General features: G+C 30.4%; 2 protein-coding genes across 2 annotated transcripts; one reads left to right on the top strand and one right to left on the bottom strand.

Annotated features, from left to right (window-relative positions):
• Nucleotides 1–58,206: 58,206 nt before the first annotated feature.
• Nucleotides 58,207–103,065, top strand: LOC107438511 (WD repeat-containing protein 11). The gene is made up of 26 exons (XM_016050819.5): nucleotides 58,207–58,695; nucleotides 60,339–60,408; nucleotides 61,364–61,405; nucleotides 63,566–63,719; nucleotides 63,857–64,030; nucleotides 68,776–68,968; nucleotides 72,642–72,759; nucleotides 76,002–76,164; nucleotides 77,283–77,479; nucleotides 79,419–79,740; nucleotides 80,625–80,709; nucleotides 82,726–82,908; nucleotides 83,658–83,766; nucleotides 84,379–84,488; nucleotides 85,520–85,640; nucleotides 87,288–87,394; nucleotides 88,390–88,504; nucleotides 90,614–90,782; nucleotides 91,067–91,292; nucleotides 92,093–92,174; nucleotides 93,144–93,242; nucleotides 94,246–94,412; nucleotides 96,232–96,424; nucleotides 97,949–98,029; nucleotides 99,782–99,926; nucleotides 101,799–103,065. The coding sequence occupies exons 1-26, from the start codon at nucleotides 58,574–58,576 to the stop codon at nucleotides 101,945–101,947; spliced, it is 3,696 nt and encodes a 1,231-aa protein (XP_015906305.1). The 5' UTR covers nucleotides 58,207–58,573; the 3' UTR covers nucleotides 101,948–103,065.
• A 6,197-nt stretch (nucleotides 103,066–109,262) lies between these two features.
• On the bottom strand, nucleotides 109,263–110,222 carry Tcs5 (TP53 regulating kinase). Its single transcript, XM_016050820.4, has one exon. It carries the CDS (start codon nucleotides 110,041–110,043, stop codon nucleotides 109,303–109,305), a length of 741 nt encoding a protein of 246 aa, XP_015906306.1. The 5' UTR covers nucleotides 110,044–110,222; the 3' UTR covers nucleotides 109,263–109,302.
• Nucleotides 110,223–144,179: the final 33,957 nt, after the last annotated feature.

The raw sequence follows: 144,179 nt of genomic DNA, 5'->3' as shown, positions 1-144,179 counted from the left end.
TAGATAGACCCTAAAATATTGGGTAGTTGCAATCTGGGAAATATACATTTTTTTCAACGGATTTCGATAGACCCTAAAATATTAGGTAGTCGCAATCTGGGAAATATCCATAGCTTGGTCAAGAGAGCGGTAGAAATTTTGAACCTCCCTAACTCATTTTCGGCCAAAGGTACGTAAACGTACCATTTTAATACATAATTCTTTATGAACACTGTGTCGAATATTTTTCAATTCCTTCATTTTACTGCTGTTTTTAAGGGTTCTGAAGACGTCTATGAAATATTAATAATTCAATTGGTGTAAATAATTTCTGTTTTCTCAGAGTGAACGAGCTTATGGACCTGATCTAGCCCTGCTGGTCATGGGAATGAGAACAACGGTTTTTGTAGAGAAATTTTCAAAACACGCTAGTTTTTGAACATAAAACCGTTATTGAAAAAGTCAATTATTTTAAGCTGTATAATTATTTACTTTGAGGTTTATTATATGTTTCAATAATTTGTTAAAGTTGTAAGTTCTGAAAATATATCAAAATAAAAGCAAATATCACAAAAAAATTAAAATTTTTAAATTCAAATTTAATGGTGCGTTAATGCCCCATTGGCCATGCACATGAGAAATAGGCAAGTTTTGAAAATTCACTTCTCATGCAAGGGTTCAGAGTTTTATTGAAGTTTTATTACATATTTAGAGTTTTATTAGTCTTATTGTTAAGCTTTATTGCCATCAGAGTTTTATTGTACTGAGGCTAACAGTGATCAGCAAAATATGCCATTCGAAACAAGCGTTGCTCTGAAGTTATTTAGCTTTGTTTCAAGACCTAAGATGCACAAAATTTAATTCCGTTTAATTCATAATTCGCAATGTTTCGAGAACTTTTTGAGCGAATTCGAAACTTTTGGCAAACAATTATAAAATTCACTTATACAAAGATAATTCCATGCAAAACATAACTTTAAGTAAATATTAAGTTTCATTTTATTGAGTAATAGTCAAAAAACCTTTGAATTGTAAGATTTTGGATGTTAGATATTTTAAGAATAGAGTTTTTTCTTTTATCATTTTGAGGAATGCAATTTTAAAAGGCAACGATTTTTTTTTCACTTAAAGAGTAAGATCCAATCATTTGATCTAAAGTAATTGAGTGGCGTCCATTTGTTTTGGCCCACTGCACATTCACCGATTAATTAGTGTTAATTCCAAGCTCGATTTTCAGCAAGTAGTTAGTATTTTAATCAAGTGAAAAAAAAAAAAACGACGCACAAATATTTTTCTCTTCTTGCGTTGCACAATATTCGTAGCACAATAGTAGCTTTTAGCGAATTGTTTTTAAAAGTATTTTGCGAAGTTCCAAGTATTAAAATATTATCTAAATATATAATTCCTTTATTGAAATGAGCTTTAAACATTAAAATATAAGTTTATATAAGTGATAAAAATAAAATATTTAAACATTTTTGTTGCGTTTGTCATTAAAATGAATGTGAAAATAAACTCCTGTTTGTGAAAATTGCAACACCATGAAGGAATCGTCATAATTGAATGAAATTTAATACACAGTTGAGTGGTAGTGGTACAAACAAATGATTAAACTTTAAAAGTAAACAAACAATAACAAGAGATCGAAATCAGTATTTTGTGTAGCCACCACGCTCCGCAATTAGTGCTGCCACGCGACGTGGCATGGAGTCAAGCAAACTTTGAATGTGTGTCTGAGGAAGAGAATTCTATACTGTTTGTATGCGTACCCAAAGTTCGTCTGTAGAAGCAACAGAACGAGGATTACGAGCAAGACGCCGACCAACGAAATCCCACACATATTCAAGCAGCGACAAATCCGGGGAATACGCCGGCCAAGGAGGAAGTTGTACCTGTCGCGATGCAAGGAAGGATTGAACAGTCCTAGCAATATGAGGGCGGGCATTGTCCTGTTGAAATACAGCACCTGGCAAGGCTTGAAGGAAGGGAACAGCTTGGGGCTGTAATACTTCAATGATGTACCGGTTGCTGTTCAGATTACCCACAATTCGTAACAATTGAGATCGTCCATGATATGCTATAGCACCCCAGACCAAAACTCCGGGTGTTCGTCCACTGTGGCGTTCGATAACGCACTCCGGAAGATGGCGTTCACCGGCATAGCGTCTGACACGAATGCGGCCATCATGGTACCACAAATTGAAGCGAGATTCGTCAGAAAACACGACACGCTGCCAATCAGCATGCCAGTCCATATACTGATTGGCCCATTGCAGCCGCAGGCGGCGAAGGTTCAGCGTGAGGGGGATTCTGTATAAAGGAGGCCTTGCGCGCTGTTCACGCTGCAGCAGACGTCTACGAATTGATAAAGCACACAATGAAACACCTGTAGCTATTGACCACCGTGCTGCGAGTTGTCTAGAAGGAGCAGTACGGTCCGTTAGCGCAACGCCGAATAGGTGTCTGTCATCGCGAGCTGACATGACATTTCGGGGTCCACTTTTGGATTTCCGAGTTGTCCGACACTCGTCCATCCACTGGTTTCAAACACGCATCACTGTGCTGCTGTTACGCTGCACACGAGCGGCTACTGCACGATAAGATAATCCAGCTTCACGAAGACCGATGATTCTCCCCCGTTTAAACTGTGTAAGTTGTTGAAATCTCGCTCTCTTTTGTCGAATAGGCTTAAGTAATGACTAAACTAACGTTTACCACTAGCAGATAACCACCGATAACAATACTCGCTTGGCTACAGCCGTCTATTTATTCGGATCCATCCGCCGAACAGAGGGCGCTGAGTCAGCATACGCATGCGCTACGGGTCTGAAATTCTAATCATTTGCATATCATGCTCTACTTTGCATTTCCTGAAAATTTCAGATCACTCACGTACGTCCTTCATGGTGTTGCAATTTTCACAAACATGAGTTTATATTATGATTGGATTTTATTTCCGAAAAAGAAAATATCTCTAATTCATTAGAGCTATAAAATAGACAGTTACAAGAATGCTTAATCACGCTCAAATTAAAATAAAAGTTATGCCGAACTAATTATGAAACAGTAAATCGTTACAGTTCACACAGTAAATTTCTATTTGTTTTTATAAGCATTTATGAAAGCGTTCAATCTGTTTATAATGAAAGAATATTCCATTTCGAAGTCAAAAATTTGTTTTGTCAATTTCCTTTTTATTCCTTTACCGGTATGCATTTATCTATAATTTTTTCTGAAATTAGAAATTCTTTTTTTTCCCGCCTATATTTGTTTTTATTTGAAATTAAAAACAGCTATAATAAATATTTGTCAATTAGATATTAAATTTATTGGAAAGAATTTATCAAATTAATGTACTCCTTTATGTGTAAAGAATTTTCTATGAAGTCTTAAGCAATTATGCAATAAATCCAAGCTAAAAACTTAAACAAACAAAACTGCTATGAATTTTTATATGGAAAGGATAATTAAAGCGGTGAACATAACATAGACAGAGAGACACACAGTATATTTGAAACAGCAAAAGAAATATATATATAATATCAGAATGATTTAATGGAAATTCAGAACTTTATGGACGCTACTTGAAATTCTTAACCCTTTGAAGCAGAAATATTATTATTATCAGAATTTTCTTTTCCTATTTTTTGCAGTATTTTGCATTAATTTCGATTAAAATAAGTAAAAAATATTATATTTAGATTTTCAGTAATTTATAGCATATGAAATACAGCATTTGTAGCATAAGAAATACAACATGACATACCAGTGGCTATTTTTACGTTAAATAAAAAAATCTCCTTTACATGGCACATAATTTTGCTTCAATTTGCATTTATTTGCAGTTGTTTAGATCAAAGAGAAGCAGAAGAGAAATTTCTTTAATTTTCAAAATCATTCGAATCAATTTTATTCCTCCTTTGGTCTCATGGACCATTAGTATGATTATTTTTTTTTTTGCAGTCGACCCTTCTTTTCTGACCCTTTATGAGTATAGTTTTTGACTTCATTTTCTTTTACAAAAGGATTCAGAAATATCTATTACTTTTAAAAGTATAATATTAAGATACACACAAAACTAAGCTTTTCAATCTATGTGAGCTTCAAACTTACCTCCAGTTGAGGAGATTTTCTGAGGTTCAGTTTCTGGTCGTCCGATTATTGTGTTAAAGGTCCAACAGCCTTCAATGGCATCAGTTCTGCTTGGACAGCGCACATGCTGATGATAAAAGCTGAAATATTAATTCAGAATATGCATTAAACAAATTCTGTTCAGAATTGAACCATTCCATGTACCATACCAGAATTTGAAATGAATGTAGAGGAAATATGACGATTTGAAATTACTTTTTAAAATTGAAAACTGTAAGCACCATTTAGTTATGGATGCGGAAAGAGTTTATAACAAGGAAACATGCCAATGATAACATATTTGGCTCCTCTCAAGAACTTGATGGCAGAAATTTACCTTCATACGAAGATGTTACGAAATATTTTCTTCTTGTTTAAAAAAATCTCTTCTCGGTAGCTTTAGTTTTAGTTTCATTTTGTAAAAATAGCATTCGCTGTTACAGAAATATTCAGATATGAAAAGAAACTGCAACAATCAATCGAGTTTTATCAGAAAAGCAAATTGTTAAGTTTTTAAAATGCTATTTTTTAAAAAACGAGAATAATACTTCCACAAAATCTACTAAAGAAAAGTACATGCTGAGACGCTTTATCGGACATCTATTAATGTAAGTGCAAGAATTTTTAAACGTGTAATTGTGGAACATTTTCTGTAGAAAATGCTTATTGGTAACGTGAATTTGCTTTAAACTCGAAAATTTATAAGATGGCAAAGCAGATTGCCAAGTAAAGAATCGCGGTGCATTGAAAATGTCCAAACGCTTCTTCAGCGAAAAAAATGAATATTCAAAAATTACCAAATTTCTAATTCAAATGTTACTTTTCCAGAAATCAATTTAATGTGAGCACCACGTAGATGTCACAACACAACAAGAGATAGCAACAACAAATCGATAATTAACTGAATGCCCGAAGCGAGATTTGAACCCCGGATCTTCTTCGTACGAGACCAACTCTCTTACCACCATACTAGTTGGTTTGCTTAACCCCTTCCTTCTCGCTCCCGTGAAAATGAGAGGATGAGGTTTCGCCCTCTATTTCTCGCTCCCGTGATATTGACGGGCTGGAGTGTTCAGCAGTAAAGCGCCAATAAGAATAAACCTAATACATTTCTTTTGCCCCGAAAACATTTTTTTTTCTCATTTTACACACCAGATGGCAGTAGCAGGATATTTTTAAGGTAATTGTAGATAGTTAGTTTATTTTAAACTAGATGCCAACAGTAATACAAATACAAAAGCCAAAAAATAAGCACTTTTATGACCGCTTTCTTGAAAATTAACCGATCGTTACGGGGTTAAATCATTACTTTTTTATCGTCCAGGTTTTCGATGTTTTCTCCCACAATGAACTTACGATGAGGTTTCTAGGAGAGGAAACGCTTTCGTCGTATATATCAGAGTCACGTTTCGCCACTAATTACGCGGTTTCGTGACGAAATGATTCTGAAAATTAACGAAATACTGCTCAAGGATTTTTAAATCGTCAAAAGTAATAGTTTGTATTTCTCTGGGTGCTGAGAAAATTTATAAAATTGAAATCTGTGAAATGGATGTGCACTGCAAGGTATTTAAGGACAGAAGCAAGCGTGACAAATAGGATGACATATTTCGATTGCTTTCTCAACGCAGAGATCGGAAATACTTGTGCTGCCGAATTGCTTGAGACTTAATAAAAGAGCCTCAAAGAACAGGAGTCTCTTTGCAATTTACTGCTTTGAATATCAACTTCTGCTTTTACAGATTGTGGTTTAAGGACAGGGAATGATGTGACAATAGATACTGATCATATTAAATGCGATAGAGAAGCAACAAAATTCAGTAAAACTGTAAAGCAAGCTCCAGATAAATTATAAATCTACTATAAAGATTTATTTTGACACCTGAAACGATTCATCACTAAGTACGAAGAAATGTAAAAAAAAAAAAAAAAAGTTGATCTGCTTCAAATCTTCAGAAACTTGAAAAGGTCCAGCTCAGCGCTGCTCGTATCATCACTGGTCTCAGAAATACTTGTTCCAGGGATATAGTGCCTTTCGAGGCTGACCTGCAATCCCTTAACCTTAGGAGATGTGCATGCCTAACAAAATATCACAGCAAACTCAGTGGACTGGGTTCTCAAAATCATACTTCTACCTACTTCAAGGACTGGTGTAATAATCAGAGACTCAGGAGAAACAGTCCCTTCAGTCTTTTAATGGCCACCCCTCACCTTTTTGGAAATCTTCACACACAAAAACAAGACCACTTGGGATGTCCCCCCAAAACACACCCATGGTAACAGTGTTCTCGACCTGGAGGCTCCCTGGCCCAAGGTTTTAATAGACAGGAACAAACTATTCTTGCCCGCTTTCGAAGTGGTCACCTTAAATCAATTAAATTTTCGGAGGGATCCAAGAACTTTGAAATTTGTACCAACTGTTCTTCAGAACAAACTTCGCCTCACCACATCCTCGCGTGCCTGGGGCTCACCAAACAGGACTTAGCAGATGATCCATTGACGGTGTTGTCTTTTTTGAGGGTGTATAACGTCATGGACCTGGTCTAGCATTGCTGGACAATGGGGGCGTGCAACAACAACAACAACTAAAAAAGTTGAACAGAAAAACTGTAATGAGATAGCATTAAATATTATTAACCGAACCTTAAAAAAGAGAATTTCTGCAAGTGTATAAGTAAATTTATTATTACTACACTGTTAGAATTTTCGTTCTGAAATTACGCTAAAATAACCGGCAGCAGTTTGCTCATCCGATTAATCATTAAGTTTATGGTTAGGACCATTTCTACATCTTTACGGTTTTGAAACAGTTTACAACTGATACAGCTAAAAACCCGTGAATACGAAACTATATGGTTTTGCAACTATTTACAATTAACAGAGTTTAACCGTAAAAATAAGGTGGGCATTGGAGGTCTGTGAATGCTGCGTTATTTAAGTGTGAATGATAGTTTCGTATTCTAACAGTCTAGGGTCACCAATTGAAGAGTGTAGAACACTAAAAACTCAACACGTATTGAAGGAATGGAAGAAATATAGTGGTATCAACGCTGGTATTCGAACCACTCTTCAGCCGGTCATGAGATTGACAGATTTACTCTCTCAGCTACAATCACGCTCAATACAGTGAGCAAAAAAGAAAAAGGATATCACCGTGATTAACTTAATGATCTTAATGATCAGATTTTCACGTACTAAGTGTCAATCATAATGGTTACGGGGGGTGACCTTAAATATGCTGATTATGTAGTGCTAAAGTATTAATTATATTATGAAATCGGACGCAAGAACGTACTTTCTCTGAATTAAACACCTATGTTTTTTATATATATATATATATATATATATATATATATATATATATATATATATATATATATATTTATATATATATATATATATATATATATATATATATATATATATATATATATATATATATATATATATATATATATATATATATATATATATATATATATATATATATATATATATATATATATATATATATATATATATATATATATATATATATATATATACATATATATATATATATATATATATATATACATATGTATATATACATATATATATATATATATATATATATATCTATATCTATATCTATATCTATATCTATATCTATATCTATCTATCTATCTATCTATCTATCTATCTATCTATCTATCTATCTATCTATATATATATATATATATATATATATATATATATATATATATATATATATATATATATATATATATATATATATATATATATATATATATATATATATATATATATATATATATATATATATATATATATATATATATATATATATATATATATATATATATATATATATATATATATATATATATATATTTGATCACATTACGCAGCTTCAAGGAACAAAATGCCTTCATAAAGTGGGCCTAGTTTGCGCGGATAGAATTCTGGTTGATAAACAGTATAAGGTAAAGACTATCAATTTTTTCTCTCACCTAATAGTTTGAATATAACATTCTATATGGTTATTTGTCTTAATTGGTTGAATATGGTGAAATAACAATTAAATTAACTGTTATTTAGCCATTTTTACCGAGAAAGCAGTGTATTTTATAACAGGTATTTTGTAACCTCTTTTAGCAGTGTATTTTAAACTTTTGATACGTGGAATCATGAATTTGTAGAAAAAACTAGAAGCCTTTAGAAATATTTAAAAAAATATTTAATATGATATGATGTTATAGAAAAAAGGGTTTCGTTTCTAAAATAATTGAAAACCTCATTTTTCTGAGTGCTCTTGGGAGAGTGTTAAGCTCTTACTCGCACTCTGAGAGCGTTTCCAAGTCATCCTCAATAGCACACACACTTATTAACTCGTACGGTCTTTGCATCAGCATTTTATAATCTTCGAATTCCAATCTCTTAATATCCTCGTATACTTCCTGTTCAGGAACCTAAACGGAAAAAAATACAGGGATGATTAAATGATTAAATGATTTTTAAATGAATTAAATGATTTTTAACAAGTAGGATCTACTGAAATTTAGCTTGAAAAGCTGAAAATAAATCTAACTAGTGGGCTGCGCAGCCTGCTCGCTAACGCTCGCCAACCCCCGAAAATTGCTACGCAATCTTATATAGTTTGCTTCGCAAACCAAGCTCGCTTCGCTCGCTACTAACTTAGGTACATTGCAAATGCACAAAATTCTAAGAATTCAAAGCTATCATTCAAATCCATATAACAACTTTAAAAAAAAAATTCCATCTTTTTAGTAAATACTAAGTCATTAAAATAAATTTCAATTCAAATAAATGACATGTAATTCGTTAAACCTATTAGAAATGTGCTATAGTATAAAATCTTACGAAAAAATTTCTAACACTGATATCTCTTTAAAAAGGTTAAAATTTTGGCTATAATTAAGCCTATTAAAAATTGAAATAAGTGAATTGCAATGGAAAAACCTGCATAAACAAATAAATTCTAGTAAAACAAATAAATTCGTGATATAAATCAAAAATCGTCAAATAAATTCGCAATATATAAATTCGTGAAAAAAAGCGCTTTTGACAAAATACTAAAATAGAGATCTATCGACAAAGACTACTCACTTCTGCCTAGCTTATGCTCTCTCTGGTTATTTCAGTTTCCGTTTTTACACGTTCGTTACACAAACGTTCGTTGCGTTCGTTACACAAACAGAGCACTCTTTCGCGCAGACGCAAAGAAATTTAAATGTAAAAACAATATAAAAAAAATTATAATCTTGAAAATAAAATTTAAAAATTAGAGAGTTTCAAGGGTGTTAAAAAGGGGAGTGAGGATTTTATTGATTTGATATGTCAAAATTTGAACTATATTTTTCGCTTTTTTTTCACTTAAAAAAAGCAGTTTCCTAAGGTCAAAATTAAAATACTTAATTAAAATTAAAATTATAAAATTTTAAATTTAACCCTATCTTTTTGAGGTTTGTATCTGTCAATTTATGTTAAAATTGGTCAAATATTTGTAACGTGTTAAATTTGTCTCGAGGATATATTCATCTTGTGAAGGTTAAAAACTATTTTAACTTAAGATGTCATCCATCTTAGAACATCAGTTAAAAGTTTAAAATTATCTTTGACAGTTTGAATTTCAATTAATTAAAAATTCTGCTTACATCGGTTAGAAAACAATTAAAGCATGTATTTTCACTTAGCACAGAAGTCAAATTAAAGTTAGTGTGCTCTTTTTAAAAAGTATTCAAAATATTAATTGATAATTAATTTTTTTTGAAGATGGAATTACGATAAGTAATGCTTGTAATGGCCAGGAAACCATTAAACCGTGTACTGCTATACAGCCTAGAGCTCCAGCTGAAATTGGAGACGATAATATACTATTTATAGCATCTGAATTAAACGAAAATATTTTTAAAAATATGGATAATTCTACAGAATTAAAATATATCCTTTCAAAATAAAATTTATTCGGACCAGTAAGGTTTTTTAAAGTGAAAGTATTCTAAATAATAGAGTGTATTTTAAATTGGAAAAAAATTCCAAAAATGCGTGAATATTCACATGTTAGTTCTATCTAAGATTTAGATTTTCTTCTTCTTTAAAAAGCTTTTGTGACTTCAATAATGAGTAAACACTTTTATGTTATAATAATATGAAAATTTATGAGAAACCTTTAAATGTGTCTTTTATTTATTTCTCTACAACAATATTTAAACTACATTATAAATTTTTTGTTTAGTAAGATAGAAGGCTGATAATAAAATTCTATACCGAATATAGTAATTAAGGCAGCAAAGAGAAAATTCTTAAGAAATCTGAGGAATTTGAATCAAAAATAAATTTACATATTCAGTTAATAAGAAACATAATTATTCTTTTATTTTGATGTTCTGTTGGTGTGTAAATAAGAACAATAATGAGAATAAAATAAAAGAAATAAAAAAATTGATCAAATAAATACTTTTAGTACTTGCAAGGTAATTGAAACTTCCCAATTTATGAAAAAAATGCTACTTTTTTCTGGCTGTTAAAATGCTAAATAAACGGTCACATACGTTTTATAACGCTCTTTTGTATTGCCCAAGTAATTTAATAGCCAAAAACAAACTAAATTATGATAAAACTAGCATGTGAATTCAATCATTACATTTGCATTAAATTATGATTGGAATTTACATTGTTTAAGTGCAATAATGTTGAACACTATAATACGTCGCACAAAATATTTGAATGCTTAAAACATATTCGAAAAAGTGCTTGTCTTTGTATATGAATTCATTGTTTGTTAAAGAAGTCGATGACATATCTCATATTTATTTTGTGTCCATAAACCTTAGAAAAAGCTGTGATCACGAACTGAGATGCTGAACTACTCATACTCAACATTGTAAGTTAATTTATAAACAGTTTTCTCAGCTCATATTTATATTATGGTACCCATAAACCTTAGAGAAAGCTTCAATCTGGAACTTCAACGCCGAACTATACGGAATATTATCAATTAAATTTTAATTAATTTTCTGACCTCAATGAAGAAACCAAATAGGTATTGACTTAATAAGTCATTAAGCTTTATTATAGCATTCAGTTATGCATCTAATGTGCGATATTATTGCAATTGAGCCTGAAATGTGGATATTCTCAGAATATGAAGAAAACATTTTCATGCAGAATGCCCTTAAAATATTAAGGTGAGAGACCTTATTCTAGAAACGTTTATCCCCACATGCTCAGCTGGTGTATTTAAAGTTTACATTATTCCAGTTTTTGCTTTGGGTTATTATAAAACTGCTTCGACTTACAATATATCATTTTTATATATAGCAGTTACTTGTACTATAGCACTTTCTTACTTATTCTATAGTTATGTGTAGCACTTATATAAAGATATAGTTTCAAACTCTGTTCGGGGTTATGATCTATCCTGGATATAATGGCAGTCCACATTTAGAACATATTTTTTTATTTATTTCCAATGGCAGAAATTGACAAACTCTTAACAAGAAGAATAAACACAGATAAGAGAAGAAAGTCAATGACTCAATAGCAGATGCCTAGCACTCCAATATCTGTTCACTTCGGAGTCTCCGTGTACAGCCGAACATCCCAACAAGGGCTTCCTATCCATTACTTCGAATTTCCTACAGAGTGGGCAATTCGGACTCGTAAAAATACCGATGCGGTGGAGGTGGTGCGCAGGACAGTCATGACCCACCGCAAGTCATAGCATAATTTAGAACATATAAAAAATTTCAATCACGATACATGGATAAGAAGTTATTGCAAAATAGAAAATGCATTGTTTTTTAAACATAAGGGAAGTTTCGATCAAAAAATAATTATGTTTCTTGTGCCTAATAAATTTAATTATAATTTCTCTAATTCTTAAAATTTAATAGAGATCAAAAGATGATTTCATATTTTAAGAAATATTTTCATAAAAACTACAGTATTTAATATTTTTTCCTTTCTGAAATATGGAGAACTTTTTAATCCTGTGATAATTTCTATACTAGCGCAAAATAATGTTTTTACTGAGCAATTTTTACTAGTTATAGCTTCGACTGAAAAAAAACTAATACAAAATCAGAACAGTTTATCAGAAAAAAAAATCTAATAATGCTTCAGATAAACGTAAATTTATTAATTTAAAAATAGTAGTAGTGGTGTGAAAGTGAGTAAATACTTCATTACAAAACTTCTTACATCTTCATTTATGCCGACAAAGGTATTAGATATTTGGTATAAAGATTTTAAATCAGTGCTTTTACCATGAGAATTAACATTGCCTTAACTCACTTTGAAATTCACAAATCAAGCTAAAATCTCATTTTCTTGAAACTTTTTTCCCCTCTTGATCTAAACGAATTCCAGGACCGGATCATACTTGCTCTTTGCATCTTGAAGAGCGCATGCGCAAATAGGTCAAAAAATGTTAATCCTGCGCAAGGTTTCCATGCGAGTGGTAAATGCGTGATTGTTCTCAACTTGCTTATCGAAGTTTCACATTTGTTTCGTATTGTATAGATAAACATTATATAAGAAAAAAAGCTGAATACATGAATATCCGGAAGAGTTTAATTTTAACACCATCTTTCAAAGAAAAAAAAACATATAACGAGGTAAAAAAAATTTTAAAAAATTCCTTTTTTTCATACTTAAACTGAACTGAAATATTTTTCATTGATATAAATTTTAATAAAAAAACTGTGATCGCCGAAAGGCTGTCACAGTTTACTCATTGGCTAAATGGTTATTGTCTACTTTTTTTGTTCAGCCTCGATAAGTTTAGGCCTTCACATCGTTTTTTTTTCTTACTTCAACTCCAACAGTTTTGACAGTGTCTATCAGTTCTGGACCTTCTTTATTTGTGATATTCACCTGGATTAGTACTGAAAACAATCCGGTTTGAACTGTAGGTTAGAATTTCTGATCCTTAATTAAAACAATAAAGACAAAAATATCGTTCAAACGATGAAATTCTCTTTTATTCAGAACTCAAGATGTATTTATGGGATATCCCTGGTCCCATATCACAAAAATAAACTCAACTTAATACATAACAAAATTAAAATTGAAAAAAAGAATTCTAAAACAAGTATCAAACAGCAGCGGCCGCCATAGCAACGCATGAAATCACGACGCATGCGCACTGTTTACTATTACTCTTGAACACAGTTGAAAAATGTGATGACGTCCAAATAAGGTGCGCACGCCATCAAACCCAAAACGAGACCCATTTTGACAATGAGTAAAAGGAAAAAAAGAACTGCGTACCTGAATATCTTGCAGAGTGCCATTTTCACACCATCTTTCTTTGAAACATAGACACCGAAGTTGATCTTCTATTGCTGAACATCTTGACTGGAATCTAGGGTCTGCGCAAATTCGAGTTCTATATATTCTGAGTAAGTAAACACAAAATAGAATTTGTAAAAAGTTATTTGAAATTTGTCAAAGTAATATTTTAAATTCGCAAAAGTCGTATTTTAAATTCTTAAAAGTTATTTATAATTTGTCTCAAACAACCTATAGAAAATAAATGTTCTACGCAGTGAAAAACAGTCAGTTGGAAAGAGGTAATAAAAATTGCGTGATCTCACAGAGCACGGTTTGGTAAGAATAACTGAGGGGTAAAGGGGAAACTTAAATAATGGTGCAAACCCTACTTTAAAGAACTTAAAAAATCTTGCAGGATTAATAAAATAAACTCCGGAGCAATAGTCGAAAGGAATTCACAGGTTCGAAGCTACGATGGTTAAACAAAGTAGATACTGTATGACAAACTGTAATTTGAGATAGTCCTCGACTAATAATGATTGCCATCTTAGCTTGAGTTCGTTTACAGTTTTGTTAGCATGCATTTTCACATCAGTCTTCACATTTCTCAGCTTTCATTGCATTCCTTACAATCAGTACTTTTGAATAGGGCCGTCACAGTAATCGTGGAAGGCTTTCGTGGTTTTCATCTCCATACAACACAAATGCGAGTTAGTTCCATCATAAAGTCCTCCATGAAGGCGAATTTCTCCCAATACTTGATCTAGGAGTTCCCTTGCCTTCTGGATTGGGTTCAAAATTAGGAGGCTATGGAGGTAAACATAAGGAGTCATGAACCTTTAATTGGATCGGCTGTTCAACGACAGTAATAATGTAAAATTGACTGCAGTTATAATATTAGTATTGTGGACATAAGTGTCTTACGGCCCCTTGAAAAGGATATGTACAGGAGAGAATTATTTGAGAGTGGTAATGTAATGGCCGAAAGCAATATTTTTATAACAAGTGATACTAAATACTGTTAACTTGTATTCTGATTAGACGAACTATGAAAAACGTGTTTAGCTTGATATAATAACGTATAGACAACCAGAAAGGGCAAATAAAAAGTGGAATTATTTTAGCTTTATAAATTGAAAAGATTAGTGGAAAAACCATGTAAGGGACATTTTCAGAGAGGCTATATTCAGGGTAAGAAAAAAGGGTCTCCAAACTATTTTACGACTGATTTTTTACCTTGCGGAAATAATAATTATCTTTCTTATTTTAATTACCGCATCTCCCAATTGAAATAAGAATCATGGAAATATACTAAAACCGTATGTAAGATTAGAGTGAACACAAAATCAAATCTGTGACATTTAGCGTACCCATATTGATGCAACCACTTCTGATCAAAATATCCTTTTCACTGATCGAAAATATCCCTAAAAATGTCTCTTACTTGGAACTTTAACTAAGCTCTTCAATTGTGTCAGTATATGACTTTTAGTTTTGTTCATTATGTCGTAGAGTTGTTTTGATGAATAATAGATTTTTTTTATTCGTCCCAAACGAAAGACAGGCATTCATCTAGATATCAATAAAAATAAATCTGCATTATGCATGTTAGATCACAGTCACATATTTCCAAACTGATGCTTTATAAACAACAAAAATTACAAAGTTTTAGCCTCTACTTGATATTATTTGTATTTGTACAGCTTAGAACTTGATAATGTTTATGCCAGTTATTTTTAGGATCAGTCTGATAAAAGTTGATTATACAGGGTTATTCATAATTCCCTCCGGGATTTCGAAGCGTTATAGTAAAAAAAACGAAGACGAATATGGCAAAAAAGAACATATGAAATTGTTCCGAAAGCATTCAAGTTTTAATTCAAGCAGTTGAGGTAGATGGCAGTAACATGTACCAGTGAAGCCAGTTGTAGTAAAGAAAAATGGCGTTTACAGGCGGAGGAATTATGAATAACCCTGTATTTCAACGTAAATTCAGTTTTCAAGAAAAATGTGTCATTAATTTTAAATTTAAGGTGACTAAAGCAGTAAATGTGGCCTCTACGAAGCGCTGACCATATTACTGCAATTATGTCGAAAATGTAGCAAGCTGCTCTTCTAGAAATTCAGTTTAGAAAAAGATTCCGTTCGTTTACTAAGGTGACTCCTTTGCAATTTTATGGATCGAGTTCTTTCAGTTAAAACAGATTTTTATGCATATCTGGTGTTATTTTTAGAACAGTGTCCCTATTTCTTTAAGGCAGTGTTTCTCAACCTTTCAGTATTCGCGGCCCAGTTTTCAATCATAATTTTCCTCACGCCCCACACTTACAGTAAAATGCATACAACAATAATGTATATTGAGTATTTTGAATTCCGTCTTTAAATTATTTTTAACTGACTGCCGAAACAAAAGTAAAGTAAAAGCCAGCAGCAATTGAGATTGTAAAAACTAAGTTTGGAGATAATTTTTCGAAACAATTGCAGTCCATACTTCTTTCAAATAATACTGTTGCTATGAGAATTGGTGATATAGCTGAAGATGTATAGTGTCAGCATTTCTCGAAGTTGCGTGACAAATTGTTTTCAATACAGCTTGATAACAGGCAGCAGATACAGCAACATATATTAATAATGTTGCTCATTTAATTGCCTAAGTTCTATTTTGTGATAATATGTCAGTAGTAGAACAACTCAAAACAACAGCGCTCGCATTATTTGCTATTTTAAATGATTTCATGAATGAGGCAAACATAGAATGCAAAAATTGCGTCGGAATATGAACCGGTAGTGCTCGTTCACTGTCCTGAAGATTCCAAAGTATACTAGCACTTGTAAAACAAAAATGGCCTCAATGTGTCTGGACACATTGCATGATCCACAGAGATGCTTTGGCTTCGAAATAAATGAGTCCTGGTTTAAATATTGTGTTAACTGCGGTTGTAACCGTAGTAAATTATTTAAGAATGAGACCCCTGAGACCGAGGACCTTTTCCGCATTTTGTAAAGACATGGGTTCAATACATTCAGTTTTACTATTTAATTGCGAGGCAAGATGATTATCACGTTAGAAATTTTTGCAACGTGTAATGAATTAGGAGAAGAAATGGCCATTTTCCTAGAAGACAACCGACCGGAAGCCGAGATTTTTCGCTATTGTTTATTTGTGATGAAATTGAGCTACTTGGTCGTCATATTCGAGAAACTAAATAACTTGAATCTTCAACTCCAAGGAACAAATACACATATGTTGTATACGAGTGATAAAGTTAATGCTTTTTGCATAAAATTGGAATTATGGGGCAGAAATTTAAAGCAAAAAAAAACCTAACAATGTTTGCAAATGTGGATGATTGTACGAAAACTTATAAGGCTAAAGAAGAACATATAAAAGCTGTTTTTGTAACCATTGAAAATCATTTAGCCATGCTGGCAAAGAATTTTAAAAAGTATTTTTTGCTGACGACCAGCTGATAGCAAGTTACGAGTGGGTTAGAGATTCATTTCATAAGACTTCCGAAGGACTCTCAATTGATGAGGAAGAAAAATTCATAGATTTCACGACAACTGGCGAAACCATAAGACAATTTAGTAATATATCACTGTTTGAATTTTGGGCAGAAGTTAAGGATGATTTTTCTGCACTAAAAACAAGGGCATCTCGTATTCTATTACCATTTTCAACATCCTAGATTTTCTGCTGTAAATTCTTTGAAGACAAAATATAGATCTTGGCTAAATATAGAAACAGAACTGAGAGTGGCAATTTCTAATATTAAGCCTTACCTCGAAAAGTTTTGCTCTGCAAGACTCGCTTAAGGAAGTCACTAATAATTATTAAATTTGTTTTTAATTTAGTATATTTTGATAAAGTAAGGTGGGTGAGCCTAAGGTGGCCAGTGCTCCTAACGTAGCCCTACCCCCAAAAATAGAATTATTTTTATTTTGAATCACAAGATGGCCCTGCTGCATTGTAAATCTTGTATCTGATGTGCACGTGACTGAATTGGAAGATATTTCCTTCAATAGCTTCCATTGAATGAAACGATTTAATTTTTTGCAGTTGTCATTCTAATTTCCGGGTAAGAAGATATTGTAATTTATATGCGTTTAAGTTCTTAGAACTTTGAGTTATGATATGTTTTCTGAAAGTTTATTTTTTTTCTTTAACCACATTACTTTAATTTGAACTAATCTATCAGATTAATAGTCTTAAGTCGTGCAAATGGTGACCATATGCATGTTTCCAAGGTGGCCCGATACCTGTGCCACTTTGGAGACACGTGGGCCACCTTCGGAAGCAAACGTAAAATCTATAAAAGAATTAATTATAAATCAGAGCGAAGTATATTATTTCTCAAAAAGGAATGATTTAATTGAATACCAATTGACTTATTTCATTTTAAGCAAATGTGGAACTTAGGTATTTTTTTAAATTTTTATAATATTTTGTCGTTCTCTGCACTTTAGTAGAGTTTGCGATATTTTGTTTCAAGTTTTTTTATTTTGTTTGCCTTAAAGTAATTTTTCAGGTATTTTTCAGTATTTTCATGGTAGTTATAAGCGTTTTTGTGGCAAATTCTGGTATTTTCTTGCAAATTTGGGTATTTTTTGCATTAGTTATGGGTTAGTTAACTCTGGTATGTTTATTTAAATCTTACTTATTAGTTATGGTTAGTTAACCCTTTCGAACGAACTAACTCAGTATATCTTGTTTTATTCTAATGAGTTAACTCAAAAGAATCGCTAGTGACGTCACACAGGAACTATCAATGTAAATGATAGATAAATAAATAATGCACTCTAAAAACAAATACCTTTTTTACAGTCGAAAAACTTGGCCCTACTAGCGAGGCACTTAAGGTGTCTTTTTAAAAGACGTTTGCTAGTCCAAGTGCCCTTTCTTAAGACAATTTGAGTAAGTGAAAAAGTGATTTCAATTTATGGCCTACCTTTGGAACCTGTGGGAAACCATAGGCGCAGAAGCTACAATTTCGAAGTTATACTATAAAATAAATGGAATTTTATTTTACAATTAAAAGTATACGTGATATGTGTTAGAGATAAGGGTAAGATGTTACAACGAAAATTTCAGCCGCACAGACTTAACCAGAAAATTAGGAAAAATCCTCAAAGCAAAGCCACCTTTGATTCCCCACCTAAGTTTTGATTTAATATGTTTTTTTACTTTAAAAAGTTGTTAAATATGTCGAAATGTATTTTTTTTTCTAAGAGTATATGCGCTTTAATTTCATCCACTTAATAAATTTTTTTTAAATAATATTTTCTCTTGAACATTCTCGCGCCACCCCTCTAGTGTGCTCGCGCCCCCCTAGGGGGGCGCGCCCCACAGGTTGAGAATCACTGCTTTAAGGTCCTTTACGTCACAATAGTTATTTTATGGCCACTTATTTTACAGTCTGGTCCTATAGTTTCTACGATGTAATATTACGGATAATTCGTAAGTTAAGTTTTAAATATTTTTTTGCGAAACTTGTTGGGAATCTTTTACTGCCTGCCATTGTCTGTGATTTCGAGTGTAGTATTTGTTTTAATGCTGCATGCATTTTTCTTTAACACGTTTCTTTGTCTTCATATAAATATTTTAATGGTATAAAATACCTTACCCATTGAGATTACACAGTGTGATTGAAGGCAGGTCAGTTTCTTTTGATGTTTGCACTTTGACATCCGTTACGGTCTTGTATTGCCAATAAAGATACATAAAATTTGAAGATTGGTACATGAATCCCATCAGACAAATGATGAATACGAAAGCACGAATGAGTTTTTTAGGAGTGCTGGTAGCATCAACTATTTGTGGAACACCAGTAACGATTGAATTCCGCAATACATTTAATGCATAGCTACCAAAATATTCTTCTTGTACTATCACCATTTTTGACGAATTTGAATTCCTGTAAATGAAAAATTTTAACTTTTGAGTGCTTGATGCTTACTGATTTGTCCAGTAAGATTGTAAGATTTTAATAAAGAAAAATAATCAGTACGATAAGTAAAATGTTCAGAATTAAATATACATTTGTACAAAAAAATAATAGGTTAAGCTAGAAATTTTTTTTTTCAAATGGCAGGCACTGAACATTATTCTTCGCCTTAGAAGATGCCGGAATTGTTACTCATTTCACCTTACCCAGTGGGCACATGTGAACCAAAGTCACGGAGGCGAGCAATATTACCCACGCCACACTGACACAAACCCGTTTATAGGGTGGGCCACATTCACACATCACACACAACAGAGGACAACACAAGAGAGAGAAACTTCCACGCCCAGAGCGGGATTCGAACCCGCAGCCATTGACTTCGCAGTCAGGAGCGCTAACCGCTCGGCCACCTGGCCGGCAACTGGAAAAAGTTTAATTGAGGACTTTTCTAAGTATATAAACAAAAAAAAACTAAATAAAATTTTTATAAATTTCAAAAATTCTTAATTAATTCTAATAAATTATTCCACGCATTTATATGCTTCTTAGAGAGAGAAAATAATTTCTAGATTTATTTCCAGGCTAAGAGCTTAATATGCGGAGTTTAAATAAATTTTTGTTACTTTCTCCGGTGGTAAAAATTTAAAAAACATGCACTGTAAAGAAAAATTTAAAAAAATTTAACTGACAGCTGGGTTTGTTGCGGAAAACTGTAACATTTGCGAAGTAAATTCGTAGCATTGAAAGCTTTTCACCATGCAACTACATGTTTTTTCCTTAAAAATTACGAAAAAACCGTAATCGCCCTGGTTTAATCGTTAGGATTCGAACCTGGAACATCGTATTGGGAGGCGGGAGTTCTGCATCCCGAGTCCCTGCGGCTCAAGTGTGTTAATATGAAGAAATTGTTGCAGTGAGAATTGCGCTTTAATAGTGTATCAGTTTCACTATAAAGTCAAAATGCAGTGTTATTTATTCGATGTTCAAAACCGCATAGAATTTGTTTAAAAGTAAGAGCAACTCTAGAAAATAACCATAAAAATAATTGCAGAAAATGTGAAGATATATTACGGACAGCAAAAGTAAATTTAAAAAGACGGTTTCAGCCAGTTTCTAATTGGGGAAAAACGGAGACACTAATTATAGTCGAATAGTTCTTAAGAAATCGAAATTTAAGAATCTTTTTTTTTTTCAATTCAATTTCTCACGAACTATTCGATTGATTTGGCTCTAACTTTTTATTTTGCCTTATAAAATGACACTCTTTAGAATGATACAAAAAATTGCGTACCTTACAATTTAAAATATTTTTTTTCCATTCATAAATAAAATCATAAGAAATAATAAATGTTTATTATAAGTTATTTTCTGCATAGAATCTTTGGATAAATAAATTTTAGAATTTCGTGCACAAATTTTTCAATTCGCTTAAAAAATTCTCAATATGTAGCGAAGTACGCAAAAAGTAAAATTAACATTAAGAGGATCAAAGTTTGAATCGCTCTCCTGACCATATTTCCCGGATTTCGCCTGTTCTTTATACTTTGAAGATCAGAAATCCGAATCCGTTGAAAAAAGGGTATTTTTATTCAAGTACGTTACTTTGCCTGATCTCGTGACTTGAATTATCAAATTGGTCATCTCCTTGAGCCATTTAAATTGAGACCTAGTACCTAAAAATTCAATCATTGGATAAAAAGTTATTTAGGGAGGTCAGTTTTTTTGCGCACTTTTCGTTCAGACCTTTAGTGATTTTAAAAACAACCTGATACTTTTGAATAGATATCAGAAGCAAGAGATAGACCTTTTTCATCAAAATAAATAATGAATCACTCATTTATTATTTCAATTAATGTGGTTTTAGTGAACAATAGATTGATATACTCACTTTCATAAATTTTCTTCGAAAAAAAATCAAAGTATTCGGTTTCCTTGAGACTATGAAGCACAGCGTGCTGAACCAAATGAAACTGCGAACTATTTTTTTATAAATTCAATGTGTGCGTTTGTGTCGTACAATCGTTCAGTTAACATAGTCATAAAGGGAAAAAAGAGAACAAAAAAAAGAAAATCGGAGTACTCAATAATTTACTTCGTAACAACTAGTCAACAGAGTTTTTTTTATATATATATTTCCTTAAAACGCAATATAAATCGAACTAGAAGATTAAAAACGACAAATTGTAAACCAGAAAAAATGATCTGAAGTCATAGTAATCTTAATCAAATTTTAAGTTAAGCTATTTTGTATTAATTATTGGAATAATGTTGATATGTATTTTTGGTTTGCATGCGAATTATTTTATTTACACACGGAAATTATGCCCGTAATGTAGTTGTTATAAAAGAAGTAGATATTTGGGTACCATCAGATAGAGCTTGTTTCTTTTTCCGCCTTTTGATAATATTTTTTATTTTAATTTCAAAATTAAACTTGTTTTGTGCGATAAATAAACAGTTTCCACGTAAATGAGGTTTATAACTTTACAAATTGCCTCAATGTTTGTCAAAATTATTGAAGTGTCAAAACATTGTCCTTCTTAGACTACTAGAACGAAAAAAGAAATCAAAAAAAGAGGAATACATATAACTTTTTTTTCGCCGTGTGAGTGCTTTATGCCAGGTACAGTCCGAAAAGAAAAAAAAAAAAAAAAACGAATCACCCTGAATAACTTTCGTACTAATGATCGGATTTTCACGAACTAAGTGCCAATCTTAATGGTTCCTGGGGGTGACCTCAAATATGTTAATTAGTGCTAACTATTAATTAAGTTACGAAATCAGACACAAAAACGTACTTTCTCTGAATAAACATACATTTTTTTTTAACATATTTGGATTCTTAACCTTCAAAATGTAGGGGGTAGCCGCAATCTGGGAAATATGGTCCCCATAGTTTGGTCAGGAGAGCGATCCAAAGTTCGTACCCCTTAAAGTTAATTTCAATTTTTACGTTTTCAGTCATATTTTTAAAACTAACAAAGCATATCAAAGAAAATGCCCCCACTCATAAAACTCATTTACCCAAAGATAATTTCATGAAAAAAATAATTTTTAATAATTATTAATTATTTTTTATTATATTATTATTTTATTATATTATTATTTTATTATATATTATTTTTTATTAATTAAATTGAGGATAAAAAAGTTTTGAATTATGAGGTATGAATTTTTTTGAACCATATTAATCTACATATTTTTCAATTGAGAAATTTAAAGTTTCAACTGATTTATTTATTAGAAGCTGAGAAAAATTAAAATTAATTATTTTTTAAAAAATTATTTGGCTACAATAAAGAAATAATTAAATGGGGCGATTAATATTAAAATGTGATAAACTTGCGAGGAGCTTGACTTCGCGTGCTTAGCGTAAAATTTCATTCATATTTTTTCGCTAATAATCGTTTGCTAATATTTTTATTTTTATTTCTTTCAAACTATAAAATACGATGTTTCCTTTTCAGTCGCTTAATAATTTATTTGCAATTTAGTAAAGAAATTTGAATACAACATTTTGAATAAAAAAACACTTTATACAACTAATGTCTAGTTTTATAAAAGCGTGCTTCTGATAGAATATGATTATACACCAGATTGTGCTTATTTAATGTGATTATTTTTCATTTTTTGATTTTGTTTTTCAATAACTGATACAATTTCAATAATATACATACGTATGCATAGATTTGGAATAAAATATTCGTCAATTTCTTGAATATATATTTTATAAATATTAATAAAAATACGTAGTCAACATTTTTAAGCAGCTCTCACAACATCGCAAATTTCACAACATCTTATAGGGTAAACTAACCAGTGATGGAACACTTAAGCTTAGCTTGCCTTTAAAAAAAAATCTTAAAAATTTCAAAATTTGTCATTTTAGCTGAATGATGGTGTTGATATATTTGTTATTAAATGCAAATTACGTAAAAAAAACTTTGATAACTTACATAATATTGTTTTAAGCTTTTGGTGGTTTAAATAATAAGTAGTAAGATAACCAAGTGAAGGAACAGTTCTTACATTGAATAAACACTAAATTTTCCAGTGAATGAACACTTAATTTTTTCCATATTGAGAAAAGCACAGGCTATTGGATATTTGGGAGATTAAACTTTTCTGTCAATATTCCTTTAAAAATCTGCAACATAACTTGTGAGATTTCCTTCTCAAGCTTCTGAAGAAATAGTGCATCGTTACTCTCAAAGCATGTGTTTTGTTGATAAGCTGTCTTGCTCTTTAACTCTTGGTGTCTGTTTCGCATGCATTTGTTAAAATAAACGTTTTCTGCATCGAATGGGAAAATATCGCATTTCATAAAAGAATTTTAACTTCATCAGTTGATGCCTCAAAATCTTATTTAAAAATAGATGTAAAATTTTCTCGAGATATTGTCTTACAATTCTTTTGTTTTCAAGATCTAACGGGAGATTTCCATGAATTAGGTATGAAACTAAACCAGAAAATTTGTTTTGATGAACAAAACTTGCTCAGTTTCAAATTGATATGAGATTTATACCTATCCAGAAGAAGCAAAATAGGGAATTTGATGGCATTTTTAATTAGCCATGGGTAGAAACATTTGCAATATATTTGTAAAATGTTGCTGCGGTCATCGTTTCATTTCATGAATCGCTTTTTCCAATGAAATATACTAGCAGTGACTGACTCTGTAATATCTCGAAGAATTCTTCAGTGAGGAAAAACTACCAATGGATGTACTTTTTCTTTCCTAAGTACTTTAGAATATAAATCCTTATAATTTTTAGGGCCAAAGATTTTTACCGTTTAAGGGTAGTATTCAACTCTTGTTTCGTTCGCATTGTAAATGCAATCACTTTCTAAAAGGATGCCAGGGCTACTTCCCTCCTAAAGATTCTTTTTAAGTTCTTAAACCCAGTATTTCGAATATTATTCTCTAAGGGAAGTTTTGCCTTTTGAAATTATCTTCGCATTGCACTGAGTTATCGGTGGATGTCGCCTTAAAAAAAAACTTCACCCATTTTTCACCTGGATGATTGTCTTTAAGTGGATTTTTCCTACCATTTCCCGTCAGGACGTTAAAGACCGCAATTAGATAAAAATGTAGCTAATTACAGGCACAAAAGCCTGCAAAGAAATTTTCTATTCAAGCTTTTTTTATTGTATTTAATTGTTATATTTAGTCAGTAAACATAGTTCATTAAGGAGTCTAAGTTATGATGTAATAACTAATCACTACATTTGTAAAGATAAATAATAATTAAATTATTATTATAATTCTTTAAGTAAATTTAGCAATTAAATTTGCATTTTGAAATGAAATTGTTATAGGAACTATTCATACAACATTTAACTGAATTTTAGGTGTCCTCTTTACCGCAGAAATACTAATTATCCATGTAAAATCATATTTCACGCATACTGTTCATTCACTGGGAAATCTATTCCCAGTGAAGGAACATGCCTGTTCCTTCACTGGTTAGAAGTTGATTTTTGTATTTTTAACATAATTTTGATGCATAATATGACTAAAGGTACAAGAAAATTAAAATTGTTCTTTTATTTTCATTAACTTGAAAAAATTCAAGTAAAGGAACACTTGTTTATTCGTTAGTTTTTCATCGTTTGGTAGTCCAGTTAATAAACACACCCTAATCTCAGTACTTGCTTATGTTATGATGCTTGAAATAAATAAAACATAACTTCAATAACCATATTTTGAATTCTCTTTTTCACAATAAGAAAAAAAAGCATTATTATATTCAATTAATTGTATTTTAAACGTATGACAACAGTCACTGACCTTCTAATTTTGTCAAAGAAACAAGGCGTTGAACAGATACTAACAAATTCAAAACTTTTTCCAGAGAAGACTCTAAGACCAGGTAACTCAATGCATTGTTAGATGACTTCCTATTGTTAGGTAGTAAGCTATTGTTACCAATCAATCTAAATTAAAATGTTTAAAATCTTATTTTTAAAAAATATCTATGAAATGTTCCTTCACTGGTTGGTTTACCCTATGTCGTCTTAATCTTAAAAGAAATTTCCGGAAGTGTTTCGCAAGTGTTTTGCAGAACTATTTTACCAACTATTTAATTAAATTTTAACAATTTTAAAAATCTTATTCGTTACCCTTTTACGTTTATTATTTCTTCATTAATATACTAATTAATTTTTTTAGTACTTTAATTTAGGTTTTCTTTAAAGTAAGGTTCCTTTTTAAATTATAGTCAAGTTTTTTTTAAAAGCATTATTGTCTGCTAGCTAAGAATAAAACCTTGCTAAGAAATTAAAAACATTCCGCTGTTTAAAATTATTTAATGCAAAACAGCTGATTCGATACGAAGCATACTATTTTTATCGAAAAAAGAATATAAATCATTGATTGTCTTTTTTTTTTTTTTTGTTTTTTTTTTTTTTTTTTTTTTGTTTCTTGTGACTTGTGACAAGAAGGCTAACATACTTTTTACAGAAACTCTGTAAACCAATTTTTTCTATATTTCGTCAAAAGAGGATAAGAATGATATTGCTCCAAGGGACCTACTCAATAATTTCGCTATTTCAAGAATGAAATCTGTTTGATCGAAACATATTATTCCTTGAAAATTAAAGCGAGGAGAAAATTAACTTTTGTTATTTATCTAAGCTTATTACATTTATTTAATGATAGCGGTATTAAGGTTAAGGATATGCGATAAAGCCCCGTTTACTATTATATTATAAATGCATTAAATCATGAAGCTTGAATAATTTATTTTAAGCAAATTATTTAGTAATTTTAAGCAAATAAGGGTGTAAAAATAAACTCGATCGAAATACTCCGAAAGTATACCCTAAAATATATGTAGAATAAACTTTGGAATCGATATATAAAAAAATACCTTTTCAAACAACTTTCAGTAGAACGGAAACTATAACTTGCTTGAAATAGTTGTCCTTGTAACTATTTAATTTCGATTCCTGGTGCTAGGGGACATTCCATTTTCATATTCGACTTTTAAAATTTCAATTGTAAACGGAATTTTTTCGTGTCCTTAAATTAAAATGTTAAGGCTTGCAACAAAAAGAAATTGTACTACATTGATTTTTTTACAAAGTAGTGAATTTTCAATCTAAGAACCTGTGCCTATAACTTATGTAAAACTTATTTTAATATCGAGTGAAATAATTTAATATGTTGTGTAACTAAATGGATAATCCCAAGAAACTGAATCGAAAATGTAAAAACTTCATTGATTTACAAAAATAATAGATGATAATAAAAATAGACATGTTTTGAGCGTCCAATAATGAAAGTCACAAGTTATTCAAGCCTGACAAGTCTTGAGAATGGGCGATTATATTTGAACTCTCGAAACATGTCGACTTTTACTTCCCTCTTCATATGTTTTGAAGCCAATTGAGTTTGTATCGTCAATTACACTGTTTTACATTTGGGTCTTGATCATTATTTTGATATGGATTTTTCACTAGCTAAAGTAAACATATGCATTTTAATATTTTAAAAGGATTCACGTGGTCTTTAAAAACGTAAGAGCATCAATATTGCAAATGTTATATTTAACTTAAAAATTAAAATTTTGAGACCAGATATTTTGAGTTAATGAAATTAAATATTTTATCTTTTAAGTTTTTGTGCCCCCATTTCAGTATCTTAAGGATCTTACGAGCTCTGTTTAAAAAGAGAGTATCAGATATATATTAGAAAACAAAAATAATCATAGTAGCAGTATTTGGTGGTAAATGTAGCTTATCACAATTGAAGAATATGATGTGCGACATTTTATGGTGAATTTGCGAACTTAAGTTTCAGAATGTATCGAAACATGAGGATGCTATTTGCTAATCATCTTTATCCAAAGAAAACTATGTAACCTAAATATCTAGCATAATGAAGCGATTTTTTAAACAATGAATCATACAATATGCAACATATTATTTCAATATCATATTCTTAAACATAACATATTTCAATGTTTTTAAAATGCCACTAAACATTCAGCAATTCCTTGAGTTATAGAAAAAAGAAATATCGTAAATTATGGAAAACCTTGTGAATGTGCATTAGAATTACTATAGCCTAGAAGACTCGATAAAGCTGTAAAAATGATTATCCCTAAATTTTGGAATATAGCTATTATAAGTTCTGTTAATTTGATTTTAGTATGAAATCCTCGAATAAACATAGCAAAAATAACATAATCCAAATAATATCAGATACAAAGTTCATGTATTTAAATTCTAAAAACTTAGAAAGTCATAAATAATTTATAAATCGATTAAAATTTTCTCTTCAAAGGAAATTTAAAAAAAATGTTTTTTTTTTTTGCTTTTTGGACAGAAATTAACTTAAAAATTGTCTATTGCCTAGAAACTTCGAGATGTTTTCTATTCACAATTAATTTAACCTCTCTGAGCAATCACAAAACATTATTTCAATTTTTTTACAATTGGTTACCTAGCAACCTAGTAAAATTAAGCATTCCTCTTTTGAATTAGTCAATGGGTTATCTTAAAATATTCATTTGCGCAGGCGACTTTTTTTGGCGGTTTTCTGGACTATCGCCAAATATATAAACCTTTATTGCAACCCAATTTACGACCCAATTTTTTTAAGATTTCGTCTACCCCCCCCCCCCTCCTAATTCAAGTGTCTAGATTCCAAATATGTAAAAAAAAATATATGTTTAATCAGAGAAAGTACGTTTTTTTGTCTGATTTCGTAACTTAATTAATAGTTAGCACCAATTAATTAGTATATTTGAAATCTTAGTTCAAGAAAATCCGATCATTAGAACGAAAGTTATTCAGGGTGATATCTTTTTTTTTGCGGACTGTACAGTCCGCAAAAAAAAAAACGAATCACCCTGAATAACTTTCGTTCTACTGATCGGATTTTCACGAACTAAGTGTCAATCTTAATGGTTCCTGAGGGTGACCTTAAATATGCTAATTAATTAGTGCTAACTATTAATTAAGTTACGAAATCAGACACAAAAACGTACTTTCTCTGAATAAACATGCATTTTTTTTTACATATTTGGATTTCTTATCTTCAAAATATAGGGGGTAGCCGCAATCTGGGAAATGTGGTCCCCATAGTTTGGTCAGGAGAGCGATTCAAAGTTCGTACCCCTTAATGTTAATTTCGCTTTTTGCGTTTTCAGTCATATTTTCAAAACTAATGAAGCAATTAAAAAAAAATTGCACCCACTCATAAAACTCATTTACCCAAAGATAATTTCATGCAAAAAATAATTTTTAATAATTATTTATTATTTTTCATTATTTAATTAAAGTGAGGATGAAAAAATATTGAATTATAAGGTATGAATTTTTTTATACCATATTAATCTACATATTTTTCAATTGAAAAATCTAAAGTTTCAACTGTTTTTATTTATTAAAAGCTGAGAAAAATTAAATTAATTAATTTAAAAAAAATAATTTGGCGACAATAAAGAAATAACTAATTGGGGCGATTAATATAAACTTGGGAGGAACTTGACTTCGCGCGCGTAGCGTAAAATTTCATTCATATTTTTTTTCGCTAATAATCGTTTGCTAATCTTTTTATTTTTATTTCTTTCACACTATAAAATACGATGTTTCTTTTTCAGTCATTTAATAATTTATTTGCAATTTAGTAAAGAATTTTGAATAAAAAACACTTTATTCAACAAATGTCTAGTTTTAAAAAAGCGTGCTTCTGATAGAATACACCAGATTGTGCTTATTTAATGTGATTATTTTTTATTTTTTTTATTTTGTTTTTCAATAACTGATACAATTTCAATAATATACATGCGTATGCATAGATTTGGAATAATATATTTATCAATTTCTTGAATATATATTTTATAAATATTAATAAAAATACGTAGTCAACATTTTTAAACATCTCTCACAACATCGCAAATTTCTCAACATCTTATAGGGTAAACTAAACAATGAAGGAACACTTAAGCTTAGCTTGCCTTTAAAAAAAATTCATAAAAATTTCAAAATTTGTAATTTTAGCTAAATGATGGTGTCGACATATTTGTTATTAAATGCAAATTATGTAAAAAAAGTTAGATAACTTACATAATATTGTTTTAAGCTTTTGGTGGCTTAAATAATAAGTAGTAAGATAACCAAGTGAAGGAACAGTTCTTACCAGTGAATAAACACTAAATTTTCCAGTGAATGAACACTTAATTTTGAGAATGTTTAATGCTCGTTAGGAATCCATAGGCCACACAAATGCCTAAAAACAAGATTTTTTTTGGAATTATAACATTAACGTGGAAAATGTTACTTTTTTCAGGCATGGAATGGAAAGTAAAATATGTTTGAATACATAATTTTAAAAAAATGTTTTTCATTTTTTTCTCACAGTTTAATAGTCCGTTCTAAATTATGAATGTTTATCATTGTGTAATCTGATGATGCTTTTATTATTATTATAATTCGATAATTTTTTTGTTTAATCTTTTCCTGATATTTTTTAAGCTTTTTTTAAAATCTTTTTAAGTATTTTTTCTCTCTTCGTCATGAGTAATTTATTTCTTTTTCTTTTGATTTAACCTTCCTCTTTTTTCCAAATTTTTGGCCAATGTAAATGTATCTTTGAAATTTCTTTTGATTTTCCAGTTCCATTTCCAGAATTCCTCACTGGATAATAAATGAGAAAAAGGAGTTTCGAAGTTTGAGTAAAACCCATCTCTCATTGACTTATATCTAGTAGTTACTTATGAAACCAATCGTTTTTGCAACTAACAATGCCTCAAGAGGACTTATCTCAAAATCAGTTTTCAAGATACTTTCATTATTAATGTTAGTTGTCTCAGCTTCAGAGCCAAAATTTGATTATACAATTGTTCTTTTTGAAATAAATTCTTCAATATTGAGAAAAGCACAGGCTATTGGATATTTGGGAGATTAAACTTTTCTGATAATGTTCCTTTAAAAATTTGCAACATAACTTGTGAGATTTCCTTCTCAAGCTTCTGAAGAAATAGCGCATCGTTACTCTCGAAGCATGTGTTTTGTTGATAAGTTGTCTTGCTCATGAACTCTTGGTGTCTGTTTTGCATGCATTTGTTACAGTCAACGTTTTCTACATCGAATGAAAAAATATCGCATTTCATAAAAGCATTTTAACTTCATCAGTTGATGCCTCAAATCTTATTTAAAAATGGATGTAAAATTTTCTAGACATATTGTTTTACAATTCTTTTGTTTTCAAGATCTAACGAGATTTCCAAGAATTACGTAGAAAACTAAATCAGAAAATTTGTTTTGAGGAACAAAACTTGCTCAGTTTCAAATTGATATGAGATTTATACCTATCCAGAAGAAGTAAAATATGGAATTTGATTGCATTTTTAATTAGCCATGGGTAGAAACAATTGCAATATATTTGTAAAATGTTGCTGCGGTCATCGTTTCATTTCATGAATAGCTTTTTCCAATGAAATATGTAGCAGGGACTGATTCTGTAATATCTCAACGAATTCTTCTGTAAGGAAAAACTACCAATGGAGGTACTTTTTCTTTCCTAGGTACTTTAGAATATAAATCCTTATAATTTTTAAGGCCGCAGATTTTTCCCGTTTAAGGGCAGTATTCAACTCTTGTTTCATTCGCATTGTAAATGCAATCACTTTATAAAAGGATGCCAGGGCTACTTCCTTCCTAAAGATTCTCTGAAGTTCTTAAAACCAGTATTTCGAATATTATTCTCTAAGGGAAGTTTTGCCTTTTGAAATTATCTTCGCATTGCACTGAGTTATCGGTGGATGTCACCTTAAAAAAACTTCACCCATATTTCACCTAGATAATTGTCTTTAAATGGATTTTTTCTACCAGTTCCCGTTAGGACAAAAAGAGACGGCAATAGGATAATAATTTAGCTAATTATTGGCACAAAATCCTGCAAAGATTCCATTCAAGCTTTTATTATTATATTTAGTTATTATATTTGGTTAATAAACATAGTTTATTAAGGTGTCTAAGGTATGATGTAATAACTAATCACTACATTTATAAAAATAAATAATGAATTAATTATTATTATAATTCTTTAAATAAATTTAGCAATTAAATTTGCATATTTAAATGAAATTGTTATAGGAACTATTCATACAACATTTAACTGAATTTTAGGAGTCCTCTATGTCGCTGAACTACTAATTATCCATGTAAAATCATATTTCACACATACTATTCATTCACTGGGAAATCTATTCTCAGTGAAGGAACATGCCTGTTCCTTTACTGGTTAGAAGTTTTTTTTTTTTTTTTAAACATAATTTTGATTTATAATGTGACAAAAGGTACAAGAAAATTAAAATTTTTCTTTTATTTTCATTAACTTGAAAAAATCCCAGTAAAGGAACACTTGTTTATACATTGGTTTATACATTGGTTTTTCATCGTTCGGTAATCCAGTTAATAAACACCCCCTAATCTCAGTACTTGCTTCTGTTATGATGCTTAAAATAAATAAAACGTAACTTCAATGACCATATTTTGAATTCTTTTTTTCACAATGAAAAGAAAAAGCAGTATTATATGCAATTAATTGTAGTTTAAACGGATAACAACAAACACTGACCTTATAATTTTGTCAAAGAAACAAGGCATTGAACAGATACTAACAAATTCAAAACTTTTTCCAGAGAAGACTCAAAGACCAGATAACTAAATGCATTGTTAGAGGACTTCCTATTGTTAGGTAGTAAGCTACTCTTACCAATCAATCTAAATTGAAACGTTTAAAATCTTATTTCTAAGAAATATCTATGAAATGCTCCTTCATTTATTGGTTTACCCTTTATCATCCTAATCTTAAAAGAAATTTCCGGAAGTGTATCACAGAACTATTTTACCAACTATTTAATAAAATTTTAACATTTTAAAATTCTTATTCTTTTCCATTTTACGTTTATTATTCCTTCATTAATATACTAATAATTTTTTTTAGAACTTTAATTTAGATTTTCTTTAATTTAGGTTTCCTTTTCAAATTATAGTCAAGTTTTTTTAAAGAATTATTGTCTGCTAGCTAAGAATAAAACCTTGTTAAGAAATTAAAAACATTCAGCTGTTTAAAATTATTTAATGCAAAACAGCTGATTATTTACTTAGCATACTATTTTTTTTGAAAAAAGAATATAAATTATTGATTGTCTTTTTTTTTTGTTTCTTGTGACTTCAACTTAGATTATCTAAAATAGTGTTCATGTTTTATAAGTCACTACAAAGAGGATAAAGATACCGAACATGCCGAGCAACAGATACCGAGCTGTGGAATACGTAGCTAATTTTTTCAGTGTCTTAAAATATCTCAGTATCTTAAATGTCGTCCTACTATCTTAGTTGTGAAATTCAATTTTTAATTATCTGACCACGTGTGATTCACTAATTATTTCATTATATCTTTTACTCTTTATGATACCAAGTAGATTTTTTTTTCTGATAATATACTAAACTATTTAGTTTAATTTTTTACTTTAGCATGATTTCCAAGATATTATTGTAGTATAATTTGTTATCAGGAAAATGCCTTATTTTGTTAAGCAGGAAATACTAAAAATTGAAATTTGTAAGGATTCCGAAGCTGTGCCAATTTTAGAGTCATCTGATTTTTAAAAAAAATGCTATAAAAAATACACAATTTCCGACCTTATTTTAATAAAAAAATTTTAAAAAAAAAACGTGGCAAGTAGGCTAACATACTTTTTACAGAAACTGTGAAAACTAATTTTTCCTATATTTCGTCAAAAGAGGATAAGAATGATATTGCTCCAAGGGACCTACGCAATAATTTCACTATTTCCAGAATGAAATCTGTTTGATCGAAACATGTTATTCCTTGAAAATTAAGACGAGGGAAAAATTAACTTTTATTACTTATCTAAGCTTATTTCATTTATTTAATGATAGCGGTATTAAGGTTAAGGATATGCGTCGGAAGCTCCGTTTATTATTATACTATAAATGCATTAAATCATGTAGCTTGAATAATTTATTTTAAGTAAATTATTTAATAATTTTAAGCAAATAAGGGTGTAAAAATAAACTCGATCGAAATACTCCGAAAGTATACCCTGAAATATATGTCGAATAAACTTTGGAATCGCTATATAAAAAATACCTTTTAAATAAAATTAAAAAAAATTTTTTTTTTTTTACTGCATTAATTTTTTTACAAAGTAGTGAATTATTTTTTTTTTCAATCTAAGAACCTGTGCCTATAACATATGTAAAACTTATTTTAATATCGAGTGAAATAATTTAATATGTTGTGTAACTAAATGGATAATCCCAAGAAACTGAATCGAAAATATAAAAACTTCATTGATTTAAAAAAATAATAGATGATAATAAAAATAGACATGTTTTGAGCGTCCAATAATAAAAGTCACAAGTTATCCAAGCCTGACAAGTCTTGAGAATGGGCGATTATATTTGAAAACTCGAAACATGTCGACTTTTACTTCCCTCTTCATATGTTTTGAAGCCAGTTGAGTTTTTATCGTCAATTATACTGTTTTACATTTGGGTCTTGATTATTATTTTGATAAGGATTTTACACTAGTTAAAGTAAACATATGCATTTTAATATTTTATCAGGATTCATATGGTCTTTAAAAATGTAAGAACATCAATATTGCAAAAGTTATATTTAACTTAAAGATTAACATTTTGACACCAGATATTTTGAGTTAATGAAATTAAATATTTTATCTCTTAAGTTTTTGTGCCCCCATTTCAGTATCTTAAGGATCTTACGAGCTCTGTTTAAAAAGAGATCATCAGATATATATAAGAAAGCAAAAATAACCATAGTAGCAGTATTTGGTGGTAAATGTAGCTTATCGTAATTGAAGAATATGCGGTGCGACATTTTATGGTGAATTTGCGAACGTATAAGTTTCAGAATGTATCGAAACATGAGGATGCTATTTGCTAATCATCTTTATCCAAAGGAAACGATGTAACCTAAATATCTAGTAGAAGGAAGCGATTTTTTAAACAATGAATCCTACAATTTGCAACATATTATTTCAATATCTTATTCTTAAACATTACATATTTCAATCTTTTTAAAATGCCACTAAACATTCAGCAATTCCTTGAGTTATAGAAAAAAGAAATATCGTAAATTATAGAAAGCCTTGTGAATGTGCATTAGAATTATTATATAATCTACATTTTATTTTTCAAGCACTTTTTTTTCTTCAAACTTTCTTGCCTAGAAGACTCGATTAAAGCTGTAAAAATGATTATCCCTAAAATTTTGTATATAGCTATAATAAGTTACGCTCATTTTATTTTAGTATAAAATCCTCGAATAAATATAGTAAAAACAGTGTAATCTAAATAATATCAGATAAAATGTTCATGTATTTAAATTTTAAAAACTATCATAAATAATTTATAAATCGATTCAAATTTACTTTTCAAAGGAGATTAAAATAATATTTTTTTTGCTTTTTGGACAGAAATCCCCTAAAAAAATTGTTTATGGCCTGGAAACTTCGAGATATTTTCTATTAACAATAAATTAAGCCCCTCCGAGCAATCACTGAACATTATTTCAATTTTTTTACTATCAGAGATTGGTTGCGTAGCAACCTAGTAAAATTAAGCACTCCTCTTTTGAATTAGTCAATGGGTTATCTTAAAATATTTATTAGCGCAGGCGACTTTTTTTGGCGGTTTTCTGGACTATCGCCAAATATATAAACCTTTATTGCGGCCCAATTTACCACCCAATTTTTTTAAAATTTTGTCTACTCCCACTAATTCAAGGGTCTAGATTCCAAATATGTAAAAAAAAATATATGTTTATTCAGAGAAAGTACGTTTTTGTGTCTGATTTCGTAACTTAATTAATAGTTAGCACTAATTAATTAACATATTTGAGGTCACCCCCAGGAACCATTAAGATTGACACTTAGTTCGTGAAAATCCGATCATTAGAACGAAAGTTATTCTGGGTGATTCGTTTTTTTTTTTGCGGACTGTACATGAATGCGTAGAAGTACTTTTCAAACTTAAAACCTCTTGAAACTTTGTAATCATTGACTTGTGAGTATAGTCTCATTCTATTCATCATGGAAAAAATGGTAACAATACCTTACTTTTTTAGATAGCAATATCAGAAGCCGAAGTAAATACAAGCACAAATTTGTACTTTTTGTACATAAACCACTTATAAATTCTATACCGTAAACCGGGGCGAGTCTACCCATTTTAGGTTTATTTAATTTTCACTATTTTAAATTGCAAATAAAAAAAATTTTACCGACGGAGGACTTAGTTCAGACTCTAAGGAAGATGGCGCTGTAATAGTTTGATCCGTTTTTATTTATTTGGTGTCTTTTTAACCGACCTGTTCAAACGTCTTTTGAGAGATTTGTATTGAAAATCAGCAAACTTTTAGTTGGTGCTCCGTAAGTACATTATTATTATTATTATTTTCACTTTGGTTAAGTGATAAACTTATCTAAGACTAAGATTACATTAATTTTATATGAAAAAAAAATGAAAAAAATGTAGGGTAAACTAACCAGTGAAGGAACACTTAAACTTCGTTTGCCTTTTAAAAAATCATATTAATTTCAAAATTCGTAATTTTAATTAAATGGCACAGTCAACATATTTGTTACTTATTGCAAATTATGTAAAAAAATTTAGATAACTTACATAATATTGTTTTAAAGTTTTAGAGGTTCAAATAACACGTAGTAAGAAGACCAAGTGAAGGAACAGCTCTTACCACTGAAGGAACACAATATTGTCCAGTAAAGGAACACTTAATTTTGGTTATTTTTTAATGCTCTTTATGAATTTATTAGCCATACAAATATATAAAAGCAAGACTATTTGTGAAATTATAACATACAAGTACTTGTAAACTGCTAACCTTTTTTCTGTCATCATGAACTATAAATTAAAGTGATGTTAAATGCAAAATAAATATTAAAAAAATCATTCTTTCTTATAATTTGACAGTCAAATCTAAATCATTGTGTCATCCGATGCTGTTTATTATCATTATTATTTTATCACCTTTTTGTGTACTTTTTTTCCTCTTATTTCTTGAAGCTTTTTTTCTTTTTTAAGTATTTTTTCTTTCGTTTCTTCGCCATATTCTCTTGTTTTAACTTTTTTTTAGATTTTTCAGCCTCTTGAAATTTTCGCCATTCTCTGAAGTTAGTGCAAAAGGTAATTTAGTCATTTTTCTTCTTATTTGACCTTTCTTTTTATCATCAATATTTGGCCAATATAAATGGTTCTTCCAAACTTCCTCTGATTTTTCAGAAACATTTCTAGAATGCCTTTCTCGAAAATAGACGGGAAGGTGTCTTGAATTTTGAGGAAAATCCATCTCTTGTTGACTTATATCTAGAGGATCTTTAGAAGTACTGATTTTACTTATAGAATCATTTCTTTTTTCAACTAAGAGAGGATCAGCATGAGGATTCATTTCAAATTCGATATCTAAGATGCATTCATTATGAATACTAGCTTCAGTTCCTAAGTTTGACTTAACCAAGTGGTCTTCTTTTAACACGTACTTCTTCCATATTGAAAAAAGTATAGGCTCTTGGACATTTTCGATATTAGACTCTTCAGTCAATGCTGCGTTAAAAATTTGCAACATATCTTGAGGGATTTCCCTCTCAAGCTTCTGAAGAAATTGAGTATCGTTTCTGTTTAACTCTGATTTTTGTTGAGGAGCTTGCTTCTAAATTCTAACATAGTAAAGTAATTTTTATAAATTATATAATCACGTTGCTATCCTATAATGATAGCTTATTGGGAGTTCTTGGTGCAAAAGCCAGCGAAAAAATGTTCTATTTAAATTTTTATGATTATATTTAATTAGTTTTCGATTTGTAAACATGGTTTATTAAGTTGCCTAACATTTGATGTAACTACACACCCCATTAATAAATAAAAATTATAATTTCTTCATAAATTAAGCTATTAATTTAACATTTTTAACTGAAATTATTTCAGGAATTATTCATACAATTTTTAACAAAATTTCGGTTGTCCTCTATATAGCAGAATTACTTATCCTAGAGTCATGTAAAATCATATTTCACACATTACTGTTCATTCACTGGAAGTATTCCCAGTGAAGGAACATGCCTGTTTCTTCACTGGCTAGAAGTTGTTTTTTGTCTTTTAAACAGAATTTCGATGTATAATGTGACTAGAAGTACAAGAATATTAAAAAATTTCTTTTATTTTCATTAACTGAGAGAAAAACCAGTAAAGGAGCACTTGTTCCTTCACTGGTTTTTCATCGTTTGGTGATCCAGTGAATAAACACCCCTTATCTCAGTACTTTATTATGCTATGGTGCTTTAAAAAAAATAAAACGTAACTTCAATAACTATACTTTGAATTCTCTTTTTCACAGTGAGAAAAATAAGACTATTACATGCAATTAACTCCACTTCAAACATACAAGTACAAACACTCACCTTATAATTTTTTCAACGAAACAAGGTGTTGCAGAGATAATAACAAATTCAAAAATTTTTCCAGAGAAGTCTATATGACCAGGTAATCCAAAACATTGCTAGATGACTTCCTATTGTTTGACAGTAAGCTATTGTTACCAATCAATCTAAAGAAAAACTTTCAAAATTCTTATTTTTAATCAATATATATGAAATGTTCCTTCACTGGATAGTGTTCCTTCACTGGTTGGTTGTAGACAAAAAGCCAGAATTCGCGGGGCGAGTCTACCCATTCGTATTTAGTTTTAATAAAGCATAATAATATAATTTAGAACTTTGTTTATATTAAAATTAAGTCATTTTAAATGAATTTGAGTACATTATTTTAATTCTGCATTGATAAATTTATCATTAATAAGAAAATTTATAGGTTAAATATAAATGTAAATATAAAATATGTTTATTTTACCTATCTTTTCAATTTTTATATTACAAAATTAACTTTTTTTATTTAATGCAAGTTAAATAAATTATTATTTATAAATTATTATTACCTCCCAAAAGAATGGGAAAAGGATTTTTCATGATTCCCTATGTTTGAATTTCGATTTTGTTAATAATCTTTAATTATTATTATTTATTAATTATTCAATTGTAAATTTATATTAATTTTAATTTATTTTTATCAACAATAATCAGAAAAAAAATTTTTTTTATAATTTTAATGATTATAAAAACAAAACTGTAATCAAAATGTGATAATCGATCAAATACTCAATTTGTGTTATTTCATGATAAAAAAAATGGAATATATAATAAAGTTATGAATTTTACTTTATAAATATCCTATATAGTAACTAAAATAACAATTTAATAGTAAAATTTGATTACTTACAATGTTAACATTCATTTTAGTAGAATGGGTAGACTCGCCCCATACGAGAGATTTGTCAGCAGTTCTATAAAAATATACAGTAACAGCGTAACTGTTAATATTTTCTAAAATCGATTTCACAGCTTTAAAGAGGGATAAATAGCGATTCCTAAACACCTATTAAAAGCCTTTTTTCTTTAATATTTACAAAAGTTTGACCACTTGAAAGTTGACAAACTGAAAAAATGGGTAGACTCGCCCCGGTTTACGGTACTATAATGAGCGTTCTTCTCCTGACTTACTTCATTTAGTTCAGCATGTAAAAAATACATCAGAAACAAAGCCTCACTCACCTGTTTAGAAGAAATTCAATAATCCCCCATTAAGCCGTTGTGGCTCAGGGGATACAGCATTCGTTTTCCATTGAAGTGAACCGGATTCGAATTCCAGCGATGGCTGATTGATACGAATCCCACATCCGGCTAGCACCGATCACAGTGCTGCTGATCATGGGTTAGAGTCCCCTTACAGTCAGGCAATCTGTGGGAGGTTTTCGAGGTTTTTCCTCCATACAGCGCAAATACAGGTTAGTTACATCAAAAAGTTCTCCAAGAAGGCAACTTTCTCCCAATACTTGATCCATGAGCTCCCTTGTCTTCTGGATTGGGTTCAAAATTAAAAGGCTACGGAATTGAACATTAGTAGTTGTAAGCCCGAAATTGGATCGGCTGTTTAACGACGGTCACATAAAATTTCTAAAGTTGCGAGTGTAAGAAATTGAAATAAAGCGCAAAAGCATGGAGACTCGAAAGAGCTGGCTGACCAGTGCAAAAACATAGCCAAAGCGCCAATCCCTCCTCCTCGGAATTATTCATCGCCAAACTAAAACACCTCCTTCTTCTTTGTACATTCGCTTTTCTGAGAAGGTATTTATGAGTTAAATACATTTAAGCATGATAAAACTTCTAAAACATGCTTCGAGATATACATTTCTTATTTTACAACATTTATTTATATTTGCATAAACATCAAAGTGTAATTAATTCCGAAACAGGGTAGAGCTACTTTTCAAAGGCGTAGTACTACACTTCTTACCTTTCAATGCAGTGCCAACTTAAGGTGAAACGAAGTATAGAGCTGCACAATGGCCTATTGGCGACAGTCTAGGAAACATCCTTGAGGATGATCCGGAGACATGCCATCACAATTTTGATCCTCTTCAGAGGGGATGGCACCCACGCTTTGGTAGCCCGACGACTTGCACTCGAAGTCGAGCACTTCACTGTAGAACAGCTTAACGAGGACCAATACCGCACACCCTCTGTCCCTACGAAGACTGATCGAAGTGGTCGATCACCCACTCACACACTGACCGCAGCCAGTGATGCTTGACTTCGGTGATCAGTTGGGAACCGTGTCTAAATGATCAGTTCACTGCGGATCCTACCTTTCCCGGCAGTGCCAACTTAAGCGAAGCTTGACCCCCACCCCGCCTCCGTAATGAGGCATCCGGGAATTCTGAAAACCATCGTTGGTGAATCCTCGAATCGTCCGGTGGACCCAGCGGTGCATGGACACAAGTTTCCATGGCCCCGAGTCACGCCCGACATAAGCAACACTGTCGTTCGACGGACAGAGGAAGCCGAGGGGACAAGCCCGAGACGGGTGCGGCGGAGCCATGTTCGGCTGCAAACGACTCACTAGGAGTGTGGCACCGAGGGACAACCGCTACGCCACGACCCATCGAGGCATCCTCTGACTGGAAGATTCTGAAAACCATCTTGAACATTTATTAAAACATTACAAACAGAAAATGACCGACAGCCTGCCGGTCTCACATAGAAAATATAATAATAAAGTACAAAAGTTGAGCACCCGGGAAGGGGTGGTGGACGCCATGTCCGGCTCACAAAAAGTGGGGGTAAATATTACTTGTAAGAGATTTTTGATCTTCAAAGTCCTATTGCCCTTTGATTGGAGGGACACTTCCTTGCATGTGCCGCATGGTTGACGTTAAGCTTTAGGCTGTATTTTCTATTTGCAATGTCGCAATTAATGCACTTGCTTTTAGTCTTACAATTACTCATTCTGTGGCCCTCGTTACCGCAGTTGTCACAGGTTTCCTTATTATTGCAGTCTTTAGCCATATGTCCGAAACGGTTACATTGATAGCATCTCAGAGGCCTTAAATATTCTCTTATTTTGTATATGGACCAACCAATCTTTAGTCTTGGCTTTTGCATGATGCGCTTGAAAACACTAGGATCGATTACCCAGTGTTTTCCTTTCCTGCTTTTAATGGAAAAGCACACTTCAAATTTTCCCGTCTTTATCTCGCTATTTTGCTCATCTATTTTGGTTTGAAGCTCTTCTTTGCTTATATCCTCCTGAATGTCAAAAAGTATGACTCTTGGGGACTTTTTGAATGGTATAGTACAAATGTACTCTTTTTCAAGGTTCGATTTTTCAATTTCATCTTTAATCTTTCTCGCATCCGTTTTGGTTACTGTTCTGACCACAATGCCTCTGTCTTTGAGTTTTTAATGCCTTTTATTCCGACTTGAAGTTCAGCTGGGTCTACGTTTTGCTTTAATGCTCTTTTCGTCTCCTCTGTTGTGTGTGGTTTAATCGGACGTACGACTACTATGTGTTCTCGGACTACACGTTGGGTCTCTGTTTGAATATTTCCACTAACTATCTCAGCATAGGTTTTCTTTGGTCTTTTAGTATTTTTGCTAATTATTTGCTTTAAAGCGCTTTGAGCTTCATGCTGGAGACCCCTTGTGTATGCCAAGACTTCCCCTTGACTATTAAATAATTCAGCGTAGCCAAAGACAATTATATTAACCGCTAGGATTCTTGTTACGTCAAGCTTCTTGTTATAATTTCCATTTGTGAACTCTTGGTATGCAGTATTTAACTCTTTTATCTTTATTGACCATTGCCTCTGTGAAAGATCGAAAGACTCCTCAAAATCCTCAGGGAGGGAGTCCCCTTCCTCGCTGTCGCTCATGAACTCTGACTTAGAGTTCAAAATGGTTCAAATTTTGGACTTAAAGTTTTGCAGTTAAGCTCGAGAGTCAGCTCTTCTTCCTGACTCCGTCTCACAGAGTAAGCACTGTATATGGAAGAGCTCCCAAAAAAATAAGACTGACTCTGTACTAATGCCAACTTAAGGTGAAACGAAGTATAGAGCTGCACAATGGCATATTGGCGACAGTCTGGGAAACATCCCTGAGGATGATCCGAAAATATGCCATCGCAATTTTGACCCTCTGCAGAGGGAATGGCTCTCCTGCTTTGGTAGCCCTGCGTCCTGCGCAAGAAATTGAGCATTTTACGGTAGAACAGTTTAACGAGGGCCGATACCGCGCACCCACGTTCCCAACGCAGGCGTATCAAATTGGTCACCCAACCTGCTTACTGACCGCTGTTATTTCTGTTATTTGTAATTTTATATCTTAGTTTCATAACGTAAAACAGCATTAGCTTCAATATAATCATTATTCTCGCAAACTTTTAACACTCCGTCGGGCGCGTCTCGAAACTTACGGCATCGGGCGCGATGTATCTGTCAGATACATCTCTGTTTTGTGTGTTTTCTGTTAATATGTATTACTTTAAATCTCCTATTTTTACTCTTTTTAGGTCCAGGCTTTAACACCCGGACCTTTTATTAGTTTTTTATGTATATTTTTAATTTTTATTTAATTTTTATATATTTTTAATTTTTATATATTTTTTAATATTTTAAATAATAATTTTTATTTATTAATCCCAAACGCTATTACAAAAGTTAAATGCTGTAAAAAACATTTAATTAAACATGTTAAACTGTTGAAAAAGTATAAAAAGGACAGTTATGCACAAATAATACATAATATAAAAGTGACAAATCAATTATTATAATTGAATCCGATTCTAAATTTAAGTCAAATTTTTTCTTCCGATCTGATTTGCCCATTTAAGTATTATTGTCCTTTCCTACATAAAAATCATCATTATTAACATCATCATCGAGTTCTGAGTCATTATAAACACTTTTACAACTTCACGTGTTTCTAAAATATCTTCTTCGTAAGCATCACTTTCATCAAATTCTTCGGCATTTAATTCCTCATTTCCATCACTAAATAGAATACTATGAACTAGCTCTAGGTCTTTCTGATTTTTCAAATCTAAAAAGCGTTTAGCACTCATCGTAGGAAAAAGATATATCAAAAACGCTCAGGGAATCTCGATACTTCCATGTAGGTTCACGAGACAAACGTTATCGGGCGCGTGTATCTAACAGATACAAAATTTCAAACAAGCTTAGAAACAGGAAATACTCCTACACCGAACTGGTCACTACTGCATTCCAAAGTAGCAGGGGGCCAGATGGACAGATACTGATAAGGTCAAGGTCGTAAGAAAATGTTTTAGGGGACAAAAGCAGAGATATTGACACGCCTTAATCTGTCAGATCAACGCGCCCGATGGAGTGTTAATTATGGAAATAGGAACTAAAACAGTCCGTTTAATGAAAAGTTTGCGTGTCAAAAAGAAAAGAAAAAAAGGAGAAGACTTAAAACTAAAAAGCTGAAGCTGGAAAAAATTTATAGATAGAAGGGGAAAAAAACCTTTTTAAGCATCTCTAAGCAGAGTAGAAATACATATTTAACATTCGTTCCCAATTGACTGACCTAAAACTAAACTCAGCGGCGCGACAGCCCTTAAGGGCCAAGGCCTACTGTGCCCATCTCAGTTTTCTTGACCTTGGGCTCTGCTGTGCAGGAACAGATGTTCCGGTCAGTTGGTCAACCGAACGCGGAAGTGTTTAGTTACCAAGCATGCTTGGTACTCATTTATCGACCCACTGAAGGGACGAAATGCTGAGTCAGCCTTGCCCGGCCCGAGGATCGAACCAGGTACCTGTGGCACGACAGCACGAAGCTCTAACGCTCAGCCACCGGGCGTCAATTGACTGACCTAAGTATTTTTTAATTTATATAAAATGTGTTTTCACTTCAAAAGGAAAAAAAATCTGCTTTGAAGCCAACATGTACCTAAATCTTTATATATATATATATATATATATATATATATATATATATATATATATATATATATATATATATATATATATATATATATATATATATATATATATATATATATATATATATATATATATATATATATATATATATATATATATATATATATATATATATATATATATATATATATATATATATATATATATATATATATATATATGTACACACGTTGGAATTATGGAATAATAGCTCTTCGCTATAACATCAAGCTTGCTGGAATCTTCTATTAAATAGTTAAAGCCAAAACATTAAACAAAAATTTCATTTTAAATGCAAATTACATAAAAAAAACTTTTTAGACATATGTTTCATTTTTTTGTATTAACAATAAGCTGCTTCTGGAAATGAGCATATATTCACGATAAAGTATTTCTTTTACCTTTTTCTAAAAACTAATCTGAGTAGTAAAAAAAAGACTAGTAATTTGTTACAGCTATAATTACTGCCATTTGCTTAATACAATAACTTATAATCCTTATTGTCCCTTTCCCACACGAAATCAAACTCACTGCTTCGCGGATCTTCGCTTGTTCATGCAGATTTCGGCAGCATTGCTCTAAATCAGCGGTTTCCAACTGGCGGCCCGGGGGCTGCATCCGGCCCGCGAAGCCTTTTTTTGTGTGCCCGCGGACTAAAATATATTAGTTGTAATTTTTTTTTTGCGGACAATTTTCGTAAAAATTCTATATGGGTTTAAAATACTTTTCTCGTTCATAGAAAAACCTAATTTCTTCGTTTCTGTGAAATTTAACATACCAACGGTGCAAAAAAATTTATTTTCTCGAGTTTTGCATTTAAGAAAATATTTATTCAAATGCAAAAATTATCGTGTATGTTGCTCTTTTTTATTCATTTTTTGTATTTTGTGAATATAATTCAGCATGTGTGCATCAGAAATTTTCTCGAAGAAATTCTCCGATTTAGCTTTTTGAAACCACTCATTTTGGACGAAAATATTTACACACACATTTGTAAATTTTTAATTTAAGATGTAAATATCTATTCTCTGGTGGTTGTAGCAGACAAACCTCAATTTTCTCATTAAATATTTTGTGTGGTACTATGAAAGTTTTAATACCAACTTTTTTGAAGTTTTATATCTTAACAATTGGATATCTGTTGCACATTAATTGTTTAATACATAGGTGCACATTAAAGTTATTGTAGCCCGAATGTTTATCATTTATTTAACATTTTTTTAAATATTATTAGTAACAATTATGTATTTTTAAAAATCTTCTTCTTATTTTAATTTGTAGTTCAATACTTTTGTTTTGTACATCTTGGTAAAAATCTGACAGTAATATTTAATGTTCCTTCAAACATAAAGGAGTCCTACATAAAATTTTGATACAGTTGCGGCCCGCCATGTGATATGTGTTTTTAATTGTGGCCCCCTGTCTCATGTAAGTTGGAAACCCCTGCTCTAAATCATCGGCATTGGTTTTTTAAGCGCTGATCGGAGAGTCGGAAATCCTTCTCGGACTCGCCTACAATAGCTAGTTGGCTCACCCAATCATACTCACTGCTCAGTGGTTCCAGAAAGTCGTCCACTGTTTGACTTCACTTATTCGCGGTTTTGTGACACGGAAGCCGAAATCGGCAATGCTGCGCCAAACACATGATGGTAATTGGTGGGAACATGTTAATTATCATAGATGTCAAATAGTATAACTACCCCTATTTAACACGATAGTTTCAAATAACGAATTGAAGCTTTTTTAGTATTTTTCTTATCTCCTTAAAAGCACATGGTCAAAATTTGACACTTATCTTGGTAAAAACGTATTATTTAGCATTATTATCAATTTTGTGCTAGTTACCCTTTATTTACCCCGATAGTTACAAAATATCGAAATGGAAAGTTTATATTTGATTAGGAGCACATGGAATAATACTTTGCTACTTCCTTATTGCCAAAAACGTTTGAAAGTCTTACTATCTATTAAACAAATTACACCGATTATTAAAAGTAACTTGATAAAAAGAAAAGATCGAAATGAAAGTATTGTAGTTTTTCTATTTATTTCGGTAAGAACACGTGATCCAAATTTAAACTTCAAGCTTGCTAAAAAATTTTATTTATAGCTGTCAATTAAGCTAATATTTAACCAATAATTACAACATTTCGAAATGAAAATTTTTTAGTTTTTCTATTAATCTTATGAAAACACATGGTCCAAATTTCAGACTTCGATCTAGGAAAAAACGTGTTATCTAGCATTATTGTCAATTAGAATTACCCTGGTGATTACAAAATGTGAAAATTAAATTTTTTTTAAAGTTTTTTTGTTTTTCTCATGAAGAACGTATGTTCTAAGTTTTAGCTTTCTAACTTCTTGGGAAGTAAGAGAATTAGTAAAGAGTGAGTGAGAACTTTTTCCTTTTATATATCTGTCTTTTATATAACTGTCTTTTATATATCTGTCTTTTATGTATCTGTCCTTTATATTGTATCTGTCTTTTATATATCTGTCTCTTATATTTCAGCGAATCTGTATATATACAGCTTCTCTGAATCTATTTTTTAAAAACTTGCATTTGTATTTTTATAAAAGGAGATATTCTGAGCACATACGAAAATCAGAAATATCAAGAGAAAAAGCTAAAAAATCAGGGCAAAATTTATGATTTGAATTTTATGAAGAAAATCAGAACAACTACTACACCCTGTATTAAATATGTTCTTAAACCACGGAATATTCCCAGCTATATGTTGAACAATTTTGTTTTAATTTATGTAAGTTTAAACCTTATAAATTATCGTGAGAGTTTCTGATTTGCATTCAAGTTTTTCAAAAAAATAAACGTTTTTTTTTTCTTTAATTCCATTATTTTTATAATTTAAATATTTATTTTTTACGTTATGTATTATGTTTTTTTAATGAATTCTAATAGTTAGAAGAAATAATTTGCTGCCTTTTAGGGGTCAACCTAAAGATAAAAGTGCCCAGTGGTCCTTCAGTCACAAAGGTAGTGCAACCCTACTTTTAATCATACTAAAACAATGTTGCAATATTAACAATAATAGATTTTTCTTATAACTTCTTAACAATGCGACTCTTACTTCTTCGATACTTCTTAACAATAGCATCGCTAAAAGTAAAGACATTTTTAATTGTTAAGAAAATGTTGCTAAGTGAAATCATTGTTCTAAACGCAACAATGGCAGTATTAAAAGATATTTTTGCCATTCCAAAACTTGTATTTGGGGTGATAACTTGATTTTTATTCAAGAGTTTTCAAAAAGCGATTTTGATTCCATTATGGAATATTTTCAACGGATAAAGCGATTTTTCGCTAATTTGTGCTGCTGTGGCGGCGATGGTGAAGTTGATGATGGTGAGGATGATGATTTGGATTTTCAGGTAAATGGTAACAATCCCCATACAAATACCAACGTGTGTTATACCCTTTATTTGCATACTCATGCCTGTACAATATTAGTGTTTTAGCTATTGTAGCTTCATTGCCAGTTATTACATTCAGCAAAAATAAAATATAAAAAATTGCCGAGTATCTCTCATCAGCTGCAATCAAAATTTTGTTTTTGGCTTAGAAAATGGGTAGAAATGGATATCGATTAAGTCAATTGTCGCCAGTTTTTTATTACTTTATTTTTATTAAACTGAGTAAAAGGGCTCTAGTTCCTTTTTTTCGCATAATTTTTTTTAAATATTTTGTCCTTCCTCATACAGTAATTCAGTTTATATATTTTTGTATATTTAATGTAAATTGCATCTCATTTCTTTAATATGCATGGATATATTCTTATAGACTTATTTGCCAGATGTAAATTTAGGGATGAAATATTTCAAATGAAAGTTTTGTTTAATGTAGGGGACTTTACAAGGAAATTTTTTGTGATAGCAAAATTAGTAATTTTTAAAAAAAATTTTAACCATCAAAATTGGTTTCCAGCATTAAGTGCCATGTTACACCAAGTACAACTGATTGTTAGAGCGTAGAATTGGGTGTCCCTTCTATTAGTCACTGTATCTCGGAGTTTTTATTGTATATAAAACTACTATTATCTTTATTTCATATTAGAAAATCTCACCTTTAAATAACTTTTTTCTTGCCTTATGACAAAGCATTTTTAAAAAAATCACAAAAATGAGAAAGGCACTGAAATATAAATTTTCACACTACTGATTTCAAATACAAACAACTTTTCAAACCACTATTATTTGTCAAGAGCGACGTTAAATATTTTCATGTTGATGTAATCCTGATAAAAAAACTACTTAATTTCATATTTCTTTCAGCCAAAGATTGCTGAAACTTTGAGATGTGTGGAATCAATTGATTCTATTCATGATTTCTCATACAAAGATGGTAATCCTTTATTTCTCTATAAATTCCTGTTAATCTATGAAATCAGTTGATGATTATTCATATATATATATATATATATATATATATATATATATATATATATATATATATATATATATATATATATATATATATATATATATATATATATATATATATATATATATAATTACTATCACATTCTTTCTTGCTGCTTTGACATACTGCTTTAATTTGTTTGACAACACAGTGTTCCCTTGATAAAACTAAATTAACTGGTATCGAAAGAAATAATTAGTTTCTGTGTTTTGAGTGTATCCTTTACCAGGAAGAAAGTGATTAAGATGATAAGCAATAAAAATCTATTGCTTACAAATTAAAGTCTGTAGTTTACAAACCTAAAAGGAACATCTTCCACAGCATCAATACTGTCATTCGTCTGGAAAAACAATGATCTGCCCAAAAAGTTCTTGTGACAGGAATAGAAAAAATTCTCAATGAACTTCATTAAATTTAACTAAACTTCGTGTGTTTTCATATGCTCGTTAAACTTTTGTATTTTGGGTGAACTCTTTGCCAGACATAAAGTGATTAATGTGGCAATACAAATGAAATTCTATAGATAAGAAGTCAGTGAATAATCAGGATACGAGTACAAGGAGTGAATAAGGAGGACGAGGCAACACTTCAAAACAAAAAACATTGTCTGCATTATCTGTTGCGTGGAATGCGAGAGGGTATCGTCTTGCAGTTCAAGAGCTTTGTAGCTATTAGTCAAAGACAGTACAATCAGATGAATACCTAGCACTGTCAACATCTCGTAACATGTTTTCCAAAATTAGCTTCATATACAGAATATTCACTTAACAATGGTTCAACATTCATTTTTCAGATCCATATAGCATGTAGAAAGCATTATTAATCATTTCCTTTTGGTTAATTCACTGACAGTATTATTCTTGAGGACTGGAATTTATTTTGGAAAATGATTCCTACTCCGATTTTGCTAAAAGAAGGAGTTGAAAAATCACAATGCAATATCACCAATTTTTTTTTCCAAATGGAGGGGGGGAGGCTGCTATATACGCATCATCACTTTGCGTTGATATTGGACGTTTCATTTTCACCAATTCGATTAAATAAAGTAGGAAAGGAGAAACTACAGTGACGTACATTATTTAAAGTTCTCGATGGTAAGAAAATTTTAATTTTGAATAAAAATAAGATTATATTAAAAACATTAAGGTTCTTGGTAAACAATAATTATTAGTTTCATTTCGATGCTACCACTTGCACTTATTTAAAAAATTTCAATATTTTCTTTTTATTTTCTAAAAAGGCATCAGTGATGAGTTAAGTTCAATTGAAGGAACTGAAGCTAATGCAATTGAATGCGATGATGACCTGAAAGTTCCGACTGATGAGGAACTTTTTGACATGCTTGGGGTCAATGTGAGACTAATGTTGGTTGATGAAAAGGAATCATCAACTGTGGATAATTTTGTCAGCTTAGGAGAAGTGTTGACGGATGATGAGCTGCTTGATATGCTCCATGTCAACTTACAATCAATGTTGACTGATAAAACTGAGCTGGCAGCTGTGGAAAATTCAGTCGATTTCGGAGAAGTGTTGACTGATGCAGAATTACTCGGTATGCTTGATGCATTTAATGGGCCAGAGGTTACTTCAGCCGAGTCTCAAAATGAGCAGTCTTCCCCTGGCAAAGAAGTTTGCGTTGCAAACATTGGAAATGATCCTTTGGCTCAAATTACTGAAAACATAGGCTTCATCATGGAACATCTAACTGATGTATTCATTGCTGCTAAAAAGAGAGGAAGCCTGATAGTGGAAATCGATGATCCTAGGTTTGATCATGTGATAGAAAAGTTAGGGCTTACAAACCCTGTTCAAATCGCATTTTTGGATTTGATTTTTGATGTTTCAAAAGAAATTTTGATGGATATATATCGGTGAGTAAGGAACTTTCTTTAAAAGTTCTGATATAGAATTGAAGGGCTTGGAGATATGTTAATATAAGCCACATTTTTAAATTGTTCAAGAGAGTATTTTTAGTGTAAATTTTTGCAGTTTTCATGTAGGCAATAAAGCGTTTGCCTTCATTGAGTCCTTATTTAGTAGAAATATAGGAAACTTGTAAAATACTTATCTGAAAGAAATACTAAGATATAATCTCTGTAGGGAAAAGTATTGTTTACCACAAAATTTCCTCAATCATTCAACTAACTTTAAAGACATAATCTGTTAAAGTTAAAATTTTGCATCATAACACCACATTTAGAATTTTTTAACTATAAAATTCTTATAAAACAATTATTGCTTATTGCTTTTTTTGTTCCACAGTATTTTCTAAGATTAATGTTTAAAAATATACAGTTTTGTGGACCAATAGTTCTGGTTCAAAGAAACAAAATATTTATGTCCATATTGATCTTGTCTGGATTTCTTTTTCTTTGACAGCACTATATATTTTTAAAAACACTCCGAGAAACATTTATTTTGAATCATATTAGTGACAAAAATTTAAAAGAAAATTAAATTCTCCTTTAAAGAGAATAATAACTAATAACTCCATGAATCAATATTTTTTGTAATGAAAATGGAATAAAAGGTATTTTGTACATTTATGAACACAAAAAAATTAGGTTTCTGGAATCAAAAATAAAAATTAAAAATTCTTATGAGATTTTCTGTAAATTTAAGTTTTAATTTTTTTAATTTTTACAGTCATATTACGTTTATACACATTTGTCACACTGGTTCGAATTACTTTTTGTAAGATAAACATAGCATGCAGGGCAACGGGTAAAATAAAATTATTTCTTAAGAAGAGAAATAATGTTGTACATGAATCATACAGATTTCTAAAGCCCATCCTCTAAGATTATAATGACACAGAGCAGACATGCGACTGTAACGGCAAAAAAGCCTTCGTAGCTGGAGTAGACAAACAATAGCAACTGGTTAAATACAGAGCGAGTTTATTTTTTAATGAATTAGTTTTTTTATTCATGATGTTTTAATTTCTAACAATAATTAACCATAGTATAACTTGATTTTGTATTACAGTGTAAGAAAAAAAGTTTTTACGCTTAAATCTGCTTCAAACTTTTCAAAACAAAAAATTGCCAAACATGGTTAAACGTTTTTTTAACAATCTATAAGTTCTTTTTCTTCGCATTTTGCCTAAATTGGCTGAAAAAGCTTTTTATAATTTAAATATTTTTTTAAACATTTTATGGAGAAAAAAAATATTATAGTAATCTCTCACTGGTGAAAATTGGCTTTTGCAAATATTTTCTTTGGTGAATCTCTGAAAATGTTAAGTGGAAAATAACTAAATTTAATTAACTTTTCATCATCAATACATACGGATTTTAAACATAAGGTGAAAAAGAAATGATGTTTATCAAATATTCCAAACGCTCTTCAATATCATCAACAACGTCATGGTAACACATTATACAAATTTTATTTTATTTCTGGACTTAAACTGTGTCACATCTAGTTAAAATAATTTCCTAACATTTATTTAATATCTCTTTAGAGAAGCACAGGAAATGCCTCAACCATGGCTAAAGCCAAAGAGGTTAACTCCTAAGCCAACTTTCCCGTGTGACAAAGATAAAATATTACCCGTGCTTCAGAAAGAAGTGGAAAAGGCTTTAGGGCTCTTACCAAATCCTCAAACAAACGCATGGGAAAATAAGAGACCTCCATGGTCCATTATGAAACTAGGTAGCAAGGATAGAGACCTTGTGGATTACATTTTAATAAATGAGATCAAAGAGGAAGAACCTGATTGGGTCAATTATGATGAGGAGGAAGTAATGGTTAAGATGCAAATTGCCGATTCCATATTGGATTCATTGATAGATGATACCATTACTACTCTGAAAAAGATAGAGGAAAATCTGGATAGTCAAACATCTGGTTTTCCTTGATTGGAAGAGTGTGTTGTATTAAAATTACTTATCTGGATTTGATAAATGGACTGGAATTGGATTTGATAAGTGGACTGGAACTGGATTATAAAAATTGTGATCAAGATTAAGTAGCGGCCAAGTTCTAAACAGCCGATTTCTTACTTGATCTTTCGATAATTTCAAAAATGAAAAAAGTGAATTGTAATCAGACTGCAAGTTGGAGTAATGATCAAATTTGAAATACCCACTTGAAAAAGCATGTCGAAAATATAAACAGGTAAATATTTTGTTTTCATTGGTATGAACGGTGTGTTATATTTAATTACGATATTTATTTTTTTGCTATTCTAAATTACTATGGCTACATGATGTTGCAAATCTGCATCGCTGCATGGTGTTGTCATTGTTGTATAAACTTATTAAGCTCGATCCACATTCCGCTTACGGTTAGAAAGCCACGGCTAGCTTATTATTGCTTATCCTTTGAGGCGATATTTTCTGGCAAATGAGTTTTTGTTATAAAAAAAAATTATGGTTTCAACTCTAACTAAGTGATTGTAAAGTTTGTTATCTTCATTTGTTAATTTATTTAAATATATGATTAATTTTGCTACAGGATTATTTTAGCAGAATAAATTACTAAATTACGCATACACAAGAGTTGCGGACCATCATGTATTTTTCACAAGCAAATGGCTTCTTTTAACTTGTTACAACACAAAACATTGAAAAGTCCACAACAAATTATAAAGCGAGGATTTGGAGGAGCGCAACAGTTGAATGAAAAATAAATTAAACAAAAAATATTTTTGACAATTCTCTCCTCTTTAGCTTTTGAGAAATATTCTGAGAGACGTGTAATATAGATTAAAAACTTTATGTTGTTGCTTAATATCATTTCAATAAATAGGTGAATCTCTATTGTTTTTATCAAATAATGTATTAAAAGAAACTAATTCTATTTCTTTATTATCTCCTTTAGAATACAAAGATTCCCCAGCTACAGAAGAATCTTTCAATTTCTAAAAAAAAAAAAAAAAAATAAATAAAAAATAAAAAAATAAAAAAAATTTATATCATTAGAAGATAAAAATTACAAAGCTGCAGAAGATCAATTCAATTTCTAGAAAGGAAAATTCATAACAACGTGACTATTGTAAAAGAAATTATTTAAAAAATCATTATATTAATAAAATAATTATAAATAAAAAAAACACAAAAAAAAAATTCTGACTCTCTGTTTTTATTCCCTTGCTTTAAGTTTTCAAATAAGTGGATAATTTAGTACTTTTCCATTTCACCTGCCCAAGTGATTAAGTTCTACTGTTTTTCCAAGTGATTAAGTTCTATTGTTATTTCAGTTGACAGCTAATTTGAGAATCCGTATTTCTGTATCATGGTATACGACAGAATAATCGTCAAATTTCGGAAACATCCAGCAGCAACCTGCGAAAAAAGGGGGGAACGGGACTAATTCGAAGGGTTTAACTCCTAGCCAACCCTAGGTAAACCTTTAAATGCATTTTTTTTTAAAAAAGATTTAAAATCCATTTTGAGCGACAGATCACGATACGGAAATATCGCTATTTTTAACAATAAATATAAAAATAAATGCAATAGATGAATTTACTAGGACAGGTAAAATGGAAAAGAACCGTTATTTTATCATTCATAAGAAATTGTAAGCTTTGATAAATTATTAATTAAAAACTATAAGAAACTGCCTTATTTTGATGAAGTCAATTGTGGTGTTTTTACAACAGCCCGTTGTGGGCCAAGGCGGTCATGGAGGTTTAAACTTCAAATTTCGTATCCATCGGCATGATTGCGACAATATAGTCAGCATTGAACACAGGCTGGTACCCTCCTATCTGAAGATGGATGGGTTTTAATCTGCCACAGGAGATCGAACCCTAGTTTTCCATTATGACAGTTCAGTGCCTTAACCACTGAGCTATTGCGGCCCTAGCAAAATATTTTATTATTATTTTTTTCAATTAAAAAAGTAGGAAAGAGAAAAAGTTCTTTACTTCTTTATTTTTTTTAAAAAAAAGAGAAAGAAACCTTTATCACTAAAATTCATGAGTTTATTCTCAAAATATACCAAAAAGATAACTGATGAACAAAAGGAACACAAAGAGCTACGTAACAGAAATAACTTGTAAATTCTTAAGTAGTTATGATAGAAATAATAATGAAAATGCAGTTAAATGAAAGTAAAAGTATCCCTACATTAACAATTTAAAATGGGTGTGTGTCATTGTATTATTAAGTGGACACAACAAGCGAAACGGTGACCATATGGTGCCTTTTAACCTTGTAGCCGTTTTGCATGTTCTATCTGGGGGCATCAAATGAGCTTTTTTAGGTTCACTCCCGTTTCCGCAGCATGATAAACATCAAACGCATGACGTCAGATAAAACAAAAGCCATGAAAATCGTACATCGAAATATATGTAAACATTTTTTTCATCAATATACACTTATTTTTTGTAATAAGCTTTATATTTGTTAAAGTTTTAACACAGACTCTCAAAAATAAACAACTTTCTGAATAGCACGAACATTTAAATCGAGGAGGCAGTACATTTAAAATAATTTTATTCTAAAAACTCAAAAAAACACGACTTCGGTACCAAGACTACCAGCGCGCAATATCGAACCAGGGGTGAAAGCGAGACGGAAAAGAGGAAAGGCTGGTAGTAAAACCATTTCAGTTATAGCTAGTTTTGGGGAGGGGTTTACTTATTCTTTTTTTAAATTTTTCAACAATATCTACTTTATCTTGGAAAAGAAGCAATTTTATATGTATGCCAGAATTATAAAAGAAATCTTGATAGTTACAGATATTTCATTTTTTTCGAAAAAAATGCTGGAATGAAATGTTTTACGTACCAGGTTTTTCTCTTTTCCGTCTTGCTATATAAGGGCTTTCACCCATGTATCGAACACTTTACGTAGAGCAGTTTTACGAGCACCGATATTCCACACGCTCGGTCTCTTCGCATTCTGATCAATTTGGTCACAGATCTTATAAAACTTGGAGGGTAGATTATTATTCATATAATAACCGCGTTTTGCGACCAGATAGGTCACCTTTCAGAATAATAAGTTTAGCATTTATAATCCTATGGTAGTTAAGCCGAATGCCAAAAACACAGCTGTATTTATACATATTCCAATTCTTCAAACTTTCCTCTAATCTTAACACCTTTGTTTTAAAAACTAACTAGTGAGTAAGAATTGTTGCAACTTAATTATTATTTTGAGGTTAGTTATTTAATATATCGTTTACTAGTTTTGAAAATTACATGAAGCAAATTTTTTTACCATCTAGCTGTTGCCCGCGGCTTTGTTCGCCCACACGCAAGTATTTTGATTTCAATTTTGATGTTTTCGCGAGGTGTCCACGATATTGTCAATGTTCTTTATGTATTGAATTTTAGTAATAATTTAAAGTCTGTGAGGCAGTCCTTTAACCACACTAACCACCATAAGTATGAGCTTAGTAGGCAGCAGAAGTATTTAAATTATTTTCGTCTTTATCGTGCGATAAGATAGAAAATTCATTCCAATGCTCCCAATACACTACTTTTCCACGCACCTCTAAAGTCTTATTTTAAAAATACGATACGATACGACCGATTTCGCTCAAATTTCGTATTTTGCCATGCAAAATTGCATTTTTTAAAACGATGTGAAAAATTGTGTACCTAACTATTCAAACTCTTTTCGACTATATAATTAAATAAAATAATAAACTATTATAAATATTTGCTGAAAGTTATTTTTTGCATTAAATTATCTTTGGATAAACTAATTTTACAATTGTGTGCAAAAAATTTTCAATTACTTATTCTCGAGATACGGCGAAATACGTATAAAGTAAAATTAACTTTAATGAGTTCAACCCTTGCACCCAGACTGCTGGTGCAGAATTTTGGGTATTTCCTATATTTTGGGGGCCTGGCATCCGAATCGTCCAAAAAAAAGAGTATATGATATTACAGAGAAAGTACGTTTTTGTTTCTGATTTCGTAGCTTAAAATAACGTCTGCACTAATTAATTAGCATATTTGAGATTACCTCCTCGTGTCATGATTCCTTACTAATATTTCATTGAAAAAAATTCAGAAGAGATACTTTTTTTCCTGGTTAATTCATTAACAATTGTGCATCATTTGACTCTTATGTAGGTGTCGAAAAAGGCAAATAAAATTCTTATCGTCATGCAGATGGTTATTTTCACAACCATTTTTAAAGCAATGAAATCCATTTTATGAGCTAATGTGTCACTTTTATGCATACATAGAATGCACTCTTTAAAAAATTTTGGATCAAATTGTCGTAAAAATTATAGGCTCTCTGGTTCAACCTCTATAAATTCCATTTTCTAATAAAATCCATTTTTTAAGTAAAAAAATTTTTAACGTAATTTTTATAGTAATATATATTTAATTGCAGTGATTCAACAATTTCACAGTGAATATTACAGTACAAATTTCGGCTTGTCAGATTTTTTGTTCCGTAAAATATTGCAGTAAAAATGATTTTTATGGCAGAAAGTACTGGCACACTGAATGTCGGTATGAATTTTCTGCAGTGCACTTTTAGAGGACACTGTACCACGGTATTTTTTTCATCTCAAAATTTCTTTCCGCTACATATATATATATATATATATATATATATATATATATATATATATATATATATATATATATATATATATATATATATATATATATATATATATATATATATATATATATATATATATATACACATATATATATATATGAAGGGAAAGAAAATTTGCGTTATAAATATTACAAAAGTATGTATAAGAATAAATTAAAATGTATGTTTGAATAACTATGACTAGTGAGTTAGTAAGGTTGACGCTAATTGCTGAGAGTAAATAATAAATTCAAACTTTTTAACTGTCTAAGAATAATTATAGGTTCAGAAAAATGATTTTTATTTTCAAATGATCAAAAAAAAATTTTTTTAGTATTGCACCCTAGAAAAATTTATTTTTTGCAATAATTGATGTTGGTGAACTTAAATATTCAAATTATTTCATTAGCTAACACTTTTTTTATGAAAAATCATCACATTATTTAAGTTCAGTTCTTTTTAACAAAATAACGTAAAAATCTTTCCCTAATTATTAGTGTAGTTTAATGCTTAGTAAAGATTTTTAACCTGGATCCACTGGAAAACACTCGTTCTTTTTTCCGTTTTTTTTTTTATAGCATTCTTTTAATTTTTTTTAACATTTTTAGCAGTTTAAACTGACGCTCGGTGACTGAGCGGTAGCGCTTCGCACTGTCGTGCCACAGGTCCTTGGTTCGATCCTCGGGCCGGGCAAGGCCGACTTAGCCTTTCATCCCTTCAGTGGGACGGTAAATGAGTACCAAGCATGCTTGAGAACTAAACTCAGGGGGCTCCGTGCTCGGCTGACCACCTGACCGGAACATCTGCTCCTGCACCCCAGAGCCCAAAGTCAAGAAAACTGAATTGGGCACAGTAGGCCTTGGCGCCTTGGCCCTCTATGGGCTGTCGTGCCGCTGAGTTTAGTTTAGCAGTTTAAACTACATCAGTCCCGCAGTGGACTGATCGTTAAGACACGGTTCCCAGCAGATCACCGAAGTCAAGTATCACTGGCTGCGGTCATTGTGCTCGTGGGTGACCACTTGGATCCGTCTGCGTAGGGACCGAGGGTGTGCGGTATTGGTCCTCGTTAAACTGTGCTACCGTAAAGTGCTCGACTTCGCGCGCAGGTCGTTGGGCTACCGAAGCGGGGGTGCCATCCCCTCTGCAGAGGATCAAAATTGTGATGGCATGTCTTCGGATCATCCTCCGGGATGTTTTCCCAGACCGTCGCCAAAAACCTATTGTGCAGCTCTAGTGCGACGTAAATTAACAACAACAACAACATTACCGATATTTTATAATGAAACTATTAAACCAATTTTTTCTTTTAAATTGTCAGCCGATTGTTTTTTAAGTATAAATTGATAACTAAACAAATGAAAATTCATGAAATAAAAGGGTCAAACCATGGAACTGATCTTTCGAATATCAGATTCGTGAATTAAGAGAGTTAGGTCTAAGCATTATAAAATCATCACTAAAAACTGGCTTATGACAGCACTGTGAAAACGGAAACAAATGATATTTCAAGCCAAATAAATAAACATTACTACTTTTTGAAGTTAGGATATTTTTTCGGATATTTTCATTTTCAATGTTTTATTTATAACTTCTTACTAACTTGTTTTCTTCTAAATGTTTATGAACGTTAAACAGGGATTTACGTGGGCTGAGTCCAAGAAAGAATGTGATGTTATTTCGTTTTTGTACATTCATCTGCTAATTTTGTTGTCGTGAACTGTACATTTTTCTAGTTTTAGAAATTTCTTTGAAAGGAATTCAATGGTGGAGAAATTATTGAACGTTTCAAAACGAAATTGTCGAGAAACTGTGATTATTTATAATATAATTTGTTAAAATGTCTTTGAGTGTGGATTCACCAAAAAGTTCTGAGGAGAAGACTACACCAATTATCCAACGTGTCTCCCCTAGATGTATAACTGGAGTTCTATCTGGTGCAAATAAAGGAGCTTTAGATTGGTATGTGTTTATTAATTGTTGATTTCATGTTATCTTAAAGACTATTTTATTTAGACTGGAAATATGATTAAAATTTCTTTTATGCAGCTTAATTGAGATAGTTTGTAAATCGTGATCTGTCGCACCAACTACACTCTCCAAAATGTCAAATGGATATGAAATTTTCAAATTTAGAAAGAGAAAAAAAACGCCTGAATATTTGTACCCAGGGGTAATAAATTTTACCTTTTCTGTTTTTTTTTTTTTTTTTTTTTTTTTGAGTTTCTACTACCGCAGCTCGGAAGATGCTTGGTGATTATTTGGAGATATTTCAGTATCGTAATCTGCTTATTACAATCGCCATAAGTGTCAAGTAGATTTTAAACTTGTGAATTTTAAAAAAAAGACATGTAGACAATTGCCTTGGGAGGCTGTGAGGTATACCTTTAAAGTTGGTCTTTTTCTGTGACATCTTTTTTTTTATTTTCTCTCCGGCCATTGTCCGGAAATTGCCAAGACTTGACAATTATTCTGCCACAAAACAGGATACGGAAATCATCCTGCTTATTTTATTTTTAGGAACATTTCTGCATTGTCATCTACAGAAGAATAAGTGTCAAGTATTGGCAACTTCTGGACACCACACTGTGAGAAATAAGAAAGAAAAAAACAGTAGGGGACCAATTTGAAGGATAAAGCTTGTAACCACCTCCAGACAAATTTCTGCAGTTTTTCTTTTTGATTTTTTATAATAAAATTATGTGTTTAAATCTCTTTAGTGATTGCAGTTTGCTGGGACAGATCCCAATATGGAAATTTCTACATTTTCTATTGTTACAGGGGGAAGATTTCATTATTGGTGTCTATTCGTGCCCACCACTGCGCCAAAAGGATTAGTTTTCTAGCCACAACCCTGAAGTGGCAAAACTTGTTGTTCATTTTAATAGATACTGATAGGGGAATCTTTTCTTAAGGAAAAATAGGATTTACTACCTAATTAAAACTTTTCATAATATTGGGGAATATTTTAATAATAATTCAAGTAATGTGACAACTGGACTGAATCAGTAGTAACTAAAAAAGAACATCGCAGAATGGAAAACACTTAAAAGGTAAATCCCACTGTATCATTCCGGCAAACCAAAACATCACCACTGAGCTTTTATTCCATACACAGTTCAAAATGCATGTTTAATAAATTAGAAATAGCCTGAAATGAGTGTTTAAAACTGGCATAGATTAAAAGGAATATTTAAGAAAATTGACATAGCTCAAAACATGTTTTTAAGAAAATAAACACAACTCGAAACATGTTTTTAAGAAAATGGATGCAGCTCGAAAAGTCCGTTTAAGAAAAGTTATCTTATATATCCACAAAAAATTTTAATAATTATTGATATGAACTGTAATTAAAAAAAATAATAAGGACAGAAATTGAGTTCCTATGGGAAAATAAAAGTTGTTGATTATCATTGTTTGTTTATAGAAAATAGTAGATTAAGAAAAACTAAAACATGATCAGTTCCTTATTAATTTGATGCTAGGAATTACAATCTTATTCTATATAACCAGCACATTAAAGTTATAAAAAATTATATCTGTGTAAGATCTTAAATACTATGTAATTTTACTTATGATACACACACATATAATATTTGTTTCAGGGGCTGGCAGTCATTTTTTGCATATGGATGTCATAACCATATTGTAATTGTTGACACAGAAAATATTAAGGTAATTTTTTTAGTTATATTTAAGTATATAAACTTTTTATACATCAAAATCATAATTGATTTAATTTTATTTATTACCTAAAGATCATCAGGGCTTGAAATTAATGGTTGTCCTAAACTACGAAAATCTGACTTGAACATCAGTTAAATAATTATTGCTGGTCTCCTGAACAATAAGTGTCTATTGAGCATAAAGGGATTATGTTTTGATTTGGTTCTACTTTTATTTTGATTTTCAAAGTAGCATTATTAGTCATATTTAATTTAATTTTAATTGCTTTTTTTATTTTTAATATATATTATATTATATTTAATATATATTATATATATATGAAATTTATTTTGCATTTCTTAATTGGCTCATAAAAATTTAAATATTGTATTTGATAAATTTATTTTGTTTCATAAAACTTATAAGTATCTTTTTTTTCTTCATCTAAATGAGGAGTATGAACATGAACGTATATATAAACTAGTGTAATCTTAACTGGGACCAGGTACTGGGAAAAGATCTAGAGGAAATGCTTTTGTACTATCTTATTTGTCTTCCTGTAAATTAATTCATTGCCTAAGTTAATTAATTAGCAAATAATCTTTTCAAATTGTGAGTTTTTGCTCTAATTTTATATATTAAAGTGATAATTAAGTTAAAACCAATTAAGTTTTATGGTAATTTTTAAATCAATATAACTTTTATTATCTTATTTGTTTTAAATTTAACGAATAAGCAAAGTTAAATAGACAATTCTCATTTATCCTTTAAATAAAAAAATATTCTTTTTAAATATACTTATGTTAGAATAATCTTGTGTAATAACTGTTACTTGCTTTCATTATTTTCTCACATTTTTAAAATTACTTGAAACTTTCATTACAATAATAGATTCACCTTTTATGATTTTTTTTTTTTTCTTCAGTGTTTTAGTTTTAACCATTTTTCTTTTTTCTGTTTTTAGGCTTTTCAAACTTTGGAAAGGCATGCTACAGATGTCACTAAAGTAATATTATTTTGTCTTTTGAATTAATAAAATTAAACGGAAATTAAATTGCTGCATAAAATGTCATTTTACTAAATGAAAATTAAATCTCATTGTAATCTTCAATGTGTGACCAAAATATGAGAAAAGTCAGGATTTTTTTTCTGATTTCCCAGATTTATTGATGTGGACTTAAATGGTTGGAGACTGCTAATTCAATGGATTATTCTACAGACGTTTTGTTGTTTTCATGAAGTTTCCTTTTTTTTTAAATTCGAAAGAAAATTGAAAAAAATAATAATGTATTAGTAAATTATCTTAATTAATGTGATATAGTTAAAGTTTTATTAAGTGCGTGAGGTATGAACAACAGCGAAAGATCTATCCCACCTGCAACATATGTTTCTCCAGTGCAGTCAGCCCGGCCCACCTCCTTAGCTGTGTGGATTTTGAAAAGGAGGATTTTCTGCTCGACCTGATCTTGTTTTTTGATTTCCTGAGGGTTCCGCTTTTTAGCGGATTTCCGCTTTTTTTACTTTTGTGTCTCAAATATCCGCCTTTTTATCAAAAACTCCGATTATCTAAAAGTTTCTCTTTTTTAAAAAAAATTTTTTAAATAAAGATTTTGCTTTTTCGAAAAATTTAGCCGTTGAAATAAAAGAATTATATTTATTTCCGATTTTCAAAGATAAACAGAAAATTCAACCTACATATCTGTCAATCCTTCCACATATTTACATTTTAGCTATTTTCGCCGCTTTTACGCACAGAAGATACGATTTTCCTCATTTTTACCCGCCCGCCAGATAGTTCGTATTTTTGTACTTCAAGCTTTTTAAAAGTCTCAAGCCCGGAATTTGCTAACATTTCGATTCTTATTCACGCGATTTGAATATATTACAATATGATTCTTATTTACGAGATTTAAAAATCCAATGTCACTATTTGTATTTACTCATTTTTAAAAACCTATGTAATGATTTTTGTACTTCAAGCTTTTTAAAAGTCTCAAGCCCGGAATTTGCTAACATTTCGATTCTTATTCACGCGATTTGAATATATTACAATATGATTCTTATTTACGAGATTTAAAAATCCAATGTCACTATTTGTATTTACTCATTTTTAAAAACCTATGTAACGATTCGTATTCACACGAGTTTAAATCAATTATCGCGATTCTTGTAAGAAGTAGGTTTTTTAAAATTAGTTACTACAAATGTGACTGTTTTTCTATCAACAATTATTAGCATATATAGGCATATTCAAAACTTACATTCTGTGCTTGCGAAGAAGAATGTGACAAAGGCAGGTAAAGAAACAAAAAATAGGATGTGTGAAAAGATGTTTGAAGATGGGCTAACGACTAAATTAATCACCAATCTGTTTCCCCTCATTCACAAGCTGCATTATGATAAATTTTACCTTGTTAAAGGATTTTTTGCTGGTTTTGTAAAACATGAAGCGTTTGCAGGAAATTAAGCACAAAAAAAAGATGTTGCAAACAAAAGCAATCACTTAAAAAATTATTCAATTTTTTGTGGAAAAAGAGTTTTTTAACTCAGCACCGAAATTTAAGAAATAATGCTGCTGTTATTTATGATATAAAATGCGAAATTCTTATCATATGATAAATAATTATCCAAACAGTTGCTGATTATCATGTAATTTTTTCAAACTAAAATAGCAATTTTTGTTGTTTGTTATCTTAAATTGTCTGGAATTTATTATTAAACGATTGCACACAAGTAAAATTTACTCACATGGAAATTCAGCTTTTTTTGCCTTTTGGCCAATCTCATCCCTGACAACAACAGTAAAAGCTTTAATTTATTATCGTGTAATTATTTTACAAGCTTACATTTAATATTATCTAATAGTTTAATTAAACACTGCTTTTATCTTTTATTAAATTATAGTAATAATTAAGTAAAGTAAGTTACAATTAAATAAATAAACAATTTCCTTGATACGTATACAATTTTTCATAATGATTGTATATTTTTCACCCTATTATTACATTTAATATCTATATATTTATTTTTCTAATGTCTAGATATTTATCTTGATATTATGTCTAAATGTGTACTATAATATAATGTCTAAATGTTTACCATAATAAAAGGTCTGATATCTAAATATTTACTCTAATATTACATCTAATGTCAAGATATTTTGTAGGTAAAATGGGCTCGGGAAAATTACTACCATGATCTTCAGCATCCTTATTCATTGAAGTTAGCATCTTTAGATTCTGGTGGTTTAATAGTTATTTGGGATGTCAAAGAAGGAAAACCAATGACAACATTTTCTGAGCCCGGAAAAGCTGCAATTGGTAAGATTTTTTCACCCTCAACATGACTTTGCACAATATTAGGGATAAATAGGAATTATGTAGTAGATTTTTACGTGATTGATTTTTTGGTTTTATAAATGAAGTTCTTTTTTTACTAGTTGTTTTTTTATTTTCAGATATAGAATGGCTTCCAGGTGAAGATTTGTGCCAAAATCTACTCTTAGGTCTACATCCACCATATTCTATAGTATTGTGGAATACAGAAACTGGAGCTAAGTTATGGAAGAAATCCTATACAGAAACATTACTTTCTTTTGCTTTTGATCCATTTTCAATCAGAAATATTGCTTGTAAGCATATTTAATTAGTTCAAATGTATTGTTTTTAATATGATATTTTGATTAAACTTTATCCGGATGCTTGCCTTTGCAATATGAAGCTTAAACTCATAAAATATCTCATCATTTTTTTCTATTTTTTTAAATCATGTTTTTTTTATAATATTAGGGTTGTGTAAAATAAGGATATAATGCACCTGATTTTGGTTTCCATTTGATATTCAGTGCATTCAATTGAGTTGATAAACTGAATACACTATAACATGGTATTCAATTAGGTTTGACAGTCATAAAATACCGCTCATAACCTCTACATCAGGGGTTTCCAACTTAAATGAGGCCGGGGGCCACAATTAAAAACACAAATCAAATGGCGGGCCTCAACTTTATCAAAATTTTATGTAGGACTCTTTTATGTTTGAAGGAACATTAAATATTACTGTCAGCAAGGATGAGATTTTTCCGCTTTTTGGCGTATTTCCGTCTTTTTCTCTTTTGTCTCTTGAATTTCAGTCTTTTTATCAAAAACTTTGATTCTCTAAAAGTTAGGTTTTTTTTAATAAATATAAAAATTTTTCTGAAAATTCAACCGTTGAAATGAAATAAATACATTTATTTCCGATCTTCAAAGATAAACAGAAAATTCCAGCTACATAGCTGCCAATCCTTCCGCATTTTTAATTATTTTAGCTATTTTCTCCGCTTTTACAAGCAGAAAATAAGATTTTTCGCATTTTTACCTGTCTGCCAGATAGCTCGAATTTTCATAAAAGTTGTGCATTGCGATTCTTATTCATGCGATTTCAACATTGTACATTGCAATTCTCTCGATTGCTAGATTTAAAAATCCAATATCGCGATTTGTATTTACGCCTTTTTAAAATCCTATATAGCGATTCGTATTCGCTCAAACTTAAAATTAAATATGTGGTTGTAATATCAAACATCGATTTTCATAATTACACACGATTTAAAAATTAGGCTTTGGATTCGTATTCACGCGTTATAGAAATTATCAATTGTGATTCGATATTTTAACATTTTTAAAATCCTATATCGAGTTTCATATTCACGTGATTTCAAAGTCCAATATCGGGATCCATATTCACGCGATTTTGAAATCCAAGATCGCAATTCTTGTAAAAAAAGTTTTTTTTCTTGAATTAGTTACTATAAAGGTGGCAGTTCTATCGATGATTATTGGTATATATCGGGTGGCCAAGCTACTTGAGAGTCGAGCCATTTTTCAAAATTTGAAATTTTTGCTAGCCGCAATTAAATACATATTTAAAAGGTATTTAAGAAAAAAACTTTTTTACATAAATTATATTTATTGAGAACATAACAGTACAAAATATGTGTATTGAATTTAAATATTAAAAACTGAACACATTTATTTTACTTTTCTTGATAATTCTTTAAAATATGAAGAATAATTTGGGACAGCACTTCTCAGTAATTCTTTGAGATGCTGGTTAATTAATACTGATTGTTGTTTGGATTTCACGAATTTTAAAGTGGAATAAAATGATTCCCATAAGTATGTTGTTCCTAATATTGAAATAATTCTACAATCAGCCTTTTTTAATTCAGGATAATTCGATTCTGGTACAAATTTCCAAAATTCAGTAATCAACGTCGACTTATTGTAGAGCTTGATTTTCTTAGATCTCTATTAATTCTAATTCTCCAGATGCTTTTTAGGTCATAATTATATTGGAAATGGAAAACTCACCTTGAATTGGACAATGTTGCACTTAGTCTTTCATATTTGTTCTCAGTAATTGAAAAGACATTTTGAAACACATACGGAATGATAATAATTTTTTAAAAATATAATAGCACAAAAATGAAAAGGGAACTCGGGTACATTTATCAAGAGCCACAAATAATCCTTCAAAGAGCCGCAGGTTGGCCACCCCTGGTATGTATATTACAACATCAGCGAAACTGGATGAGAATATGTTGCTGATATTTTTACTATAAATCACGTAATAGTATTTATTAAAAAAAATTTAATATTAAAGTATGTTCTCAGAGTAGTTTAATGTGCTAAACTAGACATTCTCAAGTAATAATTGTCTCCTTTGTGACTGTAGAAAAATATAATTTCTAGCTTTATTTTTTTAATTTGTAATTTTACTTTTTACTAAATGTTAAGTGTCAATGTAATTCATATATTAATAAATTGGTACACAATTAATTTTAAATCAACTCATAGTTATTTATTATCTTAAATTGTCTGGAATTTATTATTAAATGATTGCACGCTCATAAGATTTACTTGCCTGAAAATTCAGCTTTTTTGCCTTTTGGCCAATCTCATTCCTGTGTCAGATTTTTACCAAGTTGTACAAAATGAAGTTATTGAACTACAAATTAAAATAAGAAGTAGATTTTTAAAAATATTTAATTGCATATTAAAAAATTCGGGCTACGATAACTTTAATGTGCACCCATGTTTTAAACAATAAATGTGCAACAGATATCTAATTGTTAATATATAAAACTTTAAAAAAGTTGGTATTAAAACTTACATAGTAGCACACAAAATGTTCAAGGACAAAATTGAGGTTTGTCTGCTGCAACCACCAGAGAATAAATATTTACATTTTAAATTTAAAATGTACAAATGTGTGTGTAAATATTTTCATCCAAAATGAGTGGTTTCAGAAAGTTAAATCGAAGAATTTCTTCGAGAAAATTTCTGATACACACATACTAAATTATATTCACAAAATACAAAAAAAAATGAAATAAAAAAGAGCAACATACACGATTATTTTTGTATTTGAATAAATATTTTCTTGGATGCAAAACCTGAGAAATAATTTTTTTTTGCACCGTTAGTGTGATAAATTTCACAGAAACGAAGAAATTAGGTTTTTATTAACGAGAACTATTTTAAACCCATATAGATTTTTTACGAAAATTGTCTGCAAAAAAATGACAACTAATATATTTTAGTTCAGGGGCCGCCAGTTGGAAACCACTGCTCTAGATTTTATTAAACTTCCAACAAAAATTTCATTTAAATATTTAGCAGTGATTGATACTGATCATTAATATCTCTTTGAATAAAACATTAAGAGAAAAAAAAGGATTTTTGAAATTATACCTAAGAAAAACTTTTCAAGGCTTTTATTCAGTTTTGGAACTTGTAGCTCTATTATTTATCTTCTACAGTCTAACCTTGAAACTCCAGAATCGAAAAATTAGTAAACTTTCAATATTCAGGGAAAAAAAATTATCGTGATGAGAAAAATAAGCACAATCAATTTTAAATTGGGTGCAGAAATTTGTGCGTCATGATAACATCGCATGAGAAAAATAATTGATTATAAATACTATGTGCCAATCTGTAGCATTAACTGCTGAAAAAGTGGTTCACAAAACCGTGGTTTTATGATGGTGCGTTCTGAAAGTAATGCGCATTTTTTGGGAAAAATAGATTTATTGATCCTATGGGTACAAATGGTTAAAATTCTTCAAAATAGTTCCCTTGTGCACCAATACACTTGCGGAGACGATTCTGCCACGTCTGGAAGGCATCCTGGAACTCCTCGACAGGAATGCCTCTCAGGAACCTTGTAACATGAGCTTGGATGTTCTCCACCGACTCCCAGTGCTTTCCCTTCAGCTCTCTTTTCAGTCGGGGGAGCAAAAAAAGGTCACACAGCGCCAAGTCAGGGCTATAGGGAGGCTGGGGCACCAACTCATCAATTCCAGCAATTCTTCATAGCGCAAAACTCAAACTTCCTTTTGCTCCTCCGTCAACTCCTTCGGCACAAGCTTCGTACAGACCTTTCGCATTTGCAAATCCTCCGTTACAATCCCATGTACCACACATTTTTATAAGTTTAGGGTGTCAGCGATTACCAGAATGCTTAACCGACTGTCTGACTTCAAAACTTCACGCACACGCTGAACGTTTTCATCGGGTCGGGCTGTTGTTGGGCGTTCAGAACAAGTCTCGCCGGGGACCTTCTCCCGCTCCTCCTTGGAGGCCTTGTGCCACCTTCCACACTGAGATCTTGAAATGCATTCCTGTCTTGAAGCATGTGATGCAGTTGTCTTGAAGCATGTGATGAGTTTCCTTTGCATTCTTCCCTAGTCGCACACAAAATTTTATCGCGTACCGCTGTTCCAGCGAACGAACACTCCACCACGCCGTGACTCGATCGAAAAAAGACTTTGCGCGAAGACACGGCCTACTGCTCGGAGCGACCTGAGACCAGGCTTGTTTGGAAGGACAAATCCCCCACCACATTTTTTGACCAATCTGAGTGCGCTGCGATCAATAGTCGCGTCACAATAAAATCATGCGCATTACTTTCAGAACGCACCCTGTATCATTGGGAAATGAATGAGTTTAAAAGAGATTGCTAAATTTTTATTGTCGTAGTACTACTTTCTAGCGTATAATAATATGGTATTGAAATATCAAGATTTTAAAAACCTTACACCACTTAGGTTTTGGATGGAATCAAATGTATTATTATGATTTTTTTTATAATTTTGGTCCTGTAGCTTCTATTCATTAGGTGGACACAGACGTTATGTTGGCTAACATAACGTCTGAATTCCGTAAGTTTCGAAAATACAGACCATCCGAACTCTGAGCTTTGAACTTTTTTAACAAATTTTGTGAAGCATACTAAATAGATGTATGGAAAGTTTATTAAAAATTTGATATTTGTTCATGTCATATGCTTTTAACAATTTATGTATTTTTTTTTTTTTTTTTTTAAATTTAGTTTTAGCATCAGATTGCATTTTATTTGTTGATGACTTCAACTTAGTTAAAACTCCATCCAGTAATGGCCGTAAATTCTGTATTTCCAATCCTTCATCCAGTACTTCTGCAGCTGAAGGAAAAGTGAAAGCTGTCACTAGAAATACTTTAACGAAAAGAATATGGCTTCTGTCTAAATCTGACTCAAAAACTAGGTAAAAAGAATTTTTCAAATTGATGTTACAAAATGTAATTTTTATTATCTTTAATATTAAACTAGAGGGTTATGCCAACACCTCCTAGAAAAGAGAAGGCCTTAGCACAGATCACTTAAGTAGTTTGAAGAAACAAACGTATACTGCTCAGTGGAAGCAGAATAAGAATGGAATGATGTCACAATCTTCTGACTTCTAAATTACGTAGTAGGGGTAATTAAGAAAGATGCCATAACGATCAGACTACTAAGGGATCGTATTTATTATCTAAGGTAGCCCTGTGCAAAAGCCTTCTCTTTTCTAGGAGGTGTTGGTTCTTCCCTTTGCTCACTTAGCTTCTTGATCATAACTGACTTCGTTTGTTTGCCAATTTTTAAGACTTGGTTTGTGAAAAAATTCTGGTAAGATTAATAATATGAACTTGTTTACTGTAGAAATATTTTATTTAATGAAGTTTTGATAAACTTTTTATAATAAATATTTAAAGCTTGTTGAAATAGCATAAATTGGTTTGTTTGTTTTATTTTACTTTGAAAATGTAATGTTGATCGTCTTTGTAGAGCAAATTCTATCTTTTGTGTTATTGAGTTTTACATTACATTCAATTCAGTTTTGCACTGGTGACTGAAAGGCTAGTTTCCATGTTTAATTTTAGCTTAATAGTTTGCAGCCAATGCTTGAATCTTCGAAAATAAAGTAGAGATATGAAGTAAATGTAGTTCTTTTTTTCATATGTCTGTTTTAGTTCCTTTTTTTCCTTAGTTTTTGTTTACAATAATTATTTTAAACATGGTTTTAATCATTTTAATAATTATTGAGAAATATCTTGTAATGTGTCTCTTTTTCTGAAATTTTATTATTTTTATTATCAAATGTTATAATTATTAAGTATTTTTTGTTTCCATTTTGTAAAGAATAATTTAAAAAATCTCTTCATAGAAAATAGAATATTTAAATAAATTGAAAATGTAAGAAATAATTTGCAGTGAAGAGTTTAACTCAATCCACCTTACATGCATTTTAAATTCACAGAATTAAATATTATTTTTTTTTTTTTAAGTAAATGCATGTCATACAGCTTTTAAAAAGTCACTTAAGTTATTATTTTGACTGGACTATTAAAAAGTATTCAATATTTGTTTATTGATATCCTGAATTTTCAATATCATGACATTTTTAGTGTCTCCCTTCAAGTTAAAAATTTTGAGGTTTGACTATAGTACAAAATAAAAGTATTAAATAATATATTTGTTGTAATTTTTTAAGGGACAAATAAATTTACTTAGAATGACATTTTTCTCCCCCATGATGCATGATTCCTTAATATAGGGCAGTCAACTTGCTCCGCTTTGTAGGCAAATTTTTTATGTTGTGACAAAAAAATTATTTATAATTTTTAGTTCATGGCAAGGACGCAAAAATTCTCAGAGCCAAATATTTCTGTTGTACACAGTTTTTTTTTTTTTTTTTTCTGGTTTGAAATTTTCCCTAAAATTACAGTACTTTTTTTCAGTTACAAAAACTTTTTCAAAATATTTTTAGAAAGTAAAATTTATGTATTGTTAAATTTTTTTAATAATAACTTTCTTAATGAAAAAAATAACTTATTTAATATTACACAATTCGGGGTTGTTTAAATATTACATAAGCATATTTTTGGCAATTTTAGACTTCCCTTCTCCCTTTTAAGCAAAAATAAGCAACTCACTAACATCCTTCCATGCTTATATACACAAGCTTCAACACTTACACAAGCTTCTTTTGTTTTTGCTATGCTTTTACTGCCGTAATCTAGTTTTAAGATTAAATTCAAATAAAAAGAAGTTTTAAGTTAAATTCAAATGGAAGAAACCTTGCATTAAACAAATTTTAGATTTTTATTCATTTTTTAAAAATGTGAATGGAAGTATTCTGCAATAATCTTTTGTGTTCAAACTGCTAACCTCTGAAACTCTCCAAGGAAATCTTTTTCTAATTTTTTAATTCCCTGAATTCAATTTTTAATCCACATTTTAATTTATATCAATTTTTTTTTTGTTATATTTTTATTTTACATTTTAAGAAAATTTTGAAATTAAGGAGATTTTAATGTCTTACACAGGCATTGCTCTTGCTCCTCCTCCTCCCCTTTATCAGCAAAAATAAGCAGATCACACCCCTCATATGGTGCTTATGTAATATTTGAGTGAGCCCTTCTCTGTTTAAATAACATATGTGTTAAAAAAAATAGAAATCAAAATATATTGAAATAGTAATAATTTTTTTAACTAAATTTAATCTCCCCCTCGTAAATTAAGTAATTCAAACTAAGCAAATTGACATTTAAAGTTATTTGTGTTATATTCGAAATGGCAGATCAACCAAAACATAACAGACAATTATTTCATTCTTTTTCTCAGGGAAAAATATTTCTTGGAATTCATTCATTCAGTAAACTTTATTGAAACTTATAGCCTACCACTGCATAAAAATAATTTAAAAAATTTCTAAAATGCAACTTTGTCCCAGTTATCTTATGATGAACTTTTTAAAATTTTGGCATTATTAAGTAGCAAAAATTCTTAAAGTTTCGATTTTTATTCTCTCCCACCTTGTTAATTACATTAGTTTTTATTTGTTATTCCCCTTTTTAGTGCCTTTATTACCTTTTTATACTTATTTAAATTTCTAAAATAAATATTTTAAATTTAGGGGCTGTTCAAATATTACTTAACCATATTTTAGACTATTTCTGGCTCCGCCACTCCCTTTTCAACAAAAATAAGCCGGAGAACGAAGGTCCAGGTGTTTCAAAAAATCATTGATCACATAAGTTTCTGGAAACCAAATTTTCAAAGGTGGAACTTAAAAACACAATTTATTTTATTTGTCTGTAAGGGAGAGCCAGATACTTTATAAGCTTATATTCATGATTAATATTAATTTTTTATCAGTAAATAGTTATTATAATCATAAACTCAAGAAAGACATATTTGTAAATTTTAATTACTTCTCCAGGTCATCATAGGTATGTGTAAATGGTATAGGTATATGTAAAATTTTAAATATATTTTAAGTAAACTAAGAAATATTGAGAAAAAGGCAAAAAAAACCTTGTTTAAATTTTTTTCAATTTAAACTGTTTTTTTTTTTTTTTTTTTCTAACTCGAGAAATTTTCCGTAATTTTGACTTGGGCTCACTATCACCCCTGCTCCTCCATACTTATGTATGAAAATCAGAACACTGCCTCTCCTGGTTTTTGTTTTGACATTTACTTTCGTAATCCAGTTTTTGGGTTAAAATCAAACAAAAGATGTAGTTTTGTGTAAGATACAATTTATGTTTTTAACTCATTTTATAAAATTTTGAGTTGAATATTCTCAGGGAATCCCTTAGATATTCCTTTCCTGTTCAAAACTATTGGCTAAGATTAATTCTTCTAAATACTTCTTTTATTCCAAATTTAAAATTTGTATTTTTTCGGTACATTTTAATTTAGCTTTTTAAGAATTTTTTTAAAATACGAGAATTTTAATGTCTTATATAAGCATGGTTTATACTTTATCTCCTCTTGTTTGCAAAAAATAAACAAATCGCAAAACCCCTTCTTAAACTAGGTGCATACGTAATATTTAAACAGCCTCTTAAATATTATTGTAGAATCTTTGATGAAATAATGAATTTTTACTTCAGTGAGGAAGGAGTTACATTGCAAGAATGCCTCACACTCACTTATCACAAGACCTATCGACATCATCTTCTTCTTTTATATCCGAAAGAAGTTCTCATTTTAGATCTTGAAATAAATCAGGTTAGTCAATTCATATTTTGTAAAGTGAAATAAACTAGTTCTCATTTTTGTCATCAATTTTCAACAAAACAGCTGTATGCTTTCATTTGTGTTTTGTGTTTATATCATCCAAAAAAAGTCTCTTTCTGTACTTTCATATATTATATCAGTAATATTGGTATGCAAGCATAATCGATTGTTCAATTATTCTACAATTATGATGTATTGGAAGTAGGATAACAGGATTCCCACGGTCCTTGAGAGTCCTTGAATTTTTTTTTTCTAAATTTAGGTCCTTGAAAGTGCTTGAAAAACGTCTTAGGTCCTTGAATTTGTCCAATACTGCCGGCGGCCCTTTTTATAAAACACCCGCGGATCTTTCTGTTTTGTTCCCGAGCTCTCTCACGTGGTTTTTAACGCCACCGTTTCTAACCGGGCCTAGCGTCTTGGTGTCTGCCAAGCGCGCGGAGCACAGCAGACAATCAATGCGTTCGGGGCGAGACTCCACTTCATCTTCTGTCGCATATGCTTAGATCTTCTTTTTTTTTATCGAAACTGGAATACTCTTGAATTTCGTAACAATAAGTACCTTGTAGTTTTCAATAAATTTGCCGTTTTACCATCCGCACTTGTCTTTACATTTGCGTCATTTCAAAACTTTATTGTAAAGCGTATTCGCAAAGGCACGGCTTCATATTTGTGTTATGTAGTTTAGACTAGTTATGCCTGGGAAGTGCTATTTTAATCCCCAATGGATGGATAATCAAGCTTATAAAGAATGGATTTTATCGATGCCCGAAAAGAAGTTCAGAGCCAAGTGCCGATTATGCATGAAGGAGATCGATATCGCAAAAATGGAAGAATCTGCTCTGAAATCACACATCAAAGAAAGGTAAAACAAAAAAGCTGTCTCATGCCCTGAGTTCTCTTTTTCCAAAGACATGAACATCTAATTCATCTGGTGTAAATACTCCTTCAACATCGTGTGCCCCATGTGAAACAGAAACTTTAGTGGCCGAGGTAACATTGTCTTCTTATCTGGTCAAAAGGAATGTGCTTGATGCTGAAATTCTCTGGAGTCTGAAGTACATCACTAGTAATTATTCATGTAACTCCTGTGAGGGGATTAGTAAATTGTTCTCCAAAATGTTTGCTGATAGCTGTATAGCGAGACAATTTTTTTGTAGTGCCGAAAAGTGAGCCTATTTGGGCTCCTTTGGACTGGCACTATACTTCAAAGGGATTCTTATAAATGAGCTAAAGAATGTTGATTGCTACACTTTACTCTTTGATGAGACGTTAAATCAGTCTCTACAATCTAAGCAGATGGACATTATGGTAAGGAATTGATAATAAAGTTTGCACTAAGTATCTTACCTCCCAATTTATGGGTCATGGAACTGCAGAAAATATTTTGTCCTCTTTTTACAAATGCATGGATGATGGTTAAAAGCTCTCTAAAATACTTCAATTATCCATGGATGGACCCTATGTCAATTGAAAATTCTATTAGAAGCTTCAGTGTGAATTAAAAGAGAAATATTCCCACCAGGTCATATTCATTGGCAATTGTGGATTACACATAACGAATAATGCTTTTAAACATGGTGAAAATGGGATATGTTCCTTCTAATTTTTATTTTCAGAAAGACTTGTTGCTGCATAACATTTAGAGAAGAATGTGTAAATTATGGATGAATAATTTCAGAAACGATGTTTAATAGAGGAGAGGAGGGGGTTATGGAATAGTCATGGAATATGGAATACCTAAGATTTAGGTCTGTCTTTCATGCAGCCTTCACATGGAAATACACAGGATTAAAGGATTTCCCCATTAACACCTCATTACCATTAGTTATAGATTGTGTTGAAAATGATTTTGTGAATTAATATGTAAAACCAGTAGGGTTGTTTTTAAAAAAATATAAATTTTAGTCCATAATACATATACTCTCTTCTCTCTATATAGGCAAAGCATTTAGGTATTATATTTGAAATTAATTATTGCCACAACAAGCATTGTTGCTTCTAGTAAAATAGAAGAGAATAATTTTTAAAATTGGTCTTAGATTAAGGTCCTTGAAAATTTTGTTGAGGTCCTTGAAAAGTCCTGGAAAGTCCTTGAATTTCAATCTCATCATAGAGTGAGAACCCTGGATAAGTATTTGGCTGTAGAATATTTTACTAATTTCATTATTTTAATTATGAGAAAGGTGCTTTACATTTTTGTATTTGGAATTTAGTTGATTTTCTACCCTGTGTATGTCAGATTTTAATCTGAGTGCTATATTTATTTCAACTTTAGAGTAAATTATTAAACTTAGCTTATATGTATTAGTTATAATACGACTGAAATTTTTACATCTAAAAGTTATGAAATAATCAAAACTAAAAAGGGGCACTTCTTTCACTAATAAATTTTATTTTAGACCATCAAACAAAGCTTATCCAAAAAGTGAAGGGACAGTTAAAAAATAACCTGGTTGGTTGGTTCTAATGGCACTTGCCACACGGGCAAGCCTGCTTGGTGAAACTTAAGGCAGAGTGTGCGATTCTTGTTTTTCAGTGGCGCCATCTATGGCCAAGAATTCGACTTCGCCACAAAATATGTCACACCTCTTTATAAGGCGGACTCATTCATACATCCACAGATCGTAATTTTGACCTGAATCAGAGAACGATCGATCTCCAATCCAATACTCCCAGAGGTATTGATTTGTTAGGGAACATGGAGGACTTTGCGACTCGACAGAATTTTAACATGCATCAGTCACCAACTACACGGGGAGTCTTCGGCCAACGGGGTTCGAACCCACAAACTCTCCGGCATGGACCCAGCACCCTACCAACCAGGCTATCCCGGCAAAAAAAAAAGAGTAGGAAAGAGAAGAAAAAAATAACCTAGATCAAGCAATAAATAATTTTGTATTGTATAAGGTTCACCTTAAGCCGAAGCTCCTAGCAAAAATTATGAAATAAAGAATTTTAAAAAATCAACTGTACATAATTGATACTCTAATCTGCTATAGATGCCAGTTTAGGTTATTTAATTAGAGACCAAAGTAACATTTATTTCGGGGTATTGTGAAATAAAATTAGAAAATCTAAATTACAGCCACTTTTATAAAACCCATTTTCAACTTTATAAATTAGTTAACTTCCATTATGAGTTTGATGTTAAGCTCCTGAAATTGTACCATACTTCCTTATTGATGTATAATGTTTTATATGTTGATTAATTTCACTGGCCATCTTTCTTTCAGACTGTTGGCATTGTGTCATGTGAGCATTCATGTTCTTTCATGATGCAGTTATATTCATGTAACCAGAGAGATGCCTTCTACATTCTTCATGACTCTGGAACAGTTTCCTTTCGACTCAGACATCGTGGTCAAGCTGTAATGGCGCTCGCTACTCCTTTAGAGTGTAAGTCTCTTTTGCTAAATATTGCACTGTAAGATTTTGTTTCATCCGTCTGTCTTTTATTTCTCTGTCACTTGTCTTGCGTTTTTAAATTCCTCATCCAAATTTTTTAGCTGTTTAACCCCATAACGATCGGTTAATTTTTAAGAAAACGGTCATAAAAGTGCCTATTTTTTGACATCTAGTTTAAAATAAACTAACTCTCTACAATTGCCTTAAAAATATCCTGGTACTGCCATCTGGTGTGTAAAATGAGAAATAAAATGTTTTCCGGGCAAAAGAAATGAATTAATTTTATTCTAATTGGCGTGTTACTACTGAACACTCCAGCCCAGGATGGCCAGCACCGGAGCGAGAAATAGAGAGCGAAACCTCACCCCGTCATTTTCACGAGAGCGAGAAATAATGGGTTAAGTTTATATGTATTTTAATAATTAAAAAAAAATGCTCTTTTTTGAAGACAATAAATTTATTTTTATACAAGGACTAGCTCTAAGGCAAAAAAATATTTTTTTGGAACTAATGGTATTTTTGCATTAAAAATTGCAGTGTAACCTTAAAAAGTCAGACTAGTCAGAGGTCGAGAAGGTTATAAATTAGGAAATTCCCTTATTTTTGATTTACTTAAACCAATACATATGTTAAAGTTAGTGCCCAATGTGAAAAAAATGTGTTTGATTCCATCTTAAACATATGCACAGTGAAACCTCTAGGAAAGATCACCTCTGTGTTGCAAATTTCATTTTTTTTAGAGAGAAAGATAATTTATTTTAATTATTACTTTTTGCAACCATTTTTACTTATATAATTGACTTAACTAGTACTCTATAAATTTCTAATTTTACCTTAAAAGGGCAAACACCAGAGATTTATTTTTACATATAGATTTTTGCTAGTGTTAAATCTTTGTAATTAAATAATTTAACCAAATCTTTTGTTAGCTGCAGTTTGATACTATTGTTGTCTGTCTTTAATATTTCTGATAAAAATGTTCATGTGTGTCATAAGAAAAAAAATTTCAGGGAAAGACTAATTTTTAGTGTAATTATTACCTATTTTGCATACGTTTTTATACCATTTGCTGAGATGCATATGTTCTATTAATGCAACTTGCATTTTAGGTTCTGATACTGGCATAAACACTAACGATTCCAGTTTAGAAGTGACATACGATATGCAGTGTCAGTCAGACTCTTTGAGACTTACAAAACATGCAAAAGTGACTGGAATGGCAGTCTGTCCATTGAGTGAACAAAAAATAGCTCTTCTTGTTAGTGATGGTCGAATATTGTTTTTAGAAGTGGCAGCTTATCACCTGGTAACTATAGCTGATTTGTTTTTATTAACCGTAACTTTTACAACATTATTCATGTCATTTTATCAATCTTCATTTTCATAATAGTTCATAGGTCATAAATTTTCATAATTTTTTTTTCTTTCAAGAATGGTTGATACTAATTTTTATAGACATTTTCAGTTGCAATGTTGGTTAGTATTGTACTATAAAATATAAATTTTTCTCACTCTGAAACATTAGTTAGTCATTAGACTATATTCATTTATCATACCAATTACTTTCTTGGTATGCTGCTATAATTAAAGCAAGAAATAAAAAACCCAGTAAAACAGGGTTAAAAAAATTAATTTTCAATTGGAAAATTGTGCATAAATTTTATTTGACAAATTCATTGGCTTTTAAACTATATCCATTATTGTTACAAAAAACTTTCTTTTTTTGGATTTCATCTTAATAAAGCTAAAAAAAACGTTAAATAGTATGGAGAAAAAAATAATTTTCCTAAAGTAAAACTTGTGGGTTTCCTCTAACACAGTGATTCTCCACCTTTTTTTCGGGGCGGCACACTTTTAACAATTTCGAAATTTGACGGCATGCAATGAAAAAAAATTCTTTACAAGTTGTTTACTTACCTATCTGTTAAATAGTTTGTGATAATAATTTTGAATGTGAAATAAAATAATATGTACTGCAAAAGCACGTTTATTAAGGGATTAATTATTTCTTTCGACTAATTTTTATTAGTTAGTAACAGTTATTTATTTTTTTGCTTGTTATTGAATGTTAGCTTGTTTTCTATAGCTATTAACTGTTATTTTTTGTGATTTCTTGTTAACTAGTTTTTTGCTGATTATTAATTGTTAGCTTATTTTTTTTTGTTAGTTAACCTTTGTTAATTTGTTTTTATAACTATTAATTGCATAGCCTACTTTAATGATCAGCTTTTATTTCCATTTGAAGGCTAATATTTAGCTTGCTTTCCTTTGTTAATTAATAATTTTAATAATCATTAAATTCCCTACTTATTTCACAATTTTTTTAAATTGTCAAAGACAATTTAAACACTTCCTTCTTATTTTAAGATTGTCAGAGACAAGACAATCGCCAACAAGGATGTTCACGCGGTTGAAGCGTGGAAAAATTATGAAATGTATTATATATATACACTTTTCTTTAATTTAAACCTTACTCATAATTTAAAAAAAGCATTATAATTTTTATTGTTTCATTTCTAATATTTGGCGGCACATTTTAAGAATTTGGCGGCAAGCAAAAGTGCCGCGGCACAGTGTTTGAGAATCACTGCTCTAACATTTGGCAATTACACCATTTTGATTTATGCAATAAGAAACTTTCTTGACTTAATGTTAATATTAAAATCAGAAAAGAGCTGGGCATCAGAAGATGCTATGTTTGCTTGTTTGCCATCCTGCTATGTTTGGTTACTAAACCATATTGTTGTATTACAAAAGCTTCCTAATCTCATAATATATATATATAAATTTTTTTACTGTCAAATGTGTCATTTCTCAATAAGTATAAAATAGTACAGTACAGAACCCGTTATCCGGAAATCAGAAAACCAAAAAACCGGAACGAAATTCGATAAATTTTCCAGCCATTGTTTTTTTTTAAAAATTTTTCCCTTATAAGATTTTAGTATTTTTCTTTCTTTTTTGAAAGTTGTTTACCTTACCATCATTTTGGAAATAATCATTAGTGCATTACTCCATCGTTTTTTCTTCTTTTTAAGATTATTTCCAAAAAAAAAAAAATTTTTTTTTATTTGGGTTTAACAATAAAAAAAACGGCTTTTTGTAGCGATTCAGAAAACCGGAAAAATTAGTTATCCGAAATAGCGATGGTCCCGATCGTTCCGGATAATCGTTTCTCTACTGTATATATTATAATGTAAAAACTTATTGCTGTCTACTATGTATCTGCTTTTTTTATTTCATAGATACAAAATGTAAATTTTCTTCCTCCTTATTTATCCATGAGCATGGATCCTCAGCTTTTCACTAAAAAAGAAGAACCTTTCCCTCCAGATGTATTGCCCATTATTTCTGATGCTCATCATCCTGCCAACACACTCGCTGATCATCTTCCGCCCACACTCTATCGCTATGAGGACATTGCCACTGCTTCAGTTAAAAAGACAAAACTGAAAATGTTTATTTATGGATATCTTTGTGCACTGTCTGCCCCACCTCATGTTTTGAGAATGTGTCCTCCTGTTACATTTCGCAATTGGACTATATATAGACCTTTAATGGCTGTGGGTAAGGTTTTTTTTCCTCTGATCGATTGAGTGTTTTTCTAAATAAAATTTTTGATTTTTTGAAGAAGAAAAAAATTTGTTATGTGTTTTATTCTGAGCAATTTGACACCTAGTATAAGATGATTTCAGTTCAATAATTAAATTTTTTCACTTGGTGCGCAAGATTACTCGACTTCTAATTAACCAATTCAGTTAAAGCTGGGTAATTGGTTTCAGTATAATATGTTGCTTAAATTCAATTGATTTTTGGGTATCACTAGCTATTGTTTAATCGTAAATATTTGATGCATTTTTTTTTTGTTGCACAAAATAAATTTTTTTATAAGCCAAAAAATTAAAGTTTTTCTTTTTAATTTAAAAAATGCTTTTTGTATTTCAATTTCTTTTATGATTTTAAAAAATACATATATGATTTTAAAAGGTATATATTTAAAAAGTGTTTTATAAATATTTTTCTGATTTTTTAGTTTTATAATCAAATAATGCTTCTAGAAATTTTTAAAAATTTAATTAAATTTTTGAAAATTTCTAATAAAAATTTAATTAGTTAAATTAATATTTCATGGGAGCAATTAAATTGTTTTTAATTGACCTAACTTTTTTTCTGTATTGTTGCAGTCTTCAACAATTCAATTATTTAGATCAATCAAAAAAAGGGTTGTGTATTACTTTTCTAGGAATCCAAAAAGAGTCATTTGTTCAAAATTTATATATAATGTAAGAATTGCTTTTATAAATTTTTGTTGTAGCATTTAAAAGAAATTATAAATGAGTACTTTACAATTGATAGTTTCAAAGCTAATTTTGCAAAAAGGTTTTCTTTATTCAAATGCAGTTGAAAAAATGAAAATTATATTCTGAATTTTACATCCAAAATTTTCCTAGGAAATGCTAGTGGTAGTATTCAAGTGATCAATATGGCAACAGGAATTATAGAAAAAGAATATGCCCTTCATACTTCTCCTGTGAGGTAAACACTCTTTTCATTTGCTTAAATTAAATTTAGGATCTATTAAATATATTTTTTGTAAATAGGTACTGTTAAAGCTCGATATAACGAGTATGACATATTACAAGAAAACCTTTATACATTATATTTCACTATTGTTTAAATGAACAATATTATATGAAAAAGATTTAAATGGAAAGGTTTATTTATTTCTGGTATCAATGCAGAAAAGCAAAAAATGAACATAGTTGCCTTGCTTCAGTTTTAATCCTTTATTTTTTAAAGCAATGTGACGTTGACCACTGGCTAAGATATCTTATTCCTTATTTTAAAGAAAGTTGTTGATAATTTTAGAAATCCTGTCATACACTTCAAAAGAATACTCCTTTGTTGTCCACATAACTATTATTTTCCCTTATTTCCTTTTTTAACTATTCACTAATAAAATCAATATTCATTGTTATCAATGATGTCAAAAAGTGTTGCATTTATCTTTTCTTACAAAAATTTTTTACAATTTTCAAATTTGTCTTTCAAAAATTCCTATTGTAGTTATTTCTGCCTTTCATAAAGTACATATGTAATTCAGTGTACAATCCGTAGGCAAAGGCAGTACATGGATAGACATATTTTAATATAACAATTTTAATGCATACAAAGATACATATATTTTAAATTGAAATAGTTGAAAATATGTCTGTTTCATTTTTTATTCTTTTTATTGCTATTTTAACATTTATTTATTCGCTTCTAATAACAAGCTCACTGTAATGATAATTTCATCTGCTATTATGAATTGTCATTGCAATAGACTTTCACTGTATTTGGTTTCAAAATCAGTTTGATTCCATTTTTTAGAAATCTCATAATTTGAATTAAAATTTCTTTTAAACTTGCACCAGAGGAGGAAAAACGTTCCCGATCTAGGCATAAGCAATAATCTCTTCTTCAAGCTTAATGAAGCAGTGTTTAAATTGCTCAAAAGGGTTATGAAAAAATGCAATCTGTTTATAAAAACTAAAATAAATACATTTAAATCCCCAAGTTTCTATAATATAGGAGATCCATCTGAAATTATATCTCATAGAAATAAGATTTTTTTTTTTTTTGTCTCTATAGTAAACGAGCATCATTGAATGGCCAATGGAGAGTGCTACTGAATGATTTAAGTGGTTTATATATGTATGAACAGTATTCTCCACTTAATTGCATATCGGATAATCTAATAACCTGCTTTTATGAATAAAATTTAATGGAACTGCATCATTTATATGAAATTAATGTTAAATTTCCTCTTCTAAATGGTTATTTGTTGTTTCTAGTCCTTGCTTATTTGCATAAAAAATAGGTACTGAAACAAAAACAAAAAATTATTTTCAAGAAATGTTTTACCAGATAGAATGGAATTTTCGTTTTTCAGTAAGAAGATAAGAATACAGTAGGTGGTCACTCCAATAGGGGTTTTCTGTTCATTTGTTGCCCTAAACAAATGTTAGGAGTATAGTTTAAGAATTAATCGAGAATTTAATAGTTCAGTTTCTACCCCTTCAACTTGAAATTTTAAAATGATATACCAGGGAATTAATAATCAATTTGTTTTTCAAAGTTGTAAGTTTTGCCTAATCAAATTAGGTTTTTATGTTTAGAGCCTTACAACCATAAATAGCTTTACATTTGAATAACGAAAACTTTATATGTATTTTACTGTAATTTGATGTATGTTCTCTGTACCTATACTTTTATACGTCGATTCGCCTTGTTCCATTAAGTTTTTCTTATTATTCAGTATGAAGTTTTCTGAACATACCAGTGTATTTTAAAAAATCAAAACATCATTGACTGTAATAGTTTTTAAATGAGATTACCTACTTGTTTTTTTAAATTAAAATAACATACTTATATTAATATTTTATTTATTAAATGGGATACTTTTATTTTGATCATTGTAATGGAAATGTTACTGAATTCAGTTGATCTTCATAATGAGCCTAAAATTCATCTCTTAACTTTTAATGTAGATTGTGTTCATTTTAATAGGGGTATAGAGTGGATTGGTCTGACATCTTTCCTGTCATACTCCCACCCAAACACTGTTAATAATCTTGGCCAAGTCAGAAATGAGTTGATGTTGCTTGATCTGCAGTCTGGCCGTATCAGGAACCTACGAGAAGAAAGGACTGAAGAATCACCGATTGACATGATTCGTGTTTCATACCTTAGGTATGTAAAATTTCATTTATTAATAAAAAAAAGCTGTCGTGGTTCAGGGGATAGATCACTTGCCTCCCAATGAGGTGACTTTGGTTAAAATCCTAGTCATTGCAGGTTGATACGAATTCTATTCTGGTCTCACACTGGCTGCAGTGCTGTCGTAATATATACTCGGTAGACAAGTCAGACAATGGCTAGAATCCCCTTGCTGTCGGGCTAACCGTTGGAGGTTTTTGTTGTTTTCCTCTCCACGTAATGCAAATGAGGTTCAGTTTTATCAAAAAAAGTTCACCATGAAGACTAGTTTATTTCATTGCTCAATTCAGGAGTTTGGTTGTCTTCTTTGTTGGGTATAAAATTAGGTACAAGGATTGGCATTAGATATTCATAATTGAGTTGAACATTAATAGTTGTAATCCCGAAAATGGCTGGGCTGTGCACTGTCAGTTATAAAATAAAATACTTAATAAAAACTATTGATGTGTATGTTCAGTAATAAATATTATTAATTATATAATTTAATAATATTAATAATTATATATTTTTATTTGATGAAAATCAAATATTTGTAAATACTTGGTTCAACATTACATTCATTAGCAGCTACAAACAACTGTGGAAAATTAATTAGTACAAAGTATAATGTTTATTTAATAATCTCTCATAAAAAGCCATCACTTAGTCTCATAAAAGAAATTTTCTTTAAAAGTAAAAGCGGGATAATGCATTAGTTAATAGCGCAATTTTCTTGTTTTCAGGCAATATCTTATTGTGGCATTTAAAGATGAGCCATTTGAAATTTGGGATTTACGCCAGCTTGCTATTCTTCGTGTTATGCCAAAAAATTTTCCTGTAGTAACTGCATTGGTAAGTCTTTCTCTAACTCTGTTGAAAATAATTTTTATTTAAGATAATTTCAAAAAAATTTGTATTTATAGAATTGTTTCTTTATCTTACAAAATTCTAATACTTTTCTAAATTTAAAATGTTATTTTTATAGTTATAAAATATTTGTTTTGATAAATTTGAAAGCTTAATTAAACTAAACTTAACTAAACGAAAGTAGAATTTGCCTTTTAATAGTAGAAAAGAACTTTGTAACTGAACAAGTTTTAAAAATCCTTTTACTCAAAAAGTATATCTAAAAACTAGAGTAGAAATCACATTTTTCTTTATGTTACTAAGGTAGTTCACAATGTAATAATAAAAACAAACTTTAAGATGTTTTATTGAAAAGGGAAAAAGAAAAGCTTTATTCTTCAGCCCTGCATTTTTAGTTATTTAAATGGAGCTTGTATTTAAATACAGAAGTAATTTTGCATTATTATTTTTTTTATTTGTAATTATTATTGAATTTGTGAATTATTTTTTAGTTTAATTTCATGAATATGACTGCAAATGTTGCTAACTGAATGTCTTTTCTTTTACGAAATGTCCAATATTCTACTGTAGTTTTATTTAACTTATATTTATTTTCAGGAATGGTCACCTGGACATTATAAAAGAAAAGAATCATCATTAGAGCTATCCTTTGACAAAGTAAAAGAATCCACACCTTCAAGTTTAGATTATAACCCTGAAAGTGATGGGTAAATAGATTAATATTTAAATTTCCTCAATAATGTTTGAATGATTTTTTTTTTCGTATATTGTTCTCATCCTGCTTTGTACTTTTTTAAAACTATTTATTTATGCACTATTCAACAGATTTGTAGTGTATTTGTACGATCAGACAAGATAATTAACCGAACAGAATTAATTTTTAGAAAAATCATGGGAAGGACAAAAGAATTTGATATTAAACCCAGTACATTGACCACCGCACCGCCTAAAGTGTTACTGGATTAGAAAAACATCCTCTTTTTAAAATCAATTTTTCAAAAACAGAATCGGTGCAATATTAAAGCATGTTAATGTCTCCTTTTAGTAAATTCATTATCATTGTTTTATAAAATCAAGCTTTGAGAGGACAATTTTTTTTTTTAATGGAAAAAAGAGTCATGTTCTTTTTCGTTTGAGTACTCAATTTTTTTAAAGATTTTTATCTATGTAAATAACATTATATACATACCAAATTCCCACCCCCCTCCCATGTTGGTCGTATGTGAAGCTAATGTTTAACATCGTGAAACTAATGTGTAACATCGCCCATAATCCTGGAATCCACTTGTCTTCTGGAATAGGTTCAAAGTTTTAAAATTGAACATTGCTAGTCGCAAATTGGATATAAATTGTCTCATTAATAATATAAATTGCCTGTGCTGTTGATAAAAGCTTATTCTATAAAATAATTTGTCGCTCAAAAATTGCTATGTAATTAATTGTGTTAAAAGGCATTTTAAATTAAAAAAGCTTAAGTTATTTTGAACAAATAACTTCATGCATGCTAAGTTTTTTAATTAATTTTTATAATCTTAAATTTTTAAGCCAAACTGGATACAACAGGATACTTAAATGTTAAGAATTGATTAATGTGAATTTGGTTATAAGTATTGATTTTTTCTGACTTATTTTTTTTTTCTGGCTTATTTTTGAAATATTTTTAAAATTTAAATTGATAATTTATTTTTTACTAAAAATAATTCTGATATATTTTTTAAGCCCACACTTTTTCTTGCAGTTCAACAAAATCAGTGACATATACAAAAGAGCATCTGGTATTTACAGATACAAATGGGCAGCTGTATCATTTTTCTGTTGAAGGCAATGTGGTTAAACATGGATCTGTTATACCATCTGATGTGAGTGCTGCCATTTTATTATTTATTTAGCTTTTAACTTTCAGAGGAGGGATTAGTATCTGATAATTTATTAAATTATGTTATATAAATAATTTAGCTGTTGTCTGAACTATCTATTTGAACTGTCTGAACTATCTATCTCTATTTGTAGTGGTATTAAATAAGACAATTTCTTAATTTTTGTAGACTTCCTTTTTGATAATGACCATTTAATTGTTTTAAATTTTTTGAATCATCTATTTATTAAATTGCTCCATAATAATAGCAATAGAATAGCTTGAAGAATGAATAATTAGTTCAGTTCATTTATTTGAGTTTGTTGAAAATAGACTTTCTATACATTTACAAATGAAATAAACTGCTGTCAAGTTTTGCGATATGTGCAATGTTTTCAATATATTTTTTCTGTTTTTCCTTTTTTGACTTAAATGTGATGTTTACCTTGAACAAATTACTGTTAATTTTCATTTCTCATGTTTAACATGGCTTTTTGCTTAAATAAAGGGCCTTATGTGCCACTGGGTTTAAAGAGGGGTAAGCCTAAATAGCTTGCTATCAGCCTCGCTCATTCCAGGTGAAAAAGAATACTGAATTTTCATTTTTTAAATTTTATGTATTTCTTAAAATTTGAATTAATGTTTAAAAGTAATATTTGTATTACTTATACTTCAACGCACCTGTTTAAGGCATATAACCCTCAATGTAATCTTTCACTTCTCACGATTAATGGCTGACAGTTTTGCCTCATTCCCTGATTTGTTTCAATCTTTAATTCAATATTGATTGTCTTGCACCAAATTGTTTTTGTTCGATATTTTTTTTTATACTTTTTTTAATATTAGCTTTTAAAATATGGACTATAAATTTTTATACGATTTAAGACTGTTGATTTAGTTAATGAAATTTCTGCCTTAAAAATACTAATAAATGTGTAAGGAATGCTCTTTAATTGCAAGGGCAATGCAAATGTTAAATTTTTGATACGAACAAAATTAATATTTTCCACTCTCTCTAAATTTCCCAAAAAAAGGGAAAGAAACAAAAATTTTAAAAATTTGTTGAATACCTGAAAAAAAATTCATCTCTTTCTTGTGAACCTTAATTACTTTTAAATTGATGATGATTCACGAAAATTGTTTTTATTTGTCTTAAATATTGAAGTCTTAAATATTTTTGAGATATCTAATTATTGAGGGGGCTACAAGCCCCTGCCAATGAATCCCCTGATTGTAATAACTTGAATTATAATCTAATTTTGCGTTTTTAAAATTTTTTTTATTCTGAATTTAAGTAATTTAAATAAAGTTACAATTATTTTGAATAAAAATAATACTATTTAAAAATATTGTAGTCTAAAATAAATTAATTGCTTGTTGTTTAAAATCAATTGGCCTTTTTTAAGTTTTCTGCTGTGAGTGAAACTTAAAAGGACATTTAATTTAAATGCACTTTAGTCTTTATGAACTTTATAGATTTCAATATTTATTATAAAAAATGTAAAAGGATGTATAAAAAATATAAATAAAATAAAAATATAAATGAAGTATCCTTTGTATACCTCAAATTTAGTTTATTTGACTTGTACCTGAAACAGGTCCATATCTGTATTGTTTAAATTGATTTGTTGGTTCTAATTTGTTTTTATAGCAAGCGATGGGTAGCGTGACTTGTATTGCCTGGAAAGGGGATCATATTGTCTTAGGAGATGTTGATGGAAATTTAAATATCTGGAATTTGAGGGGGAAAGTGTCAAAGTATGTTTTTTTTTTCTGATTCTTTCCATAGTTGTAGTTCAAAATTTAGATATTGTTTTATTACCATAAATGTTTATGCTTATATATGAGTTGTTGTCAATGCTTTTATATTAAGCAATCCATCCATATTTGTCGGGCCGGGTTAGCCTGTTCAGTAGGGCGCTGGGCCCATGTCCGAGAGTTCGTGGGTTCGAACCCCGCCGGCCGAAGACTCCCCGTGTAGCAAAGTGACTGATGCACGTTAAATCTGTCGAGTCGCAAAAGTCCTCCATGTTCCCATAACAAGTCAATACCTCTGGGGGTACTGGATTGGAGATCGATCGTTCTCTGATTCAGGTCAAAATTACGATCTGTGGATGATTGAATGGGTCCGCCCTATAAACCGGTGTGACGTATGGTGTGGCAGAAGTCGAATTCTTGGCCATAGATGGCGCCATTGGAAAACAAGAACAATCGCACCCCTTCTGTCTAAACAGGCATACGTCAACTTATCCATATTTGTTATTACTTACCAATCCGATAAGGATATCCCATGGTAGTGGCAATGAATTAAGGGCCTCAGATATTCTAGAAAGCAAATTTTTTTACTTTTCTCTTGAAATTAATTTCTTGTGATAGAGTGTCACATTATTTTATAATTGATTCTTCAAGCTTATGCCATTGTATTGATCTAGAGTTTGGAAAAAGAAATATTAAACTTGTTTGTTTCATTTATCAACTCTAATGGTTCTTTTGCAGTTATTTGGTTCTTTTTTATACGAAATAAATAGAAATTATCTAAAGTCTCTCCTCATTTATAGAAAAAAAAATATTGCTGTTGTCAGTTTCAATTGATATAATGTTAAAAATTTTGTTTATTGTGAATGTATTTTAAATAGCTCTATTTTTTATTGATTTATTTTATTTCAATATTCATGAAGATAAGTAATTTAGTGACATTTTTTTAATTGATATGCATGACAGACTGTAATATTTGTTTTTTTATCTGTACATAGAGGTATTTCAACGCATCGAGGATGGATTAAAAAAATACGCTTTGGACCAGGCAAGGGTAATATGAAAATACTAGTCATGTACAGTGATGGGGTAGATGTTTATGATGTAAAAGAAGTAGGTGTTATTAATCACTGATAGAGTTATGAAATTTGTCTTCTAACAGTCAGTACTTGTATTACTTACAATTAAATTATATTTATTAATAGTTAATTGTGATACTTACAATTAAATGTGAAAGAAGTGTAGCGAAGGAGAATCCACTATCAAAATTAATTAGGTCTTAAAAAAGTAGCAATAAAAAAATTTAAAAAGCAAACAGTGTATTGGTAATGAAGGCTGCTAAAAGTTATGTATAATTTTTTAAATTCGTTTATAAAATTGCCCTCAAAAAGCAACTAAAATCAATTTAAATCAAGTTTAAGTACTGTGTCTAGTTCTGGTTAGTTTTATGTTATGGTCAATAAGGCCAATAAGGAAGGAATTTTAAAATCATATAAATTAATTCACTTTAGAATGAAGCTTAAAAGCATGTCTTAGTAAACTGCAAATGAATTTTAGTCCCACAAGACAAATAAATTGCTGTAATAAATTTTATTTCCCCTTTTTCTTTTTCCTCTCTCAATGATGATTGGTCTTATTTGAAAACTTTTTTTGTTTATTTCTTATTTTAATATTTTATTTATTTGCTTGTGGTCCTGATGTGCATTATTATATTTTCACTTTATTTATTTTTTAATAAGGATTCAATAATAAGGACAGTCTTTACAGCACCACTTTCTGTTTGATTTTTATTTAAATTTTATTAAATTCAAATTATCAAATTCAAATTATCAAATTCAAACTTCATTGAGTAAGGAATCTTAGCACAAACAAATACATGATTGCATCTTTTTTTATATAATTGAAGTATACTACCAAAATAATTATTTAATAACGCATTTATTAATTAGATCTGTGTATTCAAGTAAGGATTGAGTATACTTTGTACAAACAACAATCGAAACAACTTGAATAAAGGAACATGAATGGACTTACTATAGTTTTAATTCCATAAGCAAGACCCTTCTTCATTGTCTAAACACTCACATACAAAAAAAAAAAATTTTTAGACACTGACGAAGGCTCTTGTTTACAGAATAAAAGCTATAGTTTTGCATGGCCGTTAAACTTAAAACTTCCCCTTTAATCGTAAACTCTTAACTATGCAACATCTTCAGACCAGGAGAAACTGGAGGGAAGAAAAAAAAAATTTGTGCCACTCTTACTTGCAGTAAAGGCACTGTTATTAATCTCTGCCCACTGGTCAGCAAGCTGCTAGATTCAACTGCATTAAAGAGGGGGGAAACAATTTTCTTCTGTTGTGGTAGTTGTTATCAATAATTTCCAATGTTTGGTGCAAAACCTTTTTTTTTTCATATACAAGTTAAAGTTCAAAATCTGTTAAGGTGACTGTTCAATTAGGAAACCATGTGAAATAAATTTTTATAATTTATTCAATTACTGAGTAATATTTTAAAACTTTGAGCTTTTTAATACTCTCATAAAATGGTATTCGTTTTAACCCCTTAGCAGGTTATATTTCAGAAAAATGGACCGAAAATAGAATTTTTTTTTGACTGTTTAATTTTGTTCTTTACATTATTATAAAAGATAAAAAATGGTTTTAATTACAAAAATAAAATTTTAAATGCAATAACTACTGTATTTATAATTATTACATACACATAAAAAAGTAATGGATTACACACACATCTTATTCAGTTAGAGCAAATTAAACAAAATTTTGAAACTAAATATAACTAGTATAATATAATATAAAAACTCCACAATATCATATTCAATGCATAAATTTTACAAATCTTTTCCCTCCCTCGACTGAAGTTGAAATCTGTGAAAAACTAGAACCACTAATGCCATCTATTAGGAAAATAGTGAATTAAGTATCCTAAAGTAGAAATGAGCTCAGCTCAGGCTTCACAAAATGGAAACGTTAATTTTTCTCCTGCCCAAAGTTAGTTCGGGCATCACAAATACTGCAAGTAGTAGTTGCCCGAACTAGATTCAGGCGACACGGGCAAGGCGTTAAAAAGGAATTCTTCTTTGAGCATAAATTTATCGTACAAATTATTATATTCATTATATTATTCAAGGATCATATTTATTCTATTAAATTAACTATGTACTAATAATATGCATTTTTAAAAAAAAAATTCTTTTTGGAAGGTTTGTTTTTTACATCAAGTGAGATGCCCTCGAGATATGCCAAAAGTCCAAGACATGGACTGGGTTGGATCGGATCGCCCTGTCTTGGCTACAGCAGACGGAAGTCTTCGAATAACAGACATAACACTGAAACAATTTTCTTCCAGCATTCCTGACTATCAACCCTCAGGTAGTTTTAATCAGTTTTCATAATAATAATCAGGTTTCATTTAATTCACTGAATTATAGTTTTTTTCACAAGGAAGAAAATCGATTATATTCTCCAAATTTTGAGTGTAATTTTGAATTAAAAATGATGTTATGTTAATATTACTATATAAAGCATTGTTTTTTTCAAATCAGAAAAATATTATTTTAGCTATAAGTTAATATGTATGTTGTTCATATTAGTTTTATAATTCTTATGATTTTTATGATATTGTTGAGTTTTAAAATATATTATATTCTGTTTAGATTTTCCAATTGCACCACATATTTTGTCTCCTAAAGTATCGTTTTACATGAAAAGTTTCTTGCATCATATATTATGGAGGCAGGACTTTAAACCAGACATTGACCAACAAGATAATTCTGATATGCTTTGGGCTGAAGAGCAAGTAAATTCAATCGGAGAAGAATTAAAAACGTTTCTAAAATCATGTCCTTTTGGTATTGCTGAACGATGCTTACATGTATCCAGGTAGGCTAACATGTATTATTTAAAAAGTATTTTCTTCATTTGTGTCATTAGTATTGCACCAAAATGATAAAATGAAATTTTCTTTCGGTAATGGAATCTTGTGAAATGTAATATCTTTTATCTAAAACAAAGTTGTAAAAAAAGAAGAAAAAATTCAACTTTTGTAATAAAAAAATTTTAAAGTTTAATTATTTTATAAGTGATTATAGTCTAAAATGCAAAGTTTTGCTAGAAAACAATTTCATCAAAAAGTAATCTAACTGTTCATAAAATATCTTTTTTCTGATGTCTTTTCATGCTTCTAAACAAGTTGCTAAAAACTAATTTTTGTTGATAAAGTTAGAAGAGGATGAAACAAATAAATTTACAGAATCAACATTTTGGTCAAGTTTATAGAGAAATAGCTTCATAATTTTCAAAATCATTGAGTAACCAAGAAAAAACTAGTTTTTTTTGGCGGGAAAAATTATATGTGGCATCTTTAGGCATTGCAAACACTCAGTTGGCAACAAAGTCTTTTATTATGTGCTGGATATAAATAATAAAGTAGTAGAATAGGCTAGGCGGTTTCTGCTTACTTGTTACTAATTGAGGCTCTCTAGACAGTTTTGCTTTTTAATCAGTGCAGAATGTTCAGTGCCTGACATAGAAAAAAAATATTGATATTTTTTGTTATTTTTTTACGTTTGTGTTCTGTAATATATACCAACAACAATCCAACAGAACTTTAATTTAATACAAAAATTAACTGTAAAGGATGCATCTTACCCTTTTTTATTACATTTTTAATATTTTTGTAGGTTATTTGGAGACCAAGAAGGATGCAGATTTTGGACCGTGGCTTTACATTACTTGAAACTCGCCAAACGCCAGAAATTTAAAGTAAGTCAAATAGTTAATTACTACCTATGTATTATTAATTGACTATATATAATTAGAATACTGTCTAACCATTTGTTTTACTCGCTTGTTTACTGCATCCATTCAATTTTTTAACTCTTATTCTCTTAAGACTATTTGTAGAAATCATAATAATTTCCCATTTTCACAGTAAGTGAGGTTTTCACTTTAGGTATGACTTAATGAAAATATTTTCTTCATTTTAAACTACTTGAAAAATCAAGCTGATCACAGGTCAGAGAAAAGTTAGTTCATTTTATCAATCAGGGAATTCAGTTAAAATCCCCAAAAAGTCGGGAGAAATTAACTAATTTGAAACCTGAAAATCCAATTTTTTCCAAAAAGCAGAACGATTCTTTATTTTCAACTCTAATAGCAAATAAAATTATTTTGTAATGTATTTTTCGAATGAAAATAAGGCATAACTAAAATTATTACTATGCCATTGGCTAAAATAATCGGGGAAATTCGATTTTAAAAAAAAAGGACTGAAAAAGTCAGGGATTTTTTTTTTCTATGTGTTTCTAGCCACTCTGAAAATATACTTACTAAATTGAAATGGCTGAGATTTGATAACAAGATGGCCTACTTTTCAGCTAGAAGGATACTGGTTCCTTCAAAAGTCCCATAGAGAACTGCCCCTGCATGATTAGAAATTAAGAGAAACTACTATTTTGTCGTGAGGCTTTCAAAGGATGCTAAAAATAATTCCTGGAGTCAGTATCTACTTGTTCAGTTTTAATTTGATTGATTTACCCGACTCTGTCTTATGTAATTCGGGACAAGCTATGATTGCTGCTGATCTGGATGTGTCTTCTTCTGCACCAAATAATTTGTATCATTAAAGAATGTTAGATAATGTTTCTTAATGACTTTTGTTTAAGCAATAAAATAAAATGTACTTATTTTATTTTGTGAAAGCATGCATGACACTTAAATAACATTTTATAGGTTGATTCGGATATAAAAGAGGAAACAGCTGGTGAAAATTTTTTTGATCAGCCATTGGACACTGGCTTCGACTTCTTTTGTGATAATGACGTATATAAGGTATTTATATTATTATGCTTGCAAGAACATATTTTGTATTTTTAAAAAAATACATTGGAAAAAGTTTTATATTTAATTAATTTTCCATATTTTGTTTATATTTTAGGAAATTACTTATCATTTTAAAATAAGTATTAGTTAGAATGTTATATTTCAACCAAAATATGTCTTATATCAATTTCTAAATTATATTTTACCCCATAATAAAGCTCAATTTTTAATTTTTATGTAATAGATATTATTGAGATATTGCTACAATACTAATTTTGCAATTGTTAACCAAAAATAAATTAAAATCTTTGGAATTTGTAAATCAAAAGTGCATTGAAATTTGCAAATCCAGAATAAGTTAAATTTTTTTTATCTGCATTCATTGGTAAATTTGCATTTGTCCATTTAAATCAAATTAACTATGTCTTTTTTTTTAGAGAGGAACACCTTCCTAAAATTTTTAAAATATAAATTCTGTCATTAATGTAACTTAATTTAGAAAAATTTTAGTGTGCAAAGTCTGGCCCTAAAATATTGCTGAAGAAAAATTTCTGTACTCATCGAGACGTGTTATGCAATTTAAGGTGTGTAATGTAGGGAAATATAAGAATAAATATAGGGGGTTTTGATCAACTTTTAGGAAAATATATATTTTTAATATTTTATTTTATTTAGTGTTATATCAAACAATATTAATCAGGGCATTGAAAATATGTTTGCATTTTTTAAACTACGAACCTTTTAAAAATCTAGAATCTAGAAATTTGAATTCTCTTGAATCCCCTTGAAAACATAAAATCAATTATTTACCTAATAAATATTTATAAACATTACAAATTTGTATGAGTTTTTTCAAAGCAAACAAAAGGTTTTTAGACAGTATTATTTTTAATAATTTATCAATTGATTTCACATTATTTTTTATTAATGTTCAAAATATTATTGTAAAATTGTTATTTCAGCTGTAATGGGCTCAGTGAAAGTAACCTATTTATCTCTTAAACCATTTTAGAAGTTGCAATTGGACAGAGTACGTCTACACTTAAGCAAACGAACAACTTATACTCAAACGCAGCAGTGTGCAGAGCGTCTTTTGCTTTTAGGTCAAACTGACCAAGCAGTTCAATTGCTTCTTGAAACTGAGTCTGAAAATGATAATTTCTATGAAGACTGCCTAAGGTTGGTGAATTTGAAAGTTTAGTTAGTGATTTTATTGTTAGTCGTGAGTTATTTCTTAATTATTCAAGCCATTTTTGTTTGAATTTTTATTTGTTTACTGAGGTTGATTTCCAAATGTTTGTATTTGCTTCATGTACTTCTCTTTCTGCTGCAATATGTATTGTAAGGAATCAAAGATTAAATCTTTATTCACCCATTATTAATTGTAATCAAGTTCAAAGTTATTGCATTTCAATTTGTAATGCAAAAGCAAAACCCTTTTTGTCATATCGAAAGAAATTTCATTGCCATAACAATCATAAGTATTTAAAAACTTTGCTTGGTCTTAGCACCATATCCAAAAGATAGATTATGATACAAGAAGTCTTTTTAGAAACCAATAGAATTAGGATTCTTTAATTCTTTGATGCAAATAATCAAGCTTATCATTTGTACAACTTTATTTTATAAGAACCAATAAGAACATTATTTTACTTTGTATGAAGATGTGCTTTATTGCAGAATGAATAACACAATGTAAATATTTAGAAATTGTAACATCATAAAAATTACATTTTTGAATTTTCTAACTTTATAACTACATTATTTTTTTTAATTATATGTTCTTAGTTAACACTTGTAAATGTAAGTAAAGTAACAACAATTTGTGCTTAAAGAAATTTTAGGAAGATTTTTGCACTGGATCATTCATCAAAATGGTAACCAAGTTTTGATAATAGCTAGGATTTGGAATTGGAAAAACTAATATCACAAAAATATCCAAATCCAAAACTCACGGCTAATAAACACGTAAATTTTCATTTATTGCAAGTATTAGAACCAGGAAGTGACGCATTTATACCTTGACTGTTGTCTTTGATGCAATCAGGTTTTAGCATGAAAATGCCCCTTACCTTTGTCATGCTTGTGTTGAAAAAATCAAAACCTTTGCTTTTATCCTAAAAATATATTTATTTTACTTGTCCATTACTTATACTTTCTAGAGAACTTATTAAACTAAAAACAATAACATCACAAGTAGTTTCAAACACAAAAAATAGGTTAAGGATAAAACTCTTACCCAATATAGGGGAGAGTCGGGTAGCCCCGACCACTTAAGGAGTATTGCTTATATTTCTGTATAATATTGAGTAATAATCAATATTTTTGTATGTTTCTATTGTTTTATCATCTAATTAAATAATACAAAAAGAATAAACCAAGAAAAAAATAGTTTAACTTAAAAAAATAGAAATTAAAAAAAAACATGTTTTTCAGCTCTTTTCAAAATGTGTCGAGTAGCCCGCCCAGTTGCAAAAATTATGTTTTTTGACTGTTTTTTCAGGTGTAAATGAAAATGACCAATGTATTGACAATAGATAAACTTCATTTATCATTTTTATCACAAAATTCAACCGATTTTTCTTAATATCATGACTACTGTATTCAACATATTTTCAAAACTATTGTTTACCATGTTACCAGCTGCATAAATACTTGAAACTTTGAAAATAATCTTTTTTTAATATAACAATTAATGTCCGATGGCCCATTGACTTGAAAAAATATTCCATACATATGAAATTGACAATGGGCGGAGGTACCCAACACTCCCCTATGTATTATTTTTTCATGTATGGAAAATACCAGAGCCAAGAAATTGCACTTTGATGCCTTGTTTGACACAATTAAAATCTGACATGGCAATGTACACTAACCTTTGTTTTTTATGCTCATTTCTGTTGAAAAAAGCTGATCATATAAGCTTGTTGTTTTATTTTATTAACTGTCCATTACTTATATTAGAGTACTAATGTTTCCTATTTGTTTCGTATTTCAGAGCGTGCCTCATTGCGACTGTTCAGTCGTCTGGTACTTCCCAGTCAATAATCAAACTGGTGTCCACCAATCTGATAGCCAGTGGTCGAATATCAGAGGGTGTACAGCTACTATGTTTGATTGAGAAGGCATCCGATGGCTGCAGGTACTTACAGGGATCACAACGATGGGACCAAGCTGTATGGCTGGCAAAGGTAATTTCACATTTTTGGACATCATGCAGTTCTTCTAATTTAACAAATACATATTCTCCCTTAATTTAGATTTCTAGTACAAAACCTTTTTTTAAACTTGAATGTATACTTTTTTACCAAAATTAATTAAGCATCTATAATATTATAATGATTTTTATGCTTTTCCTAAATCAATAAGTGCTACCCATTTTCAATTAATTTAGATTTTTAGCACATAACTTGCTCTTTTATACAGGGCTGATTGTGCTCCGGAAAAAATCCGGATTTTTCGCTAACCGTGATCCGGAAATTTCCGGAGACCGAAAGTTCAGACGTTTTAAAAAATCCTTGATCGCAAAAGTTTCCGGAAATCAAATTTTCAAAGGTGGAACTTAAAAACACAGTTTATTTTATTTGTTTGTAAGGGAGAGCCAGAAAGATATTTTATAAGCTTATATTCAAGATTAATATTCATTTTTTATCAGTAAATAGTTATTAGAATCATAAAGTCAAGAAAGAAAGACGTATTTGTAAATTTCAATTACTTCTCTAGGTCATTATAGGTATGTGTAAAATTTTAAATATATTTTAAGTAAACTAAGAAATATTGAGAAAGAGAAAAAAACCTTGTTTAAATTTTTTTCGATTTAAACTCTCTTTTTTTTTTTTTTTTTACTCAAGAAATTTTCTGGAATTTTGACTTGGGCTCTGCTTATATTTCAATTAACGCTGATTTTAAATTATTTATTTTTTCCTGAAACAAGCTTTAAAGGTGTAACTGTAAACAAAATAAACTCATGGTTCCAGATAACTTTTGACATTTTTCCACAAAGTAGGCCTCTCATGTTATCCACATTGATCTTTGAGCATATTTTACATAATGAATAAAAATGTCCATTACTTATACTTTTTTTTTGTTCTGTTCTTTAGGTAAATATGAGTCCCATAACTCTGAGTGTTTATTTCTTTCTTAATACATTATTCTTACTTCATGAGACTCATTTAATTTGTTATATTATTGACAAAATTTATTATTTTTAAGACTGGTTCATTATTAGCAATTTATGATCAATATCATAATGTATTTAATGCCATTTGAATTTGTTATATAGTTGCACTTTTCTCTTGCAAGATTAAACTCAATATCCCATCCAATCCATATCCTATAAGAGGAAACTTATTTGTGAATTTTTTAATAAAAGGTTTTTTGATGTTTTTTTACTTAAAACAATGGAAATATTGGATATTATGATAAAGGTGGTCTACAAATTATGTTGTCAACATTTTATAAATTTAAAAATAAATTGAATTCCTAAATATTTTTCAAAAAGATAATTATTTGAATGTAAAGCAAAATTGATCAAAACTCTCTGACAATCTTTTCAAAACATTTTAACTTATTTTTTTTTTAAATTTAATATCAGAAATTTGTTTTCTAAAGTCTGAAATAAAAGCCTAATTATGTCTTATTTGTACTATCATATTACTGTGTTTTGTTTCTACTTTTCATATTTACAGATTAATTATTGTTCTTTAATTCTTTAGTCCACATTATCAGTAGCTGAAAATCGAGAAATTTTGAAACGTTGGGCAGATCACTTACGCTCTTCAAATATCGATCAAAAAGTAAGTTTTGATGAAATATTTATATTAGTTTTTATATAGATATTATGTTTCTAAGCAAATGTATTTATTTTCCTTGGATTAAGGAAAGGTTATGTCAAACAATCACTTTATATTTATGGCACAAGTAGTTCAGAAAACAACCTCACCTACTACAGCCAGGAATTTCTCATCATTTCACTAGTTTGATATCTTTCATCGCTAACCTATTTCTACCTTTTAAGTTAATAGAAATGATACCAAAGTTTAATATAACACTTACTCTGTCTAAATATTTCTTAATACTTTGTTTTTTTAAGTAACAGGTTGTGTTAAGAAATTTTTACAATGCTTATAACTACCCGATTTAAACTTAATTTTCTTATAACTTATCGGACATTTCCAGGTCCCTTTGTCTAAATAAAAACTATAGATTTTTAAAAATTCTCTAAAATTGAATTTTAAATTTCGGTTTTTTTATTGTTTCATTGATAATTTTTCATTTTTTAATGAATTGTAAAATTTTCAACAAAGCTGTTTATGAACTTTTACTCAAGTGTATTTAATGTCTATCACAAACAAAAAAAACTTTTAAATTTTTAATTTAGTTACATACAGGCTGTCACCAAGTCATGAATTTAAAAAAGGGTAATAAAAATCACAATTTTTTCGACAAAGTCCTGATGTTTATTTCCTTTTCAAGCGTCTCGAGAAGTGATAATTCTAACTTTTGCATACCATTATAATATCAAAAGTTATAATTGTCAAATGCAACAAATTACTGCCGAAAAAACAATCGAAACAAGAGGTAGATTTACAACAAAATCGTTGAGAGCCCAGCACGTCAAAAAGTGATGACTGGAATTCTAAATTTACTTGGCATAATAACATCGCAAACTTCATCGAAATAAGGGGAAAACGATCTAAAAAATACATATTTTTGCGATGAAATTGCAGCAAGCCAAACGTGTCCAACAGCAATAACTGAAATTTTAAATCCTGTGTTGTTATAACATCATATTCAAAACATTAAAGTTTGAAAACCGATGTGAAAATGCCAAAAACAATCGGAAAATGGCTTGTTTTTAAGATGGAATCACTGCGAATCAAGCACGTAAAACAGTGCTACTCAAATTCAAAATTCTTGTATTATAACATCAAAATTTGAAGAAAACAAAAACATCCAGGAGTTAAGAAGAAAACGATCTAAAAATGACATTGATTTATGATAGAATTTTTTTTATATCTGAAATTGAGATGTTTAAATTTTATAAAAAATCATTCAATGGATTAATCCATTATAGAGGCAAGACTGATAAAAATAGTCACATTCTGCTGACATCAGATGAGGACAGTAAGGCTTCCTGTAGGATTTGTTTGTTTTTTTAGAATAGATGATTTTTAAAAAATCTATGTACTTTGAATAATTTTTGAATTGTATAATGTACAATAGTTGACAAAAAATTTCGTTTACATATTTTTTAAAAATCTACTGAGTTTCTGTCATTTAATGCTTGCAGCAATGAATGTAAAAATTTAAATTATTAAACTATAATCTGCATATACATTTTAACTAAATCCCTAACATTCATTGTATTCAGAGCCATAATCTACACTATTTACATAATGTTAATATTTTAAGCTATCCAATACACTATGTTATATAAGACAGTTTATATAGCTTAAGCTGCTAAATAATTTATATTACAATTATAATTCACATTATAAATAAATAATAGTTGGTAAAATTTGATTTTCTTCATTTTTCAATTTCAGAATAAGGCACTTTTATCTGTGCTTTCCATTCAGGAATTTTGGACTGTGATCAAGTTTTTGCATTCATTTGGTATGTTTGAAAGAGCAGCTCTGTTTCTTCAAGCCACTTTGGAATTCGGTTTGTTGACTAAAACACCCGATAACTATATCCTTTTATAGATATAGATATATTTGATAAAATTTTATTGTTAACCGATACAGGCTGCTACAAACATTGTGGTCTCAACTCTAAAGGGTAATTTAACTTTCCAAATCAAACAACTTTTAACAATTCAGTATGGGGTGGGAAAATGAACCGTGAGAATGAACGGTTGCTCGTTTGAAGAAAACGAAAGAAACAATTGCGAGCAAAAAATAAAGAAATTTGAATAATGCAAATTTAAACAACAACCACCAATTGAAATGCAAGCTTCAAATCCACAACTGACTAAATATTCCTTGAACTTAATTGTCTCTGAAGTTGATTTGAGTGGATAACTCTCTGTTTGGAAATTGTTCCCATTAAACTCCCCACTTCTGCTGGTTTTCAGTCTTCTACAAAGTAAAAAATAAAACAAACCACTTTAAATGACTTTTGATCTAATAATCGGATCTTCGCGTTCTCTAACTAAATTTTAATGCTTTGAGAAGGGGACATCAAATATGCTAAATAATTAGTGCAGACAATAATTTAAGTCACAAAAACGTACTTTCTCTGAATAACTTTTTTAATGGACTCAGATATGGAGAAAGCCACAATTTAAGAAACTGGGTCCCAATAGTTTAAGGTCAGGAGAGAAGTTCAAAGATTGAACCATTAAATGTTAATTTTATTTTTTGCCTATTTTGTCATATCTCAAGCACTTTTTAAGCGAATTGAAAAAATTTCGAACGCACAATTATAAAATTTGTTTATCCAAAGACGATTCCAATAAATATATTTTTTCTATTATTTTGTTTAATAATACTCGAAAAAAATTATGAGGTAAAATGGGTTCGAATCTCAGCAATGGTAGGTCGATTCGAATTCCGCAACTGGCTTGCGCCAACCACAGTGATGGCGTAAAATTCCTCAGTGCTAGAAGGATTGTAGATTCGAATCTCCTTGCTGTCAGGCTCACCATCGGATAAACCAAGAAATCCAACTCTATTGAAAATCTATGTATATAATCTAAATAACCCTTCAAAATATTAGGTGGCTAGTTGAGTAGAGTGCAGGTGGAAATTAATGTGCAACCATCTCCACATAGTGAGTACCAGGGTTGTTCTAATCTAACATAATGAGCAAAGAGATATACTGTGAAAATTAAGAAAAATTGGTAAACTTCTGGTTCTAAAATTCAACACAAGCTATAAAAAATTAAATTATTGATCAGTATTTCATTTATTTAGGTTATTTAAACTAAAGTGTATTTATTTCAGAAATTGCAGGCAATGTAAAAAACAAAAATTGAAACAATTGATTTTTTCCAAGTTTTCGTTAATTTTAACTTTGATGTACAAACAGAAAACAGTTTTTTTTAATTTGTTGTTTTTATACTTATTATAATAGGCAGCTTTTACGTACTAAATCTTTTCATAATTAAATATTAACTTTTTTTGTCCCGCTCTTGTGTAGGTGACAATGATTTACCTACAGTCACATGGGCACCAAGGTTTCCAAACCCATGCCATGTGATTCCTTTTCACAAGGCTATACAAAGACAATGTTTACTAGCTTTCAACGCTAAATGCACTGCGAGAACTCTTTAGTGTAGCATTAGGAGAATTATTTACACTGTTAAAATACAAAATGTACAGAACAAGCTTAATCACAAATTAGATCTTCATCTTGCACTAAAAAAGCTATACTTTGAACATTTTTAACTAAAAAACAAAAAGTATATATATATAATTTTAATTTTATGCACTATTTTTGAGTCTTTGTTTTGATAATATAAATATTTAAAATGCAACCAATCATTTATATAAACCCTGTATACTAAAAAAAAGATTAGTATCTTTTTGTTTCAAGTTGTCGTTCTTAACATTTCATTACCTCAAGATATAGATGTTATTTTTATGGATTATTCAAAATACTTACTGTCAATCAAAAACAGAAGCTCTGCTATACACTACTGTAAATTGGTATCGGACATAGGAGATGACCTGAGGAAACAATTCCACTTCATTTCTGATGACTCATAAAACTTCACTGGAGTATTGACATTAATTTCAAAGTTGCTAAAACTTTTTATTTTCATTTTATTTATGCTTCACTCAAGATTGATTCCAAATACTGCATTCGGTACTTGTATATGGAATTGCGCTGTAAACTTGAATTGACTCATAGGCAAAAGATTTTTTTTTATGCTACATCAAGGTTGTGGTGTTTAGAACTTTAATTCAAAAATAAAGTTTGGAGGCATTTTAGTGTATAATGAAAATGCTTCAATTGAATGCCAAAAGGAAGAGAAAAAATTGTGAAATTCAAAGTTTTTGTTATTTATTTTCTAGCTAGCTTGAAAATTTAGGTTTATGAAACAAAAATAATACATAATATTCACTAAGTAACATAACATTCTCTTATATCTAGAAAATCAAAAGAAAACTTTGACAACTACTTTAACAAATAGACATTTTTTTTAGTATGAATATAACTTTAACTAATTGACACCTCCTAATTTCTTTATCAGAATTTGTAATCAATTTTTCTTATTAAAAGTAAATTTAGTGTGAGAGGTACAATTTTTAAGCAACACTTCAAGCTTTCTCTATTTTTTGGGGTAGATAAATTATTAGAAATACCCCACAGTTCACATTACCTAGCAAAAATTTTATTTAATCAGGAAATTATTACTTATACTAAGTAAACTTATTTATTTTTATTTCTAAAAAAACGAAATAAAAGTAGAAGTTTAAAACACATGTTTTACTAAATTAATAAAAATTACAATATTAAATTTCAACATTAATTTTATAAAATCATGAGATTCTTGAAATCTTGTGGTTTTCGTTTTCAATTAAATTTTATTTTTACATGATATTTTTGTTTTATAAGGTTTGTAAGTTTATAATTTTTATCTAAATATTTATTATTTATCAATTATGTTTTATTATTATTTGTTCTTTTGTAACAAATGTGAAAAAAATATTTTATGATTTATGCTTATTATTGTCTTTAAATATTTATTATGAGATTTGTTTATTTATGCTAAGAAATTTAAAAATATCAGTGCTCTCCCTCAGCATTTTTAAAAGAGCCGCCCACCCTATTTCCCTTTTGATCTCTATAAATGTGCCCTTCTTATAAAAATAAGTTGCCATCCCTTAAAAACAGTGCCTTTTTATTCATATTCCATTAAAAAAATTATAACTCGCTGTTTAAATAATAATTAAACACTGGTGAAATTATCTGTATTTATAAGTTTACTTCTGATTACTATTACTAATATTTACTTTGTTAGGATTATTCTCAACTGGTTAAATTTTTATAAGTTTCTTTTTTTTGTGGGGGGAGGTATATTAATAGATTTAAGTGATTTTAAAATAAATACTTTTTTTTAAACGCACCTTTGTTTATTTTTTCACAATTTTCAGTTTAAATTATAGAAATCAAGTTAAATATAGCTTTCAAGTTTATCAATAAACCATTTTTTTAGTTTGCTTTTATAAAAAAAAAATTAATGCTTAGAGATGCTCTTTAATTATTTTTTATTAACTACAAGTTTTTATCTTATTTTGATAATGAGTATTACTTTTTGAGTTACAAAAATAATACACAAGGATAATTTAAAAATTGTTGAGGATCAAATTCAATTATTACACATTTGATAAATTTTTATGTTGTTAAGTGAGTGCCCATTCAAAACTCAAAGTTCCCTTTTTAGTGAGACAGCCCCCTGCCTTTTTTATTTCTAGGGAGAACTCTGAATATTGTGTATCATATGTTAATGGAAAAAGTTTCCTGAGAGACCAATTTTTTTTATTTAATTATACTGATACCTACTGGTATATAATTTTTACATTCCGATGTATTCCTAAATTGCTTTACTATCATTCCCAAATTAAAATAATTTTTATTCTAATTTCTGGCAAATTTCAATTTTTTAATTACTTTTTATTCTTTATTACATATTCATTCAGTTTGTAAACAACTTATTTTTTATAGTTTTTCTGAAATTTGTAGATGAACTCTTATTTTTCACAAGTAGATAATTAAATTTTTTTTATTATTTTGTAATTAAATTTAAGAACTCTATTATTTTTACTAATCTTTACTATTTTAATACTATTCTTAGTTTTTTTTTAAATTGAGAACATTGATTCTTTTTTATATGTAAAATGTCATTTAAATATTTGATTTTGTTTTCCAATATCACAAAAGAATATAGTACTAAAAATATTTTTGTTAATAGAAGAAAAAAAAATAGCTCTGCTACAAAATTAGTAATTACATTTTGTAAAATTCCTGTTTGTGAGAAAAGTATTTTTCTATAATATTATATGTACAGTTTTCTAGTCAAAAATAAAAAATTTTCTTTATTTGTCTAAATGCCTTAATTTGTCTTTATCTAACCCACATATCACACTTTATTTTTAGTACTATCAGATAAAACTTTTTATCAGATGTGGACCATTAATATGGAGTTAAAATATGGCTTGAAATTAAATGGGCAAACTTAGATAAGAAGTTATCATTTCAGTTTTAAGTTCATTGCTTATTGCCTTAATCTTATATATTTTGTAACTTTAGGGGGAAAAATCATATTGGCTATTTTAATTGTAAACAAAAAAGATATTTTCACAATTTTGAAACTATTTACCATTTCGTGGAACTATAAACAATGGCTTGAATAATTTTTAAAGCCTAAAAATTTCTTTTAAAAAAAATGCGTTTGAAAGACAAAGAAACCTATTCCTTGTGCAGCAAATTTATAAACTAATAATATTTGTGTCAAAATGCTGCTTCATGGGTATAAAAGTATGAAGTTTTAGTTAATTAATAATTAGCAGTAAATTATTATGCAATCTATAATAATAATTTACTGCAAGTTATTTAAACTTTTAATAAGATTGATATATTAAAAATAGATCAAGAGGTAAAAAAATTTAGAGACTAAAAAATATTTGAAATATTTTTTAATAATATTTCAATTGTAATACAAAGTTTTATTTAAATAAGATTAAATTATTATAATATAATATCAACATGAAAGACTAGGACACTTAGATAGTGAAACTAACCTGAAAAGCCAAAAAGAAATTTAATATTAAAACCTAATTTTTATTGGTTTTGAATCATTTCTAATAAAATATCTTAATTGCTAATTCCAAATCTTTATCGATTAACGTAATCATAAAGGCAATAATGGAATTTTATAATAAATAACACTAAGGTAATTTATTATTATTATTTCAAATAAATACATATTTCATACAAAATTTAGATTTCAATCTATTTTCTAAGTATTATTAGGACTAACAAAACCCATAGGAAAAAACAAGAGGGTAGATTTGGGGATTGTAATAGCCAACAGAACAATAATATATCACTCAGCAGTGAGTGAGTGTTCTTTACCAAATTCTATGAGAAAATGTCTTAAGGTGATAATTTAATGAAAATGTTTTGGAATCTTCCAAAACATGGTCTGCACTGATGACACCATTCTGCGATTTCGTAACTAGAGGATTTTTAGTTAACTTGTTTCAACTAAATAAATTAATTACGGAATTCTTAATATGAAATTCTTTTTCTCCCATTCAACATAAAATACATAGTACACAACTTATCGAATTTAAAAAGTAAAATTGTCAATAAAATTTAACATAGATGGAATGCATAATAATAATCAAAAATCAATTTTATAACAAAAAAAAGACTCTTGTTAGCGCATTGAAAATAAGTCAGAATCACTAACAAGGGAAACTAGGGAAGTGTGACTCGCCAATTTTGAAATAAACTAGTGGGATGTATGCCTTATGAGGAATAATTTTAGGGGGCAACATTCGTTTCGGCCCATAGAAGGTCCTGTGAGAGATAAAAAATAATTCAATATATAGAAAATCGGTATTTTATTACTTCAATGCAGATTATTAGTTATTGTAATTGTCTCATACTCCAATTAATTTGTAATTAATTGGATACTTAATTAATTTGCTAATTAATAAATCAATCAGAAAATTAATTGTTAATTGATTTGCAATTACATACTCCAACTAATTTGAAAAGTTTTTTGGAAAAAAAATTTGACGTAAATTTTTTTTAAAAATTAACCTAACAGGTTTTTCTGAAAAACAACAGATATATAAAATTTTCGAAATCAATTTCGACAATAAATATGCATTATATAGTACGTGAAAGCACCACAAAATTAATTGGAGTATGAGACAATTACAATAACTAATAGTCTGTATTGAAGTAATAAAATACCGATTTTTCTATTTTTTATCTCTCACTGGACCTTCTAGGGGCGGGAACGAATGTTTCCCCCTAAAATTATTCCTCATAAGGCACACATCCCACTAGTTTATTTCAAAATTGGCGAGTCACTCTTCCCTAGTTTCCCTTGTAAGTAAATTTCACGTTATGGGGATCACCTAATATAGACCAAAACAATACCAAAATTCTAAATTAACATTTGGAAATTTAGATACCAATTTTGGTAAATAAATATAAGAAAATGATGGAAATGTACAAATTGATCTTTATAATTCCATAGTGTTGACCCCTGTTAATAACTAGGATAATGCTTTGTCAATTAAATTTTAAATTCACTTGTAGGGTAAGAAATATTACTTGAAAAAGAGTAACTGTTAAAAGTAACAGCCATTTGTTATTTTATCAAAAAATAAATAAGAATTATAATTTGCAGATAAAAATTCTACAGCAGAATGACTTTTTAACAATGGAAATGTTGAACAAAAGTAAGAATCACAGATGAGAAAAGTACCTTTGAAGGGCCATGAAATAATTTCATAAATTAAATTTAAGAAGGATGTTCTAGCACTAAATTTTAGATCAAAAAAATTAGTATATACTTGCAAAAAAATTTAATACTTTTAAGTACTAGAATTCATTCAAAAAAAATTTTTTTTTAAAGAAAACATACATGTTCTAACAAATTTTCCCTCTTATCAGTAATTGATTTAGGAAACATATATATATATATATTGTGAAAAGTAATTATTGAAATTCAAAATTCATGAATTGTAATACGAGGGTTGCTATTTATATTTCTAGCCTTGGCAACAGTAAGTGTTGCTAGGCGACCGCAGACGATTTTAATCGAAAGTTTGATATTTTTAAACATAAATTCAGCAGATGATTTACCATTATAGCTTCATTTGTGTTGTTGACAGTAAATTGAAAAGTTCTTCTCTTTCAAAAAATGGAATTGAATTGTGAACATTTTCGTGTCATTATTTTTCATAACTTTCGACGAGGATTGTCAAGACAAGAGTGCTTCGATGAACTTAATTCTTTATTCTGCGATAAAGCGCCATCCTACAGCAACGTAAAAAATTGGTATAACGAATTAAATCGTGGTCGATGTTCCATCCAGGACGAATCCCGTGCAGGTCGTCCAAAATCCGTTGTTGTGCCAGAAAAGATTGATGCTGTGCGTGAACTGATAAAGCAAGATCGTCATGTGACATACCGTGAGATAGAGGAGTCTTTGGACATTAGATGACTAGCATCAATAAAATATTGCATGAACATTTGAGCGTAAAAAATTTTTTTTCGCGTTGGATCCCGCATAATCTGACAAACTCTCAAAAAAAGGCTCATGTCGATTGGTGCAAGGAAATGTTGGAAAAATACGTTCAAGGTACATCAAAGGCTGTGTATAACATCTACACAGGTGACGAATCATGGATCTATGCATATGAGCCCGAAACAAAACAGCAATCAACTGTATGGGTCTTCCAAGACGAGGCAAAACCAACAAAAGTTGTTCGAGGAATAAGCACATCGAAACAATGCCTGTTTCTTCGGCATTAACGGTCATGTGGCAACAGTGGCGTTAGAGCAACGCAGGATGGTCAATTCTGAATGGTACACGAGCATTTGTTTGCCAGAACTCCGGAGAAATTCGAAAAAAGCAGAAGAACAGGCGAATCATTCTTCATCATGACAATGCGAGCTCTCACACATCGACTCAAACAAAGGCATTTCTGACGGAGCGAAAGATCGAACTGATGGGTCATCCGCCGTACAGCCCTGATTTGGCACCCAATGACTTCTTCTTATTCCCACACATCAAAAATAAATTACATGGACAACGATTTTCAACCCCCGAAGAAGCGGTTGATGCATTCAAAACGCAAGTTTTGGAGTTACCTCAATCGGACTGGAAAAAGTGCTATGAAAATTGGTCCAAACGCATGCAAAAGTGTATTGATCATCATGGAGAATATTTTGAAAAACAAGAAAACCAATTTCGATCCTACATATTTGTTTTTTCATTATTAGACCAGAAATATAAATAGCAACCCTCGTATCATATTAAAAATTAGGTTTCTTAAAATCGTGCAGAGTTTCGCAGCATAATCGTTGAAAAGGTGATCGAGAAGCAAAATAGATTAACAATGGAATCGGTTCAATTTGAGCGCATTAAAAAGTGATTACTCAAATTCACAGTTCAAATTTTTTTTATTAAGAAAAAAAAAATCACTGTGTTCAGAAGCTCCCAAGGGCCGCAGGTTGTCAACACAATTCATGTCAAAAAACATTGCTAGTAGTATCCCTATAGTCTCCTTTTCCTGCAAATAGTTGCTTTTTCAGGCAAAAAAAGCTGCCATAGTCTCCTCAGGCCGAAAATAGTTTCATTTTAGTGGCCTGTGGAAACCCCAACCAAGCTAATTTTTTTTTCTTGCCAACATCAGCGATAATAACTAAAAATGCGAAGTTTGAATTGTATTTGCATAGATGAAATATGTGTAATGATCGGAAAAATAGGAGGGGCAAAGATTTTGACTTAAAAAACAAAATGAAGGTATTAAGTTTAAGTGGAATTGCCCAGTATGAACTTACCACATTGATAAATTGTGGATTTTCATATTAACTTTTAAGCGATGCACAAAATCTTCATTGGTGAAGTGCAATTATCCATATATTTGTCCTGAATCCACTACAATTATATTTTTTTAAAGGATTGTCAGAGTGTTTATTTTTTCAATGCATTTCTTCATAGCGCAGATATTTTAATAATGCCCAAATTAATTTTGAAGTGATACGTAGATACTTGGTATCTCATGAAAGTGAAATTATCATTTTTAGTTTCAGACATTTTGTTTTAATTGTTAAAATACTCATTTATTTAACACCTCAAATTCAAGTAGTTGATTTATATCTAGATAAATGGAACTCCTATTAAATTCAATAATTATTTTACAAAAGGAATGTATGTATATTCTGCTCATTTAAATAAATTTTTAAATCTAAGAAAGAATTAAATTTACTAAATATCATTATTTGATGAAACATACTCATTGCTTAAATATAAAAACAGAGCAAAAGTAGCAGGCAAATCTTATTTATTTATCTTAATCACAATACATCATCCTACCATCGACCTTTTCCGACCTCGCTGACGAACTTCTTCTAATTTATCAGCTACAGCTGAAGATTGTTTACCAAGTGTCTTTAAATACTGCTGAAGTATTGCAGAATAGAATTTTTCAGAGTTTGGGTGAGAACTCGAAATAGCACGTTCTAACACATACAAATCAACAGCTTTATCTTCAATCATAACGTCTCTCTTTGACAAACCAAAATCAATAAAATAAACATCAAAAGAACCCCCGGAAATATCATCTAAATGGTCTTTTTTCAAAAGTAGATTAGAGGTTGTAAGATCGCCATGAACCAATTCATTTTTATGCATTTTAGAAATACCTTCACCAATTTTCTGGGCTAAAGGTGTTAAGGTATTAATTCCATCGATTCCATGTTCCGTTTGAACAGATTTTAAATATTCTTTGACAGTTATTGAGCCGGTTATTTCTTGAAGTATAATAGAGCGAGCCTGTAAGTCTGCAAAATAAATAGCAGGGCACTTTATACCAATTTCGTGACATTTGTTGAGAGCTCTGACTTCAGCGCGAATGCGCTCCGATGTGAGTAATTTATCAAGATCGGGATGACGATACTTTTTAGAAAATCGTTCTTTTAGAATAGAAGGCTTCTCGAGAAATGTACCAATATAAATTTTTGCCTCTGAACCTTGGTTTTGCACCGTAAAATTTTCTTTCAGAGTTAAGTCTTTTGAAAAATTGTAGGTAAGTAAAGGCTTTGCCATTGTGAAATCACGAAACTAGTAATTAAAATCAAGTGAGGCAATTAAAATTGAGAACTTTTAAAATATATCTCCTTATAACTTATAATATATATTTATCCAAAAAGTAAATGTTCCTCACGTTTCTCTCATGTTTACAAAATGATAACAAACATGTTGAGTGGTTGATTTAATTGAAATCCGAGTGAACCTACACTTTTCGCTTGTAGCCTCTATTTTTAAAGAATAAATTGGTTGATTGATTGAAACTGCTTTTAGCTTACACTTAAGAACAAAAGCTTTTAGCTTCCACTTAAGAACTTACACTGACAAAAAGTAAAGGATTGGATTTGTCTTTGAACTCGGCTGAAGCAGATTTTCTCACGAGTTTTTTTTTTTTTACTATTAAGATTAGTCTCGCAGTGGACTGATCACTTAGACACGGTTCCCAGCAGATCACCGAAGTAAAGCATCACTGGCTGCGGTCAGTGTGCGGGTGGGTGACCACTTGGATCAGTCTGCGTAGGGACCGAGGGTGTGCGGCATTGATCCTCGTTAAACAGTGCTACCGTAAAGTGCTCAACTTCGCGTGCAGGTCGCTGGGCCTCCGAAGGGGGGTTGGTGCCATCCCCTCTGCAGAGGATCAAGATTGTGATGGCATGTCTTCGAATCATCCTCAGGGATGCTTCCCAGACCGACGCCAAGTCCATTGTGCAGCTCTAGTGTGACGTAAATGATTTACAACAACAACCATATTAAGATTATATTAACCATATTATATTAATATTTCCTTAACCGATTTTTTTTTCACTGTGCACCATTTTAATATTATTTGACACTTTTATGTATACTTTTTATTTCACTAATTTTATTTTTCTGCTAGTTTTAATGGTCCTGAAGACACTTATAAGTTAACACTTTCTGTTGAAATTTTTTTTAAAATAAACTTTTATTTTTATTTAAATTTTAAACTGTATAAGTAGCAATTCATTTGCAGTAACCATTCTCTGCTGAGAAATTTTCAAAATACGTTAGTTTTTTTAATTCCAATTTGTAACGTTTACAAGTTAGACATTTTGAAACCGTTTAATTACCACTTGAGATTAATCATATTTTTTTTATTAAGGATTAAAGTTGCACGCTCTGTAAATAAAATACAAAGAATTATTTTTCATACGCAAAACTACTTTTGTGTCATAATGTATGTAATTTAAGCATATTTCTTTGAAAATGATACCACATTTTATAAAATTACTAGGCTTGGCCTTAAATAGGTTAATTTTTTTATAGATATTAAAGGAAAATTTAATTTTATGCAAACGTGCTTATTAAAAAAATACATTATATTCTTTCATGTTCATAAAAAAAAAACAGATTAATGATTCAAATTTGAAACATCAAATCAAAAACTTTTAATGGTACCAAAGAATATTTTCCGACTAACAAATATTTAAACCAGGTTTTGTTTACCACAGTGTAGTACAGGAAGCAAAAGAAAGAAAAAACAGAACATTATAATAATAAATAAATACGTGGGTGTACTTGCAATATAAAGAACATGGTTTTATATAAGCGAACGGCAAAAGTTTGGGCCACTTAATATGAATTCCAATATTTTTTTTTTTTTTTTTTTTCTTTACTTAGTTCGACGCATTTTGTAACTTTTAATGCCAATCGAAAACTTTTCGCACGCAATAAAAAACTAGCTTATACAAAGATAAACTTAAGCAATATTAAATCTGAAGGTGATTATTCTCCTCCCCCCCCCCCTTTTTTTTTTTTCGTCTTTTTTCTTTTCTTTTTTTTTTTTTTTTTTATATATATATATACACGAACTTGGGTCTCAAATTTATCCATAATATAATGTGAATTTGATGTTATTAATGTTAATACTTTTTGTAGAAAAAATACTCCTATTTCGTCTCAAAATTTAATTTTAATTTAAGTTTTTCATCCAAGTTTCGGCACATTTTTTGATAAATTTGGGTAATTTAGAAACAAGACGGAAATATTAATTTCCAAGATAATCAGCAATGACTAGATAATTGCAAAGATCTGAAATTTTATGTTGAGAAACAAATATTAATTTATAAAATAATTTGTATGTTTTGTAATTTGATATACATTTAAAATAATTAAAAGAATTTCTAGGAAACTAAAGTAAAATTTCTTTTTCTCAACAAATATCTGCCGAAAAACAAGCAGTACAACTTTTTATTCTCATCTGACTTATTTAAATATTTATTTTTGTAATTTCCATTCCGCGTAGGTTTTCATTCATTTATTTATTTCGTATATAGTTTTGTAAACCTATATTAGTCTGAGTAGGGAATACTTAATCTTTCCCAAAAATTATTTGATAGCAATATTCATATTCCTCCGTTCTTTTGTTAATGTATTTAATACGAGGTCATTTTTAATTTATTTTAAACGACTATTTTTAGGATAATAAGCTTCATAAATATTTTATTGCATATTCTGTTCATGCGACCTGGTATTATGAACGATTTTATATAAGTATAACGAGTGAATAAAGTAAGAATAGAGAATGAAGCCAATAAAGAAGAAAACCAATCAATGGATCAGTGAATATCAGCTAACGAGTTGCTAAATGCATAAAAATGTTAACTTTTAAATCGTGTTACGACAGTCGATGACAAAAATTTTTCATTTTTCAAAATTTTTTAACAAAATGATTATATATTGAATGCAAAGTACCTTTAAAATAGTATTTAAGCATGTACAGTTATAAACGCGATTTCAAATATCTAAAATATGTTGAGTATAAAAATGCTATGAAATTTAACCAAATCGCATGAAAATTGAATAAATGATCGTATTGGAAAAATTTTGTTTAAAAACGCACAATTTGAAGTTTGCAAAAACTTATTAATTAAGCATTTTGCATTGCAGGTCAAAATGTGATGAAATTTTCATTTATTACGAGTTATATTGTGGGGCAAGGGAGACTGAAAACACTTCGCTTTTGATTAATATTAGAAATTATATTTATTTGTATAGCTTAATATTTTGTATATAGCTTATTTTTAAATAAATTAACTTACTTCATAAAGTTTAAAAACAAGTGTTTTATAATATCAAAATAAATCTGATTCTTAATTCAAGTACTGTTTTCGTTATTGTTTGTTTCAGACTATTTTAACTGGTGTTTTTTTTTCCAGTACAGATATGTTAATTGAACCTTTTTTATTTAGTCATTTACGATTTCTTTTTATTTAGGACGTTAAGTAGTACGAAACTAAATAACTACTTTTATTCACGTTTTAATAACATTTCTTATTTATTTTTTTTTTTAAAAATTATAGAAAATAATTTAAAACTGATTTTGATCGATCAGTCGAGTTTTTCTTAAAGATAATCCCAGTAATGCAAGATCGTCTTAAATAAAAATACACATGACAAATTATATTAGCAAAACGAGCAAGATTCAATCCATGGCACTAACACCATGAGTTAAGAGTAGTAACATCAAGCACAATTTTTCCTATCGCATGTTAAAAAGTATAGCAAAGCAAGCATAAGTTTTAAATACAAAACACTTACCTCAAAAGTTCAACTTTGTTCATTTCTCCTTTTGCTTTTTCGATTTATTTATTATTGCGTTATTAGAATTATATACAATTGCAGCTTGTCCCGCGGTAGACTGATTCTAAAGACACGGTTAACAGTAGAACACCGAAGTCAAACATCACTGGCTGCGGTCAGCAAGAGGATGGATGACAACTTTGATCAGTTTGCGAAGGTACCGAGGGTGCGTGGTATCGATCCTCGTTAAACTGTTCTTACCTTAAATAAGTGCTCGACTTCGCGCAGATCGTCGGGCTACCCCAAAATCGAGGAGCCATCCCCTCTGTAGAGGATCAAAATTGCGATAACATGTCTTCGGATCAACCTCAGGAATGTTTCCCGAACCATCGCCAATAGCTCATTGTGTAGCTCTAGTGCGACATAAATAAAGTACCTACATTTGCAGGCTTGTGTGATCAATTTAGGCATATAAACCTCTGTTAAGGAGAAGGACAGGTAGAACAATTCAGAGAAAGGCATCACATCCAGAGTTACCGCGGGATTTGAGCCCGCTAACGCCACGCTTCGTACAGCGTTTGGCGGGTGACACCTCTTTTATTTATTCTGAAGGATTTACTTATTTATTTAATCGTGCACATACATATAAGCTTGTATGCTTAATTTTATTAGCACGATTATTCGCTATCCGTTTTTCTACTTGACAAAAACATATAATTCAGAGAATGACAGCACGAAGACACATCCAGGGCTATGCTACCGCATATAGGGTTAAGAGCCTGCTACCTTTACGTTACAGAGTGTTATCGGACTATACAGCTCAGCCAGGGAGGTTCTTTAATCAGAAGGAGAGTAGCGGTAATATTGTTTAATTGCAAAAATTGAAATTTTAATTTAGGAACTATAATTACTTTTTAAAATCCAAACTCCTTCAAGTAGTGTCCCGCAGTGGACAGATCATTAAGACACGGTTCCCAGCAGATCACCGAAGTCAAACATCACTGGCTGCGGTCAGTGTGCGGGTGGGTGACCACTTGGATCAGTCTGCGTAGGGGCCAATTTTCAAGAACTTTTAAGATCTTAATCACTTGGCCATTATAAGTATTAATCTAAATTTAGTAATAATTATTATTTGCTTTAATTTAAGGAAAATATTCAGTTTGAGTGGGAAAATTTCAACGAGGACCCTCGTTAAGTTCTTGAAAATTGGTCCCTACGCAGACTGATCCTCGCAGTAGGGTCCTCGTTAAACTGTTCTACCGTAAAGTGCTCAACTTCGCGTGCAGGTCGTTGGGCTACCAAAGCGGGGGTGCTACCCCCTCTGCAGAGGATCAAAATTGGGATGGCATGTCTTCGGATCATCCTCAGGGATGCTTCCCAGACAGTCGCCAATAGCCCATTGTGCAGCTCTAGTGCGACGTAAATGAACTACAACAACCTTTAAGTGGTAGTAATATTTTATTTACGTTACACTAGACATCTGAGAACATGTCTGAAAATGAACCGAAGACATGCTGTCACAATTTTGATCCTCTGCAGAGGGAATAGCTCCACTGATTTGGTACCCCTATGACCTGTGCCCGAAATTGAGCACTTTACAGTAGAACTGTTTAATAAGGGACGATACCGCAATCCCTCGGTTTCTTCACAGACCGATCAAAGTAGTCACCCACCCGCACACTTCTCGCAGTCAGTAACGTTGCCATAGAGGGCCAAGACCTACTGTGCCTATCTCAGTGTTCTTGACCTTGGGCACTGGGGTGCAAGAGCAGATATTCCGATTGGGTGGTCAACCGAACGCGGAACCCTCAGTTTTTAATCCCCAAGCATACTTGGTACTTATTCCATCAACCCAGCGAAGGGATGAAAAGCTAAGGCAACTTTGCCCGGCACGAAAGTCGAACCCAGGATCTGGTGGCATGAAATAAATAATAATAATAAAATAAATAAATGATCAAGGAAAGAAAATAACTTATCAACACAGATCATGTGAATTCATCATCATCAACAGCACGCCAATATGGCACGTCTTTCTTCTTTACTAGTATAGTATAATTCCGATTCTGTCTGATAGAAAACCGAAGTAATTTCGAGGTACCTATTTTCACCCCACTACCAGGTCTTATCGCACTCTTCCCTATACCATATTCATACGAGAGAACAGTATTAAGATCGCCACCATGTGATCTTGGGCCGTTATAGTCAGAAAGACTCGTGTCTTATGCAAGGGCGCCGACAGAATAATATAAAAGGGGGTGCAACCCTCTAACAAACTACCCCCCCCCCAAAAAAAAAGAAAATTTTTAAATATTCTGTTATTACATTTTGTTTTGTTATTACACATACTTTCATCTGTTAATTTTTTTCAAGATACATTTCTTCATTGTTAACAAGATATTTAAAATAAAAGTACGAATTTCTTTTACTTGCAAATTTTGACACGAGAAACTGTACTGATGGCGCTGGCATATACTGACTTTGAAACACAAATAACTAAAAACAGTAGTTTCGTATACTAAAGTGTTTGTGCAAGCTTAACATTGGTATTTATTGCGTTGATGAAGTTTTACAGTTGTGAGAAGTCAATCTGTTTTATACACCTTTGTTAAACTAAATAACTAATAGAAAATATAATATTATTTATATTTTATTAAATAAAATTTAAAAATATAGCTCAGATATCTGCCAAGTTTGTGCATGCTCAGTGTGCATGAGAAAAGAATCAAAGATGACTCAGAATTCATTGAAAAAGTTATAAACAGCTTTGGACAGCAAACAAGACGATTACAATTCTTGTTTGATTAAACAATTTTTTAATTGTTATGAATCAATAATTACTTAATTATTTGTTTTGGAATAAAAATATTTTTAATAAAAAAATTTGTAACAAAATTGTTTTTCTGTATCTCTTTAATTGTTTTTAAAAAAAAAGCCAGGGGGTGCAAGTGCACCCTCTTGCACCCCGCTGCCGGCGCCCTTGGTCTTATATGATGTCATGGGCCGTAAAGAGGGAATCACGCGATGACATATATTGTTGACATATATGACATATACATATATAGATCATGGTCCTAAAGGCGTTAAAAAAGTTTCAATGGTTGCAGTGTTATCCTCATATCATAGAATTAAAAGAGTATCAGAAAATAAAGACATTAAAAATTTTCTCACACTTCTTACATTTGATATTTGTATACCGCTGCCTCTCAACGTTTAAGTACCAATTGTCAAATTTAGACGCAACATCAAACTCTGTGGAGGAGGTCGATTTGTTGAAATTCCGAGCAAATCATGAAGTTGCTCAGATTTCAAAGAATTCCTGTAAGCTGTCTTCAGTTTATTGTGGCAGAGGAAGACGTAATCATTGGTAGAATGACACAAAAATTTTATGATTTGGAACACATCCAAGAATCTTTTTGACCATTCTTCACCTTTAAACTTTTCAAGCATTTGAGTAATGAAACTAAGTTAAACTTGAAATTTTCCCACTCAAACGGAATATTTTCCTTAAATTAAAGCAAATAATAATTATTACTAAATTTAGATTAATAGTACTTATAATGGCTAAGTGATTAAGATCTTAAAAGTTCTTCGAAAATTGACACACTAAAACACCAGGAAAAAAGCAAAACTTGCTTTAATATTCTAATTTATTTTGTATTTATTCGGAATTTAAAACTAATTTATTCAGCTTGCAGACGAAAACTTATAGACTATGAAAGCTAAGCAAACAATCGATCGTTTGGTTAGATAGGAAAAAAGCCATTCGTTTCAATTAATAAAGAATATATCAAGAATATATCAAGGTCTGCATCTGTTTAAATAACTGATATTATGCGTGAAAGGAAATTGAATATTTTTGTTCATCGTTACCTATGTTTTAAAACAAAAAAAAACAGGTGATCAACTGAGCCGTTGTTTTTTTTAAAGAGGTGTAAGTCTATTAGGATTTAAAGAATCATTAATTATTTTTTATTATTTTACGATTTTAATAATCATTATTATATTTTAAAGTAAAATAAAATTATGGTGTTAAAAACAACACTCAAATTTATTAACTTTCGTTAATATTTAATTTATAATACTCTTATTGGCAATATTTGATAATATTCACTTCAACACCAACCCTTAAATATCTAGATATATGAAAAAATAAAAAATGATAGAATTTTCTAATAGTTAAGATGTTTTTTTTTAAATTATACAATAATGTTTAGTTGAATTCTAACAAAAGGTGAAAGAACACGCTGAATTTTAACAGGAGTTTGTACTTTGCTATATTATATTCAAATGGAGTTGAAGATTAATATTGAAGTTGATGTTGGAGTTGATATTGAAGAGCCATAAAATAGTTTTTAGTATCATATAAAACTATTTTATCCTTTTATTTTTGTTTTATAAATTTTTTTAATTTAGTCTAAAATGTTTTGAGTAATTAAAAGTTATCTATTAAAGTGATCAAGATAATCTAATTTTCCAGTAACGCACGTAACACAATTTTGCATTTTTTTCCGTAAAAACTTAAGTAAGACAGAGAATTTTAAAATGCTTTGTTTTATAAATTAAGAAGGCGAGATATTCAGTTAAAACTCCCAAAAGTTATAATTTAAAAAATTTATTTTATTCAATGTAACACACGTAACAAAAAGTTACGCGTGTCACTGTTACGTGTGTTAAAGGTACTTATACACTTTATTTATTTACTATATTTCTATATTATTATATTAATGAAAAAGTGAAATCATGTCCGCGCATTTTTCATAACCGCCGCACAACTTCAACGCCAAAATCACAAATAAAGAATTGTAAGATTCAGGCTTTTTCTGTAATTTTTGTGAAATCATGTCGGTATAAGCATTAATAAGACGATAATTTTGAAACTTCTGGGAGTTGTTTTCCTAAACTTCTATTTGTTATATGTTCATGTATAAGTGGAATACTTCAACTGCATTATTCAAATTATTCTAATATAGATAAGTTTGAAATAGTGTCATTATCTGAAGCTAAAAGAATAAAAAGTTGATGAAAAAAGAAAAAAGCATCGCATCTTGCATTTCAAAGGCAAGAAAATAAAAGAATTGAATTCTTACAGAAATAAATAAAATGTGTGTTCTTTAGAAGAAGAAGCATAGGGCCAAAGTGGGAAAAAAGGTGTGAAAATGCAAACGCAGGATATGGAAGAATTTACCCCGACCCGCCCTTATTTAGGGCATACGGGTAAATGTTTATTAAAATAAAAATAAAAAAATAATAATCCAGAGAACAGTACAAACATAAATTACATAAAATACACATCAGACATGGCAACAGCCCATAAACATGGCGGGCGTAGAACAGCTAAAATCATGTAAGGTGATAAACATTAAAACAGCAATATATTAAAAAGTGTCAATTAAAAGAATAATTTAAAAGAGCAATTTAAAAGATAAACGTGCGAAATTTACAAGAGAACAAAATTGTAAAACATTTAAAAACATTACTTTTAAAACCAATTAAATAGTACAAAAGTAAATAACAATAAAATTGGAGCAAGTAAAAAAAGAAGAGTTTATAAAAGACATAGTAAAAAAATGAGACACCCAAGCTGGAAGGAACAAGTTCCGAGACATTAAAGACCGTCTCCCATTACATCCTCTAAAGTTTGTTTAATAATCTTTTTTATGATATTTCTACAAGTCAGGTTAGCATAGCATTGATGTTTGCCAATATTATTAAAGTTATTGCCCCGGATTGTCTGGAATTGAGAACAATTCATTAACAAGTGATCAATAGATTGATATTCACCACAGTAATTACATTCTGGAGTTTTGTGGAATAATTTATATTGGTGTTCTCCAAACTCTCCGTGGCCTGTTAAAAATTGATTGAGATAGAAGTTTGCTTGTAGTCTATTTAATTTCGGGTCTTTAAAAAATTTGAATGTCTGTCTCCCTTTCTCGGAACTCCGCCATTCCAGCCCCCAGCGCTTCATGCTATATAATTTAACCTGAGTTTTAATTTGGGCGATGGAGCTTGGGACCTCAAGGGCAACTTGGCAGAGATCGGTGGCTTTCTTAGCTGCTCGATCCGCCTCCTCGTTGCCTTGAATAATAACGTAACGCAGTAAACGCAGGATAAAAGAATAGAAGAGGAACATAAGTTGAATAATGATAACAGCATATTGAATTTATTAAAGACCTCAGTCATTAAGAAAAACAGTTCGCAAATCATTTAAAAGTTAACCTTTTTTGCCAAGAAAAAAAATTGCTGTAGTATCTGTGTTAGCAAAGCGAGTTAGACTTGAACTTTCAAAAAAGATTAATAATAATGTAAAACGTTCATCACTAAGTATTTCAGAGGAACTTAAATTACAAATAAATTAATTTTTCTTCAGAAGTGTGATTGTTTATACTATATTTGGATTGAAACAAGAGTTGGTTGTTTATGATTGAGTTGGTCTGGATTGTCAGAAAAAAAACTTGCAACAAATCAAAGGAACTATCTAACAATGTTTCTAAAATGCCGCTTTTTATCAGTTGCATCCTGAGCATTCAGTTTCGTTTTCAAAATTTTGTGGTTTATGACCGAAAAATGTCTATGACAATACATGGTGATGGTGAAAATATTTATGTAAATCAAGCGAAAGAAATCTTGGATCTAATTGTTGGGAGGGTGCATGTGATATTTACAAAAATGGCTCATTGTTTGTTATTGGTTTCTAGCTATCTTCTATTGTAGTTTGACAACGTTGGGAAAAAGATAACAATTGTCACATAAAAAAATATGACGGCAAATGTGCTGGATGAATTTTTTGAAATTATTCTTGAAAACTGGACTAGCATTCAATAATACGTAAGAGTTTAAAGAATCCAAGATGATGCTTTCCAACAAGACATATCGAGCAGTAAAATCAGGGTAGTTCAAGTTGACTTTGCAATGGCATATTCTTGAGTGAATATCAGAACAAAGTTCAATCAATATTATGCTTCTGAGCCTCTGTTCAATTATTTACAGCAGATGTTTCCTTAGACGATACTTTTCCTTCATTCTCAATATTCTCTGCTGGGAAAGACAAAGGTAAAAATAGTGTCTGTACTTTTGTTTAAAGATTAATTGAGAAGCTGTTTCAAAATTCATATTTTGTTTATTAAAATATTTCGGACGATAAACTAGCAGAAATCCTCTATAGTGATGAGCCAAGTTCAGAATTTAAAAATAAACATATGGTTGAGTTATTTCATCTTTTGTCAATCAAAATATAAAAAAGAAATGCTTTGGAAATATTTTACCATATTACTTGGCAGAAATGTATTGTATGAGATAGGTGTGCAGTGCAAAATCTTTAGTGTTGTTATAAAAAGTTGAGTTGTTATACAGTGTTGCTTGCAAAGCTAACCAATCAACTCATGCCTGCCTAATACATATTAGCCAAAATGAATTAAAGATATTAATTGAAAATATCAATCCAATGCAACGGTGATACAAAGCATAAAATCTATGCACAAGTATTTAGATACTTGTATAACATGCAAAGTCAGTTAGTCCGTTTATGTCCCCTCCTGATGTATTGTAGTCGGTAGAGCGCATATAACTGAAATTAAAACAATGTGAAATGTGCTCAATCTCGGTGCATTATTGACGCAAATGACGCTTGTAAACTTAAACTACAATATTTGCAGAAAATAATTGGAAACGATGCATATTTTATGTTTCCTGACAGAAATGATTTTGAGGAAATAGATGTGCCATCAATTTGCTATGTATTACTCACTAAACCAGTATAAAGAAGAGGTGCAATACTTGACAGAGGTGCAATACTTGACGAAATGGAATAGAAAGAACAGTTGATAACGTTAACAAATGTCACGTTTCAAACAACCCACGACACGTCACTTGAAAGTATTCCATTGTTTTTTAGCCAGAGTTTTTTAATTTAATTTTCACCTTCGTGCCTTTTTAATGTTTTTACAAAATATTAACTTGAATTTTAATTTTTTTTGAAGATCAATTCATTTATAATTTCTGCATCGTCTACGATTTTGATATGAACATAAATCCTGACGAAAGTAAAGGATTTTGTGACGAATGAAGAAACGTATATTGATTGGAATATTGAAAACCAATCCAGCCCATTAGATGACAAAAGGATGAACATCAATTTATACAGTTTTTGCAACCCATAATCAGAAAAGTTGAGACGTTTGTGAAAGTCTATCGAGGAAAAAAAACATTTGACAAATGGGCGATCTAGTGATCGCAATAATGCCATATCATTTTCTCTCTTTTGTAATCAATCGGAGTTATAATTATTGTCTTTGTTCTTACATTATTTTTATTATTACTAGAGGGCTGTGCCCCCTGATCGCTGACGCTCGTCAACCCCCGAAAATTGCTACGCAATCTTATATGGTTTGCTTCGCAAACCAAGCTCGCTTCGCTCGCTACTAACTTAGCTACATTGTAAATGCACAAAATTCTAAGAATTCAAAACAATCATTCAAATCCATATAAAAACTTTTTTTTTTAAAAAAATTACATCTTTTTAGTAAATACTAAGTCATTAAAATAAATTTGAATTCAAATAAATAACATGTAATTCGTTAAACCTATTAGAAATGTGCAATAGTATAATTCGTGATATAAATCAAAAATCGTCAAATAAATTCGTAATATATAAATTCGTGAAAAAAAAAGCGTTTTCGTCAAAATACTAAAATAGAGATCTATAGACAAAGACTACTCACTTCTGCCTAGCTTAATAGTATGAGATTGCCGCAACTGATGCTCTCTGGTTATTTCCGTTTCCGCTATATGCTGAGCCACCTCAGCTAGATTTGGCATGTGACATTTTTAGCGGCAATCATTGGTCGATTCGCCGTGTAAGAGAAATGGTAACGTAAACAAAACAAAGCAAACGTTGCCACCGGCGGAAAAGAAATACAGCCAAAATTTGGGAGCCACGTAAGAGAATTATACTCGTATATATTAGATTATTGTTGATTTTTAAAAGAAATGTGAGAACAGGGAGATTTTAGTATCTTACGTAAATATGACTCATACCCCCTTTCCATATGCTTACGTATTGTTTGAACGAAATTTTATAACTCATGCGCACTTTAAAAATCTTCATAATTAAATACGGAGGAAGCATTTAATAATGAAAAATTTTAAAGTGCAGAGAGGAACAGAAATCTTGGCTGAAAGTCTGCTTTCTGTTCCGTTCTGCAGACGGAAGCAGTCATAAGCGGACAGACTGCTAACATATGTGGTAAAATTCTTAAAATGGACTGACATTCGTTTCTTGGATACAAATTTAAAGTTTTGTAAATTGAAAAATCTTTAAAAAATTTTAAGCTATGCTGTTTGAATTTTATATTTTAAGCCGATGGACTTTTTTCTCCATTGAAGAAATTAGCATTTTGCCAAACACAGTTAACTTTAAAAGAAACTTCGGAAAAAAAATCTCAGGAGGAATTTTAAAAGGCTTTTTATATTTATTTACATATATATTAACTTCGAACTCCCTGATTAAAGTAATATTTTTTTATTGTCTGCAAAAATAGATTATGGGGCAATTAAAGAAAAAAAAAATTTAATTAGCTAAACCATTTCGAAGTTTGTACAAAATGGGGCTTATGATATCTTCAGATAAAAGAATACGTGATTCCAAGGCTAATGAAAATGGGCTAAAAAAATTTTTAAAAAAAACATAAATAAGACTAAAAAATAAATAATAGAGATTTACTTATTAATTTTTTTAAAAATTGAACTATTACAGGGTACAAATGGGAAAATTAAATTTAACGTTAAATAATTTAAAAGCCAATTGATACATTAACAACATTTTCATATCAGAATGTTCTTTAAGCGTTTCTTTAAATGTATGTGAAATTTTGAATATTTATTATCGAGTGATTTTTGCGTTGTGAGAGTGCGAGCGTGGAAATTTTTTCTTCGACAATGACGCGTTTTATTGCAGAGAAGTAATTTTAAAGCTTACAATGCACTGTCCAAAATATATAGATAGCAGGAAAAAAATGCGATTTAGATTTATATGTTAAAATAAATTTGGAGATTATGGTAACAAAACTATTGATTTTAAATTTTCGAAAGCACACTTCGAGTGAAAAAAAATGCGATTAAAAGTAAGAGGTATAAAAAACGTTTTAATTTGAATATTTAGAATTCCTTTGTTTGATCCTTCCTATGGAGAAAGGCTTGACACCCTGCTGGGCAAAGTCTGGCGCCGTCGTTGTCCCTTCGCCAACACTTTTCTGATGGTTGCATGGGAAGAAGGCTTTTAAACGTTACTTATTTACACTTTTTTTTCTTCCAGATGAAGTTGAATGCCCTGAACTTAAGGTGCCATGTAACGCACCCGGATGTAGCATATTACTCAACAAGGATGGGTGTGGAGTTAGTCAATGCACTCGCTGTGATCAATTGTATGACTGTCCCATTGAATGCCTAGACTTCTCCAATAGCCCATTGTGTCTTACCGGCGGTTGTTCATCAGATTGCAGTAACCAGACTTACAGTAAATGAAGAAAATGTAACCCCCAATTTGCAGTTGCTGGAACTATTTGGAACTTGGACACAGAACCAGAGCAACTTGCTGTAACAATACTTAACTGTAACTTAATAAAAGATAACTAAAAGTTTTATCTAATTGTTGATTTCTGCATTAGAAAGACATTACTTAAGCAACATTTGTCACTAACTACTTGAAAACCGTTGGTTATTATTTGAGCAGCATATGTCAGAAGTCACTGGCATTTATTGATAGTCACTTTTACAATATTTGCCAATAATTACTTGAACAACGAACAAAAAAAAAACTACTTGAATTATTTATGTATTGTTCTATTGTTCATTATGAAAAAAAATAAATCAGAAGACTAGCATTAAAAACCCCATTTTTCTTTTTTTTTTTCAAAGAAAAATTTTTTAATAAGAAAAATTAATTGTAGGTAATTCTAATTCACAGGTAATCGTAATAAGGGGGATACTTTAAAGTAGAAAACACTTGTTTCCGCATTTTGAAGGATCACCGTAATTAATCAGCAGATTGCCTAGGTATTATCTAAGTAGGCGAATTAATGGCTTGCGAGCTTTAGCGCTGGCTTAACCACCCCTCATAGCATGGGAATTAAAAAGTCAAATTCGTCGAAAGTCAAAAAAATTTTTAATGTAAACTACATAAAAAGACATTTTCCAAAAAAATTGACTAAAATTTTTCAAACTTTTTTTCTTCAAATCCTACTTTCAAGATGGTTTTTAACAAAATTTGGTTTTAAAAAAATGCAGTTGAATTTCTGCAATAACGTGCTATACTCTCTCTGCTAAGTAATATAATTCATAGTTAACTTTATTCCTAAAATTTGACCCCAAACTCATTAGTATACAAAGGAAATACCTAAACATTCCTCTAACGATTTAGGATGGTACTTAATATAGTTTTTAAATTTATCAATTGCCATTTTTCAGATCAAGTCCAGTCATGTCATAAACTTAAGATTCCATGTAACGCACCAGGATGTGAGAAAATACTCCGTCTGGACGAATGTGAAATTTGCCGATGCTTTCCTTGTGATCCATTGAATGATTGTCCTGTGGAATGTCTCAACTACGGCCTCACGCCATTATGTCCAACTTGTCGTTGCAAATTGACGAGTCGGTACAGCAACTATGATTTGCAGTTACTAGAGCAATTTGAGAGTTGGATAAAGCAGCAGCACCTAAGATGCCTCTGTTGTAATGATCCTTAATTGTAGCTAATATATTTCTAATACATTATAAACAGTGCTTCGAGTCTGTTTTTTCTCTTATTGGTCAATTATCACTCAAGCAGATTTTTTGTCAATAATTACTTGAAAGACATTGTCAATAATAACTTTGAAAATATTTATATCAATATTTACTGGAATTACTGTTGTCAATAATTACCTGACCAATTATTATAAGAATTATAATAATAGTAATTTTAAAAATATTTGTCTAACAACTTTTGTAATAATTACTGAGAGAGTATTTATTGATAAAGTATTTAAGCAACTACGTTAACAGCAGTTGACTTTCAAAGTATTGAAGTATGTAGTTATGTAGTTACCAAGTTAGGAAGTTAACTGAAACAATTTGAGGGTTAGATAAAACATCAGTAACAAAGAGGTCTCGGTTCTTAAAGTACCGAATTAGTTGAAGACAGACTTTAGTGAAACGAAATCTCTTTATTATAAATTAAAATCACCAAGAAAAAAACCCATCAACAACAGCTTGCGATCAACAACACAGACCAGACATAATGGCTGAGTTTAACGAAAGAACCATTAAGAACAACCTCAGTTTCGTGTAACACACACACACAATATATATATATATTTATATATATATAGTATATATATATATGTGTGTGTGTATATATATATATATATTCTAACTCATCATAACAGCTCGCAATAATTTTTTTCTTACAAGTTAAACTAGTAATGATTCTTAAACTATTTGAAATGATATCGAATGTTTAATTATTTTTATTCCATATTTTTTTATAACGGGGGTTGAACAGCAGACCCAATTTTGAGTTTATGTCTACCAAAATTCAATTCCGCAGACTTGTAGCTTTGAACCCAATTCAGAAGATACGGAAACTCCTGTATCAATTATTGGCAGAAATTTGCAAGAAATATTAACAACAATGCAATATTAGCAACAATATCTTTTTTAAAACTTCTTAACAATATGAAACAGTGCCATTAAGTGCAGTAAGTATATTTTTAATTGTTAGGAAACTGTAACTAAGCAAAATCATTGTTCAAAACGCAACAAAGACAGTTTTAAAAGATATTTTTATCATTCCAAAACTTGTATTTGGGGCGAAAACTTGATTTTTATTCAAGAGTTTTCAAAGAGCGATTTTGTTTCTATTATGGAATATTTTCAACGAATTAAGCGATTTTTCGCTAATTTGTGCTGCTGCGGCGGCGATGGTGAAGTGGATGATGGTGAGGAGAAGGATTTGGATTTTCAGGTAAATGATAACATTCCTCATACAAATAGCAATGATATTAGTGTTCCGGATATCGTAGCCTCTTGGTCAGTTATAATAATAATCAACATAAATAAAATATAAATACTGCGGAATATCTCTCATCAGCTGTAATCAAAATTTTGTAATTGATTCGGAGAATGGTTAAACATGGAGATTGATGAAATTGAATCGGATGGCTCTAGTTTTTTATTTTTTATTCATTTATTTATTTACTTTTAATATCAGCTTATGACTTTCGATCTTATAACTTTTTATAAATTTGGCCTATTTTTATAATGTTAGATATTTCCTATTCAAGTTATTACATAAAAATTTTAAAAAAATATTTCAAATTAGGAGATTTTGATGACATATAATCTCTTTTCTGACTTTTGAGATTTCGAAAGTAATGACATTTTAGTGCGATTTCTTTTGTATAAATTTTGTTTTAATATTTTTGCCTATTATGTTGTAATTCTATTTATTTACTTATATACTTAACTATACAAGTATATTAAGTCTATAAGTAAACTTTAAGTCTATAAGTAACTATTTACTTACTTGTATACTTAACGCACATTGCATCTCAATTCTCTTAAAATGAATAAATATTTATTTTTTTATACAATTGTAAGCTTAACGTAAATTTAAAGATAACTAATTTAAAATTAATAGTTTTGTTTATAATGGGGAAACTTAACATGGACATTTTTTGCTATATTTAGGAGCTTTTTGTATTATCAAAATCAGAGTTCTAGTATTAAGTATATTAACCAAGTGCTTCTTGGACTATGCACTATACCTTGGAGCTTTTGTTGCATAGAAGATTTTCTTTTTTTCCCATTTTTTCTATCTCACTTTAAAGTTTTTCCCATGCTTTCTGCAAAAATATTTAAGACACATCTCTAAAATAAGAGAGGTAACACTAGTAATTTTAAATACAAACTAATTTCCAAACTATTATTATTTATTAAAACTGACTTTGATCATTTTCATGTTGATGTAAACCTGATAGAGATTCTTGACTCGACTTAGCTTTGGTTGAACAGAGCCAATTTCATCATGAATTCACAGTTTCCTTCATGCAACTTAGTTAATGAACAATGTCTAAATTCTTCTTCGAACCTAAATTTTAATGAAATTATTGCAAAATATCTATTTATTTTCATGTTTCTTTCAGCCAATGAAAATTACTGAAATCTTGGAATGTGTGGAATCAATTGATTCTGGTGATGATTTTTCCTGCAAATATGGTAATCCTTTATTTAAGCCTGTTTATTTATGAATGCACAATTGCTAAATATGAATATATAAATAGCTAGCACAATAATTAGCTTCTCATTTATAATAGACATAAATTTAATTGAAATATTTGAAATAAGAAATGATATCAACACTTTTATTATTTCTTTAAAAAATTGTAATATTATTTCTTTATTATATTAATGAAGTATATTTTACATAATTAGGCAAGGTTGGAAAGTTTTTGACAATTGACGGTTTTATCTTGTTTTAACCGTCATGTCGGAAAAAAACCTTTTGGCATTGTTTTTGACAACTGTCAAAAATCATAAAATTTTTAATCATGTACGAATAGCGTTTTCATACCCTACGGACTGACAATATGCCGAGAAAATTGAATTAATTGTGAAAACGTTGAGTAGAACAATGTGAACTGTGTCTTTTTGCATAATTCGTAGCGAAAATCAACATGGTAAAGGAAAAATCTCATTTTGAAATAAAGAAAATTAAGCACTTTTTTAAAACCCAATGAAAAAAGCACCTTTACGAAAATCAAAAATAAGCACCTTTAAGCACTTTTTAAGAACGCTACGCACCCTGGTATTTTGCCATGTAAAATTACATACTTTAAAATGATTTAAAAAATTTTATACCTTACAATTAAAATTTTTTGGATTATTATTTAAAAAAATAATGAAAAATAATAAATATTTACTAAAAAAATTTTCGTATGAAATTATCCTTGGATAACGAATTCTATAATTGCGTGCAAAAATTTTAGCTTTGCTTAAAAAGTTCTCCAGACATGGCGAAATACACAAAAAGTAAAATTAACATCAAGGAACCAAACTTTGGATCGCTGTCCCGACCAAACTATGGTGACCATATTTCCCTTATTGTGGTTACCCCCTATATTTTGGGAGTCAGAAATCCGAATCCGTTGAAAAAGAAGCATGTTTATTCTGATAAAGTATGTTTTTGTGTATGATTTCGTAACTTAAAATGTCTTCTGCGCTAATTAAAAAGTATATTTGAAGTCAGCCTTCTGAACTATTAAGATTGAGTCTTGAAACATGAAGATCCGATCTTTATTTCAAAAATTATTCAGAGTAGTCAGTTTTAAATTTTCCCATTGTTTAATGCAGTAAGATAAACACCCAGCACTGTCAGCATTCCATAATGTGTTTACCGAGGTTAGTTTCCTCATCAAAATAATGGTTCATCATTCATTTTTCAGGGTCAATCACAAGTAAAAGCATTACAAATCACTTCCAAATGGTCAATTCATAGACTATCTACTTTTTTGTAGGATCAATTAGTAATTCAGTAACAGTAGAGCAGTATCAGTCAATTAAGTTGATTTAGAACGATGATTAAACAAATATTATTTTACCAAGTAGAAAAATAGAAAAATTGTGATGTAATAAACCAATTTTTTTCTTCTTGTTATCCTGATCGGGGCAAAGGTGTTATACATAAAATCACTTTCCATTGATATTGGACATTTCTTTTACAATCAATTAAAGTTATAAGAAACTTTTTAATTAAAATTGTTTCTTGTAAAGACAAGTTTACTTTGAATCTTTTTTGTCGTTTTTGTTAAAAATATTTAGTTCTAAAACTTAATCTAATGAGTAAAAATAAACCTAAATAATTAAAAATATCTGTCTTCGTAACAAATAATTCACAAAAAAGAACAATAGAAATTAATAATTTTACGCAAATTTTCACTCAAGGATTGACACGTGTCGAGCAAAAAACAATCCTATGTGTATTGATCATTAAAGTTTTATTTCTATGCTTGCTCTTTTTTAAAAAAATTTCTTTTTTTCTTTTCATTTTCAAAAAAGACATCATTGACGAGTTAAGATCAAATGAAAAAGCTAGAGCTTATGTTACCAATGACGATGGTGTCAATTTAAAATCAATGATGATTGATAAAGCTGAGCAGGCAATTGTTGAAGTCAAATTGGAAGAATTATTGACAGATGCAGAACTACTTGATTTGCTTGATGTCAATATAAAATCAATGTTGATCGATAAAACTGACCGATCAACTGTGGATAATTATCTCAACTTGGTTTTGACTGACGAAGAGCTTCTTGATATGCTTGACGTCGACTTAAAATCATTGTTGACTGATGAAACTGAGCAAGCAATGGTGGAATATTCTGTCAATTTGGAAGAAGAATTGACGGATGCAGAATTACTTGATATGATTGATGCATTTAAAGGGTCAGAGGATATTTCAACTAAGTCCCAAAATGGCCTATCTTCCCCTGGAAAAGAAGTTTGCATCGCAAACATTCAGAATGATGATGTGGCTCAAATTTGTAATAATATTGACGCCATCATGGAGCATTTAGTTGATGTATTTATTGATGCTAAAAAGAGAGGAAGTCGGCTTGTTGACATCAATGATCCTAATTTTGATGATTTGGTAGAAACGTTAGGGCTTACAAACCCTTGCCAAATCACATTTTTGGATTTGATTTTTGATGTTTCTAAAGAAATTTTGATGTATTCTTATCAGTGAGTAAAAAAAAAATTCTATACAATTTCGGACTTAGAATTGAAAGGCTTGGTTCAATATAATTTTAAAACGCATTTTCAAATTGTTCTGCAGAGCATTTTTAGTGTAAAATGTCGCAATTTTCATGTAGGTAATAAGTTGTTTGTGTGCATTGAGCTCTGATCTAGCAGAAATACTGAAAACGTGCGTAAAACTTGTTTGGAGACAATACTAAGAAACAGTTTAATGAAAATGTCAAAATCATAAAACTACCATAACTTTTCAATTATTAAACTTTAAAGATATAGTTTGTGGAATTTTAAATTTTACATTTGGAATTACTCTTCAGTTAAATATTTACAAAATAACCATTATTTATAGCTTTGTTAAGCTCAGCAGCATTTTCTCTTTTTAATATTAAAAAATATATAGTAATTTGTGTTAACAAAAAGTACAGTGCCTGCGAAGCAAAGTCTTTACGTCTATACAAATCCTGTACCGATTTTTTTCCTTCTTTTTACACTTAAAATTAATTCACGTAACATTTATTTTAAACATATTCGTGACAAAAAAAATTTTAAAAAAGTGTCTTAATTGAGACCTCCATAAATCGATATTTTTTTTACATAAAAACTTGGACTATAAGTTATTTTTTAGGTTTATGTACAGCAGACACACGAATTCTATTTATGATATCTACTGTTTTATTTAAATTTTAGACATTTAACTTTTTTGGTCAGAATTACTTTTTTCAGGAGGAAAATGATATGCAGAAAAATAAAAAAAATATTAAATTATCATTTTCAGCACTTTTTAGTAGAAAAACTAAAGAATCATGATAATTTCTCCCACGTAAATAATGGCATTTGCAAATACTGGCATTGGGAAATGTCCGAGTTTTTCATTAAGTGAAAAATACTAAATTTTTTATTAACTTTTCACCATTCTGAAAGTCAACATCTACTGGTGCAAATTCAAAGAAGTAATATTTAACAAATGCTGCATCCGTTTACCAATGTCAACATTCCCTCACTTGCATGGTAACTTATTAAAAAAAGTTGTGTTGTATTTCTATACTTAAACAGTATCATGTAACTGTTGTTAAAATAATTTCCTCCCAGTTATTTAATATATTTTTTTAGAGAAACACAAGAAATGCGTCACCCATGGCTTAAGCCAAAGAGGTTAACTCCAAAGCCAACGTTCCCATGTGATAAAAATGAAATATTGCCTGTGCTTCAAAAAGAAGTGGAAAAGATTTTCGGGCTTTTTCAAAAACATCAAACAAATGCATGGGAAAAGGAGAGACCTACTTGGTCTACTATGAAACTAGGCAGCAAAGAGAGAGATTTTGTGGAGACCATTTTAATAAGGGAAATCAGAGAGGAAGAACCTGATTGGGTTAATTATGATCAGGAGGAAGTAATGGTTAAGTTGCAAATTGCCGATTCCATATTGGATTCATTGATAGACGATACCATTACCACTCTGAAAAAAATCGAGGAAAATATGAACGGTCAAACAACATCTTACATTCCTTGATTTGAAAAGTGTGATTGTTCGAACTTACTTGGACTTGATAAACGGAATGGAACTGGACATGATAAATGGACTGGAACTGGATTATAAAATTATGATCAAGATTAAGCAGAGGTCAAGTTATAAATATCTGCTTTCTTGACTTGATCAATTGATAATACGATTGATACTTTGAAAAAAATGGAAGAAAATATGAATAGCAAAATATTTTGCTGATTACGTTATATTATGAACATCGACTGAAAAAATGAATTGGAACCAGACTGAATAATTTATGATCAAGATGAAGTAATGGTCAAATTTCAAATAACCAATTCCATAATTGAACCATTGATGCTACTATCACTTGAAAAAGCAGGAATAAAATATGAACAGGTACATATTTTGTTTTCGTTGATTTGAACAGTGTGTCATACTATTTATCTGTCTTTTTTTGTGTTTAAAACTCCTATGGCTAGATGGTGTTGTCAATCCAAAAATAAATACATTTTACTGCGAAATTCGATCTTGTCCGCTTATGGTTAAAGAACCACTGTTAGCTTAATATTGTTTATCCTTTGAGACGATGTTTTCGAGCAACTGATTTTGTTGTTATGAAATGAAAGTATGGTTGTAACTGTAATTTGATTTATCGATTGTAGATTTTGGTATCTTCAATTGTTAAATCATTCAAATAATTGATTTACTTAACCATAGAATTAGTTCAGCAGAACATGTTACTAAATTAGGCATATACGAAAGATGCTGACCATCGTGCTCAACTATTATAAACATCAGTATTTAAAAATATTCTACACTTTAATTTGTGTGAATAGTCAACAAACATTGTTTGTAGATAAATAAAAATTGATATTTCGATCTAGAATATGAAAATTTAGTTAAAAAATTCGAATAATATTGAAGGTAGTGAAATCTCCAACTAATTATTATTAACAATTAGAAATTACGAAGGAAGCATACTCAAAAATAATTTATAACTATTTAAAGCTATGCGTTTTATTTTTAGTTCTTTAGTTAGTTTAGTATACTATCTTTAGTCAATTTATATTCAATCCTTTGTAACAAGTTACAGAATTCTGGCGCCTTGGCCAAACATTTGAAAGTGCACTACTAATTATAAGGCCAGTATTTGGAGGAAGACAACACCCTTTAATTATGGAGTTAAAGGAAAAATAAATTAAAGAAAATATAATTTTGCAAAAACTCACCTCTTGAGCTTTTGTAAAACTGGTCCGAGGCGTGTAATATAGAACTTCTTATTATCATTTAAATAAATAGATGTATCACCTTTGTAGATCTTAAAAGAAACTGAATATATTTCTTTCTTTATTTATTTAGAATGTAAAGGTTCCATAGCTGCAGAATAATCTTTTGATTTCTTGGCTCTCAGGACTATCAGTCGGACTCTCAGAAAAAAATTAAAACTTTCATACCTAGAGAAGAAAAAAGCACCAGAGCAGCAAAAGATTATTTCAAAATTTCTAGAAAAGAACATTCATAATAACCTAACTATTTCAAACAAAAAATTATTTAAGAAATCAAAATATTAAAAACAAAAAAAAAATAAACTTAAAAAAAAAAAAAAATATTGACTTTCTGTTTTTATTTCTTGTTTCTAGTTTTTCAATGAATTTTTAATTTTATTATTTTCCATTTCACCTGCCTAGGTGATAAAGTTGTCAATGCAATGTCACAGGGCACTGGTAAATTCAACTGCTTCTATAATTATTATTATTTCAGGTGTAAGCTATTGTAGAAAGATTTCTGTATCGTGATCTGTGGCAGAATAATCGCCAAATCGTAGCAACTTCCAGCCAACGGTCTGCGAGAAACTAAACAAAAAAAAGAGCCTAATTCGAGCAAACCTCTACGTGTTTTATTCCTCAAAAATATTGAAAATTTAAAAGCCATTTGGTGCAACAGATTAAGATACAGAAATATCACTGCTATCTTTATTAATATAAATCAAATAAATAAATAGCTAAATTTACTTGGGCCGGCGAAATGTAAAAATGAACCGTTAATTTATTATTTAAGACATTCATAAAAAATAAAAAAGCTTAAATTAATTCAGTGCAGTACAATGATCAATTTCAAACTCAAAATACTTTATCCTAGAAAGGATAGTCAATACCTATTATTGTGGTTTTGATCTCATTCCTTATATATTTTTATTGGTATATTATTTTATTCAATGAAATTAAGAAAATTAGAAATATAGGTAAAGGAAAAAATATGTCTTTTCGTACTTTATTTTTTAAGGAACGAAAAAAGAACTTTGTTTTACCAATAAAATTCATGAGATTGTTCTCAAAGTATACAACAAAAAAAAAGTTTTTTGTAAGCAAACTGAACACAGGGTTTTACGTAAAAGCTCTTAACTTATGAACTCTTAAATAAAAATTATTCAAAAAATGTGTAAAATGTGTAAAATGCAGTTAAAGGAAAGTAAAAGTATAAAGTATTTCTACGTTAAGTTAAAAATGAGAGGGTATCATTATATCTTTGATCTACACAGCAGGCGGTCTAGGAACCAAAAAGTACCCTCTAACCTTGTAACCTCTTTTCATGTTCTTCTTGGTGGTATTCAGAGCATTTTTTCGATTTACTCTCATTTCGCAGCATGATAAAATACATTTCATAATAAAAATTATGATAATGAATAAAAAACAGCAAACGATAAATATCTTCAACATGCATATTGGAATTACAATTACGTAAAAAGGAAAAATAATTTAACCTGTTAGTTTCGTATTAGTAAACGAAAATAAACTTAGAACTAACGTAAAAATATGAGCGTCACATGAACCAGAAGTTAAAAAAATCTAAATATATGCAACAAAAAAAATTCAACAATGTAAAATTTTTGTAACAAGCTTTAATATTTGTTAAAGTTTTAACACAAACTCTCAGAAGTAAACAATTTTCGAAAAACAATCAATATTTAAATTTAAGTTGCAGTATCTTAGAAACCATTTTATTTTGGGTTATCCTGAAAAAAGCACAACAACTTTGGTAACAAAGTGACCTTTGCGCAAAGTCGAGTACTTTATAGTAGAACAGTTTAACCAATACCGATGCTGTGCAAGTTCGGTTCCTTCGCAGAATGTTGAAATGGTCACCCACCCGCTCATTGATCAAACAAAAACTTGTAGGGCATGGTATTATTTGTGGGTCTGGTTCATTTCATCGACAATCACTTCATCGACAGGCCACTTCATCTACACCACTTCATCGACAAGCTATTTCATCGACTAGGTCATTTCGTCGACAAGTCATTTCGTCGACAGGGTCATTTCGTCGACAGGGTCATTTCGTCGACAGGGTCATTTCGTCGACAGGGTCATTTCGTCGACAGGGTCATTTCGTCGACAAGTCATTTCGTCAACAGCGTCATTTCGTCGACAGGGTCATTTCGTCGACAGGGTCATTTCGTCGCCAGGGTCATTTCGTCGACAAGGTCATTTCGTCGACAAGTCATTTCACCGACAAGGTCATTTCATCGACAGGGTCATTTCGTCGACAAGTGATTTCGTCGACAGGGTCATTTCGTCGACAGGGTCTTTTCATTGACAGAGTCATTTCGTCGACAGGGTCATTTCGTTGACAAGACATTTCGTCGACAGGGTCTTTTCATTGACAGGGTCATTTCGTCGACAGGGTAATTTCGTCGACAAGTCATTTCGTCGACAAGTCATTTAGTCGACAGGGTCTTTTAATTGACAGGGTCATTTCATCGACAGGGTCATTTCATCGACGAGGTCATTTCGTCGACAGGGTCATTTCGTCGACAGGGCCTTTCGTCGACAAGTCATTTCGTCGACAAGTCATTTCTTCGACAGGGTCATTTCTTCGACAAGTTATTTCGTCGACAGGGTCATTTCATTGATAGTGTCATGCGTAATTCTGAAACTATTTGAGAGATTTAATCTAAATATTTCTATTATTAATTAGAAAAATGCACTTATTTAATTTTATACTAAAGTACAATTCTTTATGGCTGTTTATTGTTCCAATTACGCTAAAAGAAGTTTGCTTTTTTAATTAATTAATAGGTAGTTGAGAAGCGTTTAAACTGTTGATGTATCGAAATCTACCTTTCTATATCTGAATCGTAATAGCTCGACACTTATTTTCAGGATAGGTAAGGATTGTCTTCAGAACATTACCAAGCATGATATCCGGACCGTGGTCAACAGTTAATATAGTGTGACGTTAACAATCAAATTGTTTTTAATATCAAATTAAATTAATAAAATATATTTTTGGAATTAAAAGTAATAAAAATATATTACAATGAAAATTTAGACGCTATTTCAAGGAGGGGCAAGCTAAATTTATTGCTGTAAAAATTTTCAACATTTTTACATAAATTTTAACAAAAACATAGACTTCAGTCGAATTCTCTCAGAAATGAGAATAATCATAGACCTAATTATTATATCTGCATAAGTAGAAAAAAAATTCTAGGTTTTTTATGATGGGAAATTAATTTCTTAATTTCACTTTAATTGCAATTTTAAACTTTTTGTTCAGCATCTTTAACATTAGGACAGGAATATGCTTATTCGAACAATCGAACTGAGTCTTAGTTTCGTTACTACTATTAGAGATTTCGAAGAACAATAGGAACACAAACTTGATGTTTAGGTATTTACCGAGGCGGTTGTAGATTCCCACAATATTTAAAGTGCTACTCACCTTACCAAAAATGTTTAGAAGCACGGGCGTAACGTTGCAAGCGTGTTAGTGTCTGCTCTTCACAAAATATGTTTTTTCTATGAATAGTGAATTTAATAATAGTATTAATTATTCAATTCTAGTCTAATACTATCAAATTATACTATTTTTGAATTATACTATTATTACAATTAAATAATAATAGTATAATTTAATAAGAATAATAATAGTAGTAAGTAAATGATGAATTAATTAATTTTTTATTTGCTGGATTTAAATTAGACACATTTTGTTTAAAAGAAAATTAACAAAAAGTCAAGCCTGGAATTTAAACGTAAGAATAAATAACTCCTACTCTACAAAAAAGAAAAAAAATCTTGCAATTAAAATTTGACCATTTTTTTACTAGTATAATTGCTGAAATTTTTAACTGATTTTCTGCACAGGATGAAAACACAATTTTCAAACGCTTACTGACCACTATTAGCACGACTTATCGCCAATCAAAATTTTGATTATTTTCTGCCTGAACAAGCCAGGAGGCTCAAAACTAAAATGCAGAAAAAATGAAAATAAAAAATTCCTATATATTTAAAATATCAAGTTTGTTCAGTTGACTACAAATGAGAAAAAAAAATTATAAAAATTTTCACGCATAGCAAAAATCACAAGGGCAAAATTTCTCAAATATTCTATCAACATTCCACTTTTTTCGTTTTGGTAACAAAAATTAACATTTCTTTTTCAGAACACATATCAAACATGATAGTTAAAAGCATTTCCATTTCCGATTACACTTTTTAAAGGACTTACTGCTCGCCTTTAAAATATATGCACTCACTGCAAATTTTATTAATTTAAATAAATTTTTATTCTCTGGCAAATCGAAAAGAAAAACATTTTAATATTTGAGTAAAAAAACAAGTTTGCTAAACTTATTTTAATAAAACATTAATGAGAATAAAATCAGATGCATATGGATAACTCTCCTCAATTATAAACTCAAAAGTCAATTTATTTGTTATATCGTAATAAATTGCGTTTTTTCCCCAAATGTTTTAGATCATAAAAACCAATTAGACACGTTTCCTCCCCTCCTCTGATTTAGAACCATTTTTTATATCATTTCGATTGCCTCGCATACCGAGGATGTGGAGTCATTGTGAGTTTTTTCTTTTTTTTTTTTACATTAACAAAGTTTATTTTATAGGGTAAAAGAACTTATAAATGTTTAGGGAACATATAGGTTAAAATACATATTAAACTATTAAACGCCAAAACGTTATAAATATTTAATTAAATAAATTTCACAAGAATTGTCAGAAACTTCCCTCTTCAGCAGCATAGCTGACAAAGACATGAGGAAGAGGATTAGAACAAAAATTTTTATCAACATTATTTCCCAATGTGTTTTCCAAGTTGGATTTTCATTTTATTTTTCCCCACATGCATTTTTTCCCCAAGATTTTTATAATACTAGGAAGTTCAGCCCCTTGCTCACTTCGCTCGCCAACCTTCGTAATAGCCACTCATACAACTTAGTTTGTTTTTTTCCTATATCGATCTTTTTTTTAAAGAGAAAATATATAAATATTGAAATTTCATGTAAGAAAATTTTATTAATATGTCAAACAAAATTAACGATTACTTGCATATGAAAAAAAATCAACTGAGCTTGAAAACAATAAATATCTAAACACCGGGAATATATAAATATTTGATAAAACTAGAAGTAATCTTACTAGCTAACTATCTAAGAGATTTGTGTTTTTCGGATTAAATTCTTTGTAAACATCACCATTGTTATCATTGCAAAAGTTTGTTCCTTTTCTTTCTCTTTTTTTTGGACAAGATTTTAAACTGTATTAATGCGTTTTACTCATTGCGGGGGAACATTATATAAGTATAATTTTCTTTTTATCGACAGAAAATTTTTGCAGCTGAAATGGCCTGTTAACGAAAAGACCTTGTCATTGAAATTACCTATCGACCACAGGGTTTCATTATCTCACAGATTCATTATATACCGTCTTTTTTTCCTTCCTAATTTCACCCGCCATTCACTCCCTACATCAAGAATCATTCACAATAGTTGTTGCAATTGCTTTTGCGATGATAATCTACAATAATGTACATTAAAAATTAATCTTAGAAACAAATGCGTTAAATATGACTAGAAAAAAATTGTGTATTATACAACTTAAATGGGTAAAATACAATTAATGTTTCGTTTTTGCAACGTGATGTGAATAGAGGAGTAGGCAATTTTCAAATAAAATGCTTTTTTCCGGCAACTTCAACATACTATTAAGATTTTGCATCAAGCTAGGTTTAAAAAATTTCATCAGAAATATACTAAATTACAAAGAAGTGCAAGGGACATAACGTCTAATGTAAAAAATCATAAGACTAGTTTCAAAATTACTCATGACTTTGCCTACAAAATAATCTTTTCTTAATATTGTCGACGAAATGACCCTGTCGACAAAATGACACTGTCGACGAAATGACCCTGTTGACAAAATAACCCTGTCGACGAAATGATTTGTCGATGAAATGACCCTGTAGAGGAAACGATCATGTCGACGAAACGACCCTGTCGACGAAATGACCCTGTCGACGAAATTGCCTGTTGACGAAGTGACCCTGTCGACGAAATGACCCATCGACAAAATGATTTGTCGATGAAATGACCCTGTCGATGAAACGATCATGTCGTTGAAATGACCCTGTCGACAAAATGACGCTGTCGACGAAATGACCCAGCCGACAAAACTACCCTGTCGGTGTAATAACCTTGGTAAAGATACGACCCTGTCGGTGAAATGACCATGTCGACGAAATGACTTATCGATGAAATGACCCTGTCGACTAAATGACTTGTCGATGAAATGACCCTGTCGACGAAATGACCCTGTCGACGAAATGATCCTGTCGATGAAATGACCCTGTCGACGAAATGACCCTGTCGACGAAATGACTTGTCGACGAAATGACCCTGTCGACGAAGTGGCCTGTCGACGAAACAACCCTGTCGAGGAAACGGCCTGTCGATGAAATGACCTAGTCGATGAAACGGCCTATCGATGAAGTGGTGTCGATGAAATGGTCTGTCGATGAAGTGATTGTCGATGAAATGAATGCGACCCAATTAACAGATCCTTCCATAACATATTTTTCTGCATAACCAAATGCAGCACAGTAAAATACAATATTTCAATGTCCCAGATAGCACAGACTGTTACAGTGCCGCCATAAAAAATTAAAATTGGTCCCAGTTGTCCCAGTCACAAGTGTGACAATTTTAAACTGTCCCAATAGGGTCATAATGCGACTTTGATGTTACTTTATTTTGTGATATCACATAAAAGTTTCCATGACTATTTATTGTAAATTTTGTCACTTGGTAGTCACATTTATACTTAACCGGGACTAACGTCACTGAGAATCTTTGTTGCCACTTTAGTTGCAACTTTGATCCCTTGAAAGACGCTGGAGAACCATTTCACGCCTTATATTTCTAAAGTTACAGGGGTATTTTTCGCGACTTGTCTCACTCAAGTAAGACCAGTCACTTGAAAGTCACACCTATACTTTACTGATACTAAAGTCACTGAGAATCTTTGTTACCACTTTAGTTTCAACCTTGATCCCTTGAAAGACGCTGGAGAACCATTTCACGACTTATATTTCTAAAGTTACAGGGGTATTTTTTGCGACTTGTCTCACTCAAGTAAGACCAGTCACTTGAAAGTCACACCTATACTTTACTGATACTAAAGTCACTGAGAATCTTTGTTACCACTTTAGTTTCAACCTTGATCCCTTGAAAGACGCTGGTGAACAATTTCACGACTTATATTTCTAAAGTTACAGGGGTATTTTTTGCGACTTGTCTCACTCAAGTTAGACCAGTCACTTGAAAGTCACACCTATACTTTACTGATACTAAAGTCAATGAGAATCTTTGTCACCACTTTAGTTGCAACTTTGATCCCTTGAAAGACGCTGGAGAACCATTTCGCGACTTATATTTCCAAAGTTACAGAGGTATTTTTTGCGACTTGTCTCACTCAAGTTAGACCTGTCACTTGAAAGTCACACCTATACTTTACTGATACTAAAGTCAATGAGAATCTTTGTCACCACTTTAGTTGCAACTTTAATCCCTTGAAAGACGCTGGAGAACCATTTCGCGACTTATATTTCGAAAGTAACAGAGGTATTTTTTGCGACTTGTCTCACTCAAGTTAGACCTGTCACTTGAAAGTCACACCTATACTTTACTGATACTAAAGTCAATGAGAATCTTTGTCACCACTTTAGTTGCAACTTTAATCCCTTGAAAGACGCTGGAGAACCATTTCGCGACTTATATTTCGAAAGTAACAGAGGTATTTTTTGCGACTTGTCTCACTCAAGTTAGACCTGTCACTTGAAAGTCACACCTATACTTTACTGATACTAAAGTCAATGAGAATCTTTGTCACCACTTTAGTTGCAACTTTGTTCCCTTGAAAGACGCTGGAGAACCATTTCTCGACTTATATTTCTAAAGTTACAGGGGTATTTTTTTCGACTTGTCTCACTGAAGTTAGATCAGTCACTTGAAAGTCACACCTATACTTTACTGATACTAAAGTCAATGAGAATCTTTGTCACCACTTTAGTTGCAACTTTGATCTCTTGAAAGACGCTGGAGAACCATTTCGCGACTTATATTTCTAAAGTTACAGAGGTATTTTTTGCGACTTGTCTCACTCAAGTTAGACCTGTCACTTGAAAGTCACACCTATATTTTACTGATACTAAAGTCAATGAGAATCTTTGTCACCACTTTAGTTGCAACTTTGATCCCTTGAAAGACGCTGGAGAACCATTTCGCGACTTATATCTCTAAAGTTACAGGGGTATTTTTTGCGACTTGTCTCACTGAAGTTAGACCAGTCACTTGAAAGTCACACCTATACTTTACTGATACTAAAGTCACTGAGAATCTTTGTTACCACTTTAGTTTCAACCTTGATCCCTTGAAAGACGCTGGAGAACAATTTCACGACTTGCCTTTCTAAAATTACAGAGGTATTTTTTGCGACTTGTCTCACTCAAGTTAGAACTGTCACTTGAAAGTCACACCTATACTTTACTGATACTAAAGTCAATGAGAATCTTTGTCACCACATTAGTTGCAACTTTGATCCATTGTAAGACGCTGGAGAACCATTTCACGATTTGTCTTTCTAAAGTTACAGAGATATTTTTTGCGACTTGTCTTACTCACGTTAGACCAGTCACTTGAAAGGCGCTGGAGAACCATTTCACGACTTATATTTCTAAAGTTACAGGGGTATTTTTTGCGACTTGTCTCACTCAAGTAAGACCAGTCACTTGAAAGTCACACCTATACTTTACTGATACTAAAGTCACTGAGAATCTTTGTTACCACTTTAGTTTCAACCTTGATCCCTTGAAAGAAGCTGGAGAACAATTTCACGACTTATATTTCTAAAGTTACAGGGGTATTTTTTCCGACTTGTCTCACTCAAGTTAGACCAGTCACTTGAAAGTCACACCTATACTTTACTGATACTAAAGTCAATGAGAATCTTTGTCACCACTTTAGTTGCAACTTTGATCCCTTGAAAGACGCTGGAGAACCATTTCACGACTTATATTTCTAAAGTTACAGGGTATTTTTTGTGACTTGTCTCACTCAAGTAAGACCAGTCACTTGAAAGTCACACCTATACTTTACTGATACTAAAGTCACTGAGAATCTTTGTCACCACTTTAGTTGCAACTTTGATCCCTTGAAAGACGCTAGAGAACCATTTCGCGACTTATATTTCTAAAGTTACAGGGGTATTTTTTGCGACTTGTCTCACTGAAGTTAGACCAGTCATTTGAAAGTCACACCTATACTTTACTGATACTAAAGTCACTGAGAATCTTTGTTACCACTTTAGTTTCAACCTTGATCCCTTGAAAGACGCTGGAGAACCATTTCGCGACTTATATTTCTAAAGTTACAGAGGTATTTTTTGCGACTTGCCTCACTCAAGTTAGAACTGTCACTTGAAAGTCACACCTATACTTTACTGATACTAAAGTCAATGAGAATCTTTGTCACCACATTACTTGCAACTTTGATCCATTGAAAGACGCAGGAGAACCATTTCGCGACTTATATTTCTAAAGTTACAGGGGTATTTTTTGCGACTTGTCTCACTGAAGTTAGACCAGTCACTTGAAAGTCACACCTATACTTTACTGATACTAAAGTCACTGAGAATCTTTGTTACCACTTTAGTTTCAACCTTGATCCCTTGAAAGACGCTGGAGAACAATTTCACGACTTGCCTTTCTAAAATTACAGAGGTATTTTTTGCGACTTGTCTCACTCAAGTTAGAACTGTCACTTGAAAGTCACACCTATACTTTACTGATACTAAAGTCAATGAGAATCTTTGTCACCACATTAGTTGCAACTTTGATCCATTGTAAGACGCTGGAGAACCATTTCACGATTTGTCTTTCTAAAGTTACGGAGATATTTTTTGCGACTTGTCTTACTCACGTTAGACCAGTCACTTGAAAGACGCTGGAGAACCATTTCACGACTTATATTTCTAAAGTTACAGGGGTATTTTTTGCGACTTGTCTCACTCAAGTAAGACCAGTCACTTGAAAGTCACACCTATACTTTACTGATACTAAAGTCACTGAGAATCTTTGTTACCACTTTAGTTTCAACCTTGATCCCTTGAAAGAAGCTGGAGAACAATTTCACGACTTATATTTCTAAAGTTACAGGGGTATTTTTTCCGACTTGTCTCACTCAAGTTAGACCAGTCACTTGAAAGTCACACCTATACTTTACTGATACTAAAGTCAATGAGAATCTTTGTCACCACTTTAGTTGCAACTTTGATCCCTTGAAAGACGCTGGAGAACCATTTCACGACTTATATTTCTAAAGTTACAGGGTATTTTTTGTGACTTGTCTCACTCAAGTAAGACCAGTCACTTGAAAGTCACACCTATTTTTTACTGATACTAAAGTCACTGAGAATCTTTGTCACCACTTTAGTTGACTCTTTGATCCCTTGAAAGACGCTGGAGAACCATTTCGCGACTTATATTTCTAAAGTTACAGGGGTATTTTTTGCGACTTGTCTCACTGAAGTTAGACCAGTCATTTGAAAGTCACACCTATACTTTACTGATACTAAAGTCACTGAGAATCTTTGTTACCACTTTAGTTTCAACCTTGATCCCTTGAAAGACGCTGGAGAACCATTTCGCGACTTATATTTCTAAAGTTACAGAGGTATTTTTTGCGACTTGTCTCACTCAAGTTAGAACTGTCACTTGAAAGTCACACCTATACTTTACTGATACTAAAGTCAATGAGAATCTTTGTCACCACATTACTTGCAACTTTGATCCATTGTAAGACGCTGGAGAACCATTTCACGATTTGTCTTTCTAAAGTTACAGAGATATTTTTTGCGACTTGTTTACTCACGTTAGACTAGTCACTTGAAAGACGCTGGAGAACCATTTCACGACTTATATTTCTAAAGTTACAGGGGTATTTTTTGCGACTTGTCTCACTCAAGTAAGACCAGTCACTTG

The sequence above is a fragment of the Parasteatoda tepidariorum genome, chromosome 4 (assembly GCF_982258835.1).
Source record: "Parasteatoda tepidariorum strain Cologne lab strain chromosome 4, Ptep-v5.0, whole genome shotgun sequence".
Taxonomy (NCBI): Eukaryota; Metazoa; Arthropoda; class Arachnida; order Araneae; family Theridiidae; genus Parasteatoda; species Parasteatoda tepidariorum.
Note: the sequence above shows the minus strand (reverse complement) of the source record. Positions and strands in the feature narration are given on the sequence as shown.

What these genes read in the sequence shown, in the direction of transcription:
- LOC107438511 (XM_016050819.5), top strand. Translation starts at nt 58,574, where the DNA reads ATGTCTTTGAGTGTGGATTCACCAAAAAGTTCTGAGGAGAAGACTACA. An exon ending in AAATCTGACTCAAAAACTAG is followed by an intron (nt 68,969 to 72,641) that starts GTAAAAAGAATT and finishes TTTTTACTTCAG; the next exon opens with TGAGGAAGGAGTTACATTGC. An exon ending in GCTCGCTACTCCTTTAGAGT is followed by an intron (nt 76,165 to 77,282) that starts GTAAGTCTCTTT and finishes CTTGCATTTTAG; the next exon opens with GTTCTGATACTGGCATAAAC.
- Tcs5 (XM_016050820.4), bottom strand. Translation starts at nt 110,043, where the DNA reads ATGGCAAAGCCTTTACTTACCTACAATTTTTCAAAAGACTTAACTCTG.